Source organism: Onychomys torridus, chromosome 10 (assembly GCF_903995425.1).
Source record: "Onychomys torridus chromosome 10, mOncTor1.1, whole genome shotgun sequence".
Classification (NCBI taxonomy): Eukaryota; Metazoa; Chordata; class Mammalia; order Rodentia; family Cricetidae; genus Onychomys; species Onychomys torridus.
Window position 1 is genome coordinate 7468904 of NC_050452.1, and position 144179 is coordinate 7613082.

A 144179-nucleotide genomic window follows, 5' to 3' on the forward strand; every position below is an offset into this window, starting at 1 on the left:
AACCTCAAGAGTGGCATAAATGAGTTTCCTCCAAAGGAACCCAGCCACTCTGAACCAAGCTGCTGATCTGACTGTCCTGAGGTATGTACAGATCATTTGTTTCTTCTGGCTCCTGCCATCTTTCAAATTTGACCTTAAATTCTAGAGTCCGCCTTCTCAGCTACTTCTCCCCTCCATGTGCTCTAACCATTTCTCCTTGCTGATGCCAAAAGTGCCTCTCCAGCTCCTAGAACCTTCTGCACCTCCCAAGGCACCTGCCTGGGCACTTGTGTTACATCTCTTGGCTCTGGCCTGCTATACCCATTTGGGTATCTCTACTAAAGACTTAGCGTCTCCCTTGTCCCCTGCTCAGCTAGCTTTCTCTTTCCTCCCCACCAGAACCTCAGTCCCATCTGCAGTCTAGTAAGCAATCTCCACACTCCAGCCTCAGCCCCACTAAGCAACCTCCACACTCCAGCCTGCAGCCCCACTAAGCAATCTCCACACTCCAGCCTGCAGTCATGCAGCTTCTGCTTTCAGCCATATCTTGGATCTTACAGAAATTCTCTCCAGTGGAGTTCTATTTTTTGACCCTCTCTCTCCTTCTTGAACTACAAACAGCTTGGCCTCAGTACAGATCAATGGGCAAAAATTGGCACACTGGATCTCCAAATTCTCACAAATCCTAACAACTGCTAGTGCACAGACAAATGATCCCCAAGTCTCTCATATCTAAACTTGCCCTGCTGTATATTTCCTCAACTTTCCACTCTTAAAAGTCTTTTATCACTATGATTTCTCTGTGCTCTGCTCTCAAAAAATCTTATAAGACATGCTGTAAACTCTATCTTGAGATTTGTGAGTTCACTAGGTATGTTAGAAAATCTATAACAAAATTTTGCTTTAAATTTATTACTAAAAAGACTTACAATTAAAAAGTCTATACATAGGTAATGTTTATTTGCTACAACATATTATATATGTGATTCAGCCCATGTTTAGAATATATTGTATACATAACTTAGATTCAACGTTTGTTTAAAAATAGATCTAAAAAGTAGATATTTTAAAAAGCAACTGCATGGTTGGCAGCCATCTTTACTACGGTTAAAGAGTACATGTCATGTGACTTCATCATCTCAAGATGACCACATGGTACATAAAGCAACAACTGTAAAACTGCTCAGTCCTTTCTGAGCTCCCCACCTGTCACCGGATCTCCGTTTGGACCAAGGAAACAGCAGCAGGCCTCCAAAGCACTTTGGATTTGTATAGATTTTTGCATAATGATAAATTTTTTAAGGTTATAAAGATCTACTCAGATTAATAGAAGCTGACTTAAAGCTGGGCAGTGGTGGTGCACGCCTTTAGTCCCAGCACTTGGAAGGCAGAGGCAGGCTGTGAGTTTGAGGCCAGCCTGGTCTACAGAGCAAGATTCAGGACAGGCACCAAAACTGCACGGAGAAACCCTGTCTCGAAAAACCAACAAACAGAAAGCTGACTTAAAGACTTATATCTAACCAGGCGGTTGTGGTGCACGCCTTAATCCCAGCACTCAGGATGCAGACCCAGATGGATCTCTGCGGAGTTTGAGGCCAGCCTGGGCTACCAAATATGTTCCAGGAAAGGCGTGAAGCTACACAGAGAAACCCTGTCTCAAAAAAACAAAAAACAACAACAACAACAACAAAAAAAGACTTACATCTAACTACTTATAACTTTGCTAACCATTCAATACCAGGCTTCTAGAAAATGTATCAATCAAACATATGTTTGATAAATAAGGTGTATATTTGAAAAAAAAAGATTTATAAATTCCTAAGGTCTACCCAGGTTCACAGAAATAGTTGTCTAGCTTCTTTTTCTTTGAGATAATGAAAGTTCCCAGTATCTCTATGGACTGCTTTTATGGTTAAAGTTTTATTTGATGCTACAGGTAATTCAGTTAAATTTTCAACTCAAATTTTTAAGGCCCAAACTTAACAGGGATAAATCTGTAAAATCCTAATATTTATAAGATACTAACTTACTTATAAACTGTTAAAGATAATTAAAATGTATGAGTTAATGTGTTTTCAAGGTTAAGCCTAAACTCAGCTATACTTGGTAGATGGTCCTTGAACTCTTCAGAGATCTGCTGAATCTGGCATTTAAAATGTTTAATGAAAAATTCCCCATGACAGACATGTGCCAGTAACCAGGGAGGTGGTCTGGCCTAGCTGCCTTGACAGGCATGCATCATAGGTTGTTCAGGTTGGAGTCCCTGGCTCCTGGGGCACACTGTGCCTTCCAGTTCCTGAGAGACTGATGCACTCCCTCAGGCAGTGAAGCATTCAGGCTGCTGTGTGTTTTTCTGTATGATCCCTTAGTAGTCAGGGAAACATGGAAGTTTAGGAGGACAATTGGTCTTCGACATCAACCTTGTCTACCTGTATAGGTTGCAAACATCACTGTATCCTGGCAACTACAGCTGTACTGATCCTGGCAATCGCCACTATATTCTGTTTCTGATAAAGGTATAAAAAGTCTGATTGCTCTCAATAAAAGGGTCACAGCCTGGTCTTACTTAACCCCTCCAGCTCAAGCCTGGTTTCATGAGGTGACCTTGGTCCAGTAAGTAAGTGCAGGCCCTTACAGACATCCCCCTTCCTAGTGGGAACCCTACACTCTCCACAGAAGATGGGGCACAACTCTACTTGGATTATGGTAACACTAACCACTGGGAAAAACTGCTCCATGCCTCACCTACCGCCAGGACTCTGCCCAAGTTGTGGGCACATACATAGGCCATTTGGAGTATACCTCCTGTTATAATCTACCCTTCTCAGATCTCTGATGGTATTGACTAACTGTAGCTTTAACAGCAGCAAGTTTTCCAACTCCTTCCCCAAGGCTGCAGCTGTCTCATGTAAAGATCAGGCCTCACTTCCCTATAGTACTAGGTCTCCAGCTGAGGAAGACAGGCAGTTTGCCTTGTTACTAGACTCTGAAAGGGTAAACTCACAGACGCTTTTAACCCAAAATCATTTTGGGGGTCCCAAGCTTTTACTATAACTTAAAGGCATGAGTCTACTGCCTGTTTTACCACGTGGATTTCAGTACAAATTACAAACAGTGTTAATGTTAACACAGCTAACACTTTTTTTTTTTGGGGGGGGGGGTTGAGACAGGGTTTCTCTGTGTAGCTTTGCGCCTTTCCTGGATCTCACTCTGTAGCCCAGGCTGGCCTCGAACTCACCAAGATCCGCCTGCCTCTGCCTCCCAAGTGCTGGGATTAAAGGCGTGCACCACCACCGCCTGGCAACACAGCTAAAACTTTTACCTCTTTTTATAAACAAAAACATTTTCATTCATGCAAGCTTCAGGGAATCAACTTGGATCCACTTCTCAAAGGTCAAGTGGACTCTAGATAAGCACTCCTAAGTTTCCCTACCTGCCTGTTCCTGAGGATGGGATCTCTCCCCTTTTCCCTGATCCTTGGGACTCCCCTCCACCAACTACTAGGACTGTGGGCTTGAAAGTTTTAAGTGTACACCCAATATAAGAACTTTCCCCTAACCTCCTTTACTTTACCTTTTGTCCCTAATCTATATCTGTTTCAGCAGATTTCCCACCAATTAAAGACTGTAAACTACTCCAATATGGCCTGCATTTCCCTAGCCCCAGATGGTCCCGTGAAGCCTGGACAGCCAAGTGAAACAACCTGCTCTTCCCGGCCTGGCCATCATTCCAGCTTTCTTGGGTCCGCAGAGGTGCTGGTGCCCCCAAACAACAGAAAGCAGTCTAGAGAGTGTGGCACCTCCATTCCCATCTTGCCAGTCATCCTGTTTCCTCACCTTTCATAATAAGCAAAGGGGAGGGGTGTTAGTCACCTAAGACGCACCTACACTCCAGATGCCCCCATGCCCCACCTCCAAGGATGTGCACCCTCACCACCACCACTGTGTTTTCCCTGTGCACATGCTGCACAGCCCCTCCCCCACTTAAATCCCGCCACCCTCACCTGGTCTGCTACCGTTTCTGTGCCCACTCAGAGGTAGCAGTTCTGTGTTCTCCCAGTAAATCTCTTGCGTTAGGTCTGTGGCGTAGTGTGATTTTTGTGGCATTCCTTGGCACCCCATCACCAGATCCTCTTTCACCACAAAACCCTTTCACTGTTGCCCACAGGCCAAACCCAACCCACAGTGTGCACTTTTGTATGGCCTATGAGCTAAAGACTCTTTTTCAAAATACTTACAATAAATTTTGTGATAGGGAACACGAATTTTGAAATCCAATAAGCAAAATGTTAGCCCCTGACAGAGAGTCTGTTTGGGCCTGGAGGGTAAGGACGGTCTGAGCCACTTTGGAGATCCTGGATGAACTCAGATGAAGACTGATAGTAATAAGAGGCATGGTAAGAGTCCAGTGGTCTGATGGATACGGCCACGAGTGGTGGTTGTGTTTGACCTGGGAGGGACACACAACCAACATGCTCCAACGTGGCCAGTGTTTTTCAGTAGCTGATACACAATTAGAATGGCCAAGAATTGTTCCCCGGTATTTGCAGGACCAACATGGGTAGGCTCTAAGTTTCTGACTACTTTTTACGTTAATCTTCCTTTTGGTCACAGAGAAAACAGACATGGGTATAACATCCCTGATGAAGGAGAGATGGATAAGGAAGTTTTGAGAGACTGATTTGGCCTTTGACAGCCTGATAGAGAGTGATTTCCTGACTATTAGGACAGGCTGTTGGTTAGAGACAGCTCATGGGCCATACAAAAATATCAATATCTCGGCCCGGTGGTGGTGGCACACGCCTTTAATCCCAGCACTTGGGAGGCACAGCCAGGTGTATCTCTGTGAGTTCAAGGCCAGCCTGGGCTACAGAATGAATTCCAGGACAGGCGCCAAAACTACACAGAGAAACCCTGTCTCAAAAAATGAAAAAAAAAAAAAGAAGTATAAATATCTCTTGGACATTAAACATCCATATGTAAGAGCTACCCTGGACAGGTGTACATAGGAAGAATAGAGGAGGAGAGAGCAAATTCAGATATCAAATCAACAATTTGAGTCCGTTTGAAATGTTGAAACATGAACATGGCTGAAAAGTAAGTATGGTGTCCTCTACCAATGCTACCTGAAGAGAGAGAACTTGGGAAGGGAGCAGCATTTGGGGACCCTTGTATGTTAGAAGGTGGGACAGGTGTTGAGGAGAGAAGACAGTAATAGGTGACCCCAAGGTTAACTTATTTGATTCACGTATAAGAAGTTTAACTGAGGCCAGAATTGCATTCTTCTATATGAATTCATGAAGGTATAGCTTTAATGCCTTGTTAAATAAGCATTGCCTTTAAATCCTATCTTTTGTAAACTGAATCCAGTGAACAGAAAGCCCAGAGATCAATTCTGAACTGGCCATCCAAGCAGCCATAGCGAACAGTGTTAGCCGTGCTGGCTGGTGGTCAGCAACTGGCAGAGGCAGGGAAAGAGAAAACAAAACCAATAAACACAAAACAGAAAGCTCACACACTCAAAGAAGGCCAGTCAGAAACAAAACATACAGTGGCCACCATCATTCATACATTCAGCTGAGCCTGACTGATTTCCATCTTGGCTCCTATGTTAACAACGAAACCACCAGAAAACAGAATACAAAACTTTGTAAATGACCAGAATCAGGTGGGTGGGCTCCATCTCACCTCCGCCCTGGATGGGAGTAAAAAGGTAACTGAATGAGAGGGGAAGGGTGTTTGGCTACGGAGGGGCTTGGGGTGCGCTGCACTCAGGAATCCACCTGGGGAGTCAGTAAGGGAGAAGGTGTATCAGATCGTGTGGTTTGGAGGAGGGGGTGAATGGCTGGTGAACCTGGGGTCAAGTGGACCTGGAGGTTCTCAGGCTTCGGGAGGCCGGGAGCCTGGGCAGCTGCTAGGACTGGCTGGAAAGCCTTTAGGTAGCATCAGATGTTTTTGTTTTAGGCTTTTTCATTTCTCCAATGGTACACCTTGAAGGCCGTAGCTAAGACTTCCACGTATGGAGTCAGAGTTCCTTTCTCTAGACATTTAAGTTCCCTAATATCAGGGAAGCTCGGAGAAGTAGATCATAAGGAGTTTTTTCATTCTGGGGTCTCAGGATCCAGATTGGTATATTGTAAGAGGGCCTTTGTAAATGCTCTAGGATTTTCATGTTTGTACTGGATGACCTCTTAGATTTTTTTTTTTCATAATTTACCACTTTAAGGGTGGCCTTGTAGAGACAGACCAGGAGCCAAGTTATAAATTGATTCCTAGCAAGGATGCCCCCTGGGGTATTGTAATTCTATTCTAGGTCCTGTAGTTGGAATTCTTTTGGGATGGGGGCTGCCAACCAGCTCCCAAATAAGGACATGGAGACTTATTATGAATGCTCAGCCTTAGCTTAGGCTTGTCCCACTAGTTCTTAATTTAACCTGTTTTTTATTCATCTATGTTTTGCCTTGAGACTTTTGAACCTTTCTTTCATTCTGTATGTTCTACTTTACTCTTGGGGGGGCCCATCACTTAGCTCCAAATAAATACATGGAGACTTATTATTACTTATAAATGCCTGGGCTTAGCTTGGCTTATTTCTTGCCAGCTTTTCTTAACTTAAATGATCCCATCTATCTTGCCTTTGGGCTTCTACCTTTCTCTATTTCCGTATAGCTTTTCTTTCCCTCTTATTCTATGTCTGGCTGTGTAGTTGGATGTCTGGTGTCTGGCATCCTCCTCTCCTTTTCTCGATTCTTGATCTCTCTTCCCAGATTTCTCCTCCTATTTATTCCCTTTGCATGCCAGTCCTGCCTATCCTTTCTCCTGACTAGCTATTGGCTGTTCAGCTCTTTATTAGACCAATTAGGTGTTTTAGGCAGGCAAAGTAACACAGCTTCACAGAACTAAACAAACGCAACATAAAAGAATGCGATACATCTTTGCATCATTAAACAAATGTTGCATAGCATAAATGAATGTAACACATTTTCAACTAATATTCCACAACAGGGATGTGTACCCTGACTAAGCCATCTGTCCCAGCAACCTCCTTCAAAGGGAGAACTGTGGCCAGTTTAGAGCGTGCAGGGGAGGTAAAGGGACATATCTGTCCCATGACAGAGTGAGCAAGAAGCGGAAGGGCTGTCAGTGGCTGAAAGTGGCACCTGAGAGGTTTGTTTTGATGGACTATTGCTGAGGAGGGAGAAAGAGAGACTGAAGAGGCCAGAGAGGGAGAGAAGGGACTGTGAGTTGAGGCCAATAAGGGGAGGTTCGTTAGCATGATCAAGAATAGTGGAGGGATCCTCTAGTTTGGGTTAGTAGTTAGGACTTGCTTTTCCTTGGTTAGCTTATGCTATTTGGCCACTTTTAATGAAGATGGGAGTGAAGTCATGACAAAATCCCATCTTTTCCAACTCTGGCAAAGATGGCTGTCAGCCACGTGGCTGCCTCATCCTGAGGTGGGGGGGGAACAGCTAAGATGGCAGCCAGCCACATGTTTCCTGTAACTATGTGTAGATTTTTAACTATCAACCTCAGAGTTTCAAGTTAACCCCTTTGTTATAGATTTCACAGGTTTTTAATCATATCCAATATGCTTACAAATATTGAGGTAAGATTTATGCCTTAGCAAAAGTTTCAGAGAATTAAACCAAAACCAAAAGAGACAAGATGGCTAGTAACAGTCCTCACTGGGAAAGCTCTGTCCCTTTATCTTGTTTTGCTCTCCTTCCTCTGTCACATAATCAGGTGGCTCACCTGATATAGGACAGAGATTTTGGAGCAAACTTTTGTTTGTTTGTTTTTTGTTTGTTTGTTTGTTTGTTTGTTTTTTCGAGACACGGTTTCTCTGTGTAGCTTTGCGCCTTTTCTGGAACTCACTTTGTAGACCAGGCTGGCCTCAAACTCACAAAGATCTGCCTGCTTCTGCCTCCCCAGTGCTGGGATTACAGGCGTGCTTCACCACCAGCCAGCATGGAGGAAACTTAAACAAGCATGCCTGGGTCTAGAGGAAGGGGAGGCATACCCTACTCCAGCGGCAGCTTTTAATTGAAGTGGGACAGCATAAAAAATGGTCCAATGCCGCTCATCCCTAAAAGACACTGAAAAGACACCTGGATCCCTGTAAAACTGAGTCCAGTAAGCTGAGAACAGAGAAGGCTTAGAGACAGGAAAACTTTGAGCCCTGGCAGTGAACACTGCAGGAGGAAGCCGCGAGATGCTCCAGTGAGCAAAGGATGTGCGTGGTGGGTGTGTACGCTGCAGCTGGTCTTCTCCTTCACTTTCTCTCCTCCTTCCTTCCCCTCCTGCTAGGTCCAGCTCCTGGCTTCCACTTTGCAACAAACTCACAGATCCATCAGTGGTAACTTAAAAAAACAGGACATTTACACAGTGTGTGGGGGAGACTAGGCAAAAACAAAAAGGGCCTGGAGTAGAGAAGGAGAAACAGGGATGGGGAATCTCTTCATTTCCTGATCGCTCACAGTGTTTGTAAAGGTCCTGAATAATGATAGGATCTAGGGTAACATTAGGTGGCCCTTCGGATTGACTATCTAAGGGGTACGGAGGCCAAATTTGATTGTAAACTGAATAAATTTAGGGCCCTTAGGTAAGGTGACAGGTACAGAGACTGGGGGTTTTTCTAAAGGCATCCCAAGGGGGAGTAAGAGAGTATGGAAGACACCATCCCATGAATGAGAGGGGACTGGGGGGGGAGGGGAATGTCACTGCAACCTGCAGTCATGGGCATCCCCAGGATTCATGGGTTGTAGTCAGATTTTTCTTTGGACTGCCAGCTCACAAATAATAACACAGAAACTATTTATTACTTATGACAGCTCAGCCTTAGCTTGGGCTTGTCCTACAAGCTCTTTTCTTTCCCCCCCTTCAGAGCTGAGGACCGAACCCAGGGCCTTGAACTTGCTAGGCAAGCGCTCTACCACTGAGCTAAATCCCCAACCCCCCACTAGCTCTTATAGCTTAAATTAACCTGCTTTTATTAATCTACATTTTACCATGTGACTTTTTACCTTTCATTCTGTATGTCCAACTCCCTCCATGTCTTGTTGATGTCTCCTCCATGCCTCGATCATCTCCTCCTTTCTCTCTCTGCCTGGACGTCCTGCCAATACCTCCTTCCTAGCTATTGGCCATTTAGCTTTACATTACACCAGTCACAGCAATACACCATCACCCAGTGTACAAATAGCCCACAACAAGGGAGGACCAGAGGAAGACACAGGCCATTTAGTGAGTTATCACCACATTCAACAGGGGTCAGGCCTTAGCCTGAGTCTCAGGAGAGACTCTGCAACTGAAACAGGGCTGCTGTGGAGGCCAGAAGGTGAGGATGATCTAGTGGGTAGGTATCTCATCCACAGAAAAGAGTTTGAAAGTGGGGTCACAAAAGCCAGGAGGGCCTAGAGGAGCTGTGGGTTACAGGCAGCTCCAAAGGGATAGCAGGAAAAGAGGGCAGGAAGGAGCAAAGCAGCCTGGTTGTGCCTAAGGAAACTGCAGGATTGCAGCTCCAAGGGTGAGGAGGATCTTAAACACTGTGGCTAGGGGTTCCTCTGCCTCCAAGTGTACCAAAGGGGTGCTGGACACTCACTGGTCACTTCCTCGGACTCAGGGAAATGTTTACACTGACCATACGGGAAACTTATCTAATTGCCAAATAATTGGTGAGTATGCTGTGGGTGGACTGGAGATGAGGGATAGGGTCCCAGTGCAGCTTAGACCCTGAGGGGCAACACAGGCACCAGGAAAGCCTGTCCAAGTCACAGAACCAAAGTAAGTATTACAGCTCTGAGGGGAAAAGTATCCTGGCAGTTGAGAGTCAAGGAATCCCACAGAGTCACACTGCACAGAAACCTCACACAAGAGATTTTCTGGGAGGGAAGAACTCAGGAAGGTGGCTGCCTCTGCTCAGGTGAGAAGCAGCAGAGAACTGAGCAGAAGACAGGGTTTATACAGGATTTCTTGCAGGGCCGGGTAGCAGAGCTTTCAAGGGTGGAGATTTCCAGGGTGAAGGCTGGCAGGATTTCAAGTCCAGAGCTTGGGGAGAGTGCAGGGATTGGTGGGACTTCAAGTCCAAGTATGGGCTTTTTACTCTGTAGGACAGGGGCTGAGTCCAGTTATGAGGACCATTAGAGTGTTCTGTGGGTAGAAGCTGGCAGTTGGAGGTCCTCAGGGGAGGAAGCTGGCCGCTCCATGCCTTGAGGAGCTTACAGTGGTGAGCTGCCCGGTATGGGCACTGGGAACCAGACTCAGGTACTCTCCTCAAACCACCCCAGCAAGAGCAGAACATACCCTTAACCCCTGAGCCCCTAGGAGCAGTTTTTATTTCAATTCCAGTTGAGGAAAATGAGGCATTAAAGACCCCACATTCTGAAAGAGAAGACTGGGTTTTGTGGGTGTATGACTTCTGCCCATCAGAGGCCTGGTGGCGATCTCTGTCCATTCATCTGATGGCTATAGAATGGACGCCATTGGCACCTTTTCTTTGGGGGTCAGCTTTAGTGCTCATTCCTGCATTCCTGTTCAGCACAAGACAAAGTATCTGATAGTCAAAAGAAGAGACATGGCTTATAATACGTTTTCTCTGGCTAGGGCTTCAGGACAGGGTCGTGTTACAGTATTCATACTCCATATAATTTGACACTTAAAGTGCACAGTGCAATATTTTTATTTGATTTTTTTTTAAGCAGAGCATTATATAACCCAGACTGGCCTCATTATGCAGCCAAAGATGACTCTGAGCTCCTGTCTTTCCTCTCTAGAGTACAGATTATGGATAGGCACCAACACGTCCAGCCCCCTTCAATGTTTTTTAAGACCACTGAATATCTTTTATCTAATATGGTTGGGATTTGAAATATTCTGGGCTTGGTAATGAGATTTTGGGGGTGGGACTCAGGTCTAAACACAAATTCACTGGTGTTTCATTTACAGCTTACATACATAGCCTGAAGGTGATTTTTATCCAATATTTTTACTGTGCCAGTGTTTTGACTGTGACCTACTACATGAGATCAGGGGTGGAGTTTTTCACTTGTCACTTATGTGACTTTTCACCTGGAACCATATTGACAGTCGTGAAAACATTCTAAAGAGACACCTGCTCCTCTCTTTGGCCATCAGACTATTGAAATGGTCCCCAAGAAGTTGGAATTTCCCTAAGAGTCTCACGCTGGGAGAAGAAAAAGGCTGAAGTTGCTGCCTAGAAGATGGGGAGGGAGCTCATCTCCTAGAAAGAGATGGCACACAGTTCTGGCATGTCAGCCCACCAGCTAAGAGAGGCTGCAGCCCGGACAACGATAGTGGGTAACACTACACCTTGACTAGGATGGCTTAGTCCTGAACACCTCAAACCTAACATAGGACCCAAACATGGACTGTTGGGAGGAGGGCTTGGTCATGACCCTCTTCCATATGGGTCCCACCACCCAAAGGTTCCATAACCGAAAACAGCTCCACCAGCACATGAGCTTTTTGGGGGACACTTTACATCCAACCCTAGCAGGGTTTGTCATGCAGTCAGACATGGCAGTCCATGGAAAAGAAGCAGTGGAACGTGGTTACTATGGCTGGGCACCTTTCCTCCACATGGCATCTTTGCACATGGTCTTTCTCCATGGCTTAGTTGTGCCTCCTCACAGCACAGCTGGACTAGGACAGTAAAACTTCTCACACAGGCTCAAGGCTCTAAGGCAGGGTCCAGATGAGGCAGAAAAGAGAGACAGGAAAATTATAGTAACATGGGAAGGAAAAGGAGGCCCTCATCCTGGAGTATGGTTGAAGAATTTCACCAGCTAGGAAGCAAAACTTGCAGTACAATTAACATTAGCTGTGAAGGCTGTTGACATGGAGATACTATTTATATACAGACAGTTTATGTTACAATCGTAATGAGCTAGGCTTAAGGCATGGATGTATGTAATGTTGAGTCAGGCCTCATTCCCCTCACAGACATTTTTTTTTTTGTTGTTGTTGTTTTGTTTTTCGAGACAGGGTTTCTCTGTGTAGCTTTGTGCCTTTCCTGGAACTCTCTTGGTAGCCCAGGCTGGCCTCAAACTCACAGAGATCCACCTGGCTCTGCCTCCCGAGTGCTGGAATTAAAGGCGTGTGCCACCACTGCCCGGTGATATTTTTGAGAAGCTTAGCCAAGACCTTGTTAATAGTGAAGCTACTCACTGCCCTGCCTCCCTGTGTTCCAGGCTGTCACCTCTCCATGGCAATCCTGACAGGTCTCACTCAGGAACCACTCCGTGATCTCCTTCAGCCTCTCTAGCAGTCCTTTAAAGATGATAGTTTGAAAATATGCATTCAAATTTCTGGGTACTGGAGCACCAGGAGCCATTTCTGCATTCTGAAACAATCCAACCCTTTCTTTCTTGGGCGGTGACTGAAGGCTGGGCTCTCTCCAACTCCACTAGCGATGAGTGCAGTAGGAAGCGGACATGAGTAACCACAGTACATTTGGCATATTGACCAATTTAGAAAAGGTGAATTTAGAAATTTTGTTCTGGGGGGAGGGTTTCTGTAACCTAAAATGTTTCCTTTTTACTTCTATTTAAAACTATATCAAGTCATTCTAGAATAGTGTTATTTAACATAGAAACTGTATTGTTTTTAAATACTTAATAAAGATAAGAGTTTCAAACAAGATGTTATCATTGGGAACTTCTTAGAGATGCTCATACCATTCTCTTGGTGTCTCGCTTCCTTCTAGAGTGCCGGCCTTCTTTCTATTTTCCCTGATGCAAAAATATGTATTAAAAATGTCTTTTAAGCTGAGCATGGTGGTACTGCCTTTAAGCCCAGCACCTGGAGGCAGAAGCTGGTGAGTTCAGAGCCATCTAGATTCATATAGTGAGTTCCTGGCCAGCCAGTGAGACAGAGTGAGACTCTGTCTCAATAAGTAAATAATTAAAATGCCTTTTAATAAATTCCAACTCTGCTTCATATTAGACTCTCCTAAAATTATTTTCTATGTTAAACCCCAAAATCTGACTTTACCTCAACTGAAATCCCTAGAAATTAAAGGAACTCCTCAGGCTGTTGCAGGTGACAGTATGTGTCTCCATCCCCACTGTCCCTGAATCAGATAGCAGGAATATATGACCTAACCCGAACAGTGCATAGCTGGCTTCTACCATACTCCAGCTGGTTAAATAGTCAATCTGATTTGGCCCAGCTTCAAAGAAAGAAGCCATACATTTCTCCTCCTCATGAGAGAAAGGTCAAGGAAGTTACAGAAATATTTTAAAATTGCCTCTGCTACTACGTCTGCTGACTTACATTCCTTGTCTTGTATAATAATTACTGTGGTAAAAGACAATCTTTTTTTTAAAGATTTCATTTATTTTATGTATTATGTACACAGAAGAGGGCGCCAGATCTCATTACAGATGGTTGTGAGCCACCATGTGGGTACTTGGAATTGAACTCAGGACCTCTGGAAGAGCAGTCAGTGTTCTTAACCTCTGAGCCATCTCTCCAGCCCAAAAGACAATCTTTCTCCTCCCTGTACTTCCTTATCTTCAACCACTCCCATGATCCCCTTTAAATGTTCGAAAATTCAAGATTTAAGCTTCGAGAATTTTGTTTGGTTCTTATGTGTTCTATAAACAGTTCTTATATGAGGCCTAAATGTTCCCTGCTGTTTTGTGTTGCTCTGCCTACTTCCTGTTTGGTTGACTTTTATTTCTTGTGCTCTGTCAGAAGGCTTGGTCAAAGCTGTAAACTTCTGTTATGACGTAGGAACTATGTTCTATATCCAATCTGTCAGCAGTCTTGGGCAACGGCAGGCGTATACTAACTGCTAATGTAATTCAGGAAGTGAAATTTAAATTCTGTCCCTTTCCTTGGCATTGTTGTGTTTGGCTTTGCTTTGTTTTATTTTGTTGACATTGGGGCTCACTCTGTAACCCAGACTGCCCTTGAACTCATAATAATTCCCCTGCTTCAGCCTGTCAAGTGCTGGAATTATAGGTGTTAGACACCACTTGAGTCTCTTAATAGAGACAGAATTTGTCATGTGTGGTGGTGGATGGGACACACCTACAATCCCAGCTTTGGGATATGGAGGCATGAGGATCAGGAGTTTAGGCCAGCCTCAGCTACATAACAAGTCTGACCCAGCTTGTGCTGAGATTCTGTCTTTAAAAAAAAGAAAGAAAAAGAATGATAGAAAGCAGGGCCATAATAGCACACACCTTTAATCCCAGCACTCAGGAGACAGAGGTAGGCAGATCTCTGAGTTTGAGGCCATCCTGGGCTACACAAAGAAACCTTGTCTCAGGAAAAAAAAAAAAAAAAAAGATCAAAAAAGAAAGCAAGAATTTAATGACCAGTTTAAGGAAATATATGTTCTAGAGGAGACCATGTCCTGGGAGCCAGGTCTCAGTGAATTACCTGCTCTCGGCTACCACTGAAGATCCAGCCCAAAGGTTGTTATATGACCTCCACACATGCCATACCACATACATACATGTGAAATAATAAATTAATTTTAAATGTAAAAACCCTCAGATTCTTCCCAGATTTTTTTCTGCTCTGAAGTCTCAAGCATGTTGGTTTTATTTTTAGCTAGTGATCTTAATATGGCTTTTACAATTTGTCATATCAGATACAGTAAAGTCCAATGAACTACTTAGTGTCATTTTTTATGAGAAAAAACCAACCTCTTAACCTATGCTATTACAACAGAATCTATGAAGACAGGAGATATAAAAAGACAGGACGTTGTTCTCTCCCAGTGCTGGGGGCTGGCCTCTGTGGAGGACCATGTTGCTGTCTCATCACGGGCAGAAGGCAGAATGGCAAGAGCCCAAGAGAACAAACCCCTTAGCACTCCAGCCCTTCCCAAAGGGCTCCAGCCCATCCCTGAGAGCTTTACCTCATGGCATAATCACCATTGAAGACCTCGACCTGCAATGTTCTCAGTGTGGACAAAATAACTGGGAAAAGCCCCTTAAGGACTGGAAGGGCCTACGTCGGCCAGTAGTTGGAGATTAAGGTCCGCCATGACAGTGTGCTGTGGATATCGCTCTGTACAAATAAAATGCTGTTTGGCCAGTGGCTAGGCAGGAAGTATAGGCGGGACAAGAGAGAAGAGAATTCTGGGAAGTAGAAGGCTGGGGAGAGACACCACGAGCAGCCGCCATAAAAAGCAACATGTAAAGGTACTGGTAAGCCACAAGCCATGTGGCAAAGTATAGACTAACAGAAATGGGTTAATTTAAGATAGAAAAAGTAGATAACAAGAAGCCTGCCACAGCCATACAGTTTCTAAACAATGTAAGTTTCTGTGTGCTTTTTTGGTTGGGTCTGAGCGACTGTGGGACTGGCAAGTAAGAGAGATTTGTCCTGACTGTGGGCCAGGCAGGAAAACTCTAACTACAACAGTGAGTGTATCAGGGCGTCTGTAGTCAGGCAGCAGAGTGAGACAAAGGCTCTGCTGGCTTCTCCTTTGTGGTTTTATTCAGTCTGGGATCCCAGCACATAGAATGGAGCAACTCAGGGTATGTCTTCTCATCTCAAATCAGAGTACATCTTCTTATCCCAATTAGCCCAATCTACTATAGAAACTCCCTCACAGACATGCTCAGAGGTTTGCCTCTTAGGTGACTCTAGATCCAGTCAAGTCTTAGATTTGCCACATTGGAGATTAGGTTTTCAGCACATGAATTGGGGGACACATTTAAACCATGAAAAAAACCCTATTCCAAAGTCTCATGTCAAATTTACCCTCATGGCGCTGGGCCACAGACAGGACATCTATATCACACCCTTTTCACAGATGCTCCCAGATGATCTTGGAAGAGGGGACAGAAATACTGTATGGACCAAAGGTCAAGAAGGGTTGGAGCAAAACAATGTCTTCTGGACGTGGAAGGTCACTATACTCATGAACTCAGCAGCTGGGCTTGCCTATAAGACGTGTACAAAACCAATTCAGTTAACAATCCATTTTGGGGGAAGAGCCTCATGAGCCCCCACTCCTAGCTGAGGAGCTACTGAGAGCTGAGAACTTCTGGGAAGGAAGAATCCATTTTCTCTAAAAGTGTGGCCCCTGGTAGTTTTGCCACATTCCATGTGCCAGTAGATGGCCTCACAGCGCTGAGCATTTGGGCAGCACAAAGTGAACTTGGTGATTTTTTTTTAAGGTCATGAAGTTGGGTTGGGGTGGGGAATGGATCTGGAAGGAGTGAGAGGTGAATGTGATCAAAAGATATGGTCTTCATGAACAAAATTCTCAACGAATGAATAAAACAATTACATTTTAAAAGTCTCTTCATGTCACATGCATTAGAATTTACTTTTTGTCCATTGCTAAACCATCCAACCTCTGAGTCAACAATAGGCCTGGCATATGGTAACTGCAGTGGATGAACTACCCAAACAAAAGCTAGGCTCTGTTAGAAAGGAGGCACAGAGGGGATGGGTAGACAAGAGTCTTCCCACATCTGGACTTATTCCAATAAAAAGGCCAGGTTCCTCCTCTCCCAGAATCCTAGATCACCAGATAGCACCACAGTCAATAAAATTTCTCAAAGAAACCCAGAAGTTCTTTTTACCACGTCTCCCAAAATAAGTCTCAAGAATTTAGTCTTTTCACTAGAGGCAGATCCTGGGAAAATGGAGTTGCATGCCATCAGTACTGCCCATTTTCTCCAGCATGAGTGAACCACGTGGAGAATTCTATGGCTACAGAAGTGTCTGGTGTTAAGAGGCACTCGAGAGATGGATGGGAAAGTGAGCATACTAGAAGAAATGCAATGGTATGTATTGCAAGCCACAAGCTCAACGGTCTGGAGCTCCAGTGGAGGAGGACACTTGAGCCGCAGCCTCTGGAAACTGTTCATAATGAACCTAGAGAGACTAAGCACAAATGAGACCTAATGACAAAGTGTCACAGAAGGAGGAAATTGTGCTAAATAAAACAGGAGAGAAGGCGGCTGGAGAGGTGGCTCAGTGGTTAAGAGCTCTGACTGCTCTTCCAGAGGTCCTGAGTTCAATTCCCAGCATCCACATGGTGGCTCGTAACCATCTGTAATGAGATCTGGCACCCTCTTCTGTATATATAATAAATAAATAAATAAATCTTAAAACAGAAAAAAAAAAAACAAAAAAAACAGGAGAGAAGACACCAGCTCCACTGCCTGTGTCCATTCCAGGACTAACCATCTTAGTTGAAATGATATATTCATAATCCCACTAGGAAGTAAAGCACTTAATGCTGAGAGATAATTTCTCTTCATGCTTACACAATGTTTGGTGTGAGGTGTATACTTAATCATGGACTGATTCAACAAACATTTATTGTTTGATTTTCACTTATATATTCATAATCCCAGACCACTTACAAAATTAATGTGACTAAGATAAAAATGTATTCATTTCATTCAGTAAATCTAAGGCTATAAATGTATACTTTTCTCAATTACACTATTACTTCAATCAAGCACTAAATAACACTAATGGTGTATGTAGGCACAGTGATACACATGAGTATTCCCAGCACTAGGGAGAGCAGGCAGGAGGAAGCAGGAGGATTAAGACTTTGAGGCCAGTCTGAAATACAACAAGACATTGGCTTGAATAAATAAATATGTTTACTATGAAAATAAAAATACTATCTGGAATATGAAAAAAATAGATTTTTTTTTTTTGAGCTGAGGACCAAGCCCAGGGCCTGTGCTTGCTAGGCAAGTATTCTATCACTGAGCTAAATCCCCAACCCAAAAAATAGATTTTTATTGTTAGGTGAAAGTTCTACTTGTCTTCAATTTCAGTTATATTAGATATCTAAATACAAGTCTTTCATTTTTAGCCAATAATTTAGGAAGCCCAACCTCCAGTTCACGATTTTCCATTCTTCCAATCTTTTTATTCTGTGGTCATTCAAAACCTTCGATCTGAGAGGACATTCCAGCCACAGAATAGTCTCCGTCTCCTAGAAGAGCTGCTCTCTTTTAGAGTGCTTCCCTTCTAAAGCACAACAGCAAGTATAAAACATAAAATACCATGTGGAAAAAATAGGTACACACTACATTCATGATTTTTAAAGTTATCTGTTCTAGAAACTTCAAGAGACATGACACTGAGGCCTGAGAGATGACTTAACAGTTAAGAGTGCTTACTGCTCTTCAGAGGACCCAGGTTTGGTTCCAGCACCCACACAACCACCAGCAGCTCCAGTTCTAGGGGACCTAATACCCTCTTCTGGTCTCTAAAGTCACTGGCATGCATGTGGTGCACAGACATACATACAATCAGGTACACACATATACAAAACATGAATGAACCTTAAAAAAAGTGACACCCCTGAACCATGTTAAGAAGATGGAAGAAATAACTATTCCTTTAATGAGACACATATGCATATGCCCAGAAGCTCCCTCGCTGCTAACACATTGGCTTTCTGAGCTCTCAGAAATTATAAACCTTCTTTTTCCTGTAAACTGCAGGTACCATAGAAAAAGAAAAGCTATACTTGTGTTAAAAATTCTACCCTGAAGGCCAGGTGGCGGTGGCACATATCTTTAATTCCAGCACTTGGGAGGCAGAGCCAGGTGGATCTCTGTGAGTTCGAGGCCAGCCTGCTCTACAGAGCGAAATCCAGGACAGGCACCAAAGCTACACAGAGAAACCCTGTCTCAAAAAAAAAATTCTACCATGCAAAGACTAATTTAGTAATAATGTCCAGTTAGAATGTTACAAAAAAAAAAGCCAAATTATCTTGGACTATTTAGTTGTCTTAAAAAGATACATTAATTTCACACGAGAAGAAGAGAGAGTTCACAGAACTAGCACTTAGCTTCTATTTTTGTAAGCAGAGGTGTATTTGGCTGTTGTGTGAAACATTCTGAGATCTAAACTCAGACCAACCAGTGTTTTTGTTTTTTGTTTTTTTTTTTAATCACATTTGGGTCTTTCTTGATCTATAGTAAGATTGCTTTCCTTATGTAATCACTATGTGAATGACTTAGTTCTTGTGTATGTATGTGCTTGCTTTAAAATGGGTGGAAAAAGAAATTCATTTCCCATACCTGTGTCCACCCTAACATCCTTGCAACTGTCAAAAATTTTAAAACACATCCTTAGCAGACGTCTAGCTTCTACCAACCCAAAAGCTAATATAATAACTTCATCAGCAGGTATACTACAGAAGTGTCCGAGCTCTGAGACTTTCAGTTCCCGCTCTGCAACCACCAGAGGAGATGTTAGCAAAGCACCTAAGGCACGGCCTGTGTCAGCTTGTAAGAGCTGCACTGAACAAAGAAGGATTCAAGCACAGTGGCACATCATGCACCACAAATTCAAGGTCATCTTGGGCCACAGTTCAAGGCTAGTTATATAGCAAGACTCTGTGCAGGGAGTGGAGAGAGGGAGAGACTAGTGAGTAAATGATGTAGAGTTAATTTCTGTCAACAAGTATCAGAGACATCATTTGACTTTATTACTACCAGTTCTGAAAAATACTGATTCTAAGTCTGAACAAATGACTGGATCTCATGTTTCAGAAACCTCAGATGTTATTCCTGTTACAGAAATCAAGTTAATACCCTGTGCCATACTTGTGAGCAGTGCTATATACACAAAACTGTCTTCATCCTCTAGGACTTACCTGATATCATCATACAGACTGAAAAGAGAAGTTTCTGGATGGCTTATGACTGCCTTTAGGCATTCTCATGTACTCAAATTTCATTTCTCTGGGACTTCACTAACCTAATGTTTCAGTTCCTTTAGCATAGGTGAATGGGGAAGCTTCCTCGGGGCTGTCTTACCTTTGGATCTGTCCTCCCTACAGTTTATGTTACAATCCTTGTCTACGCCCTCCTTGTTGGACAGGAGAAGTTACAGGCAAAACTGATGTCAGGATTTGGGTGATGCCACCCTATGAATTATAATTTTTTTAACTGATCATACATTTTTTCCATTTTCCTGCTGTACCCAGAGCATGGCAGATTAGAATCCTTGGACTTCTCTTCAGTTCCTACTCCCTAAATCTCTAAATCTACATGGTCACCAAGGTGGACAACTTCTCCTTAGAATCTTTTTTCACTCTTCTTTCCATTTGATTTTGACTTCGTCTTCTGGCTGTTTGAGGGTCACTTTGTTTCACTGCACTGGCTTCTGAGCAGCTTTTCCTGCTACCTCACACGGCTGCCACCACACCACGCCCTGGTTTAAGAGCTTGTCACATTTCTCTCTGCACACAACTTGAACTGTGGGTCTCAGTCCCATATAATTGAATGTGGTTTTTCTGGTCCTGCCTGGCCCACAGTCAGGACAAATCTCTCTCACCCGCCAGTCCCGCAGCTGCTCAGACCCAACCAAGTAAACACACAGAGACATATTATTTACAAACTGTATGGCCGTGGCAGGCTTCTTGTTATCTAGTTCTTCTATCTTAAATTAATCTATTTCTATTAATCTATAAGTTGCCACATAGCCCATGGCTTACCTGTACCTTACATCTCGCTTGTCATAGAGGCGGCTGGCAGTGTCTCTCCGCCTCAGCCTTCCACTTCCCAGAATTATCTTCTCTGCTTGTCCCACCTATACTTCCTGCCTGGCTACTGGCCAAACAGTATTTTATTTATTAACCAATCAGAGCAACACATTTGACATACAAAACATCCCACAGCACTTCCCCTTTTCTTTTTTTCAAAAAGGAAGGTTTTAACTTTCACATAGTAAAATTACAGATAACAAAACAATTATCAAGCAAGAATTACAGTTAGAATATCTAGTCTATTTGTAATAACTAGTCTATTTGGCAAAATTAAAGAAGATATCCTATCTATCTTATATTTGTGAGTCTAATGTTTCATATCTACTTTACCTTTTATCATAACTAAGGAAAATTATAACTATCTAGTCTTCAACTACATCAAAGGCCTCAGAAGGACATAATATTACCTGGGAAATGGGAGAAGGATGCAAGCAATGTTCGGGAGTCTTGCAAGAGTAGACAGAGACAGCTGGCAGCCTGGATAGTCACCCAAACTTCTTCTGTAAAGTTGGGGCATCTGTCTTCAGTCTACAGGCCTAGAGTCTCTCAGTCAATTTTTCTCAGTGTCCTGTAGAATGTCTGGCAGTTTCCTCTGAGAAGCAGGAACCTGAAGGACCATTTTGCCAAACAAATTTCAGTGGTCACCTTTCTATGGGTTCTTCATTTCCAGTCAATAAAGCAGTCCAGGCAAGAACAGTTTCTTGCCCAAATGGCTATTTTTGCCAAGGTGAAGATAAACTCCATATAGAGCGTCTTTGATGCCCATCCTCCTCTCTGAAGTAAATTGCTGCTGCCAGGAGTAGACATGTCTCACTGTCCAGAAAGTCTAAATTTTAAAAAATATTTTAAATACCATATTCTGTAGGTCTTTGAAGTGTTTGAAGATTACCTACCTAATTGAATTATATCTATGTATACCTAGAAAACAGCATGACTTAAGTTTGACTATCATAAAAGACTAATAATTATTAATCTGTATTTCTTAATTATCTATTACAATCTAAATGAGTTATATAAACATAATACCTCAAACAAGAATAGAAAAATATATACAGTATAACAAAATTAAGTTTAAATTTGAATCAATAAACTAAAATCTATACCAATGTAAAACATTTCAAATAAATTGTTGCTCTTTAAAAGTAGGTTCATTAATCTACCCTTTCATCCTATCATATCTAAACTATCCCCTTTTTTTCCTTTAGAAAGAGATTGCATTTATAATCAACTTGCTTTAAATAAAAATATTGGTTTTTTTAATCAGGGCTTTTCTGATTTGAGACACAAGAATCTCTCTCTCCTGGAACTCACTTGGTAGACCAGGCTCGCCTCAAACTCACAGAGATTCACCTGGCTCTGCCTCCCGAGTGCTGGGATTAAAGGCATGCGCCACCACCGCCTGGCCAAAAATCTCTTAACCTTGTATTTTAGCAATATGCCTGGGTTTAGAGTAGGAGTAAGCCAACTCCATCTCCAAAGCCAGCTTGGTATATTTGGGAATTTGGGCATAGCTTCTCTTACTACTTCCTGCTGGGGTGGGGGATGCTATATCTTATGGGGACACAAAGAAAATTTTAGGATTATGGAGTAGTCCATGAGGGTGTATCGACTGAGCCAGTTGCCTTGAAACCGTTCTGGATGTTGGATCATCTGGGCCATGGTGTCATCGGAGACCTTTCAGGGGGTCTTGGCTGGTCAAACCTGATGTATCTTAATCTGGAACAAATCCATAGCCTCTGGCTTTCTGTGGAAACAAAAGCAGAGACTCTTTTCCAAAGCAACATATCCTTATATCCAAATTTTGAAGTCAAGGTATCTTTAAAATATACATATTGGCTTAACTCAGCAGCTTTTACAATCAAATGTTTTTCTGCAGTTAAGAATATCAAAGACAACATAATCCAGATTCTCTGTGTGATATCTATCATTACGTGGCTTATTTTTTATACTACCTTTACTGTCTCTTTAAAGACTATTTTTAAGAACTGTTTGTTTGTTTGTTTTTGAGACAGGGTTTCTCTATGTAGCTTTGTGCCTTTTTCCTGGGAATTCACTTGGTAGCCCAGGCTGGCCTCGAACTCACAGAGATCCACCTGGTTCTGCCTCCCAAGTGCTGGGTTTAAAGATGTGCGCCACCACCGCCCAGCTAAGAACTATTTTTTTTTTAAGATTTATTTATTTATTATGTACACAGAAGAGGGCACCAGATCTCATTACAGATGTTTTTGAGCCACCATGTGGATGCTGAGAATTGAACTCAGGACCCCTGAAAGAGCAGCCAGTGCTCTTAACCTCTGAGCCATCTCCCCAGCCCCCTATTTTCTTATATAACTGTATATATTCCTTTTTCTCTGTCTTTCAAGCCTATGTACATTTTACACATATTGTAAACTATTTCATCTGAATCTGTCTTATTGTGAATCTATTACTTTAAACTGCAGCATTCTAAGACTGAAACAGCGCTGTGGTTGCTGGCTCCACTCACCTCAGCTTCCCAACATGACGGTGGTACAGTTCACTGCCAGCTCTGGGCCTGGAGCCATGTTTACCAACAACTATCAGAAGCAGTTCTATCAATGCATCATGTAGTCCAGAAATCTTTTTTTTTTTTTTAATAGTAAAGACTAAATCCACCATGCAGCGTAATGTGCCGCTTGTAGACTCCTCATTCCCGTTATACTGCTGGTCAAATGCACACAGCAGAAACCCGCCATAGTAACCCACATGTTGCGGCTAGCTGCCCATACGAGACATAAAGCAGGAACCTGGTTTTGGGCTCCATTTAGAATTGCTTATTAAATATTCTTACGTTTAAGGTGTAAACTCAAGCCTTTGGGCACCATTTGTAGCTGGAGAGTTTCTCTTCAGCTCCAGCCAAGACCCAGCAGTCCCACAGCCCACTTATAAAATAAACACATAGACTCTTACATTATTTAAACTGTTTGGCCTAATGGCTCAGGCTCCTAGATAGTTGTTCTTATATCTTAAATTAACCCATTTCTATTAATCTATAAGTTACCACATAGCTCGTGGCTTACCGGTATCTTACACCTTGTTTGTCATGGTGGTGGCTGGCAGTGTCTTTCTGCTTCAGCCTTCCAATTCCCAGAATTCTCTTCTCTGCTTGTCCCGCCTATACTTCCTGCCTGGCTACTGGCCAGTGTTTTATTTATTAACCAATCAGAGCAACACATTTGACATAAAGAACATCCCACAGCTGCTGAAGGTATGGGTCACATAGATTTGGCAACAGTAAAAAGTTTCTGAACATGCAACTGCCTAAAATTAATCCAAAACAAAACTCATGAATACCACAGTGATATGTATCTGGAGGTACTCACCAGCATTGGCTTATACAATCTCATGGCAGCCTTGTACCTGAAACACACATGTGCGAGTTTCAGTAACTCATGCTGTCACACCATGCCAGGCAAATATCTGCAGCCTGAAATTGTCTCAGAGTTAAGATTCTTATATTTTATAAATTGTGGTATTTTAAATGTATAGATGAGATTTACTGTTTTATAGAAATATAACAGAAACATGACTTTTAATATTTTTCTAATATCATCCCTCAGCATCTAAGAGTCAAGTTAGTATATATTTGGATTGGATTGTACTGGAATGTTTGATTTTTAAGAATGACTGTTTATCTAGACATGGTGACACATACCTGAAATTCCACTCTTTGAAAGGTGGAGGGAGGAAAATCAGGAATTAAAGGTTGCTTTCTGATACTTAATGAGTTTGAGGCCAGCTGTACTACATGAAACTCTGGATATATATATATATATATATATATTTGATGTTTGAGTTGCTAATATAAGTTTCATTTTTAAAAAAGTCATTTAGTTTAGGATCAGAATTTCCAACAGTTTCTGAAATGGCCCTGTGCATGCTTTTGGTATTTTGCACATATTAATGGAAAATAGCATTTTCAGCACTGACAACTATAAAAGCAAAATGTTTATCAACTTTAAATAACACTGCAGATGTCCTGCATAGTGTGGTATCAAATATTCATCCAAGATTTAATTAATTCATTCATTTTCTCTTTTTTTGAGAAAAGGTCTTGTCATTTTGTTTTAGTTAGAGACCCAGTCTAACACGGTAGCATAGATGGTATGGCATTCACTGTGCAGCTCACGGTAGCTTCAAACTTGGGGCAGTCCTCTGTCTCAGCCTTTCAAGGGTTGAGCTCACACCTGGATAGGAAACAGAGCTTTATGTAGCACATGCTATCCTTCAGCTCTCAATGCAGACGAGGACGGCCTTCAATTCCTGAGTCTCCTGCTCTTCCTCCCAAATGCTGAGCATATGCCACCATGACAAGCTTCAAGTTTTAATTCTTTACGTAAACATTTAAAAGCCACCTGATATCCCAACAGTATGAAACTTTGTTTTAACCTTTAATAAATGGTAAAATTATATGTGTACTAAAAATTGGTTTGTTCATTTGTTTTAGTTTTTTAGAGACAAAGTGTTAGGATTCTTCCACTCCAGTTATATGACTGCACATGCGCAGTTCAGTAGTCAAGTAAGGGCTCTTACGTCTTACATCTTTCATGTGCTGTGTGATTATGTAATGCGCGTGGTCACTCAGTCAGTGCATGCGTGGCGCAGCTCTGTAAGCCCACCTGCGCATGTACAGGGGAATCCTTAAAAAGCCAGACACAGACAACTCCCCTCTCTTCTGCTCTCCTCCCCCGACAACTAACTCTCTGCAGGTGTCTCTTCCCAGGTCTGGAGGCTGTCTTCTGTGCCCCCCCAATTCCTCCTAATAAAGGTCTGATGCTGGGTTTTGTCATGCCTCCTGATCTTTCCCAACGTTGTTTAAACCAACATTGGTGCTGTGACGAAGCAGGCTCTCCAGCGCTCTGTGTCCGACCGAGACCCTGTTCCGGGGGTTACTGGATCTACAGCTGCAAGCTCTGCTTTTTTCATTTGCTTCTGGGACTGCTCCGCACAACACACCAGCTAACCAGATTGGTGAGTTTTCCCTTTCTTTTTCTTTTTCTTTTCTTTTCTTTTTTTTTTTTTTTAAGATTCTTCTTTTTTTTTTTTTTTTTAAGGATTTATTTATTATGTATACAGTGATTGTTCAGCCTGCAGGCCAAAAGAGGGCGCCAGATCTCATTACAGATGGTTGTGAACCACCATGTGGGTGCTGGGAATTGAACTCAGGACCTCTGGAAGAGCAGTCAGCCCTCTGATCCCTCGCCATTTCCCTGCCACTGTAGCCTGAGATATATTTCTCTTCAGGCTGCGTACCACGACTCCGTTCTCTCTTAGCTAAGTATTGAATGGAGTACTCAATGCTGTCTGAACTCCTGGGGGGTCCTCAGGTACATACCCCCCCCCCCAGCCCTTGCCTCTCCCATGATGGCCGGTGGGGTAACTTGTGCTGTTAATTTATGCCGGTCCACAGATTACTTGTTCTCCTCCTCTTGCTCCCGCTCCTCCTCTGAGAATAAATATCCCCAAACACCAGGAAATTTGGTCGCATAGCGGCTACTTGGATCCTGATATTTCACAGGAACTATCTAACTTCTCTGCCAGTGAACGGACAAATGAAAAGAGTTACATTATCCCCATGCTTTTACCTAAACTCTGGACCCTCCCTTTCTGATACTCTCTCTCCTGCCCACGTGCATTCCTGAACCTGAGGAATCTCTGACTCCAAAAGACCTAATCTTATCTGACCTCCACTCTGTTCTCCAGGACTAGGCAGGCTATTAAGAACGGACAGGTCTAGAAGCAGGCCAGGATGCATGCAAATAAGTTTACAATCAGGACCCACATTGGGATTATAATAATCCAGATGGCTCTCTAGCCAGAGATCAGTTTGCAGCCTGCCTCCTGGCCGGTCTTCCGAAAGCTGTCCTCAAACCAACAAACTATCAAAAAAAAATTTCAAGACACAAATTAAAATCCAGCTCTTGTCTCCCAGAACTTCCCAACATCAGGACTAAACTTAAGCATCTGGAGAGAGGTCCCTGACCCCAGAGGCAGAAGTTTCAGTTGTGGCATTTAAGGTACCATGGGAGAGATGAAAAAGCCCAAGAACAGAATTGCCAAATGCTGGCACACTCTATCCGAGTGGCTGCGTAAGGGCTTCCGGGTCCCTGTTTTAGAAAGCCACATGGGCTAGTGAGTGGCCCACTTGGGCTATCTATTGAGCCTTGTTCAAAGTGTCACCTAGAGAGACAACTGGTCAGCTGACTGCCCCTGGGCAGTAAGTGGCATGGGGACATCAAACAAAGACCTCCAGCAGATCTCCTAGACTTGGCCCCGGGTTCACAGAGAACCCAGGATGCAGCATGGGCGATCCGTTTCCTTCCTGTTGGACACTAAGCCACTTACTCAGTCCTGAGGGAGTTTGGGGGTCTCATCTCTCCTTCTCATTTCCTATTGTTGGGGTAGGGGGACAGCCTTACCTACCTTACTTAATTGTACTTTCAGGGGTACCTAATGGGAAGAGATCTTCCAGCTAAGGTAGGAGCTTTCATGTCATTGCTCCTCCATGTGCCTCACTCCAGACCGGTCAGCAGTGCTTCTCCTCCTCATGCACAGGGACACAGACAGGGTCCTGCTCTCTCTCTGTTCCAGAGGACACCGGGATCCACTGCCTTGTCCCCAATTCCAGAAGAATGAGGTCTCACCCCACAAGCTTTTCTCTTCATGGTTCCCTCTTCTAATTAACTACTCAGCTAATTGTTACAGGACCACCATAGAGCTGGAGTACAAGGACCATCAGATATACCCAGGTGGTAAGGAACTTTAACAGTTAAAAGGTATTTACATCCCAAGACCAAAAAGTGTCTGGGCTCTGCAAAAACAGATTTTAATATGACAATTTATTACTGTTAAATGCTCTCAGCAATTGATCACCTGTGTCCCCTGGATGCTAAACTAATAAAGGAAACAGGTGTCTTAAAATAATCTGTCTCTGATAAAGCTTATCTCAGGTCAAATTAAAATCATGTTCCAAATCCCTTTCTCTCTCTCTCTCTCTCTCTCTCTCTCTCTCTCTCTCTCTAACACGAACCAATATAAGCAGAGTACTAAACACTACAATGTCATGGTCACCAGCCCAAGATTTTAATTTTCTCATGGCTGCTTCTTAATATGTTTAAATTTTTTTTTTCTAAGCTCCAGAAACCAGCTTAAATCCATCTGGACAGGTCGGATCTACTGCAGATAAGTGCCAAACCTAAACTTTCCTGGTCTCAGGACTCCCTCTCACACCCTGGGAACCCCCCAAAGGAAAAAATAAAATAATAGTAATAATAATTCTTTTTTCTAAGCTTTTCTCTGTCTCACCAGCATCCTGTCAGACTCCAGCAGCCAGAGTCCCAAGCCAAGAAAGATGAACAGCTCCAAGGCAGCAGATGACAACCCTCTATCCCAGGATGCCTGTCTACCTCAGAAGCCCCCTTCCCTGCCCCCTCAAGAGTCAACCAACAACCACCAAGTCAGCTGGAAGCAGTTTTTCTGGGAAAAACAATGCCCCATTCCTGTTCATCTGCTTTTTTATAATAAGCAAAAAGTTTAGAATGTTAGAATTCTGCCACTCTAGCTATATGACCACACATGCACAGTTCAGTAGCCAAGGAAGGAGTCTTACGTCATCCATGCACTATGTGATTACATAATGCATGCGGTGTGATCATGCAATCAGCATATGCATGGCGTAGCTCTGTAAGCCCGCCTGCGCATGTGCAGGGGAATCCTTAAAAGGCTGCACACAGACTCCTCCCCTCTCTTCTGCTCCCCCCCCCCCCCCGCCACACCACTCTCCCTCTGCAGGTGTCTCTTCCCAGGCCTGGTTACTCTTTTCTGTGCCCCCACTCGACTCCGAATAAAGCTCTGATACTGGATTTTGTTGTGCCTTGTGCCTTGTGACCTCCCTTGACTAGTAACCAGTGCTATGCATTCAAATCCAACACAAACCTCATGTAGTCTAAGCAACCTCAGACTTTTAGCAGCCAAAGATGACCTCAGACTCCTGGACCTCCCTCCTCCACCTTCCAAGGGCTGACATTACAGGGTTGGGATAACACACCAGTTAAGAATTATTTTAAAGTAAGTTTCTTTGTCATTTGTTATAAGTAAAATGTTTGATTTACAAACTTCTTTGTATAGCTAGACACAATAAGACCCTGTGTCAAAAAAAAAGAGCAGCTGTCCTCCATGAAACAAACCAAAGTACTCTGTTATTATTTTATCCTTATTTCCCTCTTTTTCCTAATATATACCCATATTAGTTAATATTAGCTACTTTATCAAATGTAGCAATTGAAAAACATAGAAATTTGGGTTGTCTGCTCTATGCAATCACTTAGGCCCCTACCATCTCATTTCTCAGCCATGGCATCTAGGACACTGCCTCAGAAATGGAGCTGGATCTACAACACAGGACCTACAATTTAGCTTAGCATAAGGCAAAACAGAAGTGTTTCTGCCATCTAAAAGTCTCTGGCTAAGAATGTGAAACATATCTCTACTGAAGAAAAGTGGGATACTTAACTGGCAGGGGAGAGACCAGGATGGTGAAGGTGGTTTTTCCGGCATGAAGCGTAACCATCAAACTGCAGATGTGTTGACCCCTGTGACTTCTCCAAATGTGGAAAACTCAACTGTGCAATTGTTATAGTGAACAACTGTATTCAGACTCTCCCCTGTTAAATAAAATTAAAAGTAAAAAAAGAAAAGGTGAGATACAGAATACAGCAGAGCAACTATCTATTGTTACATGTAGAAATTTGGGGGGAGTAGAGGGGTTGAGACTGGCTCTCACTGTGTAATCCAGGATGGCCTCAAACTTACTGTATAGCTCCATCTGACCTCAACACATGGCAGCCCTGCCTAAGCCTCCCAAGTGCTGGGATTACAGACATGCACCACCATGTCCAGTTTTGAAAATTATGATAAAATGGGGTCGGAGGCTTGTTAGCATTTTTCAGCCCATTCCATGTGCCTAGAGTGTCCCTTAGGGATTTCATTCGGGTCTCATGGTAAGCCTATGGAGCAGCCATTGTATTATAACCCCATTACAGATGAGCAAACAGAGGTAAGATGACATCCTTAAATGACCCACAGTTAACAATCTTAACCTCACATAGATTCAAAGTGAGTTTGCAAAGCAAGGGCCTTTCATATAGGACAAAGGTAACTCAAGAGACATTTTCATTATGTATTAATGCCTGACTTATTTTGCCTGAATTTTTATTTACTCAGCAGTCTTGTAACTTCCTTTGAAAACAACTTGGACCCAGAGAGGAGTGCCTCAGGACTAGACCATGAACTACATATTCTGCTCACAAACAGAGCTTCTGACCAAACAGAGATGCTCTCAGCTCTCAACTGATATTGGGAAAAAAAATGTTACCTAGTTCAGATGTCAGGAAGCATGGGAAGTATGGCCTGCCCTTTCTTCTCCATTCTCTCATTGATTCGGATTCTTTGATAGACAGAGATTAACCTGGTGCTCCCCAGTTACCTCCAAGACCTTTCCCTAGCCCCACCTGACCCGACCCTTCCATTTATTCTCCATTACCACAATTACCAGTTGTGTCTTAAATTTTACATGCATTCCATAGTGGTAAAAATTAATAGATAGTATTACTACAATTTTCATTGCTCATAAAATGTTTTCTTTTGTTTATAATAGAGATAGCAATAAAACTTTATTGCCAATACTGTTACTGCAATTTTATGGCTTCAAAACATAAAAACACTAAATAATATTTCTAAATAAAGATTATTAGAAGATGGTCTCGGCCAGGCAGTGGTGGTGCATGCCTGTAATCCCAGCACTCGGGAGGCAGAGGCAGGTGGATCTCTGTGAGTTTGAGGCCAGCCTGGTCTACAGAGCTAGTCCAGGACAGGCTCCAAAGCTACAGAGAAACCCTGTCTCAAAAAACCAAAAAACCAAAAAAAAAAAAAAAAGGTCTCTGGAGATTATTGACTATTATGCATGCCTCTAGCCTAAAGCAAAGCTACTCAAGGGCTGTTTCCTATCTACTGATTCAGAATTTCTGAGAGTGGGACCAAGGAATCTACATATATAGTAACTTTCCAGACTGATTATAATGACCACCAACATTATAAAACAGTTTCAAACCATCATGGATGTTCGGGAAATCTGTGACCAAGCTGCTGGCTGTTACAGTGGTACACGGCTATCCTTCCTTCCTTCAGAGCTGGGTGCTAAAGGTGGCTAGGTGTTCTGCAAGGGGCATTTCCAGTGCAACAAACACCATGGGAGTCTCCTGACCTTCCAGTCTCTTGCCATCCCCTTCAAGGAGGTGGGAAGACTTTTATAATAAATATAAGCATTGAACACAGCTCCCTTTACACACAAAACAGCATATTTTTGTATCTGGGCTTAATATATATACAGAGAATTTCCCAGGAATTCAAACACTTCATAGATCGAAGGAGTGTTTTTATTTCAGAAAGATTTTAAGATGTGACTATAGCAAGTCCAATATAACACACTAGGTTGGCTTTACTTGTTATTTATTTGTGTTGAGACTGGGCATCCAAAGGTAGCTGAGCAGCCTCAAACTCTGGCAATCCCACTGCCTCAGCCTGCTGAATGATGGAATTACTGATGTCAGCCACCATGCCTGACTCAATGTTATTTTTTCATTAACTTCTGTTTATTCCTCCTTCATGCTGCCGTTAGAGCATTACCTTGACTTATTTAAAGTATGTATTTAAGATAGATTTCACTTCAGGTAAGTAAAAGGTACATCAGATGCATTTGTTATTGAACAATGGGCACTGCCCTGATAAGGTGAAGGAGAAATGTTTTTGAACTAATGAACATGCCTTAAACATATAAAATAATACTTTTGACAGAGTCTCACCATGTAGCTCTTGCTGGGCTGGAACTTGTTCTGTAGACCAGGCCGGTCTCAGACTCACAGAGATCTGCCTACCTCTGTCTATCAAGTGTTGGGATTAAAGAGATGAATCAACTACCATGCTCTCAAACATGTGCATACACACACACACACACACACACACACACACACACACACACCCCTCCTAATTCTTAATAACAGCAGTGAAGAATTCATAATTCAAGAAACTGACAAATCTAAGTAGCAAACAGATGTCTTCTGGATCTATGATTCCAGATAAGATATCAAAAGAATAAAAAGTAAAATTGTTCTATAAGATTTTTGTTGAAAGGACAAAAGACATAACTGCCATCAAACTAAAGAGATGTTATTATAACCAAGTTTCAGAATACGACAAATTATAGACCACCATAGGCTTAGAACTGTAGTGCAGACTTTGCTGAAAACAGTTGAGTGTGTGGAGGGGTCACAGCTAGGAAGTGATCACTTAGCAATACTGAAATTTTCAATGCATAAACACGGCATGTTTCCAGGACAGAGTGTTCTAGGCAGAGGGAGACCAACAAAAGCAGGTGAATAAGAAACAGCCTGGTTTATACATCTCAGGGTCATAAAGCAGTTCAAAAAAGTGTAAAATACAAGATGTGAGGCTGAGGAAGGAGGCGGTGGCTGATTATGAGGAGACTGGGAGCCATGTGCTTGGACCTAAGGACAGTCTTAAATCACAAACGTGGTGTGACCTGATGTGCATTCATACAAGTGACTCAGGCAGCAATAGATTTGACTTGATTTTTAGAGAGGACAGAAGTAAACATACTTAGAACATTCCAGTTGTTCAGATGAGACATCACAAAGACTTCCCAATGACAGTGGCAGACAAAATGAAGGAGAGGGGTAGTGTCAAAGCTCAGTGACAGGCTTAGCATGTTTCCAGATGGGTCTAACCTGAAGTCCAAGGGCCATGTGTGCCCCAGGATAGCTATGGTACAACCAAACACAAAGTCACGAACACTTAAGACAGTGTGAGGTTTTCTTTTGCAAGTCTTTTTCTTTACATCTTCAGCAGGATGTTCTCAAGTACGGACTTTGTAGATGACAATGTATCAAAAATGTCAAAAGACTGAACATTCCTCCAGACCGTAAGTGTAATCCATATCAACAGAAGGAAAAAAAAGATTCATCACAATAGAATGTATGGTGAATGGATGTTGTAGGGTAGGCTGGAGTTGACATGTGAGTCAAACATGGCTCCCAGGCTGGAGAGACATCTCAGTGAGTAAAGTATGGTGATATTTTATTTGTACTGAAATGTGATTTTATTTGTATGTTAATAAAGTTGCCTGGGGGTCAGAGCTAATAGCAAGCCATAGCAGAAGCTGGGTGGTGGTAGCATATGCCTTTAATCCCAGCACTTGGGAGGCAGAGCTAGGCGGATCTCTGTGCGTTCAAGGATACAGCTAACATGGAGACACACGCCTTTAATCTCAATACCAACCATAGAAGACCTGGAGGTCTGTATAGACAGGCAGTGACGAGGAGGTCATGTGGTTGGGTTTACAACCAATGAGAAGGCAGAACAGAAAGTCAATAAAAAGACAGAGACACAGGAAGTATGTCTCTTTGCGGAGAGGAAGGAAGGCAGCGGCAGGAAGGATAAGGAGGTTTTAAGTCTCAGCTCTCAGCTATTGCTCTGATCTCTGGGCTTTTAACTCTGCAATTGGCTTGTGTTTCTTATTTAATAAGATCGTTCATCTACAGTAAAGAGCTTGCTGAGCAAGCATGAGGAGCTGAGTTCAGACCCCTCAAGAACCCACATAAAGTCCAGGTCTGGTAGTGCAAGTCTGTAATTGTGCCTTTAGGCAGAGTAAAGGATACAGACCCCAACCAAAGGTAAGACACCAGTCTTTTACCCTATGTTCAAAGCAGTGGTTCTCAACCTGTAGGTCACGACCCCCTTGGGGTCAGCATGCCAGATATTTACATTATGATTCAGTAGCAAAATTACAGTTATGAAGTAGCAAAGAAAATAATGTTATGGTTGGGGGTCACCACAGCATGAAGAGCTAGCTGTATTAAAAGGTCACAGCATTAAGAAGGGTGAGGACCAGGTCTAAAGCCTAGTAGAACCAAGTGAGAAGCCAATGCTTTCTAGCAAAGGCTAGTTCCTTCCTGGTGACAGCAGCGGTCTGCCCACTCTACACCACTTGGGCCCCAAAGCTCCACCCTCATCACCAATCTCCTTCACCCCCTAGTTCATCCTTACATGGCACAGTGAATGTCTCCTGGGAAGAAAACCTCCCCTGAGAGACCACCAGCATTACTGAGATCTCTGCTCGCCTCCTCTTCTCCTTTGTTACTCTGTAGCACAGACTGACCTCAGACTCATAGCCATCCTCCTGCTTCACTCTCCCAGGTGTTAAGATTATAGCTATGAGCCAGCATTGGTTCTCATTTTCCCTTACCAAGTTCTGTTTCCTAATTTCTCTGGAAACTATTGGCAGTGTGTATTGTCCTAGTGTGACGTAACAGGAAGGCAGACTGTGCCGGCCCACGTAAATCTTCCACCTGTGATCTTCTTCTCCCCGCTGGCGAGGCAGCCTTAGGTGTTACATATTTGTTATGGGCATGCAGGGGTGGTTGTCTGTGTTTTACCCTGAAGCACCGCCATTAGTAGGCAGCAGGTAAGTGCTAGGTACCTGTCCCCCGGGGCGTGGCCAAGGGGAGACCCCTTAAGACCTGGCATGAATACATGCTTGCTCTCTTGACCACCTGGTGGTCTTGGATGCTGGATGCTGGTGCTGCAGACCAAGGCAGAGTTCTCCAGAGAAGCACATTGGACCTCCCTCCGCCTCTCCTGGATTCAACCAACTCCTTTATGCTTGTTGTGAGTTAATCCCAAGTAAATTCCTTTGATTATCAAATAGACTCCGTGGAATTTCCCCATTATGGGCATGTATGTCAGAAACATGGACACATTTGTGTCTTTCTATAATGTCGGGATGTATTAAGTAAAAATAAATTCACAGCTTACATCAGTTTTGTTGACTATGGTTTCCCAAGTAGTCTCCAGCTGCCCATTGGAGACCAGACTTTCTTTTATTTTAGCCTTAGTCATTAGCATTAACTCTCAGGTCAGTTCAATACATACATGTATGTGTGTGTATCTATGCATATATGTAACAGGTTAAACAATGTCTAAGAAAGGGTAAAAGAAGCTACAGAGTTCGGCAGCTTTCCCGAAGTCAGAGACAGAAAGCATACACGGGCACAAGGAAGAATCTGCAGGAGACTGGGCAAGAAGTTTGACAAGCTGCAGGCCTCCAGCTGTTCAAACACAGAGCTGTTCAGGTGCAGAAATGTCAAATGCCAGTCCAAGTGACAGGGTCAGTTTGATGGGAGCTGACTGTTACCCGCAGGAGGCTCTGCTTACGCTGGAGACTGGTACAGAGGCAAGCGGAGTCCTTGATAAAGCAATTATCCTGGATGAGGATTATGGCAGGCAACTGGGTGACAGCATGCCTGTCACATTTTGGTCTTGGGGTGCTCCTTCCTTTATAGTCCCAGGTAAGAGGGTTGATTACATGCAACATGATTTTTAAGTTCATGTGTGGAGTGCTTCTGATTACCATGTGCTATATCTAGCTCCTGGTCTGTGTCTTCTGGTGTGCTGGCAGGTAATAGTTGTTTACTTGTAGAAGCAAGATGGTAGACTCATTCTCTCTTGGCACTTATACTCAAAATGGAGTAACTCAGGTCATGGCTGTTGCTTTGTAAAATGGATTAGTTTAAGGCTAGTGTGGTAGTTTGAATGGGAATGGTCTCACTAGGTTCAGATATTTTAACTTGGTTCAAAGTTAATGAAACTATTTGGGAAGGATTAGGAGGTGTGTGACAGGGGTGAGCTTTGATGTTTCAAAAGTCCACACTATTCCCAGTTGGCTCTTCCTCTCTCTCTACCTCCTAGTTGTTTTCTCAAGATGGAAGCTCTCTGCTGCTGCTCCGATACCATGCCTTCCATGTTCCCCACCATGATGGTCATGGACTCTAACCCTCTGGAACCACAAGCCCTCAAATTAAATGATTTCTTTTATAAATTGCCTTGGCCATTCATGCATTTTGTGACTGTCATAGAAAAGTAACTGAGGTAGCTAGGGATAGCCTGAAAGGTGATATTCCATATCACGAAGTAAGTCGGAACAGGCCCAGCCTGTTCTCTATATTGGTACTGCAATATGGAAGGCACCTGGGTTACTCTTGGAAGACATCCAGTCAACTCACAGGGACTTTGTACTGACTTGTTGAAATTGAGGTTGTTAATGGTAGCCCTGAGCATAATATAAATCCACACTCTGCATCAGCTAGTATTCCATTTCTGTTTACCTCATCATTTCCAAAAGTCTATACCTACCACGTCCATCAGTCTCTCGTCAGCCATCAGTCTCTCCTCAGCCTGCTTCAATTCAGCTTCATGATCACCCTTTATAGCACAGTTTGCAAGTCACAAGTGACCTCCATTTTTAAATCCATTTGACTGAGACAGAGTCAAATGTCACCTAGGTTAGCCTTGAACTTCCGATCCTCTGGCACCAGGCTGCCTAGTCCTGGGATTACTGGAAAGTGCTAATCCACCCAGTTTAATTACCTCCATTTTACCAAAATTGAGTTCATTTAAAAAAAAAAAAAAAAAAAAAGTCCTCAGCTGAGGCTTTGCTGTCTCCCCATGTGAGGACTTACCCTTTTGGAGGAGGGAATAGGGAGTGGGGTAGGGAAGGCAGGGGGGAAGCGGGAGGAAGGATGAGAAGGGCATGTAAAATGGGTTTTTTAATTGAAAAAAAAAAAAAAAAGATCCTTAGCTGTTTCAATTTTACCAGCTGGCTCTGACATCAAATATCTGACCTCCTTTCACGGTGTCCTCTGCACAAACACTAGTGCAAAGCAAGGTCTCATCTCCATCACTGCAACAGCGTAGCTGCTCAGCCTTCTCCCCAGGTAGCACATGCTAATAGTGTAACATATCAGCCAGGGTAAAACCCAAAATGTATGCACACACCAATTGCATGGTTAAGATTGTCCTAGAGTTCAAATATCACTTCCACAGCGCATCCCTTCTAGAGAGCCAGGCGATTTCCATTACTCCAGCCACCTTGTTTTCTTTATAGAAATAAAGTAACAAAAATATTCATGGATGCTTGTTTTTGAGACAGGTCTCCCGTAGCCCAAGCTGGCTTTGTAAACTCATTATATAGTACAGCATGACCTTGAACCTCTTCTCCTGCCTCCACCTCCTGTGTGCTGGGATTACAGACATGTGACTCTCAGCGCTAAAACTACCACATGCTGCTCTCTATAGATTCCAATAACTAACAGCCTTATCAGTTGTAGAGTAACACCACCTCCTGCCCAGCACAAGGCCTAATCTCCAGGAGAATTTAAACCTCTCTTGGCTTCAAGATGTAGCTTATTTACTTTGCCTTTGGATAAAAACAATTAGACAAATAGAAAATGTATTGTATGGATCTGGCTACATTAAAGGCTGAAGTGTGTGTGTGTGTGTGTGTGTGTGTGTGTGTGTGTGTGTGTTCAGTTCACATGCCCCACGAAGTCATGTTCCACAGCTCATTCTAGCTTCAAAGTTATGATTCTCCAGCCTTGGCCTCTGGAGTGCTGGACATAATCCACCCTACAAATCGCTTTTTTTTTTTTTTTTGGTTGTTTTATCTTTGTAGTTTGTCTATAATTGTTTAACCAATGAAAACAACTACTATTTATACCTCTTATGAAGACACTTTTGTGAAGACACTTCTGAATTAACGGATTTTAATTATTTCCTTAAGAGCGTCCTTCACTTTGGGATATTTGTATAACACGATGATTTTTTAATGACAAGATGGCATATATTTTAGCTATCTTATTCAGAGTCCTTCCAAGCGCATGCGTTCTGGCACATACGGAGGTCAGAGGCCTTTTGGAAGCTGGTTCTCTTCCTTCCATGGATCGAACTCAGGTTGTCAGGCTTGGTGCTAAGGGTAGTTACCCCCTAACCCATCTTGTCAGCCTTCAGGATGCCATTTTTTATTTCCTCTCCATACTTGCTTTAGTCAGTAAGTGACTGGAGAATGCAGGAGGTGGAGCCAGATGACCCTGGGTTATTTTTGTTGTTCATTCAGACAAAACCTGCCTCAGGCTCTCTCGAGAGTTGAGAGCGCTCTGAACTGGGCTAGGTCATTTTTTTATTTTTTATTTTTTTAAGTTTTTTCGAGACAGGGCTTCTCTGTGTAGTTTTGGAGCCTGTCCTGGAACTCGCTCTGTAGACCAGGCTGGCCTCGAACTCAGAGTCCACCTGCCTCTGCCTCCAGAGTGCTGGGATTAAAGGCGTGCGCCACCACCAGCTTGGGCTGGGTAATCTTAAACTGTGCCTTTCCTTAGCACAAGTACCGACAAGCTACTTCTCCAAACCTCCATCAACTCGTGTATACAATGAAGATGGTAACACATCACAGACCAAGAGAACAGTTGCCCAGGAGCAACTGAGGCAAAGCGAGATTCCGCCAGACCCGTCAATGCACTGCCAGTTCGGCCTTAGGTCGTGGGTATCTCGGTCAAATCTTCACGTTCACAGACCGGAGCAGCGGCCTGGCCGCGCAGCCCGGCGGGACTGAGAACGTTTGGTTCGTAAAAGACGCAGGGTCGACCTGGAGGGAAAACCAGACTGCGGGGGTCCCCGTATGCAAATCCGCGCCCTACAGCCGAACGCGGGCTCCGGCGCTTCCGCACTTCCCCTCGGGGCACCCGGGCCGCGCGCTCGGGCGCGGGGGCGGAGATTTGCATGTGCGAAATCGGGAAGAGGGGGAAGCACCGTTCGAAAACCCCGGGCGGGCCTCGGGCGGCCAAGGAGCGCGCAGGCTGCACCGCCCGGCCCGCCTCCGGCCGCTCGGCCGCGCGACGTCACGGGCACGCCCCTCCGCTTGCAGCGGCGCCGCGAAGGACGCCGGAGGAGGGGTATTTCTCCGCGGCCCGCGGCTGCTCGGGCGCGGGCCCGACGCCGCGCGCCCTCCACCCCGGGAGCTCCTCGCGCGAGCGCGCAGGCCGCCGGAGCCCCGGGAGGGAGGGGGCGGCGCGCGCGCGCCCGCCGCGAGGCCCCGCCCCGGGTGGGCGGCGGCGCGAGTGACGCCAGCCGCGGGAAATCCCCGTTCCGCTGGGCGGTCCGCCCCGCCCCCTGCCCCTGCCGCGGCATCCTGGCTGGGCGCGCCGGGACGCCAGCGACCCGGCCTGAAGATTAAGGGGTGGGAAGGTGTGAGCCGCAAACCCAGGGTCCGGGAAAGAAGAGGAGGCCCGGGGGTGGTCCGAAGACTCGGGTGCCGGCTGCAGAGGCTGCTCGGCCTCCTGTCTGGCTGGCCCGCTGGCCGACTAGTTGGCTGACGGGCTGGCTAGCTGGCGGACCGACTGGCTGACGGACTGACTGCCTGGCTGGCGGACTGCCTGACGGACTGCCTGGCTGCCTGGGAGCGGCGGCGGCGCGCGGAGCCGAGCCATGGCCTCGGGTGAGTACCGGGTGAGCTCCTGCGGGCGGGTCCCGGGAAGGAGCTGTCGGGGGCCCGGTTTGGAGTCGGGGCGCTCCGCCTTTCAAGTCGTCTCGTCTGGCAGATTGTCAGCGGTTTTAAGTTACCTGCTTCGGGGTGTGCGTGCGAACTCCAGGCGGCGCGCTGTAACCCGAGCTCCTCTAATAGCCCGAACCCTCGAACTTCCCCTCGGCGCGGCTTTAGACCCGAGGGGAGCTCGGCCAGGGCGCCGAGTCTAAAGACCCGCGTTCAGGCGCCGCCGCTTTCCCTTCTCGAGCAGAAAGAGGAACCTGGCGACCTCCGGCGGCGAGCTTTCTTTTTAAGTGCCGTCGAGCCGGCAGCCCGTCGCTCCTGCGCTGACAGTTGTACAGCGTGGCGTGGCTGTAAAACCTCGGCGGCGTCGTACCGCGTTCCTAGTGAAGCAAACACTAGCTTTCCCTCTGCCCGCTGCAGGGATTTCTTGTCTAGCTTGCCGAGTGGAGACGTCGACCTCCCCGACTCCCAACCCTGCACGAACGTTTTGTTGGCAGCAGGAGGGCGGAGACGAGTTTTTGATTGTGCTTTAAAATAACTAGTGGGGATGAAAATATGATCGCCTACTGTAAATGTTTCTTTGAGGGGAACACGTTTATAAGAAACAGTTCCCAGGACAGGGGATCGAGCCTAGTGTGACGGCCCTGTCGCTAGGCAGCCCCGGTGGTGGTGGGCGCTCTCCTGGCCTGCCGTGCAGCGGGATGCTGCTGACCCTTCTCTTCCCGGTGACCCCGAGGGTCACTAGGAGAAGGCGGCGGCCGACGTCTGGCACAGAAGAGGAAGTGGAAAGCTTAATGAACTCCTGTTAGAGTTGAGCAGAACAATGCCATAGCTCCTGCTGTGGGCCGTAAAGGAAACTGGGGTGTTTCACATGACACTTGATTTCAGTTTGTCTGTGGTTTTCATGAGAAAACAAGTGTAGTTTAAAATATTTCAACTTTCTCTTTACCCATTTAAATGAACCGACACTTTCAGGTAATCTTGTAAATTCGTAAATTTAACTCATGTCCAGATTAAAAGTACAAAGAAGGTGTCAAATATTTAATTGATTCATTGTAATCAGAAAGAGACTTTGTGTGAAAGTTGTAGAGTGGCAAGCTTTGTTAAATAAAACATCTCTGCCCTTGTCTACTCAACAAGATTTTATTAATATAGTACACGAACGTAATGCTTGACATTTTCTCAAGAGGAAAGTTATTACATAAAGTACTTTAAGACAGCTATGATTTTAAAATGTGATACAATTGAAATTTGTCTAAGGACACACAATTTGTGCTGTTATAAAAATGATTCCCAAAATTAAAGGGAGGAATTTTTAAAGAAATGGCAAGAATTTAAAAGTTGTGCTCGTGTTGTAGCTTGCGATCGTGGGCTTGCTCAGCTTCTGTGAAGCCCTGAGTTTGCTTCTCAGTATGTCAGGAAAAAAAAAAAAAACCACAAACAAAAGAAAATAAATCTTTAAGTTGTAGTGCCGTTATCTTCTTGCTTTTTTTTTTTAATCAAAGGTTGCACTAAATAAGACCATTTAAAATACATCATGTCATTTAACTTGTAATTCAGTTATTTGAAACTTCTAGGCAAAAATATAGTTTAAAGGAGTCTGGCTACATTGTCAGGTATAAAGACCATATAGAGAAAAAAATGTGAAATACATTTAAAAATACCCATTCCATTTGGAATAGTAAGTTAAGAGCAACAAAATTTGCCCAATTTGTCACTAATTTAGACTCTTTTTGTAATATGACATTGAAACTTTGAAAAGTATTCTTATTGATTACCAAGCATTTAAGACCATTTGTTCATTTCTCTCCGGATGTCATATGTAAATAGGTTTGTGTAATTGAATAGGTGGTGCTTATAATGTAAAAGTGTCATAGATCACAGTCTTGTAAGCAGAATTATATAAATGCCACAAGTAGACAGGATTTTATGTGATGATTCTAACTATTGTTCAGGTAAATTAGCAAATTATGACTTCTTAGCTAGCCATTAAGCTGTTTCCATTGACCTTTTAAAAACACTGTGCTTTGATTCTATCTAGCCTTTTGACATGATTAATTGTAGCAGACAAAGTCATTATTCTTATGATTCTACTCTATTTACTTTTAGATGCTTTATGTACATATTTAAAATTTTTCATTATTTCATAAAAGAACAAAGCGAGGGGGGCTCAGTTACCTTGTGTGGCACATACTGTGGTTACTAAGGATTAACACGTACATCTTGGATGAAATGTTCTTTTTAAATTTTAGAAAGTTTGTGTTTAGTCACATTTTTTCTTTAGTATGATTCTGTTGTATCACATAACAGGAAGTACAGGAAGAATTTATTTTTGTAGACCATACACTACTCACCAACTTTTTGTATGTGAATTTCAAGATAGCCTTTTTTTTTTTTTTTTTTTTTTTTTTTGAGACAGGGTTTCTCTGTAGCTTTGGAGCCTGTGCTGGACTAGCTCCGTAGACCAGGCTGGCTTTGAACTCACAGAGATCCACCTGCCTCTGCCTCCCAAGTGCTGGGATTACAGGCATGCACCACCACCGCCCAGCTTAAGATAGCCTTTTTTCTCCCCCTAATAAAAGTGAATGTAACTAAGAGACAGCTTACACTTTAATAACAGAGCTGGAAGTTAGGAGTGGTAAGCTTAAACAAATGACTTCCTTTTTTTTTTTAAAGTAAGACTGCTCACAAATACAGATATTTCAGAAACGAAACACATGAAAAAGAGATAAAGGTGTTATCAAGATTTGTGATGTATAATGAAGAGAATGAGTGGAGAAAATGGACAGGAGGCACAATCATAATTAGGAACACGGTGTGTGGTCTCTTTCTCAAATACAATTTAAGGGACTTAGAATATATTTTGTCTCAATTTTCTCCCATCTGTGTTCTCTGCATAATTGTGTTTATGTGCACATGATCTGAATATTGCAAAGGAGGATATATTTACCCAAAAGTAAACTTGTATTTAACTGAATCTCTTGTATTTTTAAACCTGAAATCTTAATAGAGATGATTTTGATGATGCCATGTATTTTTTATTTTAGGAAAGGCTTTAAACATTACTTTTTCATTCTAGCAGGTAAAAACTTTAGGATTTGTTTTTTTTCCTGTACCCAGGTAGTGAAATCTTACTGTAAAGCATTTACTTCACTTTGATGTGCCTTGTGGTACATACATCAGTTGAATTCCTCCTGGATGAAAGTCAGCTGGTTGTATTGAATTTTTAATATAGATTTATATGTTTATATATAATTATGTGTTTGTGGTTTTGTTTTTTCAGCTAGGATCTCATGTAACAAGGATATCTATGTAGCTATGATGACCTTAAACCCCAGATTCTCCTGCCTCAGCCACCTGAGTGCTAGAATTTCAGGTGTGAGTGGCCAGATCTGGGTTGACATAGGCTTTGATAGATCTGTCTGCCGGAAAAAAGGATACTCTTAATTATTTTTTTCCAGAATGAATAGAGATGAGATTTGGGAGGGTATGGTTATTAGCTCTTTGCTCCCTTGGATCCCAGGCAAAGCCTGTTACCCAGGATTCCTGTGAGAGAGGCGTCTCTGGTCAGCTATTCTTGACCCTGGTTAGCATGACCATCATTTGTGTGCCATATTGTAAATAATAAGGTGCTGATAGCAGTTCAGAATAATACGGTTAGGAAAAGCAATCAAAAGCTGTCTTTTGTTTTCTTGGTTACAGTTGAATAAGTTTTTCTTTGTGAGTGGACAAGAAAAAAGAATGACAGCTAGCTCTGATTGTTTACCTGCTTTACCCATAATCCTGTCCATACATGGATCTGAACTTCGGGTTGCCTCCCTGAGTAACTTGAATTGTTGTTTTTACTTGTGTTTTAGAGAACTTGGTCTTCAGAGTATTTAGACTAATTTGGAAGACTTTTTCAGAAATCTGGGCTTTATTCTTGAAGAGCTACATTTCTCTTCAGATCTCTGTGAGGTTAGGGTGTGACTTATGGTTTGAAAAAGCTACCTAGATGGACAGACTTTGTTCCAGGGATTTGCCTGTGTTCCTAAGATAGTTGTATTGATTTTTAGATTATAGTTATAACCATATCTGTTATTGTGATTCTGTGGTCATAGACCCAGAAGACATCCACTTGGTAGACAGATTTGTTAGTTTCTTAGATTATGATTTCTTCACTGATATATTATTAAAAACTGTTACTGTACGTATATGTGTTTATGTACAGTAAACCTTTAATCTCAACAGTTTGGAGACAGAGGCAGGCAGCTCTCTGAATTCAAGGTCAATCTGGTCTATGAAGCATGTTCCAGGTCAGCCAGACCACACAGTGAGACTGTCTCAAAAGATAAACAAACAAAAATATAATAGAATAATAATAATCTTTTTCTCACAATTTCATGTTATTTTGAAGTTTAGTTTTACCATCTCTAAAATGAGTTAATAACACCAGTTCTCTTTATGAAGATTAAAGTTAAGAGGATCAGTGAGAAATACATATGTGTGTGTTTTAATTAGTATATGTAATTAACATATTCCTATTGTGTACTTAATTTTGGTTTCTAATTCTAGTAATAATATTTTAGTGGGTATGCCTATTTTATATGTAATTTGACAATTATTTTATTTCTAATGTTTGTAATGTAAATTTTTTTAATTTTAAAATCTCATACTTGAATTAGTAAATAGAAATTAGAACATTAGTAAGTAGTAAATAGTAAAAGGAAACAAATAGTAAAAATTAGTAAATAGTAAAAAGAAAAGTAAATAGGCTCAATGTTTTCAAAGAGCATTCCTTTTTACCTGAGTACACATGAAATCTTAAGTATATTGCGAGCATTTTAGCTGTAATTCAAAGGTTATTCTAGCTGGTATTAACATTTACAGTGCAATTCAAAATATAGGGTTCAGTCCTCACTTTAAATTGTCCTGGTTAAAAAAATTAAATTGTTTAGAAACGGTTTTGAAAACATTTCTGTGCTTTAAAAAACTGTAGTGACTTTAGTAATCTTAGCTAAGAATATTTATTTTCCCTAAGGTTCCCTGATTTGTAATTTTCCCTTCTTCCTCTCCATTGAGGACTACATTGTTGCATTTTTCATCTTCAAGAGGAATGGCATTGCAAAGCAGTACTGAGGAAGGACATGATTGGCTCATTGTTCTGATCCATAATATAAACGATTTCATAGCTAGGAGGGTTTTAAAAGTCACAGATACAGTTCAACCAAAATATGAACAGCATGAGGAGGCATGGAGGTGTAGTCACTCTGGTGCCCCCAAAGCACTGGTTTTTCAGTTATAGAGGAATCTAATAAGGAGGAACTGATTAATCCTTAGTACAGTCCTTTAATTTTTGAATAACTGACACAAAAGAGCTTTGGAATTTTAATCTACCAACAGATGTTGATTTAAGGCTTTAGTGAGTAATATAATTTCTGCCATTCAGTAACTTGAAGAAGTAAAACATGTAGCTTTATTTCAATAACAAAGCTGGGTGTGGTGGCAGAAACCTGTAATCCTGGTACTTGGAAGGTAGAGTCTAGAAGATCAGAAGTTCAAGGAAAGCCTCAAGCATACATTGAGTTTGAGGCCAGCCTAGGTTACTTGAGATCCTGTCTCAAAAAAAAGGAGGATGTAGCTCAATTGATAGAGTAGCTGCCCAGTATTTGAGAACCCTGGATTTGATCCCCAACTGTACAAAGCCCTGTGATAGCTGAGCCTCTGATTTCAACACTTGTTCAAGGCCAGCTTGGGCTACAAAACAACTTAGAGGCCTGCCCTAAGATGAGATCCTGTCTCAAAACATAGAGAACACAATAGCTAATCTTCCCTAAACTAATGTCCTGTGGAATAATTGCTGTAAACAATACTATGATTGTTGGTTTATAGCAGTGTTTCTCAACTTCTGGGGTCCCATAAGAGATATCCTGCATATCAGATATTTACATACAATTCATAATTATAGCAAAATTACAGTTCAGAAGTAGCAACAAGGCCGGGCGGTGGTGGCGCACGCCTGTAATCCCAGCACTCGGGAGGCAGAGCCAGGCGGATCTCTGTGAGTTGGAGGCCAGCCTGGGCTACAGAGTGAGTTCCAGGAAAAGGTGCAAAGCTACACAGAGAAACCCTGTCTCAAAAAACCAAAAGAAGAAGAAGAAGAAGAAGAAGAAGAAGAAGAAGAAGAAGAAGAAGAAGAAGAAGAAGAAGAAGAAGAAGCAGCAGCAGCAGCAAAATAATTTTATGGGGGGGGTCATCACAACATGAGGAACTATATTAAAGGATCACAGCATTAAGGAAGGTTGAGAACCACTGATTTACAGGAAAGGAAAGTTATTTCCTACTGGGGGAAATGTATAAATCAGACTATAAATTCTGAAAGTTGGTTTTTAATGAGGCTTATATTAATGAAGAGTTTCTTTTTTTGTTTGTTTGGTTTTTGGTGTTTCAAGACAGGATTTCTCTGTGTAGCCCTGGCTCTCCTGGATCTCACCCTGTAGACCTGGCTGGCCTCAAACTCAGAGATCCTCCTGTCTCTGTGCTGGGATTACAGAAGTGCACCAGCTCAATGAAGAGATTCTGCAAGAGGAAAAATAAATATAAATACATGATATTACATGACAATATTTAGGTAATTCTTATTACTTTAAGATATGTGTGTGTGTGTGTGTGTGTGTGTGTGTGTGTGTGTGTATGTGTTTTCGAAACAGGGTTTCTCTGTGTAGCTTTGAAGCCTGTCCTGGAACTCGATTTGTTGACCAGGCTGGCCTTGAATTTACAGAAATCTGCCTGCCTCTGCTGGGATTAAAGGCATGTGCCACCACCGCCTGGTTCTTTAAGATATTTTTAAATAATCTTTTCAACAACTAACTTTATGTTCTTCTGTATTTCATAATTTTATAAATACAGTCACTGGTTTAAAGAAATGTGTAACTTGTATATAACTTGGTGAATGACTCTACCATGTTTTTTCTACATCTTAAAGGAAGTTAACAGCTACTATTAATGGCGTCATTCTGTATCAATTTCCCACCAAAACACCGTTTAAAAAGTAGTGGCTGGAATTTATTTGACCTTTTAGTTCAACTACATAAATTCTTTTTTTTGTTTGGTTTTTCGAGACAGGGTTTCTCTGTGTAGTTTTGGTGCCTTTCCTGGAACTCACTCTGTAGACCAGGCTAGCCTCAAACTCACAAAGATCCGCCTGCCTCTGCCTCCCAAGTGCTGGAATTACAGGCGTGCGCCACCACTGCCCGGCCAACTACATAAATTCTTTAAGATGCCACTGAAAAAAAATCATGTTGAACTTAACACAATTGAAAAGAAATGTACATTCTCCAATAGTCTCACAAGAATACAAGGTATGAAATATTTAAAACTGAAATGTAAAATTTACATATACCATGATGCATAAATTGTAAAATATTCATTTGCTTATATTTTCTGTAATTATTATGAACTTGGTTGAATTAAAATCAAATTTCCTCTCTCTCTGTCATTGGATTTTTTGTTTGTTTGTTTGTTTGGGTTTTGTTTTGTTTTTGTTAGTACTAGGATTGAACCCAGGTCTTTGGCCTGCTTTCTATCATTTGAATAAGCAAGTGAGTGATAGATTTAAAACAAGAGTTCTGAATAAAAATGTATAAAATATTTATTGAGTAACTCAAAGTAGAAACCACATAGCCACAAGTGATGTGTGTGTGGGGTGTGTGTGTGTGTGTGTGTGTGTGTGTGTGTGTGTGTGTGTGTGAATTATCTTGGTTCTTTAGGAGTTGTTCACCCTGTTGTGACAGGGTGTTCACTGATATCCTGTACTCAACCATTAGGCTAGGCTGGCTAGCCAATGAACTCCAAGGTTCCTCCTGTCTCCCCGTCCACCTGCACTGGGCTTCTGGTGTATATTACCATGCCTGGCTTTGTATGTAGGTTCTGAGGATTAACTCAGGAGCTTGTCTTTGAATGGCAAGCACTTTCTAACTGAGCTGTCTCTCCAGCCCATAGCACCAATGATTTATTTGTCTTTGATGTTTAGGTACCAAACTACTGTCAGTTTTGTTTTTAAATAATCTTTTATTCTTACAGTAGCCATAACCCTACATGGTTGCTCATAGGACAGTACTCTACATTTATATCAATTGTACCAAGGAGCTGTCATGTCCTCATTTTTCATTTACCATCCAGGCTTCCTTAGTATTTTTTTTTTTTACTTTATTTTTATGTGCTTTGGTGTTTTGCCTGCATGTCTGTCTATGTGAGGATGCCCAGATCCCCTGGAACTGGAGTTACAGACAGTTGTGAGCTGACATGTGAGTGCTGGGAGTTGAACCTGGGTCCTTTGGAAGAACAGCCAATGCTCTTAACCACTGAGCCATCTCTCCAGCCCCCTCTACGCTTATCTATGGTTTCATTTTCCTTAGTTTGTTTATTTGTAATTAACTGTAGCAAAAAATATTAAAGGAAAATTCCATAAATAAATTAAACTTTTAAGTATCTCACTATAAAAGTTTGTCATAATTGCTCTATTTTGTTGTTGCTAATCTCTTATATGTATGTATTTATAGGAGAAAATCATATATATATATATAAATATATAAAGTAATCTTTAAACTATTATTATTTAAATTATTTTCTTTTCTTCAATCTATCTACTACTGTCAGAATTCTTATTCTAGAACACTAATTTGACTTTGTGATTTCGTGAATAAAAGCATTGATTCCTTTCCACATATGGGATGGAATTCATATTACTGAACAAGTTTGGACTTTCAGTTCTCTTTCTAAGAGTGGAATTGTACTCCACTTCCATTGGTGATTAGTGCACCTGTATAGACAATTACTTCCCTTTTTCTAGAATGTCTTTTCACTCTTGTCTTGTTACATTTTCCCCCTCTTAAACTGTTCGATTCCTCTTTTGTTCTTATTATAATTTCTGCAGAATTTTGTTAGTGCCTTCCCCCTTTTTGCACACTAATAGTTGTGATGTTCGCCTCGCTGAGGGGTAGACATCCTGAGGGTAGCAGTATGAAAGTGGTGGTGTGAGAGTGATGTCACTGTCTTCAAGAAAACATCAGAAGTGACAGTGGAACCACTCATTGACCACCTCTTGTATGTGTGACACTTGGTAAGAATTTAACACATATTTTACAGAGTACATTAACAATAAGAGATCATTAACACAAGGTCTTGCCGGACCCTTGCTGGCTCTTATTTTGTTTTAAGAATAGCATTCAGGAGACAGAAGCAGGGGGATCACTGCAAGTCCATGGTCAGTTGGGCCTGCATAGTAAATTCTAGAAGGAAAAGAAGACAAAAGTAGCTCGGTGGTGTAGACCTTGTCTCATACTATATTTAAAAGATCCATTGTCTCACCATTTCTCAAGATTCTTGCATTCTAGCAGAATAAGCCTTAATGAAATGGATTTGTGGTTTGGGGAATTTTATACTCTTAAAGTAAAGGCACGTAGTTACCTAACTTGTAAACACAGTTGTCTTTGAACTTTTATTTCATGTTATGGCTAATAAAAAAGGATGAAGAGGCATGTGCTTTTAAAGTTTTATTGATATATAGTTAATTATTTGTAAGGTAATAATTATATATACTTTCAGTTTTTTATTTTTAATTTTTGAGACAAGATCTCTTTATGACCAAGACTGCTTAACTACTGTTATGCATAACTCTTATTCTCTATTTAAACCTAAACTTCATGTTAGTACCCCAAAGATGGACTTTGAGGGGAGTCACTGGATCTTTTTGTCCATCCTGACTGGCCTGGAACTTGCTATAAAGATCAGGCTGGTCTTGAACTCACAGAGATCAGCCTACCTTTGCTTTTGAGACAGCTAAGATTAAAGGCCTGGTCCACCACACTTGGAAAGTAAATAAATAAATAAATAAATAATAAAATAAATAAATGATGTGTTTTTATATATATGTGTGTGTGTGTATTATACATATACACATATATATACCTGTGTACATATACACACATATATACATATATATCTTAACACAACTAAAAATAAACATGTCCACCATCATCTAAACTTTTTCATCTACTGGTTTTAAATAAATGGTAATCGGCTTTATTTCATTATAGATTGGCTTACATAGTCTAGAGTTTCTTTTAAGTGGATCGTATAGTATGTGCTTGTTTTAGATTAGCTTCTCCCACTCAACACACCTACTTGATAGTTGTGTGTATCAGTATTTTATCCTGAGGGTACATGTTTTGAATTACATTTGTTATGGAAAATAAATTATTTTATTTTACCCACATTATATGTTACATTTTGGAGGAGGTTCAGATGGAACTGATGTGAAAATTTAGTTGAACCTAAAGTCACTTCTGAGACTTGTTTTAGTATATTGTGTACAGATCATTTGGTATTTCAGATTTATGTATACAAGGATTTAAGTGCATTTTAATTTTTAATGAGTGTACTTTCATGTACTTAGAATCTAATTTAAAATAAAGCAGTGAAGCACATTTTACTCAGTTTTGGAGTATAATGTACTTCTGAATACTATTTTCTTCACCTTTCTTGGGAAATATTGGGAGAAACCCCTTCTACGTGGCCTCATGTGGGCAATAACTCTAAAGTGGTTATCTCAGAACTAACTGCTGTCATTAGCTATATTAAGCAAGCAAGCACTAATCAGCTGTGTGTTAATACTACATAGAGCTCAGTTTGTTTAGAAAAAGGTATCATTCTCGCCAGTCTATGATGACTACGTTTGAACTTCATTATTCAATGTTGAGAAGGAAAAAGATCTTTGTTTTGGTATGTGGTTTTGTAAAACCCAAGTCATTAAAATCCATTGTATTGCTATTCTAATCCTATTGCCCTGTCCCTTTTAAAATTTTCAGGAGGATATAATCCATATGTAGAAATAATTGAACAGCCGAGACAGAGGGGAATGCGGTTTAGATACAAATGTGAAGGGCGATCAGCAGGCAGCATTCCTGGGGAGCACAGCACAGACAACAACCGAACATACCCGTCTATCCAGGTAACAGGCCTTCCTCCAGTGTCTCCCTTTCAGTGGCTCGTGTTTCACTGTGGCAGTTACATGAAAGGCCCAGTTTCTTTTTGTTTTTGTTTCAAGACAGGGTCTCTCTGTGCAGCCCTGACTGTCCTGAAGCTCACTCTGTAGACCAGGCTGGCCTTGAACTCAGAGATCCACCTGCTTCTGCTTCCTGAGTGCTGGGATTAAAGGGGTGTGCCACCACCACACAGTGGAAGGCTCGGTTTCTTAACAGTTACCTCCACAGTCTTTTGCTCCCATCCCTTGTGTTTTTTCTTTGTACCTGCTTTGCATTAACTAGATTTGTAGGAAGATCTCTTTAAAAATGTGGACTCTTTCCTGCTATAGTTCATGTATTAATGTAACCGTGGTGGTTCATGGGGCTTTCTGTACACTGACAGCTTCAGATTTGATCCCTTTTGTAAACATAAAGGTTCTAGTGAGGAAAAAGCATTCTCTATCTATAGTGGTGAAGGACAATTATTGTATATGCTAAACAATCTTTTAGTCTTGGGGCTATTAATAAGGAAAACCTTTTCCCTCCTTTGTCCTTACCTTTATTGCGTATCTCCAATACTCTTGAGTTATTGACATCATCTAAATTATCACTTTTTTCTCTGTGTTTAAGGTGTGTGTGTGTGTGTGTGTGTAAGGGGTGTGTTGTGTAAGGAACGTGTGTGTAAGGGGTGTGTGTATGAGGTGTTTGTGTGTAAGGGGTGTGTGTGCGCGCGCGCTCTTTTGTGTGTGTGGCAATGCAGACACTCATGTGGACATCAGGACAGCTGTGGGTGGGTTGATGCTTTCCTTCCACCTTTTTGAGGCAGGTGTCTGTTGTTTTCTTATGTCATATGCCAGGCTACCTGGTCCACTGGCTGCCAGGGTCCTCCTGTTTCTGCTTCCCATCTCCTGGTGGCAGAGTTGGTACCACAGGTGTTCAAGCTATTGGTCTCTTTATCTTTTTTGACAGACAGTACTGGGGATTGAACCTAGAATGCTAGGCAAGTGTTCTACCATTGAGATAGATCCCTAGCCTGTGAAAGTAGTATTTGAGTGAAAATGAATTTGGCAAATGTATCGTATATATGAGGTATGTTTATATGTTATATTTACAAATTATATTTACTTGTCTTCTTTTTATAATTTATTTGTTCATGTTTGGTGTTTTGAAACAAAATTTCACTTGACTAGGCTAGCCCCAAACTTGCAGTGATATTCCCTCTTGCCTCTGCTTCCTTTATACTGGGATTATAGGCATGTGCAATTCTGCCTGGCTGGTTTTTATCACTTAAATGCCAAGTAAAAGCTTAATAGTGAGTTGATGTGGTAGCATATGTCTGTAATCCAAGCACTTGGGAGGCAAAGACAGGTAGATCTTGAGTTTGAGAACTGCCTGGACAATCTGGACTTTTTAAACAAGACCTTGTCTCGACAAATAAATGAAAACAAGAGTTTAAAACTAGTCAGGGGCAGTATCATTCACTGAAGTCCCATCTAGTTGGGAGGCTGTGGTAGGAGGATTACTTGGGTACAGTAATCTACAGTGTAGATAAAAGTAAGACATCATCTCACAATGGAATTTGAAAAATGGTTCTTAATCTTTCATCATTAGATCTGAAATCGCTGCTTTGTAAATCACTAGCTTATTTACAGTTTATTTTATTTAACCTAAGAAGAATTACAAAGTTAAAAAAATAAGTCAATTACCAAGTTATATATTGATTTCCAAATTTGCCTTTTTGTTTTAACTGATACGTAGATGCTGAGATTATAATATTAATGGTATGTCATATAACGTTTGATAATGTATACATCTTATAATTCTTAAATCAGGTTAAACACGCTTAGCTTCTCAAACATCTCAAACATTTATCATTCCTGTGGAAACATTCAAAGTCCTCCTAGCTTTTTAAAAATACACAGTATTAAATATACAGTACATAGTCACCATATTGTATAATGTGTGCCTAAAGCTTTTTGTCCCATCTACTGTACAAATTGAATTTAAAATAATATTTTATTGGTATATATGTATGTGTATGTATCTGTGAAAATGCTTATGTGGGGTGGAGGGCCACAGAGGCCAGAAGAGGGTATCAGATCCCTGAAGCTGAACTTAGAGACAGTTGTGAACTGCCTGATATGGATGCTGGGATCTGAACTTCGGTCCTATGGAAGGCCAAAAGTACTATTCTTTGCTGAGCTATCATGTCAGCTCCATAACTTCATAGTTTTAAATCACATTTTTTGGCAACAGTGTGGATTGGGTTATCTAAGTTCTTGTAAGTATTCAAATGGAAGAGATGTAGTGAAAAGTTAAAATCCTTAAAATCCTGTTCTTCCAGTCTTGTGAGTCCTTTTAGCTCCTCTTAAGAAAATTGTTCCTAAACTTTATGACTTCATAGAAAACATTCCAGACCAGTGTATCTTCATCCCCATCTCCATACTCCATGACTTCATAGAAAACATTCCAGACCAGTGTATCTTCATCCCCATCTCCATACTCCCCTTCATTCTCATTACTCAGGAAGTAGCATGTGAGAGCTCATTTTGCTGTTAGTGATGATGTGCAGCCAGTCCCGCAGACTGTTCTTCAGAGACTGTTTGATAAGATATTTCAGATATCTTTGGGAAGAAGGTATCTTGGAGGGACAGTGATCTTGCTCTTGCTCCTTTTGATAGTCACAACATCCCCAAGATTCCCAGCTTTTCCTGTCACCTTGTCTCTCCCTGGAGGAACTGCTGGAAAACTAGTAATATCCGCGGTTCTCTTCTGTAGTGTGGGTGCAGTCAAGGTGAATTTCAAAACCTGCTCCCCTCCTTTGCCACTCGCTTTTTCATGGGCCATGTGTCCTCAGAGGACTCTGCTCTTGTTGTTGTTGTTGTTTGTTTGTTTGTTTTAATTTTTGCACATTTTTATTTTAGACTCTCTCCCTCCCCCCATTTTGTGTGTGTGTGTGTGTGTGTGTGTGTGTGTGTGTGTGTGTGTGTGTGTGTATACATGTAGAGGTCACAGGACCCCTTGCAGGGCTGTTCTGTACTACATGAGATCCAGAGATTACACTTCTTGGTGGCATGTGCCTTTACCTGCAGCACCATCTCACCAGCTCCTAATTCTTTTTAAATCATACTATTGTATGCATCAAAATTATATGTATGGTTTGTATCTCTTCTCTTCCAAAAGATCCTAAACTCTTTGCAGCTTGAATTCTTTCTCCATCTACCTATTTTGTAGTTTTGAGTAATTGCTTCTCTTTCATCTAGAAAGCAGTAAATATTTCTTGATTACTATTCTGTTTAAAAAAGGGGGAAGTAGTAGCAGGTGGATATGATCAGTATACACTGTATAAATAAATGTGTGAAACTTTCAAAGAATAAACTGTAAAACAGCCAGGCAAGCGCAAGGCCCTGGGTTTGGTCCTCAGCTCTGAAAAACAAAACAAAACAAACAAACCAGCCAGGCACAGTGGTACATGTCTTTAATCTCAGAACTCAGAAGGCAGAAGCAGCTGGGTCATATCTGTTTGCTCTTATTTCCAGTGTGGCTTAAATAGGTTTTCAAGGCATAGTTATGGGATGACAGGTGTAACTAAAGCAAAGCTCTGAGAGTCAGCCTCTGAGTATTTCCTTGTACTCTGTGATTTAAAAAGAAAAAATGTGTCAGCTTGTCAGGTGGTATTGGTACACCTGTGATCCCAGCACTTGGGAGGCAGAGGCAGGAGGATCTCTGAGTTCAAGGTCACCCAGGTCTACAGAGTGAGTTCTAAAATAGCCATGACTACAAAGAGAAACCCCATCTTGGGGAAAAAAAAAAAAGGGGGTATCAACTTATATGATTTATTTAGGATTTTTGAGCAGGATCTCATATAGCTCAAGGGTGCCTCAAACTCACCATGCAGCTGAGGAAGACCTTGAACTGAATATTGTCTCTACCTCTTGAGTGTGGTTAATGTGGTGCTGGGAATCAAACCGAGGGCCTTGTGCATGCTAAGCAAGCATTCTGTCAACTGAGCAACATCCCCAACCCAGCTTGCCTGTTTGGTGTTTGGTTTCTTGAGACAGAGTTTCTCTGTGTTGCCCTAGCTGTCCTGGACACCCCCCCACCCACCCCCACCTCCTCACTCCCACTCTGTACACCAGGCTGGCCTCGAACTCACAGAGATCCACCTGCCTCTGCCTTACAAGTGCTGGGATTAAAGGTGTGTGCCACAATGCCCAGCCTGCTTACCTGTTTTAAAAGGAAAATAAATAACCAGATGATAGAGCTAGATTAAATTAGGGCAGAAAGAAACATTTCAGAAGTTGAAAGATAAGTGGAAAACTGCTGGTATTCTCTGGAAACTTTAATCTCAAGTGAGCTGCTGAATATTTGAACTTTATTCAGTGCTGACTTCATTATATAAATTGAACTTGAATTTAGTGGATGAGTTCTTTATATTTGTTTGCTTTTAAAACAGGGTATTATTCTTTGTAGCCATAGCTGGCACTGAATTTATACCAATCCTGCCTTCCAAATGCTGAGATTACAGGTATATGCCACAATACTCATCTAGTAGATATGTTCATAACAAGATATACTTATGGATTATACAATTAATTTCCCCTTTCAGATTATGAACTATTATGGAAAAGGAAAAGTAAGAATTACATTAGTAACAAAGAATGACCCATATAAGCCTCATCCTCATGATTTAGTTGGGAAAGACTGCAGAGATGGCTACTATGAAGCAGAATTTGGACCAGAACGCAGACCTCTGTTGTAAGTATACTGTCACAGACATCTTAGGCAGTAGGACAAGGATATAATTTTAGTTTTAGCAAAATTAATTTCATATTTAATTTAGTATACATTCAAATTTTTAATTTTATTTTTCATCTGTCGGGGGACATGCATGTGCTGTGGGTGCATGTGAAGGTCTGAGTTGTTTCAAATTGTGGCGTTGGTTCTTTCCTCCACCATATGGACTTTGAAGATAGAACTTGGGTCACCAGATGTGATGGCAGGTGCCTTTAGCCCCTGAGCCACCTCACCATTGGCATTAGAACTGTTCTTTCATTTTTTATTAACAGCACCACACAATAGTCAGCAGAAGTACTTCTTTGAGAGTCGGAGGTTTAGACAGCTCATATTGCTTAGGCTGGCCTCAAACTTGCTGTGTAGAATGAATCTGAACTTCTCTTCCTGCCTCCTCTTCCCAAATCCTGAGATCACAGGTAACACTACTATATCTGGCTCAGCAGGAGTACTTCTTTAAAAAGAACTTATGTTCTTATTTTTTTCTTAAGACAGGGTTTGTATAAGTCAGGGAGGCCTTCCAGAGGACCCAGATACTGATTGTACAGGTGTGAGGTTATAGCCATAAGACACCACCTCAGTTTATGCAGACTGAACTCAAGACAAAGTGCTGACATGTTAGGCTAGCCATCTGACAATTGAGCTATATGTCTACCATTTCTTATCTTCTAAGTTTTGACTGTGTAGCTCAGCCTAGCTTCCAACTTGTAGTAATCCTCCTGCCTCAGCCTCCAGAGTATTGACATTATAAGTAAGCATGCATTACCATGCTTAGATAGGTACTTCTTTATAATTGAAAGTAAAGACAGTATATTTTATGTTGTGATTTATCTCTTCATTCTACATAATGAAAAAATTGAGGCCAGCATGGAGTACACAGCAAGACATTGTCTCCAAAAAAAGTTCCTCTTATTAATAGTAATAACACAAAACACAAAAGTGTGCATTTGACAAAAAATATTACTGCCTGCATTACTTGAATTTCCACCAGTGGTTTAAACTTTCAGCCATTTGTGTCTTGAAATACTCTGATTTCTGTGAAGACAAACTTGTTTTAATTTAGTTTTCTGGCTGTTCTTCCATATGGCCCCTGTGTTTTCATCTCCGTCACATTCTAGTGCCTCTAATCTTCTCTTCCTCCTCCTCCTCCTCCTCCTCCTCCTCCTCCTCCTCCTCCTCCTCCTCCTTCTTCTTCTTTGTATTTCGAGAAAGGGTTTCTCTGTGTAGCCCTGGTTGTCCTTGAACTAACTCAGAGATCTGTCTGCCTCTGCCTCTTGAGCGCTGGGACTAAAGGCATGCGCCTCTAATCTTGCATTGCAGTCTTGAGACGATTCTTTAGTTTCCTCTGCTCAAAGTGCTCTTTTCATGATCTGTTCCTTTCGTCTTCCTAGTTCAGTTCATATTATCACTTCCCACAGGAAGCCTGCCTGCCCACCTTGAGTTGATCCCATTATATGCTCCTTTCTAAAAATTATGTTTACCTTCATAAAGCTTGTTATGATTCAGTTGAGTGGGTTTTTTTGCATGTGATTATTTAGTAGTTCCCCAGACTTGAGCTAGCAGGGTTTTTTTCTGTAAATGGCTAGTAGTACCATAGGCTTTATAAGCAGTCACAGATGATATGTGAGTGTATGAACATGTTTGTGTTTCAATTCAAACTTTATTTGCAAAAACAGCCATATGCTCAGTTTGGCCCATGAATTAGAGTTTGCCAATCCCCCATTTCAGACACTAAGGTTCCATAAAGGGAGCAATTGTACATCTGCATTCCTTTCTAGAGTTTTAATGCGTAGCTGTAACTCCAGAATGTGTTGAATGACCATGGAGGAATAAATGGGAGAATGAACCAATACCCTAATGCTCCTTGATTTCCTTAAGTCAGAAGTTTTCCTCATTCCCTTCTTTTCTAGTGTTGGGGTTGATCCCAGGGTGTCATGAACTAGACAAGTATACTATGCTACTGAGTTAACACCCTAGCTTTCGGGATTTTGAAACCCCCCATTACTTTTAATATTCTGTGCATAGCAGATGGGATTATTCAAATGAAACAAAGTAGTGTATATTAGAGTGAAGAATTCTTTAAATCCTTTGATTAGAGAAAAACTAAAAACACTAAGAATCTTTCAGTCTTTCTTTTTGAGAAAGAATTATTTTGTTACAGGATTTCAAGAAAGGATTAAGAATTCATAACTTATTTATTTTTTGTTATTGGAGGTGGAGGAAGGAAATGGCCAGGTTATTTTGGGAGCTAATTGAAGCCACAGGTGTAGTGCCAAGCGTGAAGCATGAACGTAGAGGCAGCATGAGTGTGGAGTCAGGTGGACCAGGTAGCTTTAGTGCCAAATGAAATGTGGAGAAATTGGACGTTCTTATCATTGAGTTTTGCTTCCTTATTCACACCCACCCATCTCAAATGATGTCATGGTTTTTCCATGTGGGAACAAGTATGACTGGGTGGTGGTAGGGGAGTTCCCCCACCATCATCTGTATTACACATATGCAAATGAATAATATTTGTAGCTATTGAGAAGTTTTCCATAAATGACCTTTTGAAACTGTTGCTAAATATTGTTAGTATTAAAGCTCTCTAACAAAAACCACTTTATTTCTTTTATTGTAATCCTATAACATGGCATCAAGTGTATTCTATAATCTGAAAAACCTTGAGGCCAGCCTAGAGTAGACAGCAAGACACTGTAAAGCTGCTTGCTGTGACTTGGTATATTTGATGATACACTTCTCAGTGATGAGCTAGGGAGGCAGCATAAATGGACAGCGATGTCAAATATAAGAAGGCTAGCCAGGTCCCTCATCAAAATGAAGAACTGTACATAAATGGGGCACAGGTGCTTATCTCTACCCAGCTGTTCCTGTGCCCAGGTGCTGTCAAACCTCTAAAATGTTCACGAAGCCAGGAATACTGATGTTCATCTCTAATCACTTGACTTTGAAGTTCCAGAATGTATACAGTTTTTTTAATGCAGTAGCCACTCCTATATCATCTTTTTAAAGTACAGTTTAACACTGCTATGGGAGCAGAGCATACCTTCCAGTTTCAGGGTCTGGCTGTCTTTGCACCTCTTGATACACAAATTTTAGACAGTTGATCATGAATTTGTTTGGAAGGTGAAATTTTGCTTTTTGGTGTTTTTTTTTAAATGTTTGTCTATCTTGGTATATTTGACTAGGCATATTGGTAAGATATAAAACACTATATTTGAAAGTGATACAGTACTATATATATTTTTTGGTTTTGTCTTTTGAGACAGGGTTTCCCATAGCCTAGGCTAGCCTCAAACTTGCTAGGTAACTGAGGATGATCCACTTGCCTCCATCTCCCTAATGCTGGGCTAAAGGCATGTGCCACCATGTGCTCTGTTTTTCTATTAACAGGTCTCTTAGTTCTACTTTTCGTTACTCTTGTATCTTTATTATCACAATTAAAATAGGATTCATGATCTAGAAGCCGGATTTGACAGGAAGGTGACTTCTCAGTGTTGAGTGTGTTTGATTTCTGTCATATTTTTGTTTAACTATGATGTGGTTTTGAAAGTTTCATTTTTTTCTTTTAGTTTTCAAAATCTGGGTATTCGGTGTGTAAAGAAAAAAGAAGTGAAAGAAGCCATTATTTTAAGAATAAGCGCAGGAATCAACCCTTTCAATGGTGAGTATTTTGTTATAATTTCTACTATCTGGATATCGATGGACCGTGATTTCTATTATAATTGTACTTGTTGACTTATATTTGTACCTGAGGAATCACATGGATTTAAGTGAACAGTGTCTTGGTTTTCTATGAGGAAGCCTCCCTCCCTTTCTTACTGTTTACGCTGACATAAGGTCTCCCCTGCGCCCCGCCTGGCCTGTCACCCCAGCAGTCCTCCCCTGTATGCCCCAAGCTGCACTGGAGGTGTGAGCCACTGCGCCCGGTTAAAGCAAAAGGGAGACAAAAGCCTTCTCCAGGTGTTCCGATTTGTTCTCTTTATACGTGCTTCTTCCTTATGCACTGGTCCAGCGGACAGTCCTCACCCTTCTCTCTGAGAGCTGACTAGGCATCATGGACTTTCCTCCCTCGGCCCCACAGCTGTCTTTTAGTAGGAGTCTCCTAAGGCCCAGCTGACTTGAACTACTGCTTGCTGGGGCTGGCCTTGTCCCTGCCTCTGCCTCCCAAGTCCATCATTCATTATAGGCATGCAACACCACACCTGGCCACTCAAAATATGTTTTAGACTTCTTTGGTTTTTCTATGTATGAATGTTTTGCCTGCATGTATGTACATGCACCACATGTGTACCTGGTACCCTTGAAGGTCGGAAGAGGACATCTGATCCCTGGAACTTGAGTTGCAGATGGTTGTGAGTCACCATGTGGGTGCTGGGAACCAAACCAAACCCAGGTCCTCTGCGAGAGCAATAAATACTCTTAAGCACTGAGTGAGGCATCTCCCTAGCCCTTCAACATATTTTTGTAGTAGTCTTTGTGTTGACAAAATATGTCTTGCCGTTTAGCAGATTTTATTGGTCGTAACAGTTAGTAACATTTTGTTTTTAATTTATTGTTTGGGGACAGGGCTTTACCACATAGCACACACAGACGACTTCAGACGCCGTAGCTGTCCCCGTCTCTCCAGTCCCCGCCTGCTGGACTCAGAGGCACATGCCACCAGGCCCAGTCTAAGCATTTGTTCTTTTTTGTTGTTTTTGTTTTTGTTTTTGAGACAGGGTCTCAAGAATTCTGGACTGGTCTCAAACTCACTGTATAGCCAAGAATGGCTTGTATTTTCTGATCCTCCTGCCTCCATACCCCACTACTGGGATCATCATCACACCTGGTTATGCATTGCTAGGGACTGAACTCAAGGTTTCGTTGTGTACTAAACAAGCACTCTGCCAACTGCTTTCCCATGCCCTAAGCATTTAGACTTTATTGTTTATGACACTATTTGGGTATGGCATCTGGTACCTTTAAGCATTCTATATTGTTAAACAGATCAATGATTGCTGAAGTGGATGCAGTTATCCTTTCTTTAAAAATGTCTTCATCCAAAAGTCCTGTGTAGCTACTTAAATACTTTTGTGGGTCGAGGCATGGTGGAGCTACTTGAGATTGCATCCTCAAACTCACTCTGTAGCTGCAGGTAACCTTGTATTCTATTTGAGCCTTTAGTCACTTATTAATTGAAGAAATGTAACAAATACCCACTATATGTAAACTTATCTTCAATGTTTAGTGAAAATACAAAGATGTGACACACCCATTCTGAGCTCATAGAACTTTGCCTTCTTAATAGGATAGAAGCAGCACATGTGCTGGGCGGTGGTGGCACACACCTTTAATCCCAGCACTCGGGAGGCAGAGGCAGGCAGATCTCTGAGTTCGAGGCCAGCCTGGTCTACAGAGCTAGGCCAGGACAAGCTCCAAAGCTACAGAGAAACCCTGTCTTGAAAAACCCAAAAAGAAAAAAAAGAAAAAAAAAAAAAAAGCAGCGGCACATGTAAATGATGATCACGTGATATAAAAACCAAGTTCAGAGAAAAGGATATTTCTTCTAGTCAGAACAAGACTTTGTAGAATTAGCTCAGGGCTGGGAATAGGGCTCTGTAAGAAAGTGCTTGCTGCTGAGCATGAAGACCTGAGTGTCCTTCCTGGCACCCCTTTGAAAACAGCCAAGTACTCCCAACACTGGGAAGGTGGCTACAGGAGGATTTCTGGGGCTGGAGGTTCAGTGAAAGACCCTGTCTCAAAAAATCAAGTGAAGACAAGTCAGTAAGACACCTGGTGTTGATCTCTGTTCTCCACGTCTGCTTTTCCACACACCCATGTACAACACAAAGCAGTTGTTAGTTGAGTTTTCAGCCCTTACTCTGAATCCAGATATCACTTACGATTCCTGATTGTCAGATGGGAAACATGGTTAAAAACCATGTTGGTGTTATGTAACTTCTGCACTCTAAAAATAACATTTTGACTCCCCCTTTTTTTCTTAACTGTAGGAGAAGGTACATGGTGTGGAGTCAGAGGACAGCTTCAGATGCTGTTCCTCAGGCATTGTCTTTTCTGAAACAGGGCTTCTCACTGGCTTAGAGCTTGGCAGGTCTGCGAGGATCCACTGGCTCTGCCTTCCCTGAACTGGCATTATAAACCTCAGTACTGCACCTGACTTTTGCACATAGGTTTGGGAGTCGAACTCAGGACCTTCTGCTTGCAAGGGAAGCACTTGGCCAACAGAATCATCTTTCTCAGCCCCACTTTGACCTTTCTAGTTGTGCAGACATGTTTTTATAGACTCAAATGTTAGGCTTAGGAATGCTTATACTGGAATAAATTTTGTTTATCTTTTTCTTTTTTAATTCTTTTTTTTTTTTTTTTTTTTTGAGCTGAGGATCGAACCCAGGGCCTTGTGCTTGCTAGGCAAGCACTCTACCACTGAGCTAAATCCCCAACCCGATACTGGAATAAATTTCAATGTCAGGGTAACTCCTGAGACTGTGACTGGCATTCTGTGAAATATGGTTGTTGTTTTTTGTTTTTTGTTTTTTTTATTGGTTGTTCCCTATAAGACTGGAGAATTTGGCTAATTGTGTTTTGCATTTAGTATTTTAATTTTAATACTAATCTACTTTCCAAGTAAATTTTTCATGTAATTTAACAAATATGCTTTTAAAATATGGCATATATTAGTAACTATTTATTGCTATAGGCTTAAATATTATTTCTTTTTTGGTTTTTTGAGACAGGGTTTCTCTGTGTAGTTTTGCGCCTTTCTTGGAACTCACTTTGTAGACCAGGCTGGCCTCGACCTCAAAGAGATCCACCTGCCTCTGCCACCTAGTGCTGGGATTAAAGGCATGCACCGCTGCCGCTGCCGCCTCCGCCGCCACCACCACCACCACCACCACCACCACCACCACCACCCGGCTTAAATATTATTTTAAAGGCAGCAATATTTTATTTTAGAAATGGGTTTCTTTTCAAAATCAATGTAAACAAGCTGTTCTTGTACTGTATTCTATGACAAGTTTTTATATTTTTTTCACAACTATAAAAATGCCCTGTGGTACATTTTGTTTGTTTTTAAGCAAACTTGACTTAACACATAAAGTTTCTTAAAAGCTTACACCGTCTGATATCTTCTTTACATTTCATCTCTAAAACGTTGGTGTACAGTTAGTATGGCCCTCCAGTTCAAAGTTCACTCTACCATTTAGCTATGAAACTTTGGACAAATAATTTCTTCTCTTTAAATCAATGTCTTACCTGTGAAAACAGGGATGATGATTCTTGCCAGATTTACAAGGTGATTACAGACCCGGCCAAATACTATGTTAAATGAAGCATGTCTATTTCCTGGGCTCTATAACCTGTATGCAGAATTAAGATCTTTGGTTTGTGGTTGTCGGTTTGTGAGTCTGCCCTTAGCTTCCAGGTTCCTTACAGTCCCTCCCTGAGCATGACTGTCTGTAGCATGTACTGTTAGATAGTGACTGTGTGATAGGAAAGCTGTTCCTGAGACCTGTACCACCCTAGCTTTGTGCAGGTGTAAGTGCTGCTTGAGGGCATTGGACGTTATGGGCAGAGAGAAAGAACAGGGTTTTGTATTACATAACTGTACGTCATTCTAAAAATCATGTTGTACTCTTCAGTCCCTGAGCAGCAGCTGCTGGACATTGAAGACTGCGACCTAAATGTGGTGAGGCTGTGTTTTCAAGTTTTCCTTCCCGACGAGCACGGTAACCTGACGATTGCTCTTCCTCCCGTTGTTTCCAACCCAATCTATGACAACCGTAAGTGCTTTAGTTTTCTCCACATCTGTACTCTGAGCTTGTTTATTCCCTTAGCTGTTAAAAATGTAAAGTATTTTCTGAACTAGAAAAGGAGTATGTTAGGCAGGTATGGTGGCTCATGTATGTCATTCTAGCAATCAGAAGTCTGAGTAAGAGGATAAAGTTTGAAGGCATTATGGGTTACACAGTGAGACCTTGTCTCAAGAAACAAAAAGAAGCCAGATGTGGTGACCTCTCTGCCTGCCTCTGCTGTCCAAGTGCTGGGATTAAAGGCATGCGCCACCTTTTCCAGCAGCATATTTTTTATATGGCTATATATTAACTTTAAGAAAGTGGGACTGGAGAGATGGCTCAGAGGTTAAGAGCACTGACTGCGCTTCCAGAGGTCCTGAGTTCAATTCCTAGCACCCACATGGTGGCTCACAACCATCTGTAATGAGACCTGGCACCCTCTTCTATATACATAATAAATAAATAAATCTTAAAAAGAAGTCATTACCCAGTTAAAGAGTATTTGGTTCAGTTCCTTCTCTTTTCCTTTTTGTAAACAAATTATAATGAAATATATATATCTATGTGTATATTTTAAAGATATATATCTCTCTATATATATAATATATATAGAGAGAGATATATATCATCTATCATCTACCTCTGTGTGTGCGTGTGTGTGTATGTGTGTGTGTGTTCATGTGTATATAGAGGTAAGAAGTCAACTTGCAGGACTTGGTTTTCTCCTTCCACCATGTGTTTCCCTGGGACCAAACTCAGGTTGTCAGGCTTGGTAGCAGGCACCTTTACCCACTTAACTATCTCACTGGTTCCTGAATGTTTATATCTTATGCAAATATACTACATCAGTGGATATATAGGTTTATTTGAAAAGATTATAAAACTGTCTTCCAGAACATTGTGTGCACACACATATACACACACACTCACTCACCAGTGGTGTGTGCTACACCTGCTTTGCATGTAGAATACTGGTCCATAGGAGCATAGAGGTAGATTATTCTTACAGAGAGCCTTGGGTGCCTTGGAGGACTAGCATAATAATATTGGGCAGATAAGTGTAAATTGCTTTGCCCTAGGGATATAGCTAATGATATAAAAAGACAAGTCACAGTGTACCCTTACCAAGAACTGGGAAGCAGAGACAGGAGAATTGCTCAAATTCAAAGGCCAGCTAGCCTGGTATACACAGCTACATAAAACAATCAGACTGTCTCAAAAGAAGTGGAAATGGAGGACTAGCAAACACCTTAGATTGTTCTCTGGCCTTCACACATGTGCCGTGGTACATGCTTACCTGCGCTCACACACACCTACACTCAGACATACCTCAACACGTATACGTATGTATACACACAAAATATTTAGTTTCCTTTATCTGTACATTAAAATTTTGATCTTGTCTCTAAATTATTTTCCTCAAATTCTTCCCCTTACACCACAATAAGATATAACACTTGTGCTGGATAGTTTCATATCAACTTGACAGCAGCTAGTCATCAGAGAGCCTCAGTTGAGAGATGGTCTCCTTCAGAGCTGGCTGCAGGCAAGGCTTGGGGCACGTTCTTAATTAGTGGTCGATGGGGGAGAGTCCAGCCCATTGTAGCTAGAGCCAACCCTGGCTAGTGGTCCTGGGTTCTATAAGAAAGCAGGCTGAACAAGCCGTGAGGAGCACACCAGCAAGCAGCACTCCTCCACAGCCTCTGCATCAGCTCCTGCCTCCATGTTCCTGCCCTCACTGCTTTTGCTGATGAACTGTGACATGGAAGTGTGAGTGAAATACACCCTTTCCTCCCCAGGTTGCTTTTGGTCATGGTGTTTCATCACAGCAACAGTAACATTAATTAAGACAATTAATTAATTAATCCTTTACATTTAGGTGCCCCAAATACTGCAGAATTAAGGATTTGTCGTGTAAACAAGAACTGTGGAAGTGTCAGGGGAGGAGATGAAATATTTCTGCTTTGTGACAAAGTTCAGAAAGGTATTTATCAGTTATTTGTCTCATTGAATTAGTCTTCTACTTTTGATTAATACACCAATTTTATCTTTTTTCCCCATTGTTATTATTCTTTGGCTTCGTATTCACTAGATGACATAGAAGTTCGTTTTGTGTTGAATGACTGGGAAGCTAAAGGTATTTTTTCACAAGCTGATGCACAACGCCAAGTAGCCATTGCTTTCATGACTCCTCCATATTGCAAAGCTATATTGGTGCCTGTGACAGTGAAAATGCAGCTGCGGAGACCTTCTGACCAGGAAGTCAGTGAGTCTATGGATTTCAGATACCTGCCAGATGAAAAAGGTATGACATGTTGGTGATAATGTATATACACATGTATATAAGTGTATGTATGTGGGGGAGACCTCCCTGTGTAGCTAAGGACAAATGGTCTTCCCGCCTCCACCTCCTGACTGTTGGGATTACAGACGAGTGCCACTGTCATGTCCCCCCCTTTTAAATGTGACGTAAATTGAACTCAGGGTTGTATGCACACCAGCAAGTGCTGGCCCTGCCCCCCAAGCTACAGTCTCATCTCGGAACAGATCATTGTCTTAAGTGATCTTCCCAGTGACATTGTAAACTAAACATTTGAGTGAGGTTTTATGTATTCATAATTGATATTTCCTTTTCCTAGAACTGTTCAGTTGCGTGTCTTTGTCTTTGGATTTTTTTTCATGCTCTTTGCATTTCTTAGGAGGATTGGAATAATTTGAAATTTCTTGAACTGTTGGATCATATTTTCTCTTAGTATACATATTTTTGGATTTACATTTTGTACTTACTGTGCCTTTTTATTGGTAGAAAGTTTGTTAATTAGAAATTGGTATCTGTTTTGGACTACTTATTATCAGAACTTATTTCATTAGTTCATGTTGACTTATACGTGTTTTTAGTGTGAAAAATTACTATTTTAAGCTGCTTTGTTTGTTTGTTTGGTGTTTTTGTGTTTTGGTTTTGGTTTTTTGAAACAGGGTTTCTCTGTATAGCTTTGCACCTTTCCTGGATCTCGTTCTGTAGCCCAGAACTCACAAAGATCTGCCTGGCTCTGCCTCCCGAGTGCTGGGATTAAAAGCATGTGCCACCACAGCCCGGCTTAAACTGCTTTTTTTTTTTTTAAAATTAAAAGTGTCCTTTACAACTGATATGGGATGTATTGTACAATAATGTACTTGCAAGTCTATACTATTCATATGTATTTGAAGTGTTTCCATATGTTGATAATGTGTCTACTCATAATGGAGGAGGCAGAACCCATGACAACTTACTGCTTTCCTGTTTTCTTTTTTAATCAGATGCATATGGCAATAAATCAAAGAGACAAAAAACAACTCTACTTTTTCAGAAACTGCTGCAAGATTGTGGTGAGAATACTTTGGATTAATTTTATATTTAATTTGATTTGTTTTATTTATTCTGTTTTTAAAATCTAATTATAAACTATTTTTTCAAGTTACATTTAATAATAGAAAAACTTTATCATAGCAGCTAACTTTCCTGAGAGACCAAGAAATGTTCCCCTGGGACCAGTTGGAGAAGGAAGATTCATCAAAAAAGGTACTTTATCCCTATTAAAATACTGTTATTCCACTTTTTAGGAACAAATACTTTTTAAATAAATATTTTTCTTTCCTACAAATGTTCTCATGCTTTTAGTATTGAATTGAGCTGGTCTGTGCCTCTGAAGGTTGTGTTGGAAACTGATTATATTTTGGGGATTTTTATTTGTTCAAGAAATTAAGTTTTGTTCATACATGGTGTCTTCTTAGTTAGGATTTCTTTCTATTGCTGTGAAGAGACACTATGACTACAGCAACTCTTACAAAGCAAAACATTTAATTGGGGCTGGCTTACAATTTCAGAGGTTTAGTACTATCTTCATGGCAGCGTGCAGGAGACATGGTGCTGGAGAAGGAGCTGAGAGTCCTACATCTGGATCCACGGGCAGCAGAAGCACCTGTGTGTCACACTGGGCTAGCTTGAGCATATATGACCTCAAAGCTCACCTCCACAATGACACACTTCCTCCAACAAGGCCACACCTCTTAATAGTACTATGGGCCAAGTATTCAAACATGAGTCTATGGGCCATATCTATTCAAACTACCACAACTGGTAATTTTACTGGTCGTATTATGTCATGGAAGAAATGATGTTATAACAAGTCCTGCTGGAACACAGCTGTGCTCCTGTACTTGCACAGTGCCCCTCACTGCCTTTTAAAATGGCGCTGTGTACTGAAAGTTTTCTGGCACTCGCCCAGCACCAAGGTTCCACAGCCTCTTATAAAATTCCTGTGTCCTGCCTGGTCTCTCAACCGGGCAGACCCAAGTAAACACACACAGGCTTATATTATTTTTAAACTACGGCCATAGCAGGCTTCTCACAAGCTAGCTTTTATAAATCTATACTCTGCCATGTGGCTTGTGGCTTACCACTACTTTACATCTTGCTTCTTCTGGTGGTGGCTGGCAACATCTCCTCTGCTCTGTCTTGCTCCGTCTTTCTTCTCTCTCTGGTTGGAATGGCCCACCTAGCCTTATTCTGCCTCACCATTGGCCAGCCAGCTTTATTTATCAACCAATCAGAGCAACACATATTCACAGCGTACAGCATGACATCACCATCAGTGCTGCAGTAGGACCTCAGGCATGCTGACCACTTGCTGTCGTGCCCAGTCCACTCCAGACTGGGACTCCCTTTTTCTCCTACTATAGCAGCAGAGGGGAATAGTTCCAGCAGAGAATGCTCACCCCACCAATCTTAAAACTATCCAGCCTTTGATAGAAGATATTTTATGAGCCCCTGACAAATTTCCCATCTTCTTTCCTTAAATTGATACTTTATCCTGGTCTGTGTAGTATTTGTGTAATATGTTAATAAATACAGTTTTTTATGATAGGGGATTTTGTACTACCTTAAGGTCATATCCTAATATAAGTCTTAAAAACTGTATTTTTCAGTTTTCCCTAATGAATGTCCATTTTATCCTAAAAGTAGAGACCATAACATTATTTGGGCTGTTGGATACCTGTTAACTGAAATTGCAATGTTTATCTTCTGTATTTTAAAAATGTATCTCTATGACTCAAGAACCCAGATTTTCATATTTTACTGGAAGAAAATTACAGAAACCAAAATAACATAAAAATCATTTTTCATGTATTTATAAAGCAATTTATATGTTACTGAATTTAGTTTTGAATTCATATAATAATTTTTGTGCTTTAATTTTTTATTTGAAATGTATTAGTTCCTTAGAAAAATTTTAGTGTTTTTGTAATTTAAATTCAGAAATAATGCTTTACATTAATTTGTTCATCTTAATTTATAAAATACATTTTTCCTCTACAGAATCAAACTTCTTTTCTCATGGTACAGTTTTACCAGAAATGCCCAGGTCTTCAGGAGTTTCAAGTCAAGCTGAACCCTACTATTTGTCCTCTGTGTCCCTCTCAAGTGGATTGTCACACCACCCACCAGCCGGAACCTCAGCGGTCTCTCCGCCTACAAGCTGGTCATCAGCAACCCACCCCACCTCACGCTCAGTCAGTACAAACGCACTGAGTAGTTTCTCAGCGGGAACACTCCCCTCTACTTCACAAGGCATCCTTCCATTTCTAGAAGAGCCTGGTGTGAGCGGTTTAAGTTCTTCTAATGCTTGCCTTTATACTGATGACCTAGCAAGAATGGAAACATCATCCATGTCACCAGCTGACTTGTATAGTATTTCCGATGTCAACATGCTATCTAATCGCCCTGTGAATGTGATGACACCCAGCAGTGATAACATGGGGGACACTGATAACCCAAGACTTGTGAGCATCAATCTTGAAAACGCCTCATGTACTTCAAGGTTAGACCAAAGAGACCAGAGACAACTACATCAGATGTCTTCTGCCAGTATGTCAGCAGGCACCAATTCTAATTCTGTTTTTGTCTCACAGTCAGGTGCATTTGATAGAGCAAACTTCAGTTGTGTAGAAAATGGCCTGATAAATGAGCCTGGACCATCAGATGATACAAATAGTCATAATTTTGTTCAGAGTAGTCAATATTCAAGTATTGACACTCTGCAAAATGAGCAGTTGAGTGATCCCTTTGCATACGGTTTTTTTTAAATATAAGTTGTAGGACTTAAATCTAGAGGACTATAAAACTTTAGGTGTATAGACTATAAACCAAAGGTTCAGAAGTATAGAGACTGCTTCTTACTTTGAAAGATGCCTAAAGTACATGTGCTTGACGTGAATTGTTCTTTCATATTTCCTCAAGACAGGCTATGTGTCTTTTATAATGTATTAATGTATTAGTTAAATGAATTGATATTTGCTTTCAAGCAGATTTAAGGTAAAACATGTAATGGCTATGCCATTGGGAAATAAACTCATTATTGTTGAGGCCCATAGACCAAAGTGACCCCTAAGGGGTTTTCTGGGGTTTCTTGGTACATTTAGGGTGTGTGTGTATGTGTGTGTGTGAGAGAGAGAGAGAGACAGAGAGAGAGAGAGAGAGAGAGAGAGAGAGAGAGAGAGAGCTCACTAAAGGGAGTTTTCAAGATATGGAAGATTTTTCCTATTTTATATTATTTAGACTCACACCACTAAAGTTACTTATGAAATTAGCTTTATACCCATATGCCCATATAGACATTTTCTTGAGTCTTTATTAGATACCTTCATGCCCTTTAATCTTATAAATCCTGTCTACTTCTCTATCAGGAATCTAGCCAGATGTTCTGGCCCATGCTATAATCTCTCTGCTTGATATTGCAAGTGCAAGGCCTGCCTGGACTACATAGTAAGTTCAATACCAGCTTGGGCAGCTTATGAAAATTTTGTCTCTGTATAAAGATAGAAAAGGCTAAAGATGTAACTCAGTGGTAGAGCTTGCTTAACATTTGCAAGGCCCTGTGTTCAACCCCCTGTAGAGGGAAAAAGAAAAAAAAAATAACAAAATAAATTTAAGTTTTAGCTCAATATATCGAAGCCTGGGTTTTGAACTCTACCCCAGACTTGCTTTTCCTCGGCCTCACCAGCTCTGGAGACCATCACACCAGGCTTCTAGTTGCCGAGGCCAACCCTGGCTGTTGTCCTTCTTGTCTCCCAAAGCTGTCAGTGCAGCAGCAAATCCAGAAGGCCTTTCCTCGGTGTGGATCCGAAGCTGACCACCTCTTTTGAACTCATTTGAGACAGTTTCCTGTTGCTCAGGCTGCCCTCAAACGGCTGTGTATCCAAAGATGACCTTGATCTTCAGATCCTCCTCCTCCTCCCCCGGGAGTGCCGGGATTGCAAGTGTGCACCACCGGGTTTATGTGGTCCTGGCGTCCGTGACAGGGTTTGCGGGGAGAAGCATTCTAGCAGTTGAGCTCCATGCCCAAATGAGACTAGTTGCTGTAGTTTTGTATTAGTTGGCATTGATAAACTCAGACACAGCCATTGGAGAGTACAGCAGATGTTACCCACACATGGAAAACTTGTTCTCAGTTTCCCTCTAAGTTGAACTAAGGTACGTCTACACCTGTGTTTAGAGGATTTTCAAAGGATGTTTTATTTCCAGGTGCTGTTTACTGATCACAGAACTCATAACTTACAGTGCATTTAACCACTTTTCCCTTCTCTCTAGGTGCATTTGTATTTCACCTTCTTTCCCAAATCCCACCTTATGCACTACATCTCTCCCTTGTTCCCGGTGTCCTCCTACCCCACTTGGTTCCTGCTTTCTGTGTATAAACAGAATAAGTATCTTCTTGAGCTTAAAAGGAAAAGCTAAAAGCATCCCCCAAAGTACCGCAGCCCAGCCTGCACCACGCCCCTTCTTTCCACCTCACTTCGCGTGCTGCACTGTCTCTTCACCTCTGCTCCCTCTTCCTGTCCACCGCAGGCTTCAGTTCACCCTGTCCCTTGTCAAGTCCAGCTCTTCATCAGTGGTACTCGTCTGTCCTGTGCACAGCCTGTTCTTCCTGACCAGGTGCTCTGTGATGACAGGGTCCGTTCAGTTCCCACCCCGGCTCTCATCTGTACCACAGGGTCAGCTCTCCCCTGCTGTCTGAAGGCTCATGTAAACTGCCTCCTCTTACAGTCTGCTTTCCTGCTGTCACTACTGCTGTCACCAGAGAGATTTAATAGACACCACAAAGTCATCTTCGACTGCCTTCCTCGATTTGTTCATAGTCCTTTTGAGTCTGCCTACTAAAAGTCTCTGCATCTGTCCCTTCCATTACTGGAAAGGCCATGCTGCTTTTCTCCGGTGGGTATCTTTTCCATGTGTTCAAGGTGTGATAGCCCATTCCTCTTGTACTCTGTACTTGGAGCATGTCACTTTTCTCCGCGTATGTGACCTGCTCTGTCTCTGCTCCTAACATCTACTTGTAGAATCTGGCTTCTCTGCAGGGTTTGGTCCTGTTGCCACAGCGGAGGTGCAGCATATCTGGACTCCAGCACTTGGCTCTGGCATAATTGGTACAGAATAAATGATAGCTATCTGTTAGAGGGAAGGATGATTATAAAACAATATTTAAGGACGTAGTTTTTAATGGGAAAGGTGCTTAACTCCACAGGCAAGTTGTGGTGCCAAGATGACCTGTCTTCTGAGACACACTTCTCTTCTGTCCAGCCATCTCCTTCTTCTTAAAAACATGCAAAGACTGGCACATAGTTTCATGGTAGAGCACAGCCCTGTGTTTGATACCCAGAACTGCAACAACAGCAAAATTAATTACAAAACAAAAGGATAAAAACCAGCCTGAACAGGCGGTGGTGGGGCTCGGGAGGCTGAGGCAGGTGGATCTCTGTGAGTTCGAGGCCAGCCTGGTCTCCAAAGCAAGTTCCAGGAAAGGCATAAAGCTACACAGAGAAACCCTGTCTCAACCCCCCCCCCCAAAAAAACCCCACCCTGAGGCCCTTTGAGACCCAAAGCAGCTTTCTTAGAAATTGTAGTATCAGCAGCATTGAGTAGAAATTCTGCCCCTGCATGTGGCAGGTGAAATTTCAAGACCCCCTGAGTACCTACCCCTTGATAGTTTACCCTGCACAGATATGTCAGCAGCCAGTATTCATGTGATAAATTATATGACATTTTGTAACTGTATATTGTACAGTATACCATGTTCTGTGTAGAAAATCAGAGGTGAATGAGAGTCGACTCTTGTTCTCAAAGCTACATTGTTTTTATGAGGAATCACACATACGTACAGTCAACCAAATAAACATGGACAAACTTTAAGATATAGTTTGAAGAATTGTTACTTATGTAAAAACCATGTAACCACAATGTTTGGGACCCCAGGCTCTCATCAGTATCTCCAAAATTATTCTGGTTCTTGTCATCAGAGCCTGCTGACTTACTGTCCCATCAGCCTTTGCTAATTGAGTCCCTATTAAAGTCTAGTGTACAGAGTAACTGGTTGTCAGTTTGTCTTAATACGCTTCAGCATGTTTCAACAGCCTCAAAAAAACTGTGTTTTCCATGGTGAGACTGAGAATTGGTGATACAGGCTGTCTACTTGTACCACATTACATTTTGATCATAGATTGATATATTGAAAAATTACCATACAATGTCAGACAACATGGAAAAAATAGAAAGAAGAGAGACTGTTTTTAGTCAGTTATCCTAGATGAGTCTGGTGTTACTGGCCTGTAATCCCAGATACTCAGGCAGAAGGATCACAAGTTCAAGGCCTGCCTAGTCTGCTGACTGAATTCAAGAGAACAACCTTGTGAGCTCCTATCTCAAAATATAAAGTGAAAAAAAAAAAAAAAAAAGGTGCTGGGGTGTAGTTAGTGGTAGAGGACCTAGCACGCACAGCCCTAGATTCAGTGCCCACCCCCAGAAAAACAAAGACCTGTCTTTCCCAGGGTGTGTTTTGTACTAACTAATGTCTGGGAAGAAACACTGCAAATTGCAAAGTGTGAATCAGAGACAACTAACCAACAGCTGTGTATCTCATGTGGCTCTGTCTACTATCCAGACACTCCTAGTCAGCAAGACCCAGCAGAGAAAACTCACCAGGGACTAAGCACTTCATGAGAGCTATGATATGGGACTCTCTTTAATGTCTAAATTGCCAGATGTGGAGAAACTTCTTTGGCCCTTACTCTTTCAGAGTACTCATTATTGGCTTTACTTTTGAAATTTTGTGCCTTGTGATTTCTTTGTAAAAGTTGAGCTTTTCGTTGGGAGTGCTTTGACTTTTATGAAGCTGCCTCTGCGAGGTGTCAGGTTTGTTTTCAGAGGCTGGATGTGCAAAGGAGAGGTAAGAACGCTTTTGTTTCCTGTGTATGAAAAAGCCTGTGCTACTCTCCTAAGCCCCACAGTGGGCTGAGGGATGAAAGCATCTCATGTTTATCCAGGGGTCATCCCTTAAGACAAAGTCATATGCATATTTGAACTGAACCCCACGGCAGAATTTACAGCTCAGGGTCAACAGCGGATCTCAAAAATAACCATATCTAATTTTTTCATGTATGCAAAAATACCAAGAACCTACTCATGTCTTCACCGTCCTTTTGTTTTTGTTTTGTTTTTATTTTGTTTTTGGTTTTTCGAAGCAGGGTTTCTCTGTGTAGCTCTGGCTGTCCTGGAACTCATTCTGTAGACAAGGCTGGCCTCAAACTCACCTGCCTCTGCCTTCTGAGTGCTGGGATTGATAGCACAGTGCTTAGTACTCTGCATTGTGTCCCGCCATCTTTTTAATAGACAAGATGTAACTTTTTAATGAGTAACCATACTCTTCTAAGCATGGCTCTAGGGCTGCAGATGGGCTTTTGGTTTGCCTTTTTTTTTTTTTTTTTTTTTTTTTTTTTTTGAGACAGGGTACCCTGTTGTAGCCCTGACTGGCCTGGAACTCACAGAAGCCTACCTGCTTCTGCCTCCCAAACAACTTCTGGGTTGTTGTTGTTGTTGTTGTGTTTATTTTTTAAGCTTTTGGAATTTTAAAGAATCACAAACAAAATTCATTGAAAATTAGGCTTCACAGTAATATCACAAACTAAGTTTTTAGGGCTGTTAGCAAATGTTTAAATTTTTGTTAAAATACCAGATTCATCTTGAAAATATAACTTCCCATGAGATGGAGTAGGGTAGGATTGGAGTACTTCGGGGTATGAGTGTGACATTCGGTATGCACTGGGCTTCACTGCTCTTAGTGAACCAGCCATGGTGGCTCCTGCCTGTTGCTTCAACACTTGGAAGGCTGAGGCAGGAGGTATGTTTCAGGAAGGACTTCAAGATCAGCCTGGGCAACATGGGAGGCCGCAAAGAATTTTAAATGTTGTTGGCCATGGTTAATAGAGCCCAACAAAATAGTGAAATCTGTTGTTGTTTTGACCTTGAATTTAACATCTACCTGCCTCTCCCTTCCGAGTACTGGGATTGTAGGCATATGCCACCACACTGCACCTGGTTTAAAATATTTAGATTTTTGAGGGGAAGGAAGGAAGGGCAGCATCATAATAGAATTGAACCCAGGGTCTCATACATGCTGAGCAAGTGCTCTACCACTGAACTGTCTGCATTTGATACTTCTTTTATATGCTTGATGATGAATGAATTTCAAGGCACTGATGAAATTATTTTTTTAAAGTTCTCAGATACTGTTACCTAATAAGTTAAGCTTTGTATCAAGATGAAATATTTTTTAAAATGTCAAAATGCCTTTTATTGTACAAAATATTGTGTTATTTTTGTAATATCTTTGTATACTGTGATTTTTTTCTTAGCAATGTAATAAACTATTTTCTAAAAGTGCTTGCTAAAATTTTGCTATTTGCTTACAGAATATTGATGAACTTTCCTTACTTTTTGTAAAATTCTTGTTATAAGGAGTTGTTTGGGTTGTTGAGAAACATCAGGCATTTTATAAAATGTTCTCAGCACAATGTGCTTTTATCTGTAACTACCCTTTGAAATGGTGGTCTGAAGAAGCAATTGAAATGCCTTTTTCAAAGGCTTTTTTTGTTTTTTGGCTTTTTTATTCTAGGTTTACTAACATTGTTACAAATGGTGAGAACACCAGGCTTCTAGTTGCCAAGGCCAACCCTGCCTGTTGTCCTTCTTGTCTCCCAAAGCTGTCAGTGCAGCAGCAAATCCAGAAGGCCTTTCCTCGGTGTGGATCCGAAGCTGACCACCTCTTTTGAACTCATTTGAGACAGTTTCCTGTTGCTCAGGCTGCCCTCAAACGGCTGTGTATCCAAAGATGACCACTATCTCAGTATATATTTGTACTGTATTGCCTTTGCCTACTCATCCATTGGTGGACACTCAGATTGACTTATCTTATTTATTATAAATAATGCTGTGGACATGGGGATGTAGATACATGAACCCAGTAATGGGCTTGCTAGATCACACAGTTGTTCTGGTTTTCTGAGGAACTCTCATAATGGCTGACCAACATACATTGTCATCAACAATGCAGAGTTTCTCCTTACTCCATGTTCTTACCCGCACTTGTTTCCTTCCTTCCTTCCTTCCTTCCTTCCTTCCTTCCTTCCTCCCTCCCTCCCTCCCTCTCTCCCTCCCTCTCTCCCTCCCTCTCTCCCTCCCTCTCTCTCTGTCTCTGTCTCTCTTTGTGTTGCTTACATGAGTGCAGGTGCACTAGGAGGCCAGAAGGGGGCGTTGGATTCCCAGAAGCCAAAGTGATAGGTGGTTGTGAGCCATCTCACATGGGTAGGTCCTCTGCAAAATCAGCGGGTGTCCTTACCTGCTGAGCCATCTCTTCAGCCCCTGACTTCCCTCGTTTTGATAGTAGCCATTCTAATAGGTATGAAGTGGTATCTCATTTTAATTTTTATTTCTCTGATTAATTGGGTTTTATTTTTCATAGGCTTGTTGGCCCTTTATCTTTTGAGAACATATATAATATGCAATGGTTCATGGTCTATTTTACCACTACATCCTTTTTTTTTTTTTTTTCTTGACACGAGGTCATATTACTTGCTAAGTAGATCAGGCTGGCCTCTAACTTGGAGCTCCGCATGCTCCTGCTTCCAAAGGGCTGGGGTTAAAGGCATGCACCACACCAGTGTTTCTTTGCTATTGGATCATTTTTTTGATAGCGACCTGCTATCAGATGTATACTCTCAACTATTTTCTCCCATTCTGTGGGTTGTCTTTCCACTTCATTCTTTCCTTTGCTGTTCCAAAGGGGCCCTTTTTTGTTTAGTAATCTCACTTGTCTAGTTTTGTTTTTGTTGGTCATGCTTTCGATGGCAAATACAAAACACAGTTGCCTAGACCACAGTCACGTTGCTTTTCCCTGTTATTTATTTATTTATTTATTTATTTATTTATTTATTTATTTATTTATAGTTTTAATCTTAGCTCTGAAAATTTGAGGTGTTTTTTAGGTGCTCTTTACATATGGTGTGACTTAAGGAGTTCATTGCATACATATGCAGGTAGACCCAGTTCCCAACACCTTTTACTGTTCTTTACCCATTGTGTGTTCAGAATTAAGCTGAACGTAAATGCATGGACTTATTTCTGGGCTGGCATGTGTGGGTATTGCTGTCAGCCTAGCTTCAGATTTCCTGTGTCACTAAGGATAACCCTGAACTTTTGATTCTTCTATTTCTACAAGTGCTGGGGTTTCAGGCATACACCACTTTAGCAAGGGACTGAGCATAGAACCCAGGGACTCATGCTGCTAAGCAAGCATTCTGCCAACTTAGTTACATCCCCAGTCTTTGTTCTTTATTATTTGTAAATGGGGTTTTATTGTACAAGTCATGCTGGCCTGGATCTTGCCTCAAACTCATGTTCCCCCCACATCTGAGTCCTAAGATTTCAGATTGAGACAACACGCCTGTCTCTCCAAATTTGTTCTTTTGGCTTAAGCTCACTTTGCTCAATAGCTCTTGTGGTTCCATACATAGTTTAGCGCCATTCTGCTACAAATGGCATTGCAATTCTGATTGCTTTTATCATATTGAACCATCCTTGAATCCCTCATGGTCTCAGTGAGCTATCTTTTGAGTATATTGTTGAATTTGTCTTGCAAGCATCTTAATTTTTCATGTATTGTTCATAATGGACACTGGCCTGAGTTTTTTATTAATGTCTTTGTTGGAGTTTGCCACTGGAGTTTGGAAGCATTTCCTCTTTGCTTGCTTTTTTTTTTTTTTCTAAAGTTGGAGATTGCTATCAGCTCTTTGAATGTTTGGTAGCAGTGAACCCATCAGGTCCCAGGATTTTCCTTTCTTGAGACTTTTAGTAGTTTTATCTCCTTATTCATTATTAATCTGCTCAGATTTTATTGAACATCTGTGGGTAATGGGATTGTGGTGATCTGGAATAAGAAGGTGGTTATTTTTAAGGGTTTTATGCATGTACATGTTGTATGTGTTGAGGTAAAGGTAGTCAGACTCACCATCAGAGCAGAGAATTAAGAATTTTGAAAAGGAGAAATAGAGGGCAGGCATTGGAAATACTGACATTATAACCATAGCTTTTGGTGAATGTAGATAGAAATTCCTAGATGTTATGTGTTCTATGAGAGGGCTTTAAAACAGCAATCCTCAATAGCAAGAGCACATGTAAAATCAGAGACCTTGGTTTCTAAACCCAATTTCTGGGGTTGGGGGTGTAGCTCAAATGATTCTCTAGTCTGCATGGGATCCTGCTCTCCAGAATCACATAAAGCAGGCATGACATACACCTATAGTCCAGGCTCTTGATTGCAAAGAAAAATTCAAGATCATTCTTGACTACATTCAAGGCCAGCCTAGGCTACATGACATCTTGTCTCAAAATGTTTTTCTAAAGTACTTTTGGGATGTAACAGTGGATAAAAGCCTGATGACCCAAGTTCAATCCCAGGACCCACAGGGTAGGCAAGAATGAAACTGACTCCTATACATTATCCTGACCCCCACATATGTGCTGCAGCATGCATGGACACATATGATAAATGTAGTAAGTTTATTCTAGAAAAATAACATTTTCCATAAATGGAACCAGATCTTAGAAAAATTGCCTATTTCATAGCTAGTGTGGAGGAAATACAAAGATGAGCATGGAATATCTTTGTTTTCTAGTAAGAATATACTCAAAGAATGGTAGAGATAATCTCAAAGGTAAACAAGAGCTTGAATTCCCACTGCTGAGGCCAATACTTAGAAATAAAAAAATGTTAGTAACAAATTACCACCTCATTAACTAAAATGGGATCTATGAATGGGGTGATTGATAGTGACAAAATGCTTTGTCTTAGTTCAATCCCCAACACCCCAAAAGAGAAAACCAAAGCTACAGTCCACAACAGTGCAGCAAATGAAAAAAACAGAGAAGGAAAGGCCCCGCCTCTCAGTGGAGTGCCAATCAATACATGTAAACGGAGTGGCAGATTTCGGCAATGAGTATCCAGCAATCATGAGTCAGATGGAGATCGTCAGTGGATGCTGTCTGATGAGTGGAGATCTGGTCCATCTACAAGGCACTGCCTGCAGAGGGTAGTGGAGTAGTTGGATAGATGACACCTTACCCAGCTGACACCCAGCCCTCAGAAACTAGAAAACTTGGGAACTGTCTGACACTTGGTAAAGTGCAAGAAGGGAACATTTCTTCTGTGACATTCTCACACGCCTCAATCTAAGAAGGAAGTACTAGGCAATCTGGGGCTGAGGGGGTAGTTTACTAAATAACTGGTCTGAAATCTTAAACCTGCTTCACGAATGCCAACATAACCACGGACTCCAGAGTGTGATGACTCGTTCATGATGCCTGTGACAAATGACAACCTGAGTGAAGCTTTCGGGTTAGAGGATGGTAGTCTCTCAGGGCTAACATCCCGGTGCGGTGGGCGTCCTGTGATTTACAAGATGTCTTCCTGGAATTACACACTGATGTATTTGAGATGGTGAGGTGTGTGACTCAGCAACTCGGTGGGAAAGTTTTGTCCTTTTCTTAGTACTTTTAAGTTTGGAATTTTTTTGAAATGAAAAAAAAAAAAAGGATATGAAAGTAGTTTTTTTCATAATGATAAAAAAAAAAAGGTACTGTGCTAGCTAGTTTTTATATCAACTTGGCACAGGCTAGACTATCCAGAAGAGGGAGACTCAACTGAGAAAATGTTTCCATAGGATCAGCCTGTGGGCACGTCTGTGGTGCAATGCTGATTAATGATTGATGTGGGAGGGCCTAGCCCACTGTGGGCAGTGCTACCCCTGAGCTCGTGGTCCTGGTGCTATATGAAAGCAGACTGAGCAAGCATCGAGGAGTGAGCCAGGAAGCAGCTTTCCTCCTTGGCTCTTGCTTCAGTTCCTGCCTCCTGCCCTGACTTCCCTCAATGACGGAAGAGTAAGGGAAATAAACCCTTTTCTCCCAAAGTTGCAAGGTAAGCGGGTACCATTTAAAAACCAATTCAGAAAAGCTCCCACCTGGACTGTGGTTGTGGCCCTTGAATACAATCCAAACCCTTTGATAGGCAGAAAGGATCATTGAATTCAAGTCCAGTCCAAGCTATAACATGAGACCTATCTTCAGTGACCACAGTTCATTCTCATGTGTGAACTTAAAGGGAACAGAAATAACTGCTGAGCTGGCTGATGAGGAATGCTGAAAGGTAACCTTCTCGACAAGGTGGTACGACTGTAGCGATCATGAACTCGGGCATCCGCAGCTGCCTGTGTGGGTCATGAGGGGGTCATGGGGACCCGTCCCTCCCTGAGAAACTAGCTGTTGATGGATGCTTGAGGGGCACTGTCTTAAGTGTCGCAGCTATTTGTTAGCCTGCTATGGCCCACAGCCACGCCCACAAAGGTTGTAATCTCAGGGGGTCACAAGGGCCTCATAGTAAGCGTGGATCCTTGGGGATGGGAGGGAGGTAAGAGCGGGTAGGGGTTAGTGTGGTGGTGCGCGCCTTTAATCCCAGCACCTCGGAGGAAGACAAAGGCAGATAGATACCCGGGAGTTCTAGGACAGCCAAGGCTACATAGAGAGACACTGTCTCAAAAAAATAAAAACAAAACAAAAAGAAAGGACGGGGGTGTAAGTGTGACCACTGTGTATTATGTGCAAGTATGAAACTGGCAAATAATAAATTTAATTTAAAAAAAAACAACAAAGACTAAAGCTCCAAGTGGAAAAAAAAAACCACACCTGCTGTTTTTCTCTTAGGAAATGGAAATTTAGCTTAAGTCACTTAATTTAACTTGCAAAAGTAACCAGTTACCCTACCAGGAAAATTCTTATTTATCAATTCTATTTTTTCCTTGACTTCTTCAGCTCTTCGGAGTTGATTTTTCCCCCTAAACTATAGATTATCTTTGCAAGCAAGAAAAAGCTCACTCTGCCAATGACAAACATTGCTTCTAATGTAAACGAAGCACAGAGAAGGGAAACCAGGTAAGGCTAACAGTGTGACCAAGGAACCCGAACCCACACTTCCTAATCCTGTGTCCCCAAGTCCCACGACATCTGGAAGAAGTGTCTGCAGCCACTGTTTACCCTTCAATAGGAAATAATTTAAGAAATGGTTTGCTATAAGTTCCTAGCGTTCATGTTTTGGGTCCATTGGGCTCAAAGCTGAACTAAAAGAAACAAAGGACTTTCCCTAAATTATTTAAACTTCTTTTGTTGTGAAATTTCATCAGAAACTGAGAATTATTCACCAGAAGTCTTTTTTTTTTTGCCCCCCTTTGGTTTTTCAAGACAGGGTTTCTCTGTGTAGCTTTGTGCCTTTCCTGGAACTCACTTGGTAGCTCAGGCTGGCCTCGAACTCACAGAGATCCGCCTGGCTCTGCCTCCCAAGTGCTGGGATTAAAGGCATGCCACCGCCCGGCTCACCAGAAGTCTTTAACTTTTAACTTTTTATCAGTTGTTATCCCCTTTGCATTTTTCAGACAATGAAAAAATTCCTTTGGTATCATTCACATATAATGAAAGATGATTTCAAAGGAGTACATTTCCCTTTTCATCTCAAGCAAAAACATTTTCCCGATACAATATCTAAAATACATCTTTTTAATAACATAATTCTTTATTGATTCTTTGGGAATTTCACATTTGTACCCCAATCCCACTCACCTCCCAGTCCCTCTATATCTGCCCTTCAGCCCTCTAGCTCCCCCCCCCCAATTAATTAAAAACAAACAAATAAAAACCACCTTGCTCCTACCACCCGTCTCCTCCATCTCTCCAACACCTCTTCATTCACACTAGTGGCATGGGGAGCTGCGGAGTGTCACACAGTGCACCCTTTTGTCCAATCAGCCCCACCCACAAACGTTCACTGCAATGAGTCGTTGGTCTGGTTCCAGGCCTCTGGCACTCCATCACCTCTGGACCCTCTGGAAACTCCTCTCGGGTATCCAGCTGTTGTCCCAGCCATGGAGATCCTGCAGCTGCTGTTCCACAGGACCAGCCTTCACACATCCAGCAGGTCACAGATGACGTAGATGTTAGGGTGGGCCAACCCAAGGCCCAGGATGTGGATCTGGGTGGTGGGTGGGCTGGACAGTCTGGGCCACTGAGACCACCCCCCTCAGGCAAGGGACAGAGCAAGCTCTCCTACACCCATGCCATTGGGGCCAGCTCTCCCATGCCCATGGTGAGGGGTGGGACCATCTCTCCAGAGTGTGGGGCTGGAGGGAGCTCTCCCATGAGGGGCAGGACCAGTGTATAGCCAGAGTCAGTGAAGGGCTGAGTTAGCTTAGCATAGCCCTTGGATTTCAACACACAAGGTTCTTACAGCCCTCTGTGTTAACACAGGCAATGGACATCAACACAGACCCCAGATGTAGCAGGACCATTGACCCAGACATGGCCCTCGGCAGCAGGTCACAGGTTGTGGCTTAGACCCCAGGCATCCATATGTCCTTTGGTAGCAACGTGGGCCAGGGACATTAACATGGACCAGACTATGGTAGTAGGACTATGGACCCACACATGCTCCTCTGCAGCAGTCTAGGCCCAGATGTCACCATGGCCCTAGGTGGCAGTGCAGGCCACTCAGATTGACATGCCCCTCGGACACAACATGGCCCCAGGTGGTGGCCCAGACCCCTGGCATCAGCATGGTCTTCCATGGCATCAGGAGCCAAGGGCGTCAGCACAGACCCCAGCTGCCTGAGGTAGGGTTACAGACCCAGACATGGCCCTCAGCTGCAGCTCTGGGCCCAAACATCACCATAGCACCTTGTAGCAGCACAGGCCACTCAGATCTGTATGGCCCCAGCTGTGGCATGACCCTCAGACTAAAATACATCTTAAGGATCTGTGAACTGTGTGCAGAGAAACATGAATAATCAAACACTGTTCAATCAATGTATCAAAAACAAGAAAGAAAGATAGATACAGAGAGGGGGAGGAGGAGGGAGATAGATGTTAGATAGACAGACAGACAGACAGATAGAGGGTCAGGAAGCTGTGCCAGACACTTAGATCTAAATTTTACTGAGCTTCCCTTCTGGAATTTTTAATAATTAATTCATCTTCTTCTGGTTCAATATGTTTAAGATTTCTCTTCTTCATCATGCCATTCATTACAAATAATTGTACAAAGTCATATAAGACATACATTAGCCATTTCTTGGGGAGCTATTCGCTATCCGAATTCCAGAAGGCGATCTCCTGGGACTGTGCATCTGACTGACATCCTTAAGGAGCAACAGGTGCTCACGACCAGTTTATAGAAAGGAGCCTGGAGACACACTCCAGTTCCAGACCTGGTTAACAGGAGGGACTGTTATCTTAGGCGTCATTTAACGTTGTTTCCTTGTTTATGAAATGATATAATGTTAGCTATACCTTATTAAAATGTTTGAAGTGAGAAAGTAGTTGAAACACTGTAAAATATGTCTGTATTTGTTTAGCAACCTCAAATCTGTGAACTTGTGACCCAGGGACAGGAGTTACTGAAGGCCCTTGTTTCACTTTACTTAAAGGATGTAGGAAAGTGTCTAGGCCAGTGGTTCTCAAGTTCCCTAATGCTGTGACCCTTTAATACAGTGCCTCAAGTTGTGGTGCCCCAACCATACAATTATTACATTGCTACTTCATAACTGTAATTTGCTACTGTTATGGATTGTAATGTAAATATCTGACTTGCAGGACATCTGAAATGCGACCCTTATGGGGGTCTTGACCCACAGGTTGAGAACCATGGCTCTAGAGTTATACCTCTAGCATTGTTACTATCTTCTACAGGAGACAAGTTCTGATAATTTTAGATTGTCAAAATAGTGACTTGAGGTCATTGGGACTTTTGACAAATCACACTTTAAAGTACTTCCATTGATAACAGCTTGAGGGGACCTGGGGAAAATATTACTATCAGATGTGCGCTCGATACATCAGAATACCGCAGGACACTCTACTACAAGAGTCTAGTTGTAGCCTTTATTCAGATGATCTGAAAACTTGAGTACATTCCTTTAAAGGTGCCGTGTCTCCTGTAGGAAGCCTTGCTGGAAGACACGGCTCCTCTAACAGTGTCTCCCACTGCACATGTTCGAAGTGCCAGAATTAAAAAGGAAAAGGGTTCGGTTCCTAGTTTGGTTTCATGGTCATGAAACAGAGAATGAGAAAACATCTGACGTACTCAGAACAACAGAACACAAATATGTATACATATGTATCCTGAGATGTTACAGTGAACTTTAGAAACAGATCAACATGATCCAAGTCACCGTTTTAAAGACACCGTTGTGGTGGGTAAGTCATTTTCCAGGATCCACGGCCTGTATGTCCACATGATGTCAGGAAAACCCTTTGTGTGAAATGTGAGAGCTAGTCATCCAGAGCAGGTGGCCAGTCAACATCTACAGACTAAAAGAAAGAAGACAAGTCATTAAAACAGACATTCTGCAAGCATTGCTGGAGGCAGTTTTACTGTAACGCAAGAGAAATGACATCGGATAACAGCAGCAACACTGGAGGCCCATTTCTGAACTAACGGAGACAATTACTATTACACCTCTTGTCTAGGAGAAGGAATTGAAAACCCACGATGTCAGTGTGAGTGAAGTATAAGCAAATGCAGACTGGGTAGCCGTACGCCCAAGTCTCAGCGGCTGTCGCTCAGATCATTTTCAGTCTACCGTCTGATATTTAACAAGACATAGTTATGTACCGCTTAACGGCGGGGAGCATTCTGAGAAATGTGTCACTGGGTGACTTCATCACTGGACAAACACCAGAGTGCACTTTCTTACACTAAGGTATGACGCCACTAGGTGAGACCAGCCAGTGGGACCAGTGTTAGATGGCACGTGGCTCAAGCAGTCTGTGACTAAATGTGAAGCAAATGAATAAAGAGAGTCACTAGAACTAAAAAAGCACCAAGTATCTTCTCATTTCAGAATTTTTGTTTCTTTTAAAGTTCAGGTCACGCCAGGTGTCATGAAACCCGCCTATAATCTTAACCCTTCGGAGGTGGAGGCAGAAGGGTCAAGAGTTCACAGCTTATCTGGGCTACATGAGACCCTGTCCCCAAACATCAAAAACAACTAAATAAATCCAACTCGTCTCTACTACTGCTCACCCTCACTATGTTCTTCTGACTAAAAACACAGAAAGCAATCTATCCCAGCTCCACAGAACCCCATTCCAGACACACCAGAGCACACCTTATCTGGGCTTCTCTGTGGACCTACCTTGAGAAAAAGCCTATGTGGCTGCAGGGGAGTGCCTCTGCAGTCACAGCAGCCTGGAGACTGAGTTAGCACAGGCTAGTAGAGCCACAAGTTCCAAGCAAGCCTGGAAGCCATTTAAAAAAAAAAAAAAAACCCTGAGCAGGGCAGTAGTGGCGCATGCCTTTAATCCCAGCACTACTCAGGAGGCAGAGGAAGATAGATTTCTGTGAGTTCAAGGCCAGCCTACCCTTTCCTATCCCAGGTCCTTTCTTCTTGCCACTCCCCCACTGCCAGGGCTTGGGAAAATGGCCACATAAACTTGTTTCTGACTAACTTCTAAATGCTTCACCTCATCTGTTCAGTTTGTCTTGAGAAAACAAAGAAACAAACATGTGACCACATGGTCAGTCGTCATATGGTCAGGCAGATGCTGTCTTTGCTAAGGTCAGAGGAGGACAGGTCATATGACCTTACTGCCATGTTTAGTAAGGGCAGTAAGAAGTCACTTCCTGTCAGTGGCTCAAGCATGAGCGCCCAAGCTGTCTGGGAGGGGCAGAGGTCAGGTCACAGCATTCATGCTGCAGCTGCTCTTGTGGGCAGGGCCCAGACATATGCGCTCCCCTGGGGGCATCAGTGGAACCACATGTAGGCGGTATCATTATATTAAGATTTTGAAATTTCAGATTTTAACATTAATTGATGCAGTTTGGGTCACAAGCTCAGGATCTTAAATTTGCCTTGGTTGTCTTCGCAATATAAACTTAAACTTCTCATAAGGCCAAAGACATCTCTGCCCAATTTGTACCTGGCTCTCTCTAAATAAAAACTGTACATACTTTTTAACCCAAATCTATAATTTTTGCTAGGACTCAAAGGTATGAGCCTAGATACTCATTACCTGCTCTTCTACGATTTGGATTTTAGTACTGATTGATGATACTAATTCATCTAAAACTTTTATGTTCTTTTATAAAATAAAAATTCATAGAAGCCTCGGAGGATAAAAAGAAGCCATCGCACCCACTTCACAGAGGTCTAACAAGCTCCAGACAAATGAGTTTCCTCACATCTGTTCCTGAGGGTAGAATTTCGCTCCCGCCTGGTCTCCCTTTCCCAACCACTAAGACCATGGGCGAAGAGGTTCCAAATAAGTTCATAAATTTTAACTCCCGTCTCTAGTCTATCTGTTTCAGTGGGCTTCCATCTGGCTGACTGACTTCAATCTGTGAGACATGGACCTGCTGAAGGCTGATGGTGGACCAATCCAGCCCCAAACATAATTATTTCCTGTCTCTACAGCTAGGTCAGATGACCACATACTTCTGATAAATGCCACATTGCTTGGGTTCCCTCCTTACCTTTGACTAGCCAGGGTCCTGAACACCTGTGTTGTTTCAGCTTGAAGCAGTTATGGAGAAGAATGCATCATCTTATGCTTCCTGTTCTCAGGACAGGCTGGAGGGCTAAGTTAAAGGTGGAACCCCTGGCCTAGGGAACTGACTTGGCTACCTAATGCCTATTGATATACCAAGAAACTGAACCTAATATTGCTATAAGAGAAGACACTTGACCTTCTTTATGCAGAACAAAAAAGGTATTAAATAACCTTGAGAGATAATTATTTCTCTCTATATATATTATTCAGGATTATAATCTGGCTGTACTCAAAGATCAGAACTACAGCATCTGGACCTTAAAAATGGTAATAGATTTAGATATCACTGCCAGTGGTTTAAAAAATGTCTCTCCTGGGCTGGAGAGTTGGCTCAGCAGTTAAGAGCACTGCCTGCTCTTCCAGAGGGCCTGAGTTCAATTCCCAGCAACTACATGGTGGCTCACAACCATCTACAATGAGATCTGGTGCCCTCTTCTGGTGTGCAGGTACACATGCAGACAGAACACAGTATACATAATAAATTTAAAAAAAAAAATGTCTCTCCTTACTCAAGGTCTGTTCAGGCTTAAGAATGTCAATCTCCCTGTCCTTGATGACTTCATTGAGCTGTGACCAACTGGGAAACCCGTATATTCAGATTTAAGTTATATACATGTGCTCTCAGGTATATATATACATTTAACAGATTTTGTTGCTCCAGTTCTCAAACACCTGTAGAGATCTGGGAATATGGTATTTAATATAAAAGCTTTTGATGACAGAGAGACATGTCAGCTCCTGGCAGCATCCTGTATCTCCTCCAAGAAGATGGATGGCCACAGAACTTCCACTCAGAAGCTCATGGCAAGGCTGGCCACATAGTGAAAAGCTGGGATCCTGTCCAGATTGTGAACAAGAGGAGCAGCAGGGATTGTGCTCTCTGCAAAGACAAATAGAATGACCTCCCCAAATTTCTACTCCACAGAAAAAAATCTGCCAGACCTTCTGGGCCTATCAGCTGATCTAGTGCTGTCTTTGGGGCCTCTGTCCCCCAACGACCATGGAGAGACTTGGGGCTGCTGCCCAGGTAGCTGGAATGCTGTCTCACTTCTTAATTTATCCTTCTCAGATCTATGTTTGTTGACTATGATATCAGTTTAACAGCCCCAATCCCAAGATTACAAGCACCTTGGTAGCTTATTAATAAGTTTCCTGTTGGGCTGGAGAGATGGCTCAGAGGTTAAGACTGCTCTTCCAGAGGTTCTGAGTTCAATTCCCAGCAACCACATGGTGGCTCACAACCATCTGTAATGAGATCTGGCGCCCTCTTCTGGCCTGCAGGGATATGTGCAGACAGAACAATGTATACATAGTAAATAAATAAATCTTTTTTTTTTTTTTTTTTTTTTTTAAATAAGTTTCCTGTTCAAATTACAGACAGGTATGCCTCATTCACAGACTTCATGGTACAGGTTTCAGGTATAACTCCAGAGGTTCAACGTTCATTGATAAATGAAGTTTTGATAAACAGATATAGCATTGACTACAAACAGTTCTTAAGGTTTTCAACCCTTTTGCTATGATGTAAAGCCATTCCAGCTGTCTTAGAGATACCGCAGGCTCCTGGGGAAATCTCTGCTACTGCATCAAGAAATCTGGTCTGATGAGAACGGCCTGCGGACCACTTCTGACCCACCTACTTTTCGAGCGTATTTTACAGGTTCACTCCTCCCACGTGACCCCAGAGAAACAGCGGATGCCATGGCTTCTGTACTCCTGACATGGCACGCCATTCCCCCAAGCTTCTGCAACACCACTGCTGCAACTTGCCTGCTCAGCTCCCTCAAGGAGCAGATGCCTGAGATCTCCTGACGCGGGAGGGACTCCGCGTGTGTGCGTGAGTGTGTGTGTGTGTGTGTGTGTGTGTGTGTGTGAGAGAGAGAGAGAGAGAGAGAGAGAGAGAGAGAGAGAGAGAGAGAGAGAGACGGCCAGTTTCCCCTCCCCACCTCGACCCTTGTCAGACTGAAGCAGTCTTCAGCACCCTTGTTCCTCCACTTGCTACATAGAACTCACCTTTTTATAATAATCAAAATGGAGGACATTTAATATTCTGACCTGCCCCTTGGAAACCCGCCCCTTTGGGCCACCCTGCATCCTGATGTAAAAGTCTGATTTAAGGAACCCCCCTTCTCTCTCTTCCGCTCTCTTTCTCTCCATTCCCACGAAGTGTGCACCCTCGACCGCCCACCTCTTCCTCTCTCTTCTTTCCGTCTCTCCCTCTTCCCCCATCTTTCTCTTTATCTATTATAATACACTCATTTCCACGCGGATGCAGCGCCTGGGTTATGACGTGCCGCTGCCTGCCCATCTGCCTAACATGTTTTCCCTCACCTGTGGGATACTCTGGACAGCCAGGGTCCCCGGAGCACGCACAATATCATAAAACAACCCCCAAACCAAACCAAAAGCTTGAAGTGCCTTACTGCAACTAATGCATCCATCAGCCCATGGGCCACCTCACACTTCAGATTCCCTAATGGCAGGAAACCCAAATGACCACTGCCCAGTGTACACTGCAGTTTTTGTGACTCCCAAGATGTGCTGTGCTAGTGTTCTAGACACAGCCATGTACCAAATCATCACATGTCAGTTCATGAGTAGTTTCTCAAACTAAAAATGAGACACAAAGAAGCAACTGTGTGTGCAGAGGACAAGGTCCAACTTGACCAGGCTGAGAAACAGACCCGGGGCTGACTCTAAGCTGTCTGGATTGGAGCATGGCTCAGTGTAGAGTTTTGCCTAGCATTCTAGAAGAAAATGTCTTCAATTATTTATTTGAGATTATAATATAATCACATCATTTTCTCCCTCCAAACCCTTCCCTATATCCTTCCTTGCTCTCTTTCAAATTCATGGTCTCTTTTGTCATAAATTGTTGCTATATACACACATAAATGTACACACACACACACACACACATTTCTAAAAACAACCTGCTCAGTCTGTGTGATGTTATTTGTATGTATATTTCCACACCATTTGGCATTGGAATACCAATGTTTTAAAATGAATGTGGTCGCACCTTCTGTGACACTAAGTTGTCTCCTTACAACAGCTACATCGGGCTCCTGCGATCCGGACGGTGGGTCCCAGCTGCCCGCAGGAATCACATGACTGCCATGGCTCTTTTCACATGGGCATGTGTCCCCTTCTTGTACCTTTGCAGAACGCTAGCCCCTTCTGGGTTCTCAGTGGAGTTAGGCAGGGATTCAACTTCTAATCAGGTTTTCTTAGGAGCGCTGATCCGTGACGTCACAGCCCATTCTCTCTTTAGAGGTTAACCCTGTCTGAACTGGCAGCTGCAGGGCACAGCAGCACATCACAGGACTCTTTCCTGCCCTGAGAGACAATCACCTGCTTTGCTGTGTTTGAGTCAGGGTCTCACTGGCCTCAAACTCCCAATTCTCTTGCCTCTGCCTCCTGAGTGCTGGGATTATAGATGTACCACTATGCCAGGCTTGAGAAATCCAATTTACTTTATCGGATTTGCTACCTATTCTGAGTATATGCTCTTGAGCAAGTGGTCTTAAATAACCCCTTGAACATTTACTTATTTTACGTGTGTGTGTATGTGTGTGTGTGTGCATACTCATGCTTGTACACACATGCCCATGCCACAGCACACAAGGAGATGAGTGGTTCTCTGCTTCTATCATGTGGATCCCAGGGACTGACTAAATCCAGTGGTGCCTTAGCAGCAACAGCCCATCACTGAGATGAGCTCAGCCCAGCCCTCAAGTTCACCACCCAACTCCCCTCTTTGAGAAAGGGTATCTCTATATTGCCCTGGCTGTTCTGGAAATACCTCTGTAGACCAGGCTGGCCTTGAGCTCAGAGATCCACCACCCTCTGCTTCTCAAGTGCGGGATTAAAAGTGTGCGCACTCATGCCCAGTTCTAACTCTTTATAAAACACAACCCTAGCAACCAGAAGGATGCATGAGGCAGTTAAACTTTATTTTCTTGTTTTCTTTAAAGGTTTAATCTAATACCATAGGTAAATTAGTAAGTGGCAGTACCTGATACCAATTAGTAAATAATATAATCCACACACATCACAATGGATCCTGGTTTGTTGTTTGTTTAAAATAATTACAAAGATAATTCTTTCCTGTACCACAAAGCTACTGTGAGGTTTTACTGTTGCCAGATACCTATACAGGGGCTGGAGAGATGGCTCGGTGTTTAAGAGCACCATCTGCTCTTCCAGAGGAGCTGGCTCCATTCCCAGCACTCACCTGGTGGCTCACAACCATCTGTAACTCTGATTCCAGGGTACCCAACACCCTCATCTCAACTCCAGGAGCACTAGGCACACATGTGGTGCACAGACATACATGCAGACAAAATACTCATATACATAAAAGAAAATAAATCTAAAAAAAAAAAAAAGACCCTCATATAAAAAATACCCATGGAGACAGGTAGTGTTATTTGGTTTAGTGTCAAAAGACCTAATTTAGCTGAATATGATTTGCAGATGTGCACTCCCCCATAAAATACTTTACCTCCACATCTAGCTCAAGAATGTCTGCGGTCACGTTCATCAGAGAGCCAATATTCGGCTTGGTTCGCCCAAAGTCTCCGTGTACAAATTCTTTAATGTAGCTAGGTCTGTTTAAGGAAAAGATCATGCAGTACCAACTACTTGGGAAGGAGAAGGGAAAAATAAATAGAATTTTAAAATGTTACAAAAGAGATGCCATTTCTAAACTCGGACTTGAGATGTGCATCTCAGAAAATAAGCTGAATGCCAGCGGCCTGGATGCCAGCATAGTAACCAGAACCTCTGTTTACATCAAACTCAGAGGCCATGCTTTGTTTCAGACAGGGTACCCCAGGCTATATGAACTTGACCTGGATCCTCCTGCTTCTACCTTCCAAGTGCTGAGACTAGAAACCTGCAGCATCTCTCATCCCAGCTCTGGGTTATTAGCTCATCTCAAAATGCCAAGGTTCGGGTATACATTAACTCAACTATATAGTTCAATGCCTTTTTGTTGTTGTTGTTCGTTTGTTTTTTGTTTTTGAGATAGCATCTCACTGTGTAGATCTAGCCTAGAACTCACTCTGTAGACCAGGCTGGCCTCCAACTCAGAAATCCACCTTCCTCTGCCTCCTGAGTGCTGGGGTTAAAGACGTGTGCCACCATGCCCAACCCAATGCTTTTCTTTTTAACCCTTTTTTTCCTCCATTTCTATTTTGATATCTGGTCCCATTTTTTAATAATGGCAATTGGTATCTACCAAATGGTAAGTTCCACAGGACCACACAGAAAGTGACCTCAATGGTGGGGCTCCTTGTAACACGTTAGCATCAAGATGGAAGGGAGAATTTATTTACGCATGCATGTGGTCTTGTGAGTGTACACCATGTACGTGTGATGTTGGAGTCAGAAAGGGAGCAGACCTCTACTCTGAGGCTGCAGCTACAGGCAGTTGTGAGCCAAAGAATTAAGGTGGTTTTTGCTTATCTGATGTTGTTTGCTTTTTGTCTCCTTCTGTGTGTATGCTCCCGAGGATTCTGCCATGCACCCCAACCTGGCCTTGGAACCACTGTGTAGTCCAGGCTGTCCTGAACAGAAGCAATCCTGCATGACAGGATTCCAGTGTGGACTACCACACCTGGCTAAATTATTCTTGAGTTTGGTTTAGCAACTTTGTGTTCTCTTTCATTTTGAAGGCAATGGTTAAATCTGGAACTTGTTCTTAAGATTAGCATTCTACAACACTCTGCTGTAGCACTGACATTCTCTGAAAAATGCACATCTTCCCCACTGTTCACTAAGAAACACCAACAAAACACGGCACGAGTAAAACTCGACAGCGTAAGCAGGAAAGGCGTCTGCACAGGCCAATGAGTGCATCCTCAACACTCAGAAGCAACATTACAAGTTTTCTTACCTCCTCCTCCACTACATGTTTTGAATCAAACAGAAGACATACTGTTATCTAATAGCTTCCCCTCCTGAATTCACAGATTCTTTTCAATGGCCATTCTTTTTCTCTTTCTTCAAAGAAAGCCAGTGATAAAGAGGAAGCAGACCAAACAGGAGGCCGGAAGCAGTGGGAAGGTCTGGACCTCACTCATGCTGGAGGGATGAGACTGGAGGCAATCAGCCTGGCTCGGGGACCGAGCCATGTGCACCTGGGCCAGCACACAGGAACTGGGACCACAAGGGCAGGGACTTCTGCAAAGAACCACGTGCTGCTTACAGTTGCCAGTTCTTCTTGGCTAACATATTAGCTACATAGATGCAGCTATTTCCAAAAGGTGCTAGTTTTTCCAAAAGACGGAGAATTCCTTCTTGGCATGTAAATTAAAGATGGGGTTAGTTTTATTTTGTTTTTATAATCTCAGGCAGGGCATGAAGCTCAGTAGTAAGATATGTACTTATTATGTATGAGCCCTGAGTTCAATCCCAATACCAAAGTCAAAATAAACTTTAACATTTGTGATGTCTTTGAGTTCCATCTACAATAGCCAAATGTGCTCCAAATAGTAGAGATGAAACAAGGTGGCCCATCAGCATGTGCACAAATCTCCCCTGACTCAAAGTGCAAAGCTGAAAAGGTATTTGGAGGAGGTGACCTACACCCCAGTTCAGCGAGGTCAATCCAGGGCACTCTAGGGTGGTACAAAGGAGGGAAAAGATGTCTGAGAGAAGGAGAGAAACCTCAGTTACAGCAATATGATGATAATATCATCTGGTGACCAGCCCTCACTCTTCCCACTTGGGGAGATACGTTGTTGTACTCCTACATGAACTGTGTACTACCTACATGCCAATTAAAAGAGATTTATAATTTCATACCACTAGAACACACACACACACACACACACACACACACACACACACACACACACAAGTTGGGGAGGGCAATAAGAAAACCAGGCATGGTGAGACAGGCCTGTAACCCCAGCACTTGGAAGGCAGAGGCAGAATCTGGAGGTCAGGGACAGCCTGGGGTCACAGTGAGATGCAGTCTTAAAAGAAAGCAAGTGTTAAACTAAGCCTGAGACTGCTGGAGGTCTCTGACACTTTAATTAGAAACTCAGTTCTGACCCTAAAGCCACAAATCAAAATAGGTTATAAACAAAGTACTGGCATTGGCATGTAGGTATTTAAACTCTGAGTTACAATCTTTTCTATTTAAAACACAGTCAAAATGTTGGAGTTTTGATTTTGTCCTAACACTGATGTACTATTGCTTAGGTGGTAATATGTGGGGTTTAGGTTTTCACACAGGCCTGTATGTAAGTTTGATCACTATGTCACAAAGCACTGGACACAGCCTGTGTCGGCATTCCCAGCATCTGAGAGGCACACACCGAGAACTGCTTAAGTGTTAATCCTGAGCCTCTGGACAACCTGGTGATCGCTAATCTCAGACTTTAAAGATGGTAAAACACCACTGTTTCTATCACCCAAGTTTAATCAGTTGGGCAAACATTTAAAATACTCAGAGGACCAAACAGAGTTATGAATATGTGACTTGTAAAATGTGTAAAGACAGCAAATGAATCAATTAAAATTACTTTCTGAGTATATTATATAATAAACACCAGGTAAGACAGAACTGGACATTTTAAAGCTGACATTGAACCAACAGATGGTACTTCATGGTTTAAAACATTGTTTTGAAACACAAATAAGAAAACAGACTTAAAAAAAAAAAAGTATTGACTCCACTCCAAAATGTTAAATGAATACACTCAAATCCATTCCAAAACATCCCAGATCACCTGAGGTAGCACTGGCCCGTAATCCCAGCACTTGGGAGGTGGAGGCCGGAGGATCAGGAGTCCAAGGCCAGCCTGGAGTGCAAGAGCCCTGGGGTACAGGAGAACACATCTCTAACAAACAAGTAAATATCCCCCGATCTTGGAACCTGTTGTCGAGGGCATCAGGAGCTACCTGATCCCATCCTGGTTAGGCCTCTGCATTGCAGAGGGGAAGGATACGTCCCAGCTTGGGTCTTCAAATACAGACGAAAATGATGCTCATCCAAGTAGCGCGTCTCCATAGAGTGAATGGCCCGCGTTCTCACGGCCAAGGGCCTTCGGTGAAGAACCCGGAGAGGTGTTTTCTGGTCAATCTTTAAGTCCTAGAGGAGGATACGATGCAATCACAGAGCCACCCATAGCTCTATCTAACATTAGTTCCCAACACTATCAGAGTAGGCTAGGACCCGCTAACAGAACCAGCTGCAGCTCCTCAGGCCCTATCTCTACAGGACTTCTCATTTTCTGAAGACTACCCCACCCTAAGGCAGGGACTGGGAAGGGACCGACCCCACAGGCTCCTCTGCCCCGACACCTAACACATCAGTTGGGATTCTGGCACAGGACTTTGCTAGAAGACAACATTGTTACCTTTGTTTTTTCTTTTTTGAGCTGAGGATTGAACCCAGGGCCTTGCACTTGCTAGGCAAGCGCTCTACCACTGAGCTAAATCTCCAACCCCTTACCTTTGTTTTCTAATGCCACAAAGTGACTGACATAAAAATGAGGACTTTGGTCTTCCAATATTTCTTATCCCAGCTTTACAAAAATTTACAAAAAAATATTCACCTGTATCTTAACAATTCAGATTTCTTTCAGTGATACATGCTGCTTTTTCTTATAATTACATCAAATTAGAGATTTCCCCTTATGCTAGGTGATATAAATTAAGAAATAGGGATTAATACTATAAAAGGTCAACTACTTCAACCTTTTAAAAATAGATTTTAGACAAAGCAGACAAGTCGGTTCTTAAGAACTCTGACTTCTCTGCAGTTTCTTGCTGGAACAGCACCTCCAAATTTGCCTGGTGAGTGAGCAGTCTCCACTAAGGAGGGAAAGGCTTCAGCCTGCATTGCTTTCCAGACACCAAGGAAGAAGAGCAAGTTCTGACTAAGGCCGCACTGAAGGGCACAGCTGATCCTAAAAGCAGGGTCACAGCCTCTCCCCACTGTGCTTTTTATGAGTCTTTAATTCTTAGGAGTGAGCTGTCTCCACAGGTCTTGACTTTTCTCTAGCCAAAAAGACCAATGTTTTCAAGAAGGAACTGTGATGAAGAGTTATAATGATGTATATAGAGACTCAGAGAGCAGAAACACACAGCCTTGAAATTCCATAGTTATGGCCTGGTGCACACCTTTAATCCCAGCACTCTGGAGGCAGAGGCAGGTGGATCTCTGTGAGTTTGAGGCCAACCTGGTCTACAGAGTGAGTTCCAGGACAGACAGAGGTTCATGGTAAGACCTTGGAGAGAGAGAGAGAGAGAGAGAGAGAGAGAGAGAGAGAGAGAGAGAGAGAGAGAGAAATGAATAAACAAATACAAGCAACTATCCAGTGAGAACTCCTCTCTGGCTTCTGATACTTGACTCCCAGGATGGACTAGGAGCCAATCACCAGAGCCATTAACTCAGTACTCATCAGCACACATGTCCACACACTCATCAGTACACACGCCCATGTGTCCTTTTGGTCTGCTGTTTAGACCACAAAAGGAAACCATTACACCCACTCTGAGCTCTGTACTGGGTTATCCCACACTGCTGAATTTTCAGAAGCACACACAAGCAGTTTTTCCTTTGAAGTAGGCTGCCCTTTAAAGAGAGGCGGCAAGCAGTGAACCTGCAGTGGCCTTTTTCTCAGAACAGAGAAGTAACTCAGCTTTTATCTGTAAGCCAATGGGAATTTTGTAAACTATAACAATGTCACTAAAAACCAACCAGGCCCAGCAGTGTGCCCGGGAGTGGTCTCTTACCACTTCCTATGTCCTTACAAAGCCACCTTTGTATGTTACTTTTTAGTTAGAGCTACGGTAACCCCAAACTGTGCTTTTTTTGTTTTGTTTTTGCAGTGCTGGGAATCAAAACGAGGGCCTTGCCCTAGGCAAGCACCCTGTCACTGAGCGACACCCGCCCCTTGAATCTATTTTGAATGGACTTATTTTTCACTGAGCCTCAATGCCAGCTCCCAAACCTTTTTTTTTTTTAATGAATTTCTTTTTTAATAGCATTCTAAATGATTCATACATCTACATTTTTGGTGGGGTTTTGGGTTGGTTTTTTAAACAGGTTCTCACTATGTAGACCAGGCTGGCCTTGAACTCTGAGATCTGTCTGCCTTTGCTTACTCTGTGTGGGATTAAAGATATGCACCATTATATCCAGCTGATTTATACATCTATGAAGGGATATATGATCTTACAAAGTCCATAAATTTGTCTGCATTCTTTTTTTTTTCCCCCAGAGCTGAGCACCGAACCCAGGGCCTTGAGCTTGCTAGGCAAGCGCTCTACCACTGAGCTAAATCCCCAACCACGTATCTGCATTCTTAAAGGTATGTCTGTATTGTATCTACTTATCTGGGGCTGGAGACACGGCTCATTTGGCACACTGCTTGCATATCCCTGGGTTCAATCCCTAGCACAGCACAAAAACAGGCAAGGTGACCCAAGCCTATAACCCAGCACTCAGAGGTGGATGTAGGAAGATCAGAAGTCCAGCATCATCCTTGGCTACACAGTAACCTGTCTCAATCAAAACAAAACAAAACCCAAACTCCTGTCCTGAAGGCCCCAGGCAAGAGCAAAGCGCAAAGCCTGTGGAGGTGACAGGCGTCTCTGAGTGGGCAGACGATGCCCTCCCTGCCGCATTCACATCTGAGCTGCTTGTCTCCTGAGTCAGACTCGGACACTGTAGTCTTTCCCCAACGTTTTTTGATATGTACAGACACACACTAACCCACACTAAGTAAAATCATGCCCTGCTTCTGGCTTTATTTTTAATAGTTACAAGATGCTCGTTCACTCTACCACCAGCACATTCAACGCTGCTTTGTTGGCTTTTTAGTCTTATAGCCCAGGCTGGTCCTGAACTCACACCCTTTATGTGCCATGCCACTACACCCAGCCAAGGTCATTTTCTTTCCAATTTGACACTGCTGATTTTGCCACTTTGAACAAAGTCAGAAAAGCTCCTTTCACACACAGCCTACCACAGGAGTCACGCTCCGCAGAGAGGCGGTTAACAGAGGCGCAGGTAATCAGCATGGTCCTTCTTACAGGACTGCCATTGCCTTCCAAGTCTGAAAAGCTTTCTCTCTGCTTTCCCGACATAAGGGGATGCGGTAATGCCATCTATTGCTTTGTCCTGGAGGTGGAGCAGCATTCCAAAGATTCTGGATCGTGGAGCTGTTGCTTTTCAGCCGTCGATTTATATCCTTTATCCATTTCTTTTTATCTATTCAGTACTATACTTTTCATGACTAAGTATGAATCTTATTTATGAAAAATTTGCCATGTTGTTTTCTACGGAACCACACATATGTGTGTACATTTGGATGTGCTGAAATCAGAAGGCATTACCCTCTAGTTATTCTTACAGCTTTCCCCATAACACTTCCCTATGTTAACAAGCATCACCTTAAATGATTGGTTCTTTGAGGTAGGGTCTTGCTGTATTTCCCAGGCTGACCTCACACTTGTGGTGCTCTTGCCTGCATCTTCCAAGCCACCACACTCAACTCTACCACGTAATTCTTCCCCCCAGGGGAGAGCGCGAACGCAGTCCCCCACTACCACAAACTAATCGCAGGGGTCAGCACATCCGGAGTGCAATGGATAAGCCTCGCCCTGGGAAAACCACCTTCGTGATCATGGTATCTCCCCTGCCAGGTAAGTATTCTACCATGTAATTTTAAGATCTGGGTAGTAAGACTCCATTCTACAGGTAAGTTATATACGTTTTGTGTTCACTTACACTCACTCAAGCCTTGAATTCTCTCTCTCCAGTGTATGCACAGGACAGGAGGACCACAAGAGTCCTTCACTGTCACTACAGCCTCCTGTGTCTGCCCGCCACAGTGGTTAACATGGAGCTGAAACCCAGACTCATGCTGGGGAACGTTGTTCGGTGAATAGATGTTGCTCCCGTTAGTTAATAAATAAGCTGCTTTGGCCTATGTCAAGGCAGCTTGGAGGCAGGTGGGAAATCCAAGAAGAGAGACAAGAAAGAGAAAGGCAGATTCTGGAGAGATGCCAGCCTGCTGCCCAAGGAGCAACATTCCAGCAGACTGGTAAAACCACAGAACTCATGGTGAAACACAGATTAATAGAAATAAAAATTAATTTAAGAATGTAAGAGCTAGCTGGCAAGAGGCCTGCTATAGGCCATACAGTTTGTAAATAATATTAAGCCTCTGAGTGATTTTATAAGCAGCTGCAGGACCGCAGGGCCAGATGGGGCTGGAGAAAAATTTTGACTACATTTGGCTGTCCAACGTGTTGGCTCAAGTTTCCACTTAAAACCTGAGAAACCTTAATAAGAGATTCTAAATTGGAGGCCAAAGCAGCTTCCTACTTCATGTCTCATTCAGGCTGAGATATAGGGACGCCACGGAACAGAGACGCTGCAGCATTCCATTCGGCTTGAGCACAGCATGGCAGATTCCCACATGGGTACACAGAGGTGTCTCCAAGCTGCGCAGCATGCTGCATGGCAGATTTAGCTTTTACTCATATAGACAAAAAGGGTTTATGGGCCAGCTGCATGCTACCTGAAGGCAGCATGGACCCCAGAGTTGGCGGTGTAAGCCTGACTCTCCTGGATATCTCCGCCATGTTAGGAAACTGAGGTGGGCGGAGTCAGCAGTCAGGGCTGCTGCTTCAGTCTTAGTCACACTACAGTCTGCAATGATCAGAAAAGGATTACAGTATGGTGGTATTTTATTTGTACTGAAATGTGATTTTATTTGTATATTAATAAAGTTGCCTTGGGGTCAGAGCAAGCCAGAGCAGAAGCTGGGCGGTGGAGGTGCATGCCTTTAATCCCAGCACTTGGGAGGCAGATCTCGGAGACACACGCCTTTAATCTCAATACCAACCATAAAAGACCTGGAGGTCCGTATAGACAGGCAGTGACAAGGAGGTCATGTGGTTGGGTTTACAACCAATGAGAAAGCAGAACAGAAAGTCAATAAAAAGACAGATACACAGAAAGTAGGTCTCTTTCTGAGGGGAAGGATGACAACGGCAGCTAAGGGTAAGAAGGAGGTTTTAAGTCTCAGCTCTCAGCTACTGCTCTGACCTCTTGGGCTTTTAACTCTGCAATTGGCTCTGTGTTTCTTATTTAATAAAACTGTTACGTCTACATTATAGATACACAAAAGACAGATTCAGATGGAATAAACCTCTAAATAGTTTACATGATGTATATATATGTACGTAGACTTGGAAGAGAGGAAAACAAAGACAGTTATATAAAGAAACAGGTAATCTTAAAAATTAAAGTCTTTAAAGAGACAGTAAAAGCAATATAAAAAGTAGCCATTAAAGATGGAAATCACACACAGAGTATGGATTCTATTGTTTTTGGGATTTTTAACTGGAGAGAGACATGTGACTGATTGTAAAGGCTGTTGAGTTAAACCAATATACATATTTTAAAGGTATCTTGACTTCAGAATTCATGTCTAAGGATATGTTGCTTTGGAAAAGAGATTCTGCTTTTGTTTCCACAGAAGATAAGAACCTGTGGATTCCTTCCAGATTAATAGGGTTCCATCAAGGAAGACCCCCCTAGAGGTCTCCAGATGATCCAACATCCAGAACAGCGTCAGGCAACTGGCTCAGAGAATATAGCCTCACAGACTACTCCAGTCAGGACTTGACCATAATCCTAAAATTTTCTTTGTGTCCCCATAAGACTACCAGTGCCCCCAATCAGCAGGAGGTAGCCTAGAAAACTATACCCACATTCCCAAAAAGTGGATTATGGATATTTGTCTTTGTTTATGGGTTAGTTACAAATCGTTATTGGTCATAGTCAATCTCTTTCTTTTTTTTTTTTTTTTTGGTTTTTCGAGACAGGGTTTCTCTGTAGCTTTGGAGGCTGTCTTGGAACTCACTCTGTAGACCAGGCTGGCCTCGAACTCACAGATATCCACCTTCCTCTACCTCCAGAGTGCTGGGATTAAAGGCGTGCATCACCACTGCCCCGGTCAATCTCTTTCTAAAATTAAAAACGGGGGATACACTGGGCAGTGGTGGCGCACGCCTTTAATCCCAGCACTCGGGAGGCAGACGCAGGCGGATCTCTGTGAGTTCAAGGCCAGCCTGGTCTCCAAAGTGAGTTGCGGGGAAAGGCACAAAGCTACACAGGGAAACCCTGTCTTGAAAAAAACAAAAAAAACAAAACAAAACAGGGGATATAATATAGATAGGATAAAAGGGTAGATTATTGAACCTACTTTTAAAGAGTAACAACTTGTTTAAAATGTTTTACATTGCTATGGATTTTAGTTTATACAAATTTAATTTTGTTATACTATATATACATATATGTGTGTGTATATATATATATATATATATTTTTTTTTACACTCTTGTTTAAGGTATTATGTTTATGCATTCATTTAAAATTGTAATGTATAATTAAGAAACAGATTAAAGTCATCTAGGATAATGGAACTTATAGTCATGTTAATTAAGTTTTCTAGGTATACATAAATATATTTCAATTAGGTAGGTAATTTTCAAACACTTCAAAAACCTACAGAATATGGCATTTAAAATGTTTTAAAAATAGACTTTCTGGACAGTGAGACTTGTCTGCTCCTGGCAGCACTGATTCACTTCAAAGAAGATGATGGGCATCAAAGAAACTCCATACGGAGTTTGCTTTCCTTATGGCAAAAGTAGCCTTTTGGACAAGAAACTGTTTTTGCCTGGACTGCTTGACAAAATGTTGTATCAACTGGACATACAGGACCCATGGAAAAATGACCACTAAATTTTGCCAAAACAAGGCAAGATGGTTCCTCAGGGTCCTGCTTCACAGAGGAGACTGCCAGACATTTTATAGGACACAGGGAGAAGCAACTGAGAAACTCTAGGCCTACAGGTTGAAGATGGATACCTCAACATTGCAGAAGAACTTTGGGTGACTGTCCAGGCAGGCAGTTGTCTCTGTCATTTCCAAAATTTTGGAAATTGCTTACAAAGCACTTCCTGTTTACTTAGGTAATATTATATCCTTCTGGTGTCTTTGATGTAGTTGAAGACTAGATAGTTATAATTTTCCTTGGTTATGGTAAAAGATAAATTAGATATGAAACTTTAGACTCACAAATATAGGATAGTTGATAAAATATTTTTTTTAATTTTGCCAAATACAAATAGACTAGATACTATAATTGTAATTATTTCTTGATAACTGTTCATTATATATAATTTTACTATATTAAAGCTAAAACCAGGCTGGAGAGATGGCTCAGTGGTTAAGAGCAATGGCTGCTCTTCCAGAGATCCTGAGATCAATTCCCAGCACCCACATGCTGGCTCACAACCATCTGTAATAGGATCTGATGCACTCTTCTGGCATGAAGGCATATGTGCAGACAGAGGCACCTAAAATATATATATATTAAAAAGAAAAAAAAAGCACTAAAAAAGGAAAAGTAAATGCCACACAGACAGTAAATGCTTCAATTATATATATAAATATATAAAATAAGCTAAAACCTTCCTTTTTGATTAGATAGAAAATGGGAAGTGTTGGGGGATGTCCTTCTGTATGCTGTGAATATATGTTGCTCCCACTGGTTAATAAATACGCTGTTTTGGCCTATGGCAAGGCCATAGGAAATCCAAGGAGAGAGAAGGGCAGAGTCTGAAGAGATGCTGGCCTGCTGCCCAAGGAGCAACATGCCAGCAGACTGGTAAAGCCACAGAACTCATGGTGAAACACAGATTAATAGAAATGGGTTAATTTAAGATATAAGAGCTAGCTAGCAAGAGGCCTTCCATAGGCCACACAGTTTGTAAATACTATCAAGTCTCTGAGTGATTCTTTTATAGGGACTGTGGGGCCAGGTGGGACCAGGGAAAACTTTCAACTACTCAGGTCCTCGTTCTAGCATGGCCAGCTCTTACCCACTATGACTGTCTTTACAGGAGAGACAAAACCGTTCAACAGAACAAGCAGGCCCTTTACAAAATACATGTGCTTCATATAACTGTTACATTTTATTCACTCATGTATGTAATTTTAGTATCAATTCTATTAAATACATTTTATTTTATATTTAATTTTTATAGATAATCAAATATAATAGTACTCTTGGATATTTTCTATGTTGTTGGTACCATTTGAAATGCTTTGTACAATTGAACTAATTTAGTTTTTTTTTAACATAATTTCACAGATGAAGCGTAGAGGCTAAGGATTTGATTAGAGTCATACAACTACGAAATGTAGACCCAGGGTTTAACCTGTGAGTCTGTCTTCAGAATCACAGTCAGCAACACAGATTCTTCTTTTTTTCTTTTTTCTTTCTTTTTTGATTTTTGAGACAGGGTTTCTCTGTGTAACCCTGGCTATTCTGGAACTCACTCTGTAGACTAGACTGGCCTTGAACTCAGAGATCCACCTCCTCTGCCTCCTGGGTGCTGTGATTAAAGGTGTGCATCACCACCACCACCCATCAAAACACTGCTTCTCCCAAGAGTGAGACAAGCATCCGATCACTCTGCCAGTGAACTGGAAAGCCAGGATTTGAATGTAGGTCACATAGACCCCAAAGCCCAGGCACTGTGGCTTGCTGGTAATAAACTAGAAGACAGTGGCTTTTTAATATGCAGAAGACAAAGAAAACAAACAAAAAACTGCAGGTAAAGTACCTTTAGGTCATTTAGGAATCCAATGTCTTTCTTCTGTATAACTTTATTTGTCCAGATCAAGGCACTGTAGGTCTTGGTCTTCTCCTCCTCGCCTTCCTTCATGTACCCGATTGCCTCTCTAAACACCAGTAACAGAGGAAGTTGTTCCAGCACACAAAATACACACAAACCTTAACCCAAACCTCTGCTCCCTACAACAGCTTGGCTGAGGTATAGCTGCACACCCTTCCCCCGGCTCAACTGCACATCCTTATGAACTTTACTGTTTCTGGAACTTTGCATCCAGCTTAGTCTAACTTACGGCACTCCCACTGCCCCCAGAAGGACCCTCCACACCCTCCACACTTTCTTCCCATGCCTTTTCCAAGCCCAGGATGATCCAGCACTACTTGACTTTCTATCTTTATCATTCCCCTAAACTTTTCCTACTAGGTATGATCAGAGTGGTGACTGACTGGCTTCTGTCCTTCACAATGCTGTCAAGGTCAAGGGAGTGCAAATCAATACTCTATACCTCTTCATTTTTAAAGAAAAACAAAAGCAAACAAACAAATCATATTACACTGGAGGGGTATGGAATAGGTCCCCCTTACCCATGAATTCACTTTGCCTGCTGTCAACCTCCTACTAAAAGTATTACGTACAAAAACTTAGAAACAGGCAATTGATGCTTACCTTATAGTATATTGCTACAATTGCCATGTTTTATTATTAGCAATTATTTTTTCATGGCTTTTAAAAAAATATTTATTTTTATTTTATGTGTATATGTGAGTGCTTCATGTATGTATGTATGTCACATGAGTGCCTGGTGTCCTTGGAGGCCAGAAAAGGGAATCAGATTGCCCAGAGTGGGAGTTACAGATTGTGAGTCACCATGTGCACTGGGAACTGAACCCAAATCCTCTGCAAGAACAGTGCTCTCTCTGGTTCTGACTTGTGCTCAGTTTTTTTAGTCAAACCTTTTCATCAATTATGTACAACAAAAGCATACTATTTATAGAATTCAGTATTATCTGCAGTCTTGGGTGCCCACAGCAAGTCCTGGAACACATCTTCCAAGGATAAGAAGAGACAACAATTTCACATTGTGTTTTTCACAATATCTATCTTCAGTGGTATCTACTTTTTTTTTTTTTTTTTTTTTAAATAGTTGTTTTATGCAATCCAGGCTGGCCTGAAATTCACTACTTGGCTAGGAAAGCCCTGAATCCCAACCTTCCTGCCTTGGCCTCCCAGTTAGAAATTGCAGGCCTGTGCTACCACAGGCTTCTTCTCTGCTTTGTGAAAACACTGCCATGAACATCCCTGTGTGATCTTTGGGTGATGTATGTTTTCACTTCTGTTGTTGATGTAATACCTAGAAGGGGAACTGCCAGGTCACATTGTCACCTCACCTTTGAGTTTCTGACGGACTGTCAACCCCATTAGCATTTCGCGTGGCAGTTTCTCCATGCCCTTGCCAGCATCTGCCATTTTATTTTATTTTGTCAACGACAGCCTTCCTCGGGGGTGTGAGTGAGCCTTAGCTCACTGCAGCGCTGACCTGCACGGCCCTAGTCTACAATGCTGGGCACCATTTCACGTTTGGTGACTACTCACACATCCTTCCTGGAGAAATCCTACTTAATCATTTTCCCATTTCTTCACTGGGGTTAGAACTTCCTCCTAATACACTCTGTATGCAACCCCTTACCAAACACACGATCTACGAAAACGTCCCTTTAGAGTCTCTCCAGCATGCCCATCCTCACCTGGTGACAAGCTGCAGGTCACGTACTTGGATTTTGTCAGACGACTTATTAATTTTCTGTAGCAGCAGAGAGAGAAACAGGTATCAACTCTAGCTCAATCGCGGTTGACGAACACTATGTGTCCCCACAGTGCTTACCTGCTGGAGCTCCTTGACCTCCTGTGAGGAGAAGTGCACTCTGCGGGGGTTGAGCAGCTCCACTGCGAAGGGCCTTCCTGGAGGAGCACGCCCACCATGAAACAGAAATGCGTCGATGGAGTTAACATCTGGGCAGAGCGGGAGGGTGAGGGCGGGCTGAGCACTAGAGGCCTGAAGGCCAGTGACATGACTACGTCTGGGAGAGGGGAGAAAGTGTGAAGAGCAAAGGGGTTTCGGGGGGCTGGGTCAGGAAGGCTGATGTGAAAATGACTGCCTTCCCAGAGGGCCGCACACAAGCCTGTGTTAATTACAATAAAATTTAAATGACCACTAATTCCGTTGGCTACACCAATGGAACTAACACTGTCAGAGAGGGCAATGCCCAGATGTAACAAGGTGAGATCCATTCTCCCAGTGAGTCTACTAGTGACATGGGACAAATGTGATCTCACAGGGGAAGGACTACAAACATCAAACAGCTCAAAAGGAATTCTCATTATCTTTCTTATAAGTCAACAAGATAAAACAAGAGAGAGAAATGAAGGCTAAAAGAGCAGAATCATTTTCAAATCAAGATAGACACACTGAAAACTGGTAACTTCTGAGATATTCTTAGTTTGTTTTTTGAAATAGGGTCTCCATGTAGTCCTGACTGTCCTGGAACTCACTCTGTAGACCAGGCTGGCCTTGAACTCAGAGATCCACTTGCCTCTGCCTCCTGAGGCATGGACCACCACCAACTGGCCTGAAAAGTTCTTAAATGGAGTAACCAATAAACTGAGGGAAAAACTTTTTCTTCTTAATGCACATGAAGTCCATTACAGATTACAGCCTGTGGTAAAGATGTCTCTGAAGAAATGACTGCTGTCCAGACACAAATCATATCTACAGAGGTAGCCGCACAAGCCACATGCTCTCCATCTGGAGGAGCCGGGTCCTCCCACTGTGGTTCTAAGTGACTACAGAAAGCTACTGCCTCACAGGTGATTATCAGCAGCCAGTTCTCCTCAGGTGGTACGGAGGCCATCTTACCATTTCCTAAAGTTCTCACATCTACATCTTCTCTTCCAGAGGATGAGAAATTAAAACCTGTAAGAAGCAGAACAAGGGGAGGAAAGGATGAGAGGCAGCAGCTCTAGTGCTCTTTGTTCCAACCGCTGGCAGAGACCCACTGAAGGCCTTGTGGCCCCAGCAATCCATGGGGGAGGACCTCAAGCAGTAATGATCACCCCATCTCTAATCTCACTCTTGGCTAAAAACAGTGATGATAATAATAAATACTACTCACTTATAGGTACTGGAGTAAAATTATATACACATCATTTAATCCTTATTATAACTTGATGAAGCATGAAATAAATGGACATTATACTTCATAGATTTAGGTAATATTCCCAGTTAATCAATCCAGTGGCAGAGCTATATATTTCTGACATCAAAGCCAGAGTTTACTAGCATCTATATCCCATCTCATAGAAAGGCAAGGCTAAAGGAAAGCCCCACCTCCTTGGCCACTGGCTTGTGGCAAAAACTTTGTCTTTTTTCTTAAAGCAAGCTTAACAACAAGAGCAACCATGTTAAAATTAAACTCTATGGGAAAAAAAGTGAGAGAAGAAAGGTCTGACCTTTAAATAGCAAATTGAGTATATAACCAAACCCAACATGGAGCGAGCCATGTTAAAACCACTGGACAATCCAAGATGGATTTATTATCACAGACCAAAAGCTGGGGATGTCCAACAGGAAAAATAGTTTGCTCATAGATACAGCTCAAACGGAAGACTGTCACCACAGCAAACATTACTCCACATGCTGGCACTATTCTCATTTCCCTTCTAAATAAGGTGAGCCAGTCAGGATGAACCCACTGCCAAGTCACATCAGCTTAAGAAATGCAGATCTGGCAGCCACCCATGGCTGGTGGATCAGGCATCCTGACACCAGAATCAATTAACCACCAGGTTACACTGGACCACCAAGACGTAAGCAGAGGAGCTTGGGTCAGGGCTGAGAAGGGCTGGGAGGCTTTGGGAACCCCGAGTAGTCTGTACAGTGATGACATTTAAGGTCTCTGACAAAGAGGAAGGGGCAGCAGGGTTCTGGTTCACAAAGCATTGATGTATTCAATCAGGATGTCTACTGTGGTGATGCACAGTGCATGATGTTAGGCCTGTGGCACCATGACTAACTTAATGGTGCTGGGAATCGATCCCAGGACAACTGAGCTACATCCTCAGCCTTACAGTTTGTCTCCTTCAATTGGGGGACAGCACTTCCCCTTCACATGGAAGGACCACAAACACCTTCTGAGCACAGGAAAAACTGCTACTAATGTCCCTGGGTCCTGAAGAAGCTAGGGGCTGGAGACCGAAGAGTCCGAACCGAAGACCCCTGAATTCCCATAGAAAGGAAGTGAGGCAGCCCCCGCCACGCCCACGCCCCCCAAAATCGAGCAAAGTGTCTTTTCTTTTTTCTTTTTGGTGCAGTGCTGTGAAGCCAAGCCAAGCCCAGTGCACAGTGAATGACATCTTCAGTCCATGAGAGGCTTTTAAGCGGAGCTTATTTTCAAGTCTTTAGTCAAAGTTGGCAGTTAACAAATATTAAGTAGATGAAAGTTCATGACAATGCCTCGAAGGCTTTTTCCTACAAATCTGGAAATAGTAGGCTTCTAGGTTATTTTTCCTCTCCGTTTAGAAAAGAATTCATGGCAGCCAGGCAGACAGCTGCGTCACTTGTCTCACAGACCAGCTCCCGTGTAAGCACCAAGACCCTAGCTACAAGGGTGTCTCCACAGCAAGAGTGCTCACTGCTCTTGAACATCGGGTAGTCACAAACACCCAGAACTCCAGCTCCATGGGACACAGTGCTCTTATCCCCCATAAGCACGCACTCACATGCACACCCCCCGACACACACACATATACATATACACACACACACATACATACACACACATACACACATATACACACACATACACACATATACACATACATACAACACACATATACACACACACACACACATACATACATACACATATTACACAGTTTAAAAATAAAAATCTAAGCTGGGCGGTGGTGGTGCATGAAAACAAAAATAAATAAATAAATAAATAAATAGATAAATAAATAAATAAATACAAACCTTTAAAAAAATTAAAGTGAAGTGTGACAACGTGCATCCGTAACTTGGTGGGTATGGTGAACATAAGCAGGTCCCTGGCACTCACTGGCTAGCCAGTCTAACCAGCTTGGTGAGCCTCCAGCCTCCAGTGCACACCCGCATGTGCACACCCGCATGTGCACACCCGCAGAAGGAAACAATGGAGAGAGGGATCTGCAGTTGAGAGTGCACCGCTCTTGCACTCACATGGCCCAACTCACAACCCTCTGTAAACTCCAGGTCCAGGGGATCCAAGGACACCTACACGCGCGTGCAAGTCCCAACACATACAAGTAAAATAATAAGATAAATAATAAAAGGGCACTCAGCCATGGCAGACTCTAACTAACTTATGAAGGAGATAGGGTTTAGTGTCCCTCTACCTCCTAACCAGTCAGGAGGGACAGTACTGCTCATCTAGAACACTGCTTGACTTCACAGCATGTCCTCAGGGTTTCTCAGTGAGAAAGGTGCCTCACTGGGCCACCAAAGCCCTCCAGGGTGCTAGAAGCCCCACTCCAAAGACTGACATTGCCCACTGCCTGCAGTTTTTCTTTACAATAGAAGTCTAGACCTTTTCTTCTTCTGTATTCCACATAAACCGCAGACCATAAGCTGCCTGTGACTTCCGGGCCTGTCAAGACAAGGAGAACAAGCTGTCCTAGACCTGACTCGGCCCGCAGATAATAGGAAATTAAAACACAATACACTCCATGAAATCTCTGTAAAATGGCTGCTCTTGATCTATTTTCTCTAGTCATGAACTTCATCCCAAATCACCCCGTAGGTTGGGGCGGAAGCCAGCTAACTACTCCTGAACAAGCACTGGACATAAAATCGGAACTTCTTCACATTTAATGCATTTGTCTAAAGCAGACTCAGTTGTTCTGAGTTTCCCAGGAGAGAGTAGTCACTCAGAAAGGACAGACATTCTTGAGTATCTGGACTAAAATCTAGCCTGAACCTCAAAGCCTGCATATTAACAGCACCTGTTCTGGGGAAGCTGGAGTCCAGGCTAGGGTGAGTGACTAAATAGAGAAGTCTTTCCTGGAGCCACCAGGGAATCTACTGGTGAATAACAATGTACAAAAAACATGAACACCATGACACTTACTCTCTGCTTTGAATACTGCCAAGAGATGATCTGAAATTAATTCTTCTACTGAAGATTCCATTTTCCTTTCTCCATCAATTATCCAAGGAGTTTGTGGTAGATTCCTGGAGTATTTATTATATCTGCCTGCCAAAGAAATATCAGGTAGTTGGATTGAATGCTGTGATCAATATATTAGGATAAAAAGGGAAGTAACTAGTAAATTTGATATTCTACATGCTAGGATATAAAATAAGGCCTTGCCTTTAACCAAGAAACAGTCTAACTTGGGAAGCCATAACACAGACATGGAGATAAGTTAAATAAGATTTAAAGTAACAACAGAGTAGATACCTTAGGAACATAGTGTGTCAAGTGAGTGAAATGATTAATAATTTGACTCACTGGAAGAGTTACATGATATTGTGGAACACAATCATGATCATAAAAAAACTTGCTTTTACAGATAACTAATAATAATTTAAATATAATGAACATTGGTGATGATGTATTACAGAGAGTTAAATTTGTGAAAAGTTTAAGAATTAGTAAGTTAAAAAAACCAAGAAACTCCCTAACACATTGTGACTCACTCACTGCCTTATGAGCAGTCACCACAGAGAGCTGCTGCCACTGCCTGAGGAGGCAGCAAGACCCAGAGCAATTTCCTTCACGCTTTCACTATGAAGCAACTGTACCTTTTAAAACAAAACAAAAACCCGACTGCCATATAGCAATTAGGAAAGTCGATACAACACTGTCTTTCTCTGTGGATAAAGCCAAGTGTTTAGTCAAGGAGAGTATAGGAACATTAGCTCTTTGAAGTCTCTTTCAGGTTACTCAACACCCTGGGTCTGCCTGGTTCTCTCTGCATCTGGCCATCAGTAGGAACAAGAGGAAGGGCAGCGGACACGATCAGGAAGGGGCTGACTGGGCATCTACATTCTGGATGAGATAGTTACCAGCAACAAAGACAGCACCATGAGTACACTCAATTCCAAGGACAGTGCACACAGTCTTTGGTGAGTTTGGAGGACAAGGGAATTGCCTGCAAAACAAAATACACTTGATGGACACTAATATTTGAGACATGTGCCACAGAACAGATGAGTCAGCATTGTCCAAGCAACTCAGAACCTGAGCCCCAAGGGCTATACCTCCCCCATCTTTCAAGTTTTAAAGCAAAAAGGATCCTTCAGGCTTTTACTACTTTTCAAATTTTACTGGGTGGTGATAGTGTGTCCCTCAATATACTGTGCACCCTAATAAACTTATCTGGGGTCAGAAGAGAACAGCCACTAGACAGACACAAAGGCCAGACAGTGGTGGCACTCACACCTTTAATCCTATCCACTTGAGAGGCAGAGATACATCCGGATCTCTGTGAGTTCAAAGCCACACTGGAAACAGCCAGGCATGGTGACTTTAATCCCAGGAAGTGATGGCAGAAAGCAGAAAGGTATATAAGGTGTGAGGACCAGAAACTAGAGCCTGCTAACCTTTTAGGCTTCTAGTAGCAGTTCAGCTGAGATCCATTCAGATGAGGACACAGAGGTTTCCAGTTTGAGGAAACAGGATCAGCTGAGAAGGTGGTGAGGTAAGGTAGCTATGGTTTGTTCTGTTTCTCTGATCTTTCAGTGTTCAGCCCAATACCTAGCTCCGGGTTTGTTTTTATTAGTTAGTAAGACCTTTTAAGATTCGTGTTACATTTTGTTTTAAAGGTTTATTTATTTTTATTTTATGTATATGGATATTTGGGGAATTGATCCCAGGTCCTCTGAAAGAGCAGCCAGTGCTCTTAATCATTGTGCCATCTTCCAGTCCCTATGTTCTGATTATTTTGAGATAGGGTCTCACCCTGTATCCCAAGTTGGTTTGGAACTCACTATGTTGAAGTCTGGCCACAATCCATTTGCCTCAGCCTCCTGAGGTCTAGGATTACAGGCATAAGCTACCATATCAGCTGGAGAGTACCATCCCATCTTCCTCTCCCCTCCCCCCTCCCTCCAAGATCTATTTTTATTATGCAGGGAAGTGTGGTACACCTCTTTAATCCCAGCACTCGGGAGGCAGAGCCAGGTGGATCTCTGTGGGTTCGAGGCCAGCCTGGTCTAAAGAGCGAGATCCAGGACAGCTAGGGATACACAGAGAAACCCTGTCTCAAAAACCAAACAAGCAAAAATCAAATAAAGATTTATTTTTATTATGTGTAAAAGTATTTTGCCTGCATGTACATCTGTGCACCAGATGTGTGCCTAGTGCCCAAGAAGGCAACAAACCACCATGTGGGTGCTGGGAATCAAAACTAGGTCCTTTGCAACAAGTGATTTTAACCACTGAACCAATACTCCAGCCTCTGGAGAACCACTTCTAACACACAGCAGTGACACTAAGTACACTGGGGCTTTGATGTCGCTCTTCAGTCAGGAGACCTTATCTTCCCCAGAGATAATTTCTAACAGCCTTCAGATGTAGGGGAAACCCACACAGACTAAGCAGAAGCCCCTCCAGGCTCGTCAGCCATTTTCCTCTCTGGTCACATGCTGCTGCCTTGGATGAGCCTCAACTGATTGGGTAAAGCTGGTCTGTAGTGGGTAGCTGCTCCCACTTGTGGGACCTGCCCTGCCTGTGGGGAGTCCTCCACTACTGTCTCCTTTCTTCCTTCTCGTGTCAACTGTGACATGGAGCCAGAGAAAAGCTAATGGACTTCAACCTGAGGACAGGGACAGGGAGGAACAATGTATCCTCTGTCCATCATTTAGGAATTTCCAAAGCCATGAACTGGAGGCTGCCTGTAAACAATTAAATTCTGATTTAACCCCAAACAGGTGGCTTGGAATTTTTCTATAATTTCCTAAGATTCCTTAACAATAAAATCATTTAGAAACCCAAGAACTGGTATTTATATAAAGTATTCTTTTAACTTTAATTTTAGGTGTATGATGTTTTGTCTGTGCATCATGCACCTGCCTAGTGCCTGCAGAGGCCAGAAGAGGGTGTCAGATTCCCTGGAGTGGGGTTCTAGATGGCTGTGAGCTGCTGCCTGGGTACCAGAACTGGACCTGACCCATCTCTCTGGCCCCAGATAGTTTTTTTTTTGTTTTGTTTTTGTTTTTGGTTTTGTGCCTTTTCCTGAACTCACTTGGTAGCCCAGGCTGGCCTCGAACTCACAGAGATCCGCCTGCCTCTGCTTCCTGAGTACTGGGATTAAAGGCGTGCGCCACCCCCACCCAGCCTAGATAAAGTACTCTTTACTCTTTCAGGTTTAATGAAAATATTTCCATCCCGAGACTCAGTTTTTAGTTCATAAACGATAAGAGACCCTCATCATGATGTCATTGCTTGATATCTATTCAAGGATTGTCTAGAAGGGAAATTATAATAATTAGTTTTTTTAAAAAGCACTGATAATTAAAATATAAAATCTACTGTATTTCTAATATTTTAACATTTTATATTTTAGAAAAGGGCGGGGGCTGGAGAGATGGCTCAGCGGTTAAGAGCACTGACAGCTCTTCCAGAGGTCCTGAGTTCAATTCCCAGCAACCACATGGTGGCTCACAACCATCTACAATGAGATCTGGTGCCCTCTTCTGGCCTGCAGACAGAACACTCACTGTATACATAATAAATAAATAAATCTAAAAAAAAAAAAAAAGAAAGAAAGAAAGAAAAAGAAAAGGGCTCTGATGCCAAAAGCAGCAGCTGACACAGCGGAGTTCCATCTGTGGGACACAGAACAGACCGGACGCCAGGCCTCCTAACTCTCCGGCCAGTGCTCTTTCTGCGCGAGCGAGGACACTCCTAAGCTTCTTCTCCTCTTTTAGAGATGGCCACACTAGAAAGTACCAGATTTGGGGTGTAACAGGAACAGCTCTCGGCCCATGGGCCACTAAATTACTCAGCTGAAAACCCAAGCAAGGCAACTCCTTTTTTGGAAATCAATATCCTCTCAAATTCAAAAGCTTGGGCTTTGGTCCCAGTGACTGAACGCAGGCCTCAACTCTGCCAGGCAAGTCCTGACCACCGAGTCACACTCTGGCCTCTTCTTCAGCAAGATAAGGAAGTCAGGCCTGATTCACTTTATTGATTTGATAACATTTACTGAATACTGCCACACAGCAGGTATGTACCAGGTATGGGTCATGAGGAAGACTAAAGTGTGCACAGCATGGGTGACAGCCAGGCTTGTCTGAGGTAATCCTGAGCGCCTGTAATATCCCGTTGTCTCTAAAGTTATACAACAACTTTCTTATTTCTATACTTACTTGAGGAAATCATCTTCTCGTATCTTATTCAAAGCTTTCAAAACCGCCATTCTGGTGAACACTGACTATATAGGGTAGAAGGAAAAGACATTTTATCTAGACAAGAGCTGAAACACAAATGATCTGAGGAATTACATCATCCTACATATTTAAAAATCAAGAAATTCTTCATAGTCCCAAGAATGTAAGTCAAACTTAAATGCTCATAACGTTGGTCTGTTTCTGGCAGGCCTCTCCAGGCCCTCTCTTCTCTCTATGTCCGTAATAAAAACAACCCCAGCAGGTCACGGCATCAGGAGAAATGGATATTTGTGTCCAGCTCACTTTCTCCATTTTGTTCAGTACTGTGCACCGAAATCTTTTGTCAGAGTACTTTACCCCTGCAGCCGAAAATAACTAAGGCAGTAACAGGACCACTTGTAGGGTGTTCTGATCCCGCTCTGACACTCCCAAGACTGTCAAGTTTGATTTGAATGAGAGGGTGGAGCTAGCTACTAGCTGACCAAAATTAGCCATAGAGGTTTTGGAGGACCAAGGACATATAGAGAGACACAGGAAGTAGTAGGGTGGGGCTTAGAAAGATTGTTGGCCCTTTTAGATTGAGGAAGGAGAGACAGAGGTCGTCACTGGTCACTTCTCTGATCATTCAGGTTCTTACCCCATATCTGACTCCAAGTGTTTATTGATAAAGAATAATTAGATAAGCCGCTGTTGTGTGATGAACCTGATCATGCAGTTCTTAAACCTCTGGCACTGATTTGTGGGAGGAATGTGGAAGAGTTTGGACTCCGGGTTAGAGAAGCTCTTGAATGCTCTAAGCAGAGCTTAATGATGTTGGGGGGCCCAAAACAGCTTGACCACACAGCTGCCATGACAGGCTTAGAGGCCCAGACATTGCTTCTGACAGGCAACACCTAGACCCAGGAAAAGTTATAAACTGACCCCACCTAGTGGGGCCTGCATCTAGGAGGAAATACCTGACATTACAAACATTCCCTACACCCTCCAATCAGAGTCCTGAACCCTGGAAATCCCTCACCCCAACCTCTGCTATGATAAAAAAAAACCCACCCTGCCTAGGATCAGGGCTCTCTCCTCTCACCTTTGCATTGGACAGAGAGCTCAGGCTCTGAATTTGAAAATAAAGGCCCTTTGCTTTTACATAGGGATTCTGTCTCTGTGGTGGTCTTTTAGGGGTCCCTGAGATCTGGGCATAACAAATGATCCATTTTCGAGGAAGCTTAAACAACAAGAATGCTGAAGAAAATGTGGGAGATACTGGGTTGGCTCCTGAGGTGTCAGAATGGAACAAAGCTTCCCTCAGGAACTGGACAGGGGCCATTCAGGGCATATCTTAGCCAAGAATCTGGCTTCACTGTTCCCATGCAAGAATTTCAGTACAGTTGAATTTAAAGGGAATGAAGTAAAGTAAGTAGTTCGGCAGAGGAAATTTCAAGACAGAACAATCAGCTGAGAACGCCGCTGTGACTATTACAGAGACAAGAGAAGCCTCCCCCCGCAGCACTGGGCCAACAGGAAAGGTAGCTTGAGGGGAATCCCATCCACTGGAGGTTCCATCTTGTGAAGATCCTAATTCATTGGGAGGAAGTAAACTTTAATTAATCGAAACGGCACTCGGCTCCTGAAGGAACTGCCAGTGGAGTTTCCCCAGGGTGGGTCGGCACACAAGCTGAGACAACTGTGGGCCATCCTGAGCTGGCGGCAGAGCTGGCGGCAGGGCATCCACACGGAGGGAGCTGTGTTTGTAGGTACAGAAGATGCGAGATTAAGGCGTCATGGAGCCCCACTGCATGATTTCAGAAAACACCTGAGGCTGGGCAATATGTGGCAGGATTGAGTCCTCAAAGAGGCCCTTGGATGGCTACAAGTTCTAGGACAAACTGGTTTACACAGTGAGTACCAGGCGATACTAAATGAGGCTATCTCAGAAAACCCAAAAGAATAAAATAAATACATAAGATAAAAGTATATTAACCAAATGGAAATATTTAAAGGCCAGTCCTTATCACATTTCCAATGCATATTCACTTTATTGGTAATTTTAAGAAGTAAAAAAATTCTTACCTGTTTGTTTTTGGCTGGTTTGAAACAATCTGGGCAAACTTCACCTCTGAAATAAAATTCAAGTTAAGATAAAAGTTCAGGCGGAGCTGGGCGGTGGTGGTGGCAGCGGTAGCGGCGCATTCCTTTAATCCCAGCACTCAGGAGGCAGAGCCTGGTGGATCTCTGTGAGTTCGAGGCCAGCTTGCGCTACCAAGTGAGTTCCAGGAAAGGCGCAAAGCTACACAGAGAAACCCTGCCTTGAAAAAACAAAACAAAAAGTTTAGGCAAGCATAGCTGGTGGTGCACGCCTTTAATCCCAGTACTTGGGAGGCAGAATCAAGTGGATCTCTCTGAGTTCAAGGCCAGCCTGGTCTACATAGTGAGTTCCAGGACAGCCAGGGCTAAATAGTGAGGCCCTGCCTAAAAAAAAAACAAAAACCAAAAAACAGACAAAAAGAATGTTTAATGAGTTTATATTAGGTTGACACAATTTAAATACATTTTATATACTTATATTTACATATTATATATGTGTGTGTACACTTGTGAACTATATTGGTTTCCATGAGGAATCTTCTATGAGAGGTCACATTTAAGTCTAAGGCATGACAAATTCTAAAATATTCACAAGAAAGAAAAACAACACTATCTTCATGAAAAAGAAAAAGCACTACCATTTTACATAACTGACACTGTTTTACGGGGCAACTTACAGGAAGTGGCAATCCTCAACTGTTTCTGGATGAGCAAAGACCACACTCACTTCAAACAAGCTCTAAAATTATAAAGAAGAGTTTTCAAATGAACAAAAGGAAACTAACAGCTAACAACTTATGAATGGAAATAAGTTAACTTCCAAAGGCGGGCTCAGAACAGCTACAAGGACCAGAAACACTGGCGCCCTCGGCCTGCCTCCTTGCAGGCCGCTGGGAAGGGAGACGCTGGAACTTCTGTTTTAACTTCTAACCCGTCACCAACAGGACTGGCAAACCTGGTTTTGTTGTGTCGTTTTGCTTTGTTTTTGAGATTATAACATAATCCCAACATTTCTCTCTTCTCTTCCCTCCATCCAAACCTCCCCAAAATGTCCCCCCTTAAACTAAGTTTTAAATCAACTTGTGTTGGACCATGCACACATCAGAAGGAAGGTGAATGAGAACTCAGGGAGCTGGGCAGAGATAACTAGCACTCCCAGAGAACTTCCGTGCCATTACTGACCAGCTATTCGCAGGACAAGAACGTTTTGCTCAAATCTGTAAGAATTCTGGATGAAGCTTGTGTGTGCCATGTGGGTGTGTATACACTTGTGCAGAAGCCTACATGAGGCTAGAGGTCAACATCGGGTATCTTTTTCAGTCCCTCACCATCTTACTTTCTCAGATGGGGATCTCTCACTTTGACTGTCCCTCACCGATTAGCCTAGGCTGGTAGGCCACGACGCCCCAGAGATCGGCCCCTGCCTGGCTTTTACACGGTGTTGGCAACCCTCACTCAGGTCCAAAGGTCTGTGTGGCAAACACCACGTGAGCCATCTCCCAGCCTTCGAGCTTATTCCCAAAGTATTTACATCTGACTTTTAAAAACGTGCTCTTAATTTTTGTTTCTTCAGAGTGATGCTTCCAAATGATAAACTAATCAAACACAAGATGATTTTCCAATCCCCCTGCCCCAGGGTGGAACCAAAAGCCACAAGTGTGGATCTCACTAGGCATTTGTTAGCCATGTCGGGAAGCTGTCCCGCTGATCTCACTACAGACACTTCCAGCTGGAAGAACCGTGGGACAGTAAGTTATAGAAATTTCCTGTTATTAAAGAATTACCGCAATAAGCATTTCTGTGTGAATAATTTCATGTTATATACATCTCATCTCTGCAAAGGATATTCAGAATTACTGAAGAAAATGCTGTAAAATGCCAACTGTCTTCTCATTACCTCGAGCTCTCTGGACCCTTTACCAAGCCGATTATTTTCTCTAGAAGTACAGTAATAAACGGCTTGTTTTGCTCCTTAAGCTAACACACATGATAAAAACAAGATGACCAAATGTTGTCTACTAACGAAAACCAGCTGGAATCTACTCAAACATTACTGCATCTTTTGTTTCTCACTTTCTTTTTTCTGACTCAGTATGTAAATTTTAAAATTATCTGCTTCAAAACTGAAGTTTGAGGTAAGAACAGTGTATATTAATGATTTCTCTAATTTCCAAAGTACTTTCATGGCTTCATGTCCTTCCCAGACCATCTATGAGGTATTTTCACTCTTTATTCTTTCCGTCGTAGCACCTGAGAGGGGAGGCAAAGGTCAGAAGTTCTCAGCTACATAGCAAGTTCAAAGCCAGCCTGAGCTATGAGACCCTGTCTCAAAAAGCCAAAACCATGAAAGGGGTTATTTTCACTAGGAGACGGAGTATGTAATTTAGAATGGTTCTACAACCTAACTGGCTTTTAGAGGGCAGTGCTGGGATTTTACTTGAGTAGGGTATATCTAATATTCAGGAAACTTCCTTCTAGTGAAATGAGCAATGAGCTGAAGTCTGATTTCAGATGAGCTGGAACCGGCCCTGTTTTCACACAGGGCGGCCTGCTGAGCTGCCCCCTGATTTCAACCCATTCCCACAACTGAGACCAGATCTTCCCTAGAATTGGAAAAGTGGCCAGGTGCCCTAGCTTCAAAGGCAGTCTCTGCCGAGAAAGAGGAACTTAAGAAAAGCTAGGTGGCAGTGGTGCACGCCTTTAATCCCAGCACTCGGGAGGCAGAGCCAGGCAGATCTCTGTGAGTTCGAGGCCAGCCTGGGCTACCAAGTGAGTTCCAGGAAAGGCGCAAAGCTACACAGGGAAACCCTGTCTCGAAAAACCAAAAAAAAAAAAAAAAGAACAAGCCCCTTCCACTGTGGCTGAATACCTACTGTCTAGATATTTGAAAGCAAGAGAGCCACAGAAAACCAAGATTAGACTGGAGCTGATTTGATACTTGCTTAGCTTTAAAAAACAAAACAACAACAACAAAAAAACACCATTTGTGTGTGTGTGTGTGTGTGTGTGTGTGTGTGTGGTTCAGATGATAACCTGTGATAATTGGTTCTTTCCTTTCACCAAGTGGAGGCAAGGATTGAACCAAGGCAGTAAGGCTTCATGGCAAGCCACTTTACCCACTGAGTCAGCTCACTGGCTCCTTGCTCAGTTTTTAATACATTGCTTTGCATCAGTAAATCTGTCCTTTCAGCTAAACTACAAAACATTTCAGGGGAAGATTTACTTCTGGCTTTTAAGGTCAATGTGTTCACATGATCTGTTATTGTCTTAAGTGTCTTGGATCACAAAGAGCAAAAACAAACGAGAGGCTTAACATCAATTTAGACAGAATTAAATGTGCATTTAGAACCTTAGGAGGGCACAGCAGTGCATGCCTTTAACCCCAGCACTCGGGAGGCAGAGGCAGGCAGGTCTCTGAATTCCAGGCCAGCCAGCCTGGTATACAGAGCAAGTTCCAGAAACCCTGTTGTAAAAAACAAAAACAAAACAAAACAGAAAACAAAAAACAGACCCAAAACCTGAGGAGTTATATAAAGGAGATGCTTTTGGCTAACCAAGTCTCTGCAGTAACAGGGTGAGCCCAGGAACCCAGAGATCAACATTGCCCATGTCTGATACCTTCCCATCAATGGGAACTCCAAGTTCCTCTGAGAACAGGGGGTGAGTTATCCATTTGAAGGCTTCTTTCAGCTGAACCACATCGTTTCTTCCCATTGACAGACTCCGCTTTCTGAATAACGGGAGAATTAATTCACAAGATGACAGACTTCATTGTTCATGTTAAAGGGAAGGATGCATGCAGTTATCGTAGAATAATGAGTGCCTACTCTATGTCAGGCACCATTTTATACGGCAGAAAGAAGGTCAAACAAGGCAGGCAAAAATTCCTCACCTCATAGGCCTATATATACTCTAGAGAGCAAAGAATTCATGTTTTTAGTGGCATGTGAGCCCACTTTTGAAGATTCAAATAAAAGCACATTAATTTATTTTCCTGAGTTGGAATCATCAGATTTCAAGATTCATACATTCTAGAAAGGTCAAAAAAGATGTGGTTTATTGCTTGGAAATTCAAAACTACCTATTGCAATAGTTATTCATGTTACAAATGTCTACAAGCCCCCCCCCCCCTTGCTAAAAATGGGGCTTACTTACGGGAAATGAAGTAAAAGCTGTACTCTCCCTTTCTTACTGCTTAAGAAGAAACATTAAATCCTGAAGTATCTACATTCTAAAATGTTTGCCAGTGTAATATTTGTTAAATAAAAATCTCACATTCCCCTAAATCTACTCATGAGCCAATATCTTGGTTTTGATAAATGCCCATTATGAGCATAGTATGTAGCTTACTTGTAATAGAAAGGAACTGAGGAAATACACAGTATAGCTTTAGTATATATATATATATTACTAAAACTGTTCTCCTTTGTTGAAAACCCCTAAGATGTTACTACCAAACTAACAAGCCTGTATCATTCAAGTAATTAACATACTCAACACCCTAACGGCTGATCACAGGACTGCTTGTAACAAGAGACAGGCGGGATACAGTCACAAATCATCCCTTTTATTTGTTTGCTTTTCTGAGGCAGGTTTCTCTGTGCAGCCAGCCCTGCTGTCATGGAACTCACTTGTAGGCCAGCCTCTGCCTCCCGAGTGCTGGGGTTAAAGGCGAGTGTCATCATGACAGGCTGTGAGTCATCCCTTCTAATGTCCAATCTTTACTGAGAGTTATTACCTACAAACGCTATCCCGAAGAATTTAATTCTTCAAGACCAAAAGAAATTACTAACTGCTGGCAAGACACAAAAAGTCTTTTAGCTAATGGTTAAAATTAATTAATCTGGGGAAAAAAAAACATAAAAACTACTGTTCCAGTGCAGCCAGTGCTAAGCTGGCCATAAATTAATAAGTAACCCCATGCAGAAGAAAATAGTCGTTAGGGGAAAAAATATATAATATATAGATTGTGTATTTTTATATATGTGTGTGCATTATTATCTATATATGTACATATATATGTGTCTACTGTTCCTCTAAAAATGCAAATTAGAAAGTTATCCACTAATTCTATATCCAGTTGAGACCATAACTTTGGTTATAGTTAAAGGTGCTTTGGGGTTACAGTTTAACAATGAAATACCCAGATAAATCTTTTATTTGACAGAATAGCAAGTCACTTGTCTACAGTCAAGAGTTTATTCAAACAGTAGTTTCATCAATTGTTTCTACTCCTCTGAATATCAGAAACATATATACATCAGACTCACTTACTGTATGTGTATTGGTGTTTTGCTTGGAAACTACAAAACTGTGTGTCACCAGGCATGGAAACACAGGACTCTAACCCAACACTCAGGAAGCAGAGGTCCTGAGTTCAAGGCCAGCTTGATCTACATCTCCAGTTGTAGGACAGCCAGTACTACATGGAGAGACCCTGTCCAAAATAAAAAACAAACACACAAAAACTGTGTGTCTGTGCACCATGTCCATGCCTGTTGCCCAGGTCAAAAGAGAGTGCCAGATGCCCTAAGGGCTGGAGCTATTGATGGTTGTAAGCCTCCATGTAGGTATTTAGACTTGAACCCAGGTCCCCTGCAAGAATAATCAGTGTTCTTAACCACTGAGTCAACTCTCCAGCCCACATTTAGATGCTTTAAAAGACTATTTTGATATTGTGTCAACAGTTTAACTACATTTGCATAAACTCACATCCAAGTTGAAGGTATGTAACTAAGATATGAGAGCACATCTTTGAGAATGTAGTTAAGAGTGTCCACTGCTCTTGCAGAGGATTTAAGTTCAGTTCTGAGCATCTATATTAGGGTGCTCACAACTGCCTGCAACTCTAATTCCAGGGGATCTGATGCCTTCTTCTGGCCTATACATAAATAATAAATCTTTTTAAAAAAGAAAATGCATTAAACAATTTTTATTTATGTGTGTAAATGTCTTGCCTGCACATATGTATGTGTACCATATGAGTGCCTGGTGCCCATGCAGGCTGGAAGAACTGGAGTTACAGATGATCATGAACTGTTCTGTGGGTACTAGGAATCAAACTTGGGTCCTCTGGAAGAGAAGCAGCAAGTGTTCTTAACTATTGAACCATCTCTCAACCCAAGAAAATATAGTTTAAAGGATAAAAAGTAGAAACAGAAAAATAAACTGTTTTAAAATTGTTTATAGATCTGAGAATCTGAAGAGCTACAGCAAAAGTTGATCCTGCTAAAACATTGTTCATTATACACTAAAAAATCTGCCATGCCTTTAATCCCAACAGAGGCAGGGGGATCTCTGAGTTCCAGGCCAGCCAGAACTATACCTTGAAACAAACATACATACACAGAAAAGAAAACTGGTTTATATGAAGAATTTCAAAATTGGTAATCTTGCTAAAAATCTTCCAAGTACAGGTACTTTTCTCCTCCAGATTAAAAAACCAGAGCAAAGGCTTAATCGACAGCTTGAAATTCTTGTTCAAACATATGGCAAAAAAATATAATATTAAGGTGTTAAGATTTTTTTTAAGGTTTTTTTTTCTGGGTGCCTCCCACCACTTAGGAGGCAGAGGCAGGCAAATCTCTGTGAGTTCGAGGCCAGCCTGGTCTACAGAGTGAGTTTGAGAACAGCCAAGGCTACACTGAGAAACACTGACTCAAAAAACCAAAACCAAAAAAAGATGTTAAGATTTTTAATCATGAAATTTGAATGTGGCTAATAACTTTTCTAGTATAATTTTGGATACATGTCTCCACAGAGGTCCTTGGCCTGTATCTGATTGTCCTTTAGAAGGATAGTGCTCATGAAGCAAATTCAGCCTTCTGTGGTCCTCCCTAACTGCACTTCCTAGCTGCTGCAGTTGATCTCACTCTAGACACAGCACAGCCAGCAGTCTAAAGAGAAGCTAAACACAACACCCTAGCAACGATTCTGAGCTAAATTCCCTAAGTTGGTTCCTTAATGGAAATCCTTAGTGCTCTCTTCACCTACAGTGAGCTGAGGACACTGGAGGAAGCAGCCTGTGTTTGTCTGTCCCAGGACTCCTAGCTGGGTAAAGTTCTCGTCAAAGAAACAGCTGATACAGACCCTTAGACATGGAATGAAAGCAGTAATTCACAAGCAATGTGCATGCCAAGGAAAAGCATTTACAAAGTGGCATGTTCTCATGAAGGCATTCTTTTTCTAAAAATAGAAGGTCAAAATTTGTCAGACCTAAATCGTAAGGCTTTGAAACTTGGGGACTAAAATTTCATTAAGCCTGCAACCCTGATAAGTATGTGCTTATTTCTCTTTTGAAAAGGGAAGATGTGGACATAATATACAAAACAAACAAAAACTATGTTAATTTTGTTTCTATAAATCTCAGAACCACAGATGAGCTTCTAATACAGAAAGCTATGTTTTCTCCTGGTTTTTCTCACCAAAGTACACAGGAACCTCCTATAATTCACGGCCCTTTTTCAAGGCACAGAATGCTTAGTTTTAAAATATCAAACAAAACTCTGAAGATTCAATGGTTTTTTTTTTTTTTTTTTAATGCACTTGATTTAAACATGTAGGGCTGTTAACCGAATTTGATGTATTTTTCTTCACTACAGAAATAGCTCATTTAATTACACAGTACCACTCTAAGAAAGGTGTACATTATATATAAGATTTAACATCATATTACATCCCTAAATCCAAAGATCTAAATTCCAAAACCTATTTGTCTTCTAAGAGTTTCAGATAAGGGATTGATTGCCAATTTCCGTTTTCCAGGTGTTATCTGTAAACTCATTATTACTCAGATTTAACCAGAATTTTACTTTTCATGGCTTATCATCTAGTTTTATTAATTTAGCTTCAAGTATAAAATCTACTTTCAATACATACCTAATGCTTGTAAATGCTTGTAAATTGTATATCTACAATCACATTAATTAAACAAGTCCCTCTTAAAAGGCTGCTATGTATGTAAGCAAACTGGACATGGCACATAATGAAAGCGCTTACTGGGCCAACTTCTCCAGCTGCTGAATTTACTCTAAAAAAGGAGGTAATAGCAGTAAAAGTACTTTAAGACTCAGGTAGCTTATATTTAAACAATGGTTAAAAAAATAAAAAATAAAAAAAAAACCCTCCCTACTTACCCCATTTCCTGTTTCACCAGCAACCATGCAGCATGCTGAAGACAATTTAGTCACACCCAGAAAGAAGAAAAGAGGAAAAGTATTCAGTAAAATGAAGTTCCAGCACCATTATCAAAGTGCTTAAATAGTGACCTCACATAAGATTTCAGTTTGCAAGGCTGACCTGCTGTGGTCTAGGAATTCAAAGTGGCAAGGCCTTGCGGTATACACCAACAAATTCAGCAAATGGGAGGTAGAGGCAGGAAGATTAGGAGTTCAAGGCTAGCCCTGGCTATATAACAAGTTTGAGGCCAGCCTCCACTACATAAGACCCTGTCTCAAAAACAAACTGCCCAAAGAGACTCAGTATACACACAGCTTCTAAAACACAGATCTGAACGGTCTGGGTTTTATTTTTAGTAACACTATCTGACTCATCATATTCATGCTTATATTGTCAGAAACTAAATGTAACACTTCTACCTGAAACTCTCTCTGAAACACAATGAAAGCTAAACAGACCGGAGAACGGATAAATGAAAGAGTGAATATATAATAAAGGAAATACAATAAAATGGTAATCATTATAGAAGCTAATGTAGTTGATGTTTCTTTTAACTTTTTCACACACTTAAAAATTCTATGTTAGAGAAAATATTCTGGGAAAGAGTAATTAAGACTTGCAAAGAGTCGGAGGCTGAAGTGACGGCTCAGGGATTATGAACAGGGCTGCTCTTACACAGGACCCAAATCTGGTTCCCAGCACCCTCACAGCAGCCCACAACCACATTTACTCTAGTTCCAAGGGGTCCAGGGTCTTCTTCTGACCTCCGTGGACAACAGGTATGCACATATATACATATAGGCAAACACTTATATAAAACCTTTTAAAAATTCTTTTTCTAATTGCGAAATCCCTAAAGTGGATTTACATTCCTGTTATGAGGAGTAAATGATAACATTGCAAAATGCTTTGCAATGTAATGTGTGACACAAAGACCTCTCAGTTTCCACGACCCTTCTCCAGCTTATAAAAATGGAACGCCTGTCCTGCCACGGCATACGACATTTTGTGAACATGACAAGAACACATGTTGATCACTAATACCCGCAGTCTCTGCTCTTAAGTGTTACAAAAACGGCCAACCATTAGCATTCATATCCTCGTCAAGCACTTACACACGTGACATATATGCAGAGGCCTGATCTTCCTAGCAGGAAGAGACTCCTAAACCTCAGGACCACTCAGAAACATTACGTGTCCCAACTTAAACCAAGTACCACCAAGTATTCCCTAGTTAGGAGAAGTGCTCGGCATGCCTCAGAAGTTGTTGAGTCTGCTGCCTCTCCAGTACCACCTTCTGCCTATGAGACTCCTTCATGTCCTCCACTTACTCAAGCCGTTTCCACGTGGACAGGCTCTAACAGATAAAGTGAGAGAATGAACTAAGAGTGTCATAGTTTATTTAAACTTCGGGATGACTAAAGGTTATAACAAAGGGGCATTGCTTAGCATATTGTTCCAAAACAAATGTTATTGAGACTGACAGGACTTCAAGACTAGAGAAATAATAATGATTTCCCAAAGTTGAAATGTCCTAGATAATGCTGTCCTACCTTCTTTAAAATACAAGAGATCAATAACCTTATTTCTCTATATTGAATATTAATATTTGCCCTGCAGATATAATGTGAGAATTTGTGAAATCATATATATGCAACCAAGTAGGGTTCCTGACACATACTTAATATAGTTAATAAAGCAGTAGCTATCACCTTGAAATCTCACCTACAGTTTACAAACCATACAATTCAGATGTCCCCCTTAAAAGTTTGCAGGATTTGATCCATTCCTTCACACCCCCAAACTGCCACGGTAATTCTGAAATCTCTCTCATTGGTCCAATCTGAGCTATGGAAAACTTTCTGACACAATCTCAGTCTCCTCTGAACTTTCGTTGTTGCTTTGACACAGGTTTTCACTGTGTGGCCTGAGCTGGTCTGGAACTCAGCACATAGACCAGGCTGGCCTTAAACTCAAGGGATCTCCTGCTTCTGCTTCTAAAGTGCTGGGATTAAAGTTGTGCACTACCATGCCTGGCTGCTCTGTGCTTTTCAGGGACCTTTTTGTCTCTTCTTTTGAGCTAGTTCCACATGCTGTCATCAGTGTACAAAGTATCCTGTCTGACTATGATTATAAAGCAGCAGAAAACTGGAGGTTGCCAAGGGAAACCGGATAACCATGTGTAGCACAAAAGTAAATCAGAAGTCCTTGGCACCTGAGACTTGCTAACAGCTTCCTTCCTACCCTCTGCAGGTTCCCTGTTCAAGCATGCTGCAGGTTGGACAAAACCAATGCCACAGAGGAGATAAAGGCTGACTCCCAAAGAAGTCAATACTGCTCAGTTAATCCATTTTTACCACATGCTAATGCTGCCCTGGACCTGGTTCTGCCTAGGAAAAAGCAAACCTCTCTCTTTCAGATCTCCAAGGTAACTTTAATAAGCACTCTATTCTTTAGTCAGTTAAAAACCCACTGTCTAGAATAAACAGTTAAACTCTTCTGCCCAACACAATCAAACGGCATTAAAGCTATCAAGCTTAATTAAATTTGATATGAGAGGCGGTATGTCACCTCCTGGAAATTCAGGAACCACACAATTTAATGCTAGACTCAGTTTAACTTTCTCTGAGAATTCTAGCTAGGCAAATCCTAACTGGGGAAGTTGACTAACTGCTTGCTGAGGTGTTGTGTTTTCTGGTAACACAGCCTAAATGCTGCTAGGCATTCCAAGGCTGGAATCCAGACTACACAGAAAGGAGAGGGTAAGCTCAGCACCAACTGTGGGCACAGCATGACCGCCTGTGTGCCCACTGTGCCCGCTGCACCTGCTTCCCCATCTCCAGGGCCATGCATCTCCTGGGACTCTGAGCCAAAGCAGCCACCCCTCCCTCACTCCATTAGGTCGCTTTTGTCAGTTATTCTGTCCCAGCAATGAGACAAGTAATGAGGACAAATGAAATTGGAAACACCAGAATGTTTTGAGTGTCAAATCAACACGAACCCACAGACAAACCATAAGAACTGCCACATTTACACATATGTAGCATCTCACAAAGATGTACAAAAGGTACACTTGATCCTTGAGTCTTTCATAACTCATCAAATCATACATAATATAACCATTTTCACACTATCACTTTTTTTGAAAGATTTATTTATTTAGTATACAGAAGAGGGCGCCAGATCTCATTACAGATGGTTGTGAGCCACCATGTGGTTGCTGGGAATTGAACTCAGGACCTCTGAAAGAACAGTCAGTGCTTTTAACCTCTGAGCCATCTCTCCAGCCCCACTATTTTTTTTAAGTGGTAGTGTAAGAAGAAGGTAAAGAATTACTTGTACCAAAGCATATGTCACATGCGGGGAAATTTAGCACAAGAAAGTCCTAAGTTCCAGGGGTCTGGAGGAGCGGGAGGGGAGGTCTGGCTTGGATGTGATCAAGATATACTGCATACATGTATGAAACTGTCAAAAAATAAATATAAAATATTCTAAAACAGAAAGTCATACATCCCAGAAAAATGAAGAGAGCATGACCAGCCTACTTTTCCATTATAGATATCTGGGTCTGTAATTCCTGGTAGAGGAAGAACAAACACTTGTACATAAGGTAGGCACTATAGCTCTGGACGTCGCAAATCACTTGCAAGGTTACTCATTGTCTTTGGCCCTTGGTACCTTAACCATAAGGTAAAAAGAAGGATTCAACATTCTATTATGGGGTATCTCACTGACATGCAGCAAGAGAGGCAAGTCTCTGTCCATGAGCAAAGCCATAAGATAAAAGAGGGAGGGGGAAAGACGGCGTAAGCATAGTAACACAGTAGTTAATAACATTAATGGGTTGTATTTAGGGGCAGGCAAAGGACCCTCTGTCCTACACGACCAGTTTGGAGAAACTGGTTACTAGAAGCACTCGGGTAATCAATGGGGAAAGTGCACTCCAAACGGTGTATTCTACATACAAAGCCAAGAGGGTGCTAATAACAGGCTCTGGGAGCTCTAACGTGGCTAAGGCTGTGTGGCCGGGAAAGCAGAGAAAGACACAGTGCTCAGCTCACAGGACCACTGTTCCCACACAGGGACACAGTAAGATTTCACACTAAGGCAAATTCAAAAGAATCCCATGCAAGGGAGTGGCACAATCATATCTGTCTCCAGGAATGCTCACTGTGATTGAGAACCAAGGAGGAAGATGGGAATTGAGCAAAATGAAGACGATTGGCAATAAACCAGTGATTCAAGCAAGAAACAGTGTTTTCCAGTACATCTGCTGAGGACTAAGCAGAAGAGGTGAGTTCACCAAGTAAGGAATGGGGCTGCACTTGCTGCTCATCCAGAGGACCCTGATCAATTCCCAGCACCCACATGGCAGCTCACAACCCTCTGTAACTTCAGTTCCAGGGGCCCAACATCCTCTTCTTGCTGGTGAGGGCACTGTATGCACATGGTACACAAACACACACATACATGCAAAACATTCACACACATTAAAAAACATTAAACAGGTAAGGAAGGCACAGACTAGCAGGACTTCTACACTAGCAGGCATTTGGGAGTTTCTAAATACTACCAATGTCATTGAGACACTAAAGCCTTCTGAATCACACGCAGCTCTTCAGCTCAATACAAATATACACTGAGTACAAATGTACACTCCTCCCAGTGGGGAATGGTGACAGTGCTAGAGGCATTAAATATACCTGCTGCTCACAACTATTACACACACACACACACACACACACACACACACACACACACACACACACAGATTTTCTTGCCTCCAAAGGGGCTAGTTATAAACACTTGAATAAGAAAAACCCTCCCTCTTCCTCACTCACCTCCCCACCCCAAGCCTGGTATGACTTACATCATCTCTGCCATCAACGCTTGCTCCTCACCTTGTATCTCAACATGGAAGGCAGACAGAAGTAAAGGACTGGGAAGCACTGCTGGCCCCACCCACTCGGCTGAGGAGTCCTGTGGCATCCCCGTGCCTCCACTACCACACTCCTGCTCTTCTCTCCCAGGGCCTCTGGCAAGAGACCTGGGAGGGTAACAGACGAAGCCCAGGAGCTGCTGCTGCTGCTGCTGCTGCTGCTGCACAATGCATGTTAGCCACGCTGAAAACCCACCAACGGAGCCAGCATGAGGACGTACACTTTTAAGCCCAGCACTTGGGAGCCTGAGGCTAGTACATGTCTGTGAGTTCAGGCCTCTCAAGGCTACAAAGAGAGATCCTGTCTCATCCTCCAAGACCCCCCAATGGGGATGGAGAAACAGCTCAGTCGCTGACATGCTTGCCACAGAAGGACCTGAGTTTGGATCCCAGCACCTATATAAAAAGCTAGGCATGGCAGCATGGGCACATAATTCCAGCCCTGGGGAAACAGAGACAAGAGGACCCCTGGGCTAAGGAGTGAGCTCCAGGTTCAGTGAGAGACACTATGGTTCAGCACCCTGCTCCCACCCCCACAGAGAGACAGACTGAGAGAACTGTTATTTCCTCTGAGGGAAGCGAGGCATTAAGACTTTCTTTACTTGAGGTTCCCCACTCTGTTGGCAATAAAAACAGAGTGTTAAAAGGACAAAACAAGGACAGATCAGCACAGACAGGACAACTCTGCAGGGACAGATTAGGTTACAGGTCTACTAACCCGGTTCCCACAGAGGCTATCTCCACACTGTACCTTCCCAAACTGCTGTTTGCTTAGCTCTAAGAGGTTCGACTGGAAATAATTCCAATAGGAACCTCCAAGAATAGGGTGGGAGAGGAGGAGGGGGGCAATCTGAACACCTGTGAAGAAAACCATTCACGCTATAACACAGCTAATTCTCAAGTTAATAGTGAGGGCTGGAGAGATGGCTTAGAGGTTAAGAGCACAGGCTGCTCTTCCAGAGGCCCTGAGTTCAATTCCCAGCAACCTCATGGTGACTCACAACCATCTGTGATGAGATCTGGTGCCCTCTTCTGGCCTGCAGGCATACATGCAGAAAGAACACTGTATACATGATAAATAAAACTTAAAAAAAAAAAAAAAAAGAACATTAGTGAAGCAGGGAACATCTATTGCCAAGAGCTGTGGCTGGGATGTGCAAATATATTTTCCCTTTGAATCTGGTGTCAGTGACCAAACCATGAAGAGCAAGCCAGTAAGCAGCATCCCTCCATGACCTCTGCATCAGTTCCTGCCCTGCTTGAATTCCTGTCCTGACTTCTTCAGTGACAGACTATAGATACGGAAGCATAAGTCAAACAAACCCTTTCCTCCTCAAGTTGTTTTTGGTCATGGCAATTTATCATAGCAATAGTAATCCAAATAAGGCATACATCTAGATCAGCAGTTCTCTAAAAATTCGACTAAATGACCTGTCACATTCCTAAAAATTTCTGAGAATCCTGAATACCTTGTTTATGATAGCTATAAACCATCATCATTTACCATGTAAGAAAGTAAAAAGCGGGTTGGGGATTTTGCTCAGTGGTAGAGCACTTGCCTAGCAAACACAAGGCCCTGGGTTCGATCCTCAGCTCAAAAAAAAAAAAAAAAAGAGGGGTTGGGAATTTAGCTCAGTGGTAGAGCGCTTGCCTAGCAAGGCCCAGGGTTCAATCCTCAGCTACACACACACACACACACACACACACACACACACACACACACACAATAAATAAATAAAAAGCACATTTCTGAAAATGTCTAATTCATTTAAATCACTAACAATACAACAAATCTGTTAACTGTCAACATTCTGCAAGGATGTACATTTTAAACAAAACAACTTAGCAATAACTAATGTAATTGTAATACTTAAGACAATCAACTAAAAATCAGCAACATTAATAAGAATGAGATAGTCAGTTACAAGATAAATAACAAATATGTGAGTGGTCAAGCAGGCATGCACAAACACACGACTTTCTTAATAACCAAGTAGAAGATATTACAGGAAAATATAGCTCCCACTAAACTTTCAACTAAGATTTAACTCATACACTCACAAACACCAAAGACTAAATATTACACAACTGGAAGGCATAAACAATTGGAAAAAATATACAGAAACTGTTCCCAGACAAAAAGTTTTCTAAGAATTATAAATTTAGCTGGGCATGGTGGTGCATGCCCTTAATCTCAGCACTCAGTAGGCAGAGACTGTTGGATCTCTCAGAGTTCAAGGCCAGCCTGGTCTACAGAGTGAGTTCCAGGACAGCGAGGGCTACACAGAGAAACCCTGTCTCAGCGTGGGGTGGGGGAGCCATTACATCCTAAACAACTCTTACTATTCAATTTTTTTTAATGAGAAAAGAAATAAAAAACTGTGGGAAAAGAAAACCAAACAGTCCCAGCACTTGGCAGGGAGAGGCAGGAGTTCCAGGCCAGTCTAGACTACTAGCAAGTTGCAAAGTAGCCTGGGTTACATGAGAACTTGTCTAAAAAATAAAATTGGTGCAGCAGTTAAGAGCGATTGTTTGCTCTTGGAGAGGTTCAATACCCAGGACCGACATAGTACCTCACAACCAATAGTATCTCCATTCCCAGGGGACCCAAAGCCCTTTTCTTACCTCCTCAGGAACAGGCACACATTTGGTGCACAGACACACATGCAGACGAAACATTCAATCACATAAGATACTAAAATAAATAAAATTTTAAAAATAAAGTAAAATAACTGGGAAATATATAAAAAGATTTTGGTTGAAAATCAAAGCAAGATGACTTTTGCAAGTTGATTAGAAAGTCTTTTTAAACTATGACAATCCCAGGTTGGTGAAGATTCGAGGCTGCAACACACCTGTAAACTATTCCCCCTTTTTAGGAGGTCAATTTATAAATATTCACCATATTTTAAAATATCTGTCACCTTTGATCCAACATTTTTCAATGTAAAAAATTTCAGACAAAAAGAGAGATACATTAGTTCTTTGTGCAATGATGTATGATTGAACATTTCATTGAAATAAAGACTGAAGGTGATCTAACTGCTGGTTAACTGTTTAAATGAACTAATTTAAGGCACTATAATATAACCATATATGAGCTATGTATTGAAGAATGTCTATTACACGATGTTTATAGAGTATTAATGTTCCATGAAAACCCAAACTAACGTACAGCATATATATGTACTTGTTTTACACACACAGCGGAAGTGTCAAAGATAAACTAAGATGTTACTCTAGAAATGGGAGGTAGGAAAGAGGAAAGTCAGCTTCATGTTCCTGAGTCTTTTTTTCATTTCACTTTTCTAAGAAGCACATCCTACTTTTATAACAAAGAAAAAGCCATGTAATTGTATAAATATTAGCAGTCATTTTGTGAACTTATAATTATCCAAGTTATCTTACATAACAGCACATATCAGTTCATCATCAAATTCATTAAACAAAAATTAAAAGTAACAGATCTAAACTAAACACTATACAGTATATTTGCAAACTACTAGAAGAACTGTTACTGATTTGATTAGGGCAGAAAGAATATTTGTCTTGTCTTTTTAAAAAGTTTATTAGTATAGTCATTGTACAAAGTGATGTTTCATAAGTTTTGTTCAATTATTAGAATAACCTTTGTTTGTCTGTTTGTTTGTTTTTGGGAGACAGGTATTTCTCTATAGTCCTGGCTACCCTGGAGCTTGTTATGTAAACCAAGCTGGTCCTTTCTGTCTCTCTTCAAAAGAAGTTTAGCATTCTTTAGCATATCTTTTCTTTTGAGAAACAAACCAGGGCTGGAGAGATGGCTCAGAGTTTAAGAGTACTGGCTGCTCTTCCAGAGGTCCTGAGTTCAATTCCCAGCAACCACATGGTGGCTCACAACCATCTGTAATGAGATCTGGTGCCCTCTTCTGGCCTGCAGGCATACATGCAGACAGAACGCTGTATACATAATTTTAAAAAAAGAAAGGAAGAAAGAAACAAACAAACCAGACTCAAGGGTTTTTAAATGTTAAAAAGTCAGGTGGGAGTGGGTTGGGAATGTTAGACTGCTAGACTGTTTGCCTAGCTCGCAGGGAGTTCTCCATAAACCCTCAGCACCACACACCCAGCAGTGACGCAGGTGCCTGTGCACTTGCAACCCTACCACTGGGAGATGCAGATAGGGGGAAGCAGGGGAGGATCCAGGTTCTGGGTTAGCCTCTGCTACGTAGAATGCTCAAGGTCAACCAGGGTTACAAGACAGCCTGTGTTGTGTGATATTTTAATTGTAGTCTGACAATGAAGTTTGTTTTGAATCAGAGGTCAGAGCAAGTCACTAGCTGACCAAGATTAACCACAGAAGCTTTGGAGGACTGAGGAAGCAGTAAAGCCCCTGCTCAGAGAGGCTCAGATCTCGGCACCCGTGTGGGAAGGAATGAAAGAGGCCACTGGTGGCTGCTCTGCTGCTCCTCTGATCGTTCAGGTCTCACCCCAATATCTGACTCCTGACTCTTTATTGATAAAGAACAATAAGATAAACACATCACCTGGTGTCCAACTCAGGGCACAAAAGCCAGTCACCCTGGCTTTGCATCCAATGCATTCTCTAGCCCTAGCCGCAGCTGCAGCTACCAGAGCCAGCTGGCTTTCCTCCCTTCCCAGGCCCTCTGAGCAGTCTGGGATTTTTCTGCTGCAGCCTCTCTACAACAGCTCCAGCTGCTACTCAAACTTCAGCTGTGCTTTCAGGCAGCACTAAGCTCTCACTTCCCACCCACCACACACGCTTCTTCTACACAATCCTATGGCCACTTTCCAGGCGTCAGATTCCTTGGCTCCTTTTCTCCGTGGGCTGTGGGCTTCCCTGGACCCTGTCCTCAGGCTGCTGCCAATAGGTTAGCCGCTGGAAACCAGCTCAGACTTCTATCGTTGTTGCAACCACCACAGATGCTCAACTCACAGCTGCAGCTGCACTCAGCCAGACTGCACTGTCAGTGTTCTCTGCCCAAATGCGCTGTGCAGCGACAGCCAGCCTCACACTTCACTGTCATCAGCAGCAGATTTGGTGAGACAACGGGGAATCCTTAAAGAGGGGTTAGTTTTAAAAGGGGGGAGAGGTTTTTCCCCACATTAAGAATGGGGAACAATATTGCAATGCAGGGAGTTAGGTCTCTGTATAGTTCCACAGTGGATGGTTTGAAAAGGGAACAATTAAATGAAGGGATGATCAACTTAGCTGGAATTGACATGATGTCAGTTATCATTTTGGTAATTCTTGTTTTATTCCTAAAAAAGTTGTTTGATATCAGTGACAAATGAAAAAAAAAAGACTGATAATATAAAATTCTTAGAAAGACAGACTAATGGAACTAAGAAAAATATTCACACGCAGACAGAGGCGTTTAGAGCAGAATCTGCATCACCATTGCATTATGAAACTGAAGAGGAGCAGCCCAAGGTTATTATAAAACAAACCTTAATTTATCCAGCTACCATCTAAGAATGACCACTAGATGACAGGCATCACACCAAGGCTATTCAGAAGTTAACTGGGATCCTGCAGAAATGTTAGATTTGAAGAGATTTAAGGAAGCAGTAGTTTCATATGGTATGCATTCACCTTTTGTGAGGCAGATGTTAAATTTGTGGGCTACTCAGAACAGAATTATTCCACAAGACTGGAAAGACTCAGTTACAACAGTATTGGAAGCTGGTCCTCAGTTACAGTAGAGGACCTGATAGAGAGATGAAGCTAGGACAATTGAACATAGAGGTAGGGCTGGAAGTTATGAGATTTCCCAAGATCAAATTCTTGATGAGGGCCATTACGCTGATGTGGAAAGACAGTTTACATTTGATGATCACACCCTGGCCCAATGCCTACAACAGCTTTGAATGCTTGAGACAAGACTGAAGAATCAGGAAAGAGGGCTGAGTCAGTTACTAAAATTATACAAGGCCCAAAAGAAGCCTTCACTGATTTTTTTTTTACATAGATTGACTTCACCTGTACATAGAATGATATCAGATCCGGAAGTTAGACAAATATTAACTGAATCTCTGGTTTTTGAAAAATGCTAGTACAGAATGTAAAAGGATGATCAGGCCTTTAAAGGCAAGATCAGCACCCATAGATGAATGGGTTAGAAATATAGCTGACATTGGATCTCAAGCTTAGGATGATACTTGGAGAGGTGACTTCTAAAAATCAAAGGGTTAGATGTTTTATTGGGGTAAATCAGGTCATCTAAAAAGGGTCTGTAGACAGGGCATTCTTAGGGACAATGTTTTTTTCTAGAGAGAATCCAAACAGAAGGTCCCAGCTCTCTGGAATATGCAGAAGGTGTAGCAAAAGCCTACACTGGACTAATGAATACACATCAACATGGGACAGGAAAGGTAACTCTTTGCCATCAGGAAATGTCATAGGGGGTCTCTCGCAGGCCCCTGTGTCAAATTTGGTTCAATTATTTCCTGTCAACATTAGGGAAACTCCTCCACAGAGCAATAAAAGACTTAATACCTGTTACAGAAAACCATACTGCTCTGGGTGACAGAACAGCTTTAGAAGATAAAACAAATTTTGAGGAGAAACCATAAAGCAAATATTTTGGCAAACTTCTATAAATGATCAAAGACCAAAGCTAAAAATACAAATAAAGGACATTGTAACTGAGGGTTTAGTAGACACAGGGGCAGATATAACAATAATTACACCCAATCTTGGCATCCAAATTAAAGAGTCAGGAGGTAAATATTCAGCTTTTAGGGATTAGAACTTTATCTCAGGTAAAAATAAAGCACAAGATGGGTTGAATTTATAAGGCTGGAAGAACAGAAAGGAAAATTAAAGCCATATGAGGATAACATAGCAATGAATTTATGGGGATTTGTTACAGCAATGGAATACCTAGATTAACTTCTCTCCAATCTTAGAAACAAACCATAAACTAATGTATGTTTCTGGGAAAAATATTAAAAGGTATTATAAAGAACAGTCACTAACTACTCAGGTTGTACAAAAACAGGGCACCACAGTTGTTGACCTTTCAAAGGTACCAACAGCCCTATCTTTAAGATGGTTAACTGACAAACCTGTAATGGCCTTTGACATCAGAAAAATTACAGGCCTTAGAACAGCTGGTACAGGAGCAGCTAAATGCTCAACATATTGAAAAATTGACCAGTCCTTGGAATTCTCTTATATTTGTTATTAAAAAGCAATCTGGAAAATGAAGAATGGTAACAGATCTAAGAGCTATTAATAAGGTGATTCAGTCAATGGGCTCTTTACAGTCTGGAATTCCCTTGCCTTCCCTAATACCTAAAGTATGGTCTATTATAGTGATTAATTTAAAAGACTGGTTTTTTTTTCACTATACCTTTAAAAGATCAGTATAGAGAAACATTTGCCTTCACCACGCCTACTTATAATAATCCCCAGTCTGTTAAAAGATATCAGTGGAACATTCTTCCATAATGTTAAATAGCCCTACCTCGTATTAATATTTTGTACAACCACTATCGGAAATAATTCATAATCACTTTCCTCAAACTATAATTTATCATTATATGAGTGATATCTTACTAGCTGATATGGATGCAGATACCTTAGAGAAAATGTTTAAAGAAGTAAAGAAAATTTTGCTTTGTTGAAGATTACAAATTGCTCCTAAAAAAAAATACAAAAAGGAGATTTCATTAATTATTTTGGATATAAGATAGGTTCACAAAAAAATTGCAACCACAGAAAATACAAATCAGGAGAGATCAATTACAAACTCTTAATGGTTTTCAAAAATTGCTAGGAGATATTAACTGGCTATGGCCCAAAATTAGACTGACAACGCTAGATCTAAGTAATTTCTTTCAAACTGTAGGAGGTGATAAGGACTTAAGTAGTCCAAGAAAACCATCAGCAGAGGCTGAGAATTGACTTTGGTAGAAAAGAAATGACAGGATGCACATGTGGATTGTTTGGATCCATAGCTTGACTGTATTCTGGTTATTTTACACTACATATTCCCCTACTGGAATTCTAATGCAGAGAGAAAACAGTATCTGAGAATGAATATTTTTACCACACAAACAGAGGAAAACTTAAAGACCTATGTAGAAAAGGTCCTTGAGTTGATCCTGAAAGGAAAACTAAGACTTCATCAGTTAGCAGGAATAGACCCAGCAGAAATCGTGGAACCTTTTACTAATGCTGAAATTTCCTCATTATCAGCAGAAAATGAACATTGGAAAAGAGTTTACAATAACTTTTTGGAGCCGGGCGGTGGTGGCGCATGCCTTTAATCCCTGTACTCAGGAGGCAGAGGCAGGCGGATCTCTGTGAGTTCAAGGCCAGCCTGGGCTACCAAGCGAGTTCCAGGAAAGGCGCAAAGCCACACAGAGAAACCCTGTCTCAAAAAATAAATAAATAAATAAATAAATAAATAAATAAAATAATAATAATAATAATAATAATATTTTTTTGGGAGAGATTAGCAACAAGTACCACAAATATCCGAAAAGCAAGAGACTTCAATTTATAAAGAGAACTAATTGGATCCTTCTCCACATTGTACAAGGATTATCAATTTCTGGAGCCCCTACATTCTATACTGATGCAAACAAATCATGAAAGACAGGATATAAGTCATAGAATTTAAGTAAAGTGCTTCAAAGCCCTTATGATTCTGTCTAAAAGTCAGAATTATATGCTATTCTCATGGTATTATTAGATTTTCCAGAACCACTTAATATAGTTATTGACTTTCAATATGCAGAGTTGTTTCACATATTGGAACTGCTGAACTTACTCCAGATGATTCAGAATTAACTTTGTTTTTTATTCCATTACAAGAAATAATCAGAAATAGAAATCATCCCTTGTATATAACACATATCAGATCCTATATGGGTATGCCAGGCCCTCAGCACAAGGTAATGATGAAGTTGATCAACTATTGGTAGGAAATGTGCTAGAAGCCTCAGAATGTCATAAGAAACAATGTGTTAATAGCAAAGATTTGAAAAGATTTTTCTATCACTTGTCAACAAGCCAAAGAAATTAAAAGGAAATGTCCTACTTGTTCTTTGTATAACTAAACTCTACTACCTGCAGGAAGTAACCCAAAGGGTATTCAAAGAAATGAAATTTGGCAGATGGATATGTTTCATTTTGCAGTGCTTGAAAAATTAAAATATGTACACTATACCATAGATACATATTCAAGATTTCAGTGGGCAACTGCTTTTAGTTCTGAAAAGGTTGATTCTGTAATTACACATTTATTAGAAGTTATAGTCATCTTGGGAATGCCTATACAAATTAAGACTAAAAATGAAATGCTCCAGTATATGTCTCTGGTAAAATGAAACATTTTGCATATTACAACAAAAAGCATATTACAGGTATACCACACAATCCTACAGGGCAAGCAGTCATAGAAAGATCTAATCACACTCTAAAAGATATGCTTAATAAACAGAAAGGGGTAATAAAGACCCCCAGAGATAGCCTGCATAATGTTTATTAACTGTAAATTTTCTAAATGCTAATGAGAAAGGAAATGACAGCAGTGGAGAGACACTGGGTAACAGAAAAAAATACTGAATTACATCAGCCTGTATACTTCAAAGATGTGCTGACCTCAGAATGGAAACCAGGATATGTGTTACGTTGGGGAAGAGGTTTTGCTTTTTTTTTCCACAGAAGAAGAAAATCTATAGATACTATCAAAATGGATAAAGATCAGATTTGAACAGGAGAGACTTCTTGATTAGAAGAGGTGATAGTTCATCAGTGTGATCATTCAATCTAAACTAACTTACACAACTAACAAGTGCTTTTCATTTGATCAGATATAACTTGCCAAAAAGGAAACTCCCCAAAGTTAGGGTTGGGGCAGGGTTTTGTTTTTGCCTTTCAGGAGAATGAAAGCTATGGAATTTGAAGACCACTGGACATAAGAGACATCTGAAGAAAAAGGATTAATCATCCAGAGAAAATGTCCCAAGAAAAAGTGTAAATTGGCCTATTGATATATCAAATTTTCAAGAGGATAAAATTTCATAAATCTTCCCAAGTGTTTGCTTCTGCTATTCTCTACTGACATATAATGCAAATGGTCTTTTTATAGTCCCAGTTCAATTAAAGCTGGCTTTGGAGTTGAAGCATGGGTCTCTTCTTCTCTAAACCCAAGCATGCTTGTTAAAGAAAAATTCAAAATCTCTGTCTCAAGGTAGAAGAGCCACCTAACATGGGACAGAAGAAAAATCAAATTAAGGGACTTTTCTATTGCCACTAATCTCATAATTCTTTGGTTTTATTTTGACTCTTCAAGACTTTTCTTAAGGTATAAATATTATCTCAAATTTTACAAAATTAATATTATTTATATATACATACATATATATATATATAAAGTTTTCTATCATGATATTAATGGTCATACAAAATACTAACAATGCTAGAAAAAAGGCTTCATCTAGTTTCCTGTACATGATTTCAGGTTTGAGTCTTGAGTCTCTATCAGGAAATTAGGAATTAAGCTCTAGATGTACTTAACAAATTGTGGTCCTTTAACCTCTTCTGCACATGACATTTAAAATGTTTAAGTTTTCTGCAGTGAACCATGGCCATTCCTAATAGAGATCTTTGAAGTCTCCAAAAAGATTATGAAGCCCCACAACAACAGTTCCACCTAGATTGTGGCAATACCATTACGCTGACAAATACCACCCAAAGATCAGCTTTGGACTACAAACTGCTCAGGACAATTTCGAGGTGGCCAGCTAAGATGGTCCAGGCTCATTGACTACTCTAGCCAGGACTTCAGATAAATCCTACATTTCCCCAATACACAGAGATTAGCAACAAATGATACAGCTAGCTCTCCCAGGACTTGGCCATTATTTCAATTTTCTCTAAGTCCCCTAGAGATGCCATCACCCCCAGACAACAGGAAGTAATTTTGAGAACATGATGCCCACATTTCCAAGAGGTGGGGTAGATGGGTTTTGGTCGTTCAGTGGGTTATGGGTATTTGTCATTGTTTAGGGGGATTGGTTACAAGTTGTTAACAGTAATGGTCAGGGCAAAAGCTGAACACAGAGATTAGATTCAGAGATCTCATTGTAAAAAGAAAAAGGGGGAACATAGGCTTAGAATAAAAAGGGTAGATTATTGAATCTACTTTTAAACCAAAAAAGCATCTACTAGTCTTAAATATTTTACATTGGTTTGCATTTTTGTACATTGATTCAAATTTAAGGTTATTTTTGTTAGAACATACTATATATACATTTCTACTCTTTTTTTTTCATTTCTACTCTTAAAGTATTGTGCATATGCAGCTCATTTAACAATGTAATGTAAATTCCTAGTCCTTAAAAGTTATTATTACAAACTATTTAGGATAATAAAGAAATGCAAGTTAATAGTCACCTATTACAATTAAACTTGTAGTCATGTTAGGTATGTTTTCAAGGTCAAACAGATATTTTAGATAGACAGGTGGTTTTCAAACACTTCAGGATCTACACAATATGGCATTTGAGATGTTTTAATGATATAAGGTTTTTTATGACAATGAGACATATCTGCTCCTGGCAGCACCAATCTACTTCAGAGAAGATGATGGGTAACAAAGAAACTCCATATGGAGTTTGCTTTCTTTGTGGCAAAAGTTAGCCACTGGGCAAGAAATTGCCTTTGCCTCAACTGCTGGCAGTACGCTGCCCAGGTTGGACAAACAGGACTCAAAAGAAAGCAACTGCCTAACTTTGCCAAGACAAGGCGGGACAGTCCTTCAAAAACCCTGCTTCACAGAAAAGTCTGTCAGATATTCTAGGCCTGTAGGCTGAAAATGGATGTCCCAACATTATAGAGAAACCTTGGGTGACTGTCCAGGTAGCCAGCTGTTTTTGTCATTTCTTAGTTTTGGAAGTTGTTTGCTCTGCATTTCCTGTTTACTTAGGTAATATTATATCCTTTCTCAGGTCTCTGATGGAGTTGAAGACTAGATAGCTATAGTTTTTCTTGTTACCAAATTCAGAAAAGAAACTCACAAAAGAGGTGTAAATCATATAAGGCTGAGAGACATAAAAAGATAGTTTTAGGTTGGTGATACAAGTTAGGATAGAAAGTGAATTAGGTACAACACTTTGGGCTCACCAAGACAGAATGGATAATGGAGTATTTTCTCTGAACTTGCCAAATGCAAATGTAATTACCTGTATATATTTGTATTTGTACTTACTATATATAGTTTTACTGTATTAGTGTTAAAACTTTCCCTTTTGGGGTTGGGGATTTAGCTCAGTGGTAGAGTGCTTGCCTAGCAAATGCAAGGCCCTGGGTTCGATCCTCAGCTCTGGCAAAAAAAAAAAAAAAAAAAAAAGAAAAAGAAAAAAGAGAAAAACTATCCCTTTTTATTTAGACACAAAAAAGGGGGGGGAGATGTTGTATTATATTTTAATTGTATTCTGACAATAAAGTTTGTTTTGAATCAGAGGGCAGAGGTAGCCACTAGCTGACCAAAATTAACCATAGAGGTTTTGGAGGACTGAGGAAGTAGTAAGGCAGGGCTTAGAGAAGTTCTCGGCCCCTTTTGGGAGGAAGGAACAGGAGAGGGGAAAGTCACTGGTGGCTGCTTCTGATATTTCAGGTTCTTACCCCAACATCTCTCTCCTGACTTTTTATTGGTAAAGAATAATTAAATAAATACATCAACTCTGTGTTTAAATAGATAAACAGCTTTAAAGACCTCTCAAACAACAAGCTCTCAAGACATTTTTAGATATATAATTAATATGTTAAATACAAATTTGTTTTTAATCTGTTCATTGAAAGATACCCTCAATGACCTTTTTAAGCTAAAATTTGAATAAATGGAGTATGTCAATGTATGTACTTATTACATGTATTTAAGACTATAGTTCCACACTTTTAAAATAATCTACAATTTACTTTCTTCAATTCGAGCACAATTCCCCAATTCTTTGAGAGTCATGAAGACTGAATGAACCATTTGTAAACTATAAAATGTACCATATCCTCCTACATAGCCAAAGCTCACTATTAAAAAAAGATATTTCTCCAAATTAGTGAGTTTGATTATTATAATGTAAAAATTAGGTTATGTGTCAAGCTACTGATATCTGCATTTTCTAAATTTACTACGGGAATATACTACAAATCTCTAACAAAGCATTTCCATGTACACAGTGAAGCTCTCTCTGCCCACTGAGGTTCAGCATGCCTCACCCTCTGCTCTCCAGGGACTTGCCTGTGGAGGCCCCAGAACCAGAAGGAGACAGATTCTGGGGGGGGGGGGGTGTCTAAGAGTCTAAGACAGTAGAACTGGGTTCAAGCTCTCTTTCCTATTTTACAGCAAGTGACCTAAGGCAAATTAAGCACCCTTTGGGAAAATGTGGCTCCTTGTATGACTGAAAATTTAAACAAAAATGTTCATTGTTTTTACAGCATACATGCCCTGAATCTTTGTATAATAATTTAAACTAAAGATGCTTATTTCTTCTTCCTCTTCTCCCACCATCACCACCTCTTCCTCTTCCTCCTCCTCCTCCTGTGATACTAGAAATTGAATCTAGGGCTGGAACCTACTAGACCAACCACTCCAGGACTGAGTTGCGGTCCTTTTCTTTTTGTATCATGAGTCAGGGTTTCAATAAGTTACTCAGGCTGTCTCTGAACTCATAATTTTTCTGCCTCAGCTTCCTAAATAGCTGAGATTACAATCCAGTGTACCAAGGTTGGCTCTAATCTGCTTCTTTTGTTGTTTTTGAAACAGGTGTTTATTATGAAGCCCTGGCTGGCCTGTAACCTGCTATGTAGACCAAGCTAACATGGAACTTTCAGCAGAGCTGCAGCCTCAACTTCCCAAGTGACAGGATATATGTGCTGACACATCAGCCTTCTAAGTGGCTTATGAAGTCATTCAATAACAAGGGGAAAATTTGGGGGACCTTGTCTTTTCTGAATGTTTAGTTCTGGTTTTAGACAAAACTTGAAGCATGACAAGATGAATATTTGAATTTAGTCATACATTTGAAAAGGGAACAACATCTGCAGTGGACTAGTTTCAAGCTATGAGTGCTTGCCAAAAGGTGTGCAGGTCAACAAAGGTAAATGGTCAAGGCAAACCTTATCACACCTATCAACAAAGCATAACAGTAGGACATACCAGCTATTAGGGGAAGGAGGGAAACAGGGGGAGCTGGGGGGACTCTTTAACAGGGAGGGTAGAGGGAGGATACTACACAGGGAAATAAGGAAAGAGTGATAAATAACTCATAAATAACTAAGGATTTTGAAAAAGCCATAAATTATTTTATGTATTTATTTAAAATACATATGTATATACGTACACACGTAAACATGTGTGCATACAGTGTAAACAGGATGATAATGCTCCCCTTTAAGAATCACAAATTATCTAACAAAAAACCCCATGCTGGACATGGGAACCCCTTCAAGTTGTTGGACAGTCAAGTCTAAGAGACCCCCCCAAACAATACAGGCTATTGTCTTGCTTTGCTTGCCTTCTAGAACTTGAACGTAAGATCCTACCATAAAGATATCACACAGTTTGGATACAGGACGTTATTGGTGGAATTATTAAGGACACTCCACGTAGTTAAAAGGGAGGTTTACTTTGTGGGGTAACTTACAAATGAAGGGATAGGTAACAGGGTCTGGCAAAGGTATGGCGCAGTCCGGCGGTGTTCTCTGGAGAACTCTGCTTGGTCTACCTCCAGCATCCAGGGTCCCAGAGCCAAGAGAGACCTCTCCTCTCGGTCCTGGGTCTTCAGCTTCCTCCCTCAGCCCTGCCTTGTGGGCATGACCATTACCGAAGACTCAGTGCGGGTTGGGACTTCCAGGCCAAGGCTGAGATGGCTACCCACTACATCTCCCCCTTTTGTCTAAATAAGAAGGTTCTAACCTAATACAATACTTATACAAAGAAATGGTTATCAAATATTGTCCAGGAGTAATGAGGGATAATGACCTAGATAAGTTGGAATTATAATAAATGCAAACAATATCAAGCAAAAAACACATACTAAAATCCAGGGAAGTCTAGAGCATGGATAGGTGGCATACAAAAATCATTCCAAAAGGTGTCCTATCCTAAAGAACCTGAGTCTAATACTTAATATATTCTATCTAAGATATTATATATGTATATATACTAAGTTGTAACTATAACTACAGGACGTGGAGAAATTGAGCTGGAACTGACCTGGAAGCTTCTTCCCTGAGGACTAGTTCTCATAGTATCCAAAGGTACCATGCAAGATGCCAAGGGAAAAAAGCAATCAACAGTCCTACACAGCTGTAAATCTATAAACCACAACAATGACAAGCCTAGCAAGATATCTCTGACAGCACAATAGTGGCATGATTATCTTGGGGGTAACCAACACTGTCTAATCGGACTTAAGATCTACTCAATAGGAGGGAATTCACGTCTGGTCCTAGAGGAGCACCCACAGCTGCTGTTTTCTAATTATAGTCTAAGTACTTATCCTTACACCCACAGATAAGTGCAGCTCTTACTCCTCTCTTCAAAGAAGCTTCTTTTTGCAACAGACAGTCTACTTCAGAGACCCACAACTGGTCAAAATACAGAGAGTAAATGACCGTGGGTATCGACAGCACAACCCCTACACTTGAGGCTCAGGGAACATCACTAAAGGAGGGGTGGAAGTTGTAAGAGCCTGAGAACCAGACTGCTAGATATGACAGGAATGCTGCCCTCATGAATCTCAACAATAGGTTTGTCTAAAAAAGGCCTGCATAAGGATGACATCAATCCACATGCTAATGCAATAATGGATTGTAAACCGCAATATGAAGATCTAGCTACAGGCAAACAATGGCTACTGAGAAGGGAATCAATTTGTCCAGGGACAAGCCTTGATAGGTTGTTATTCAGCCTCAAGTAGTCAGCTCTAAACTCTTGTAACTCTTGTACATAACAACAGTAATGAGCTCAGTAGGCTCTGTTTGTGTGTGTGTGTGTGTGTGTGTGTGTGTGTGTGTGTGTGTGTGTGCATGTGTGTATGTGTGTGTGCATGTGTGTGTGCATATGTGTGTGTGCATGTGCCTGTGTGTGTGCAGATGTATAGGTGGAAGTTAGTTGTCTCCTTTTACCACAGACCCTAGGAAATAAGCAAGTATGTATGTCACGGTAATAATTACAGGAAGAGGTCATGAACTTGAAAGGAAAGTACAGAAGAAGCTGAGCAGGATGAAGGAAGGATGGAAATGATATAAATACTGCACAATTGCATAAAATCCTCAAAAAA

The 144179-nt window shown here is 41.9% G+C and overlaps 2 protein-coding genes, 1 non-coding gene and 1 pseudogene across 7 annotated transcripts in view; 2 read left to right on the top strand and 2 right to left on the bottom strand.

Moving 5' to 3' along the window:
* Positions 1-29020: 29020 nt before the first annotated feature.
* On the top strand, positions 29021-29179 carry LOC118592667. Its single transcript, XR_004946128.1, has one exon. It is a non-coding gene; the product is annotated as a U1 spliceosomal RNA (small nuclear RNA).
* Positions 29180-38568: 9389 nt separating this feature from the next.
* Rel (REL proto-oncogene, NF-kB subunit) lies at positions 38569-69058 on the top strand. The gene is made up of 10 exons (XM_036201218.1): positions 38569-38914; positions 49813-49955; positions 54578-54726; positions 58335-58426; positions 62406-62546; positions 64438-64542; positions 64651-64863; positions 65856-65924; positions 66046-66117; positions 67915-69058. Exons 1-10 carry the CDS (start codon positions 38905-38907, stop codon positions 68679-68681), a joined length of 1761 nt encoding a protein of 586 aa, XP_036057111.1. The 5' UTR covers positions 38569-38904; the 3' UTR covers positions 68682-69058.
* A 13830-nt stretch (positions 69059-82888) lies between these two features.
* The window catches only part of Pus10 (pseudouridine synthase 10), an 80514-nt gene continuing 19223 nt past the window's right edge, over positions 82889-144179 (bottom strand). For 2 of the 5 annotated variants that reach the window (XM_036200527.1, XM_036200530.1), the window contains 14 exons: positions 122899-122933; positions 118382-118493; positions 115441-115502; positions 114749-114794; positions 112664-112728; positions 109358-109443; positions 108417-108542; positions 105170-105226; positions 104138-104214; positions 104001-104056; positions 102247-102364; positions 93537-93679; positions 90080-90179; positions 82889-83331 (listed from right to left, as the gene is read on the bottom strand). In XM_036200527.1, coding sequence (XP_036056420.1) covers positions 83293-83331; positions 90080-90179; positions 93537-93679; positions 102247-102364; positions 104001-104056; positions 104138-104214; positions 105170-105226; positions 108417-108542; positions 109358-109443; positions 112664-112728; positions 114749-114794; positions 115441-115502; positions 118382-118493; positions 122899-122933 — 1122 coding nt within the window. In that variant the 3' untranslated portion in view covers positions 82889-83292. Of the gene's footprint in view, positions 83332-90079; positions 90180-93536; positions 93680-102246; positions 102365-104000; positions 104057-104137; positions 104215-105169; positions 105227-108416; positions 108543-109357; positions 109444-112663; positions 112729-114748; positions 114795-115440; positions 115503-118381; positions 118494-122898; positions 122934-144179 lie in introns of those variants that run through there. The other 3 variants (XM_036200529.1, XM_036200528.1, XM_036200531.1) reach the window with 3 other exon arrangements.
* On the bottom strand, positions 97115-97250 carry LOC118592660 (annotated as a pseudogene).

Bases quoted from the DNA above. Each gene is read 5' to 3' on its own strand.
- Rel (XM_036201218.1), top strand. The intron at 64,543-64,650 runs GTATTTATCAGT...CGTATTCACTAG, and splicing joins TTGTGACAAAGTTCAGAAAG to ATGACATAGAAGTTCGTTTT. The intron at 64,864-65,855 runs GTATGACATGTT...TTTTTTAATCAG, and splicing joins ATACCTGCCAGATGAAAAAG to ATGCATATGGCAATAAATCA.